We start from the raw sequence: 144,179 nt of genomic DNA, 5'->3' as shown, positions 1-144,179 counted from the left end.
ATTGATTTCATTTCAGTTATTTTAAAGCTTTCTTTCTTTTAAGTTTTGAAAACCACTTAGAGATCACCATAATCATCCACATTCCACTTGCTTTATCACCTTTTCATCATCTCACAGTAAGGAAAGATAAATTCAAAAACAAACTTAAAAAAACTAAAAACGACAAAAGACTAAGGAAATGGTTATCTAGTACATATAGTACACTTCACTTCGTCAGTTTACGAACCCCGGGTTGACATTATAAATAGCAATTTAGATCACACTAAATTGACCAAACATTTTGGCGCCGTTGCCGGGGAAGTGAAATTAGGTAACCAAATTCTTAAAAAAAAAAACAAGAAAATTTCAAGGAAGGAAAATTGATAACCTCTCAAAGTATGCTCTCCTCTTGCACTTAATGTGATCTGGAGGATCAGAAAAGAGAAAGTTATTGGTTTAATAGTTTCTTGAGTATGCTCTCTTCTTGCACCTAGAGTGACCTGGAAGATCAGAAAGAGAATTATTACCCCGACTTGAAGAAAAATAAAAAATGACATGCATAGAGCAAGAGATTCTAGGGGAAGGTTTTTAGCTAGAGCCAAGAGTTCGATTTTTACAAGTCCATCTACTTCAAGGAATAGACAAGAGACACCTCCATCATCTCCAACTTACACTCCTAGCCCTAGGATTCCTGGAATTCAAGAGGCAGGAGTCGACTCTCCCACACCTTCCATTGAATCTGAATTAGAAAGAGATCCTTTCCTTCCTTCTACAGAGAGACAAATTGTAATTGAAGAAGTAGAGTCATCTGAAGAAGAAGAGGGAGAAATTCCTTCTCGTTCACCCTTAGTAGAAGAACCAGAAGACTCTGAAGTCTCCAGGGAAACTACCATGACAGAGGAAGGAGCAACTGGATTTGGTAGAGGTAGAGGTAGAGGAGGAGGAGGAAACAATGGAGGAGGTAGAGGTAACATTGGGGGAAATAGGGATGGAGATAACTCATTCGGATTTCCTATAGTCGATGAGGACTCCCGAGCTACAATGAAAAACATCTCACCATCTGTCCTCCCAAACTTCCATGGGTTAAGGAATGAGGACCCTAAAACATTTCTATTTGAGTTTGAAGTCGTGTGTTGAACTTATGATTATCTGGAAGACTCTCAAAAACTCAAACTGTTTCCTTCAACATTGAAAGGAGCAGCCTTGAAATGGTTCATGGGATTACTCACTCAATCCATTAGGTCTTGGAATGATATGAAACAAACATTTTTGGATAGGTACCTGGACTATTGTATGCCCACCAATCACAAGGATGAGGCATTCAAAATGATGCAAAGAGAAGATGAAAACTTGGAGGATTTACTTTAAAGATTTCAATACAACCTGAAAAGAGCAAAAATGAATAACTTAGATGAGGAGACCTTGAAAGCCCTTCTATTAAAAGCCATTAGAGATGAATGGATAGATATTTTGAACATGATGTGGAAGGGAGATATATCTCAACTTTCACTCAATGATATAGTAGAGCTATGTGTCCATCTCTCAAGAGGGAAATCTAAAACTCAAAAAGGGCCTAGAGATCCTTCTCTCATCAGAGAAAATAAATCTGCAACTGGATCAGTAAGTAGGGCTAAGATTGAAACATGCTTGATGAATTCAAAACTGACATCTTAGGGAGTCTTAGTGAGCAACTGGACACCCTTAAGATTCACAATAAACAGAAAGCAGAAGCTGAGGCTTTGGCCATCTTTTGCCCAAAGTGTAGGAAGAAACATGCTCTAAGGGAATGTCCCTTGGATGCAAAAGTTGTAGAAACATGTGTAATTTGTTCAGAGAATCATGACACCAAGGATTGTCCTTCAATTCCTGGGCTCAAGGCTGTCTTTCAAGAAGATCCAAATACACTCGAATCTCTCTGTTTTGTTGCGAGGAGACCTTGGCAGGGGTAACAAAATCAAGGGTTTAACAACTCTATGAATTTTCAACCCTCACCAAATTGGAATCCTTGGCAACAACCTTGGTCCCAACCTCAAAATCCTTTTCAATCATGGGTACAAGGTATGCAAAATCCTTATGGGAGATTTGCTCAATTTTATCAATATCCCCCATCTTTTCAAAACCAACAAGCTCCACAACTTCCAAATCAAAATCCACAACTATCATTGCCATTTCCACAGCAACAACAACCTTCTCAACAGAATCCAAATTCTCAACTCTTGCTTCCATTCCAACAGAAGTCAAATCAACTTCCTTCTCAGCCATTGCCAAACCCCAATAATAAAAACCCTCAAAATGCTTACATGATGGAAGGTCAACAATTCCCTACCTATATGATTGTTCCTCTCAATGAAGTACAACTCAGATCAGGTAGAGTCCTAGATAAGCCTTCTATAAATGCTCAAAAGCAAAGCATTTTTGAGGAAGAGTCTCTTGAAGCCAATAAGGGTTTTGAAGCATCTCTTCAAAACCCAAACACTCAAAAAGAAAAAGAAAAAGAATTAACCCCCACAACTCCCATAGTTGAGCAACCTGCATCATTATCCACACCTCCTTTTCCTGAAAGATTACAAATTGATAAAGGGGTGGAAAAACAAATTTGGTTGCCTGACTATAATTTTCTAGATGAATTGAAGAATGTCTGTATCAAGATTCCCTTGTTACAAGTCATTAAAGAGATTCCTATTCTAGCAAAAACAATAAAGGAGTTGAGTCTTAAAAGACCAGGAAGGAAACCAAGAGATACCAGAAGAATCCACCTGGTAGGGAAAATTGCAGATATCATGATGGGAAAAATTACTATGCTAAAATATGTAGATCCCGGTAGTCCAATTATCAAAACACATATCAATGGGGTAGAAATACCAAATACTTTGATTGATTTAGGGGCTGCTATCAACATCATGAGTAGACAGACTATGGAATAGCTAAAACTTCCTAATCTTCTTTTTACACCTACTTTATTGCAACTTGCAGATCGATCAATTATTAAACCAGATGGTGTATTAGAAGACATTCCCGTCTCCTTAGATTCTTGGGAATATCCAGTCGATTTCATGATTTTAACTCCCAAGAGTAATCTAGGAGGACATCCTCTTATTTTAGGAAGACCTTGGCTAGCCACAGCTGATGCTTTCATAAGTTGTAGGTCTGGGGATATGTATATTTCTGATGGTAATTCGACAAAGAAGTTCAATCTGTATCCTCCAGCAAAAGCAATTACAGAAATAGGAGATAATGAGTGGGTTGATGATGAAGATACTATACAACCTGTCTTTACCATTTCTGAGATCAGTGAAGATAGTCAAATTCTGAACACATTAGAAAACTTTGAACCATCTTCAGAATATGACCACACACAATTTCAATTGGATTCTAACATTGAGTGTCTATCATCTAGACAAATGTCTCTTTTCTCTATGGAAGAGTTTGGTAGTTCTGCCATTGAGATTTTTCCAGGAAAAACATTGAATATCAACAGAAACTTGGAAAAGTCACAACAGGAGGAGCTAACCAAAATCTTGCAAAAACATTCTACTGCATTTGCATGGGAGTATACTGATATGAAAGGTATTGATCCTAAGACTTGTATTCATCACATCTACATTGAGGAAAACAGTAGACCAATCAGACAACCTCAAAGAAGGATGAATCCAAACCTTAGGGAGATAGTGAAAGAAGAGCTCCAAAAGTTACTTAATGTAAACTTCATTTACCCCATTTCAGATAGCCGGTGGGTTTCTCCTTTGGTTATAGTACCTAAAAAGAATGGTAAATGGAGGGTTTGCATTGATTACAGGGAATTGAACAAAGCAACTTTGAAGGATCACTTTCCTTTACCCTTTATTGATCAAGTATTAGATACTTTAGCAGGCAAAAAGTATTTCTCATTTTTGGATGGTTTTAGTGGTTACAATCAGATTCAGGTAGCACCTGAAGATCAGGACAAGACCACATTTACCTGTCCATGGGGAACTTTTGCTTATCGAGTACTTCCTTTTGGATTATGTAATGCACCCGCAACATTTCAAAGGGCAGTACTAGGAATCTTTTCAGATCTAATTCATGATTGTGTAGAGGTCTATATGGATGATTTTACAGTTTATGGTAATTCATTTGAAGAGGCATTAAAAAATTTGGAAAAAGTCCTTATAAGATGTAAAGAAACAAATCTTTCATTAAGTCATGAAAAATGTTTTATGATGTTTACTGAAGGGATTGTTTTAGGACATCATATTTCGGGAGATGGGATTAAGGTTGATAGATCAAAAGTTGAAGTCATCTCCAAGTTACCTATTCCAAATTGTCAAAAAGATGTTAGAAGTTTTCTTGGATTTACTGGATATTATAGAAGGTTTATTGAAAACTTCACTAAAATAGCATCTCCACTCTTCAAATTACTTACAAAAGACTGTGAATTCAAGTGGGATCCTGACTATCAATCTGCATTTGAAACTTTGAAAACAAGAATATCTGAAGCACCCATCTTGAGAGGGCCAAATTGGAAACTTCCTTTCCATATTTCTACAGATGCTTCAGATACAGCTCTAGGAGCTGTGTTGGGTCAAAAGGATTTAGTTCCTTATGCCATTTACTACACCAGTAAAAATTTGACTCCTACTTAGTTAAATTATACTGTGACTGAAAAAGAGTTCTTAGCCGTTGTTCATGCAATCAACAAGTTTAGACATTATATAACAGGCTATGAAACTTTTGTCCATACTGATCATTCTGCAATTAGATATCTCATGAACAAACCTGTTACTAATGGCAGAGTTACAAGATGGCTTTTACTTTTACAAGAATTCAATATTACTGTGTTAGATAGACCAGGGAAACAAAATACAGTAGCTGATTTCTTGTCTAGAATCCAAAATACTAACGAAGATTCTCCTGTAGAGGATAAGTTTCCAGATGAATATTTGTTTGCAGTAACTACTAAAACTCCTTGGTATACAGATATTGCTAACTATTTGGTTATAGGGAAGCTACCTCCACACTTATTTCCTAATGAGAAAAGGAAAATCATTCAGGAGAGTTCAAATTATTCATGGATTTCTAATGAATTGTTTAAAACAGGGCTAGATTGTGTGATCAAAAGATGTGTTCGGGAAGATGAAATGCCTGACATCCTTAAGGCATGTCATGATGAACCGTGCGGTGGACACTTTGCTGACAAGAGGACGGCCTATAAAATCCTTTCTTTAGGATATTATTGGCCTTCTCTCTTCAAAGATGCAAAACAATATGTTAGAAGGTGTGACAGCTGCCAAAGAGTTGGGAGACCAACTCTTTCAAATGAAATGCCATTACAGCCACAGGTACTCATCGAACCCTTTGAAAAATGGGCTTTAGATTTCATTGGACCTATTAATCCACCATCTAAACAAAAGAAGTATATATTGGTTTGTACTGATTATGTTACTAAATGGGTAGAAGCCAAGGCATTGCTTTCTGCCACTGAAAATTCAGTTGTTCAATTTCTTTTTGAGGATAGTTTTACTCGTTTTGGTGTCCCAAGAGAAATTGTGACAGATCAGGGAAGTCAATTTACATCTAACTTGATGGAGAAGCTGATGGAAGAATACAAAATCAAGCATAGAAAATCTACTCCTTACCATCCGCAAGCAAATGGTCAAGTGGAATCTACAAACAAAGTTCTTGAGAGCATCATCACCAAAACTATTCATCTCCACAGAAGAGATTGGGCAGAAAGGCTTCCTGAAGCCTTATGGGCCTATAGAACAACAGGACATTCTCCCTATGAACTTGTTTATGGGAAAGAAGTCCTGCTCCCCATTGAGTTTCAAGTCAAGACCTTCAAGATGGCAGTTTAGTTGGGGATGAATCTATCAGAAGCACAAAAGCACAGAATGGAGCAGCTGAATGAGCTAGATGAAATAAGACAAGATGCAATTTTAAGGACTGATCTAGTTCAGCACCAAAGAACTAAGTGGCATGACAGATATATCAAAGAGAGAAAGTTTCAAAAGGGAGATTGGGCGTTACTGTTTGATTCCAAGTTTAAAGACTTCAAAGGAAAATTTCAGACTCATTGGCTTGGACCATATGAGATTGATGAAGTCTTTAGCAATGGAGCAGTTCGAGTCAAGACTATTGATGAGTTTCAAACTCCTCTCATTGTGAATGGCCACCGATTGAAAATTTATCATAAGCCACTCTCAAAAGAGGACTTTGTCAAAATGTTTCAAGAAAATTCTGCAATGAGGCTGGTGGAGAGGAATCCTTCTCCTCCATCAACCTAGTCTTTGTTTCTTTCAGTTGAAAAAAAAAAAAAAAAAAAAAGGAAAAAAAAAAGAAAAAAAAAAAAATCTTTTGTATAAGCCTGAAAACAAATCATAGATTGGCAGTTTTATACAGAAAATGTAGAGTGAAAATCAGGGGCACCTGACACTCTATATTTTCCAAAAAAAAAAAAAATCTCTCTCCCTTTCCATCTTCACTCCACTTCACTTGTCATTTCATTTCACCTCCATCTCATTTTCATCTCCATTCCACTTCACTCCACTTCATTTCCATCTCATTCCACTCATTTCATCTCATTCCATCAATAAAAGTCCCTCTCAGGACTATTTTATTCAGTTGGTTCTTCTCTAACTATCTTTGTGCAGTTAAAGGGGTGTTGTCTTAGTTTCCGCAGCTGGAAACCGTTTCCGCAGCTAGAACTAGTTTCCGCAACCAGAAACGATTTCCGCAGCCAGCATCACTCTGTCTCCACAGCCGGCATCAATCTGTTTTCAAAAAAATCACAGTCAAAGGTTAGTGTCATCATCACCAAGTGCAGCAAAGACATGGGGCATCTTCAAGATCAAAGAACAACCATGGGTCAGAAGCCTTAATCAAGAAATGATAAACTTCCAAAGGTATGATCAAAAATCTCTACCAAATAACAATTCAATGTCATTATTATGCATAGTTATTTAAACCATGGCAAGTTCCACTAAATGCAATGATTTGATTCGACAAGCCCCATACCACTCCTCTTCCACCGATGTCATTCCACACACCCTATTCATTTCTAACGGTTCCATGATCATTCTAAATTTATGGACTGCTCTTCCATTTATTGGTCGTACTTTGAGACGTGACCTACTGAACTACGGCTCTCCTTCACCATAATTCTCGTAGCCGTTGGCTGAGACGTGTCCGCAAGTCATCCGATTCAAAAGGACTCAGCCGTTATTCTGCCCATTTATCACTTCACTCCCGCATGCATTCGATGTTAAACTTGTTACTGTTGCTTACCCTTCACTACCCTCGGTACGCATACCATTCCCTGTTCTCCATTTCTGCTGCATCCACTACAGTTTGCTCCAAACCTTGGCCACAGTCACCACATACATCCCGAACTTTGATTACGGCCACTCCAGTTACCCTAAGAATCCCGTAATCAACCGTTTTTTTTCCTGAACCGTCATACGCAGTAGAATTTCTAGTCGGCATTTGAAGCCGAGAATGGGAAAACTGCTAAGAGCTGAACCGGAAGGCCCGAAATATCTGGAGGGTTATCCTCAAACGAAGGAGTCGTTGAAGAAAGCAAGGTGGCTGAGATTCATTCAAAAGTTCACGGGCTATAATAAAGAAGTGACTAAAGCTTTTGCCAGGTCCTTTAATGGACAAACAGTGGAGGTTGGAGACTTAAAATTTACAGTGACCGAGGCCACAATAGCAGCTGCAACAAGTCTTCCACAAGAAGGTGAAAGGTGGTTCAAGAACAGAGGTGTAGAAGATCAAATATGGAAAAACATGCTCAAAAACCCAGGTATGGATACCTCTATATTTACCAAAGGAATCCCTGTGCATGCAATAAAAGAAGAATGGTCCACGCTGTTATTACTTGTCCAGAAATTTATCACATGCGAGGGTCGTTTTGGTACCATGTATATGTATCATGCCAGGATAATGATGAATTTCATGGAAGGTTGTACCCTTAACTTGCCTTATTTTCTGTTATCAAGCTTGAAGAAAATGAACTCTACTGTTCAAAAACACGTAGGTAGTATTGAATCCCATCTTTACCATCACGGGTTCATAAAAATCCTTATTGAAGATCAGTTGAAAAACACTAAGGATACTTGGGAAAAGTTTTTGACAAGAAATCACTTCCAAGAACTGACTGAAGCCTCTGCAAGCAGTTCCCCAAAAATTCCCAAGAGAAGTAGGAGAAAAGAAAAGAATATTACAGCCCAAGACTCTCCTACAGTAGACATTCAGGAAACTATTCAGAAAGAAGAAGAGGAGGGAACTAGAAACAAGAAACAAAAGAAGGATAAAGGCAAGATAACTATTCAAGAAACCTATCCATCCCCTGAACAATCTCTAGAAGAAGATTATCAACCTCTGTCAGAGAGGTTAATAGATCTTCAAGCTGCTGCCATAACCAAGAAAAAGCAAAGAGGAAAACAGGCTGCACAAGAGAAAAGTACTAGTTCCTACCTAAGAAGGAGCACTAGGCTAAAAGGGAAGGGGAATAAAACCAAAGAAAAACAGTCTCATTTTATTGATTTAGATAAAGAGACACTTGAGAAATCCCCAACTCAGCCAAGTATTGAGCCAATTCCTCCACGTGAGGAAATCCCTTTTCATCCAGAAAGAGAAAGCAGTCCTCCTTCACTAGAATTTGAGTTCAGGCCAAGAAAAACACCTGAGGTAGATTCCACCCAGCAAGAAGCATATAACTACTTAGAGTCCTTGGAACAATCAGCTGTAGGACCATTTTAGCATCAAAGAGAAAGAGAAGAGGGCTAGATGTTCTTGCAGAAGCCTTAGAGCATATGGATTGAGGAAAAATAACTAAGTTTTGGTTGCATGAGGACATGTAACACCTTCAGAGTGGGGGTATGTTGAGCCTCGAACCTGCACTTTCCCATACACCCTCTCAGCCTTCTTTTCCACTCATTTTATCCACCAAGTTGATTAAATCATTGTATTTTAGTTTAAAAACGAGCTTTTGACATGGTTTTCTAACTACGCTGATGACTGTTGTTTGGTTTAGAATTTTGCACAGATAGCTGCGGAAGCTTCTCAGTTTCCGCAGCCGATACAGGTTTCTGCAGCTGACCCAGGTTTCTACAGCCAGCACAGGATTCCGCAGCTGTTTTGTCAAACACCATGCTACAGGTGTCCTCTCAGGAAATGAGCCACATGGGCAAGTTACAGGAGTCAAGGACATGGATCGTGTCCCTCCAGATCATCCAGCACGGCCATAAAAACCCGCGGTCAAACAAGGGCAAAGGATAGTCAACGAAAGTGTTCAGCGGTGGCACGGCTCTGCGTAGCTCTGTTTTTGAGCACGTGAAGCTACGTGGCACAATCCTTGACCACGAAGACATCCTGGCAGTGCAAATCCAACAGCCATACCTCTCAGATTTAATAAACATGATGACAGTTACCTAGATCCGGGCTGAGGAGGATTCACGTGTCTCTGGCAGCGTGGTTAATAGCGTAGATTTAGTTAATCTGTTTTAGCTTTCTTTCCTTATAAATAATGCATCCATGAACGCTGTACAAGTTAATCATTGTGAATGTAATTTGAAGACTGTTGTATTTCCCCACTGCACTTTTACGTTGCTGTTTAATATATGAGAAGACTGGTTTAAACTTCCGCGTGTAGTTGTTCGTTGAATTGGTTGAAGTGGCAGAGGGCCCCTGCTTACCGAAACCTTGTACAGTTGTCTTTTAACTTTTGCATTGCTTTATTTCTGTTCATGTATATTAGCTGTACAGTTGTCATTTAAATTCTGCGTTGTATTTCATCATGTATATTAGTTGTACATAACAAAGCTTTTGATTTCTGTTGATTTACATTTTCGTTGCTGCTCTTTTATGGTTACAACTGATCAGTGTTTTTGCAGGTATTCTTAGGTAGCCTGGGGAAATTTTTCACCTTTTCTTTCCATAACTATTGGCATACGAGATCATCTTGTCTTTGTCGCTGACTCTTGTTTTCTGAAGTTTTGATTTCCAGTACTGTCATTTCCTTAAGTTGTACATTTATTTTCTGCTCTTAGATATCATGCTATTCATCTGTTAACGGTTCCTTTCTATAATCAAATAACTTTATTAGGAACCAGAATATCACTCATTATAGCTTGATTTAGGTTACTTTAGATCTCACATTGCTTGACTTGTTCATGACTGTTTCTCATAGGGTAAATTAAGCTGAAAGGCAAAAGGTCAAGAAAGTTAAAGTAGTGTGATTAGTTTAGTTTAACTTCTTTGAGATTTCACATTGCTTAACATTTCATGATATCTTCTCACAAGGAAGATTGAGTTGAAGAGTTGAACTAGTGTGGATTAGTTGTTCTTACTTTTAATTGAGTTTAGTGTAGATTTCACTTTCATTTTCAATTAGCAACAAAGATACTGGGCCGATGTCATAGTTCATTGTTTGATGTCTTTATTTCTTTTGAAGAATTGATTTCATTTCAGTTATTTTAAAGCTTTCTTTCTTTTAAGTTTTGAAAACCACTTAGAGATCACCATAATCATCCACATTCCACTTGCTTTATCACCTTTTCATCATCTCACAGTAAGGAAAGATAAATTCAAAAACAAACTTAAAAAAACTAAAAACGACAAAAGACTAAGGAAATGGTTATCTAGTACATATAGTACACTTCACTTCGTCAGTTTACGAACCCCGGGTTGACATTATAAATAGAAATTTAGATCACACTAAATTGACCAAACACAAAGCACTAGAGAAAGAAGTCGGTTTTGATTTGAATCACGCTAACGAGACCTTTATGGAAGCCAAGAAGAGCTTCACTGAGGCCTCCACCTCAAGAAGCCAGGACAAGACGTAAGAAATCAATGCACCTGCAGAGGTTGATCCCTTTGTACTCACTACATTTTTGGAGACCTGCATAAAACTGTTGCATGATAGAAAAGTTGTGGAAGGCCTACAAGAGTTAGTAAATAAATGTGCTAGCAAAGAGAAAGTCCCTGATGGACACCGGGTGGTTAGAAAAATTGGCAAACATAAGGCACGAACAGGGCCACAGATGAGACTCATTGTGCAAATAGATGATTATGAGATGGACCAGGTCATATTGGATCTGGTTCCGATGCAAATGTATTACCAAGAAAAACATGGGAAAGAATGGGGATACCTATGCTACAGTGGTCTCTGATTCAGCTTAGGATGGCGAACCAATAGAAATCATTCCCATGGGATGGTTATATGGAGTAACAATTGATATTCAAGGTGCGATCACTGTAGTAGACTTTGAAGTTGTAGAAATTGCCGATGACAATAATCCATACCGGATGCTCCTGGGAATTGACTGGGCCATTGATATGAATGGGGTAATCAATTTGAAGAAGAGGAATATGTCATTTGAAATAAAATCACTTCGGGTTGTAGTACCGTTGGACCTTGCAGAAGGGGTGTGTTATATTGAACCAGTCCACGATTATGATGAAAGTGAGGATGAATTGGATCAAATTTACAAGATAATAACGTGAGACCAAGACTAGATCAATCTAACAACATATGGATGGATTGCATGGGACCGGGAGAGTTCTTGAACCTCTGATTCAAATGAAGAGTTGGAGCACTAGTAGAATTTCTTGCATGAAGTGTCTACATTTTGATGCAATATGATGATGAAGTCGTTGTGCTGTGTTTCATTGGAGGTAAGGAAATTACCCTATTATGAAGGTTTAACTGACGTAGATCTATTTTTGGATGAATTTGAGTGCAAAGTCCCTAAGGATCACCACTTCCAAGCATTAGAGTTGGCACTGCACACTACGCCTACACGATGGTGGGGTATGCATAAGGATAGTTTTGTTGGATGGAGAGATACCAAAGGATGATAAGGTTACAGTTTGGGCATGGTAACACTAGAATGACTGAGAAATATAATGGAAGGGACGATCTGCGTGATCACCTAGCGAAATGGACTAAATCACGGGAACATAACTGCAGCCAGAATGGGTACACATATTTTTCCATATTTTGGACACAGTTCCCATGAACTGGTATCTGGAAACGGAGCTCTGCCATGGCACCACCGAATGGGATGTATTGAGGGAAGGGTTCTTATTGATCTTCATCTTTGAAGACAACTTTGCAAGAATCGAGGAAGTGCTACAAGAGATTATTATCTTCTAAATGCCGAAAGAACCTATGGAATGGATCCAACTAGACTAGAGCACCCAACTGCACCATGCATTGGAATGTTATAATGTAACCGCTAAAGAGGAGGATGAAGATCTGAGAAACATTAATATTCCAGAGGCAGAAGGGCATCGTGAAGTCAAAGGCCCACAAATAGAAAACCCAGACATCTTCGCACCCTTGAAGACAAAGAAAGTAAACATTGGCATTGAGAAAGAACCGAAGTTTGCGAACATTAGAGATTATTGGGACAACGCTATAATGGATAAAGTCGGTGAGTTACTCCACGAATACCAAGATCTCTTCCCTACTAAGTTTTCAGATTTGAAGGGCATAGTTGGTGATTTAGGCATTATGAAGATCACTTTGAAGTCGGATGCGAAGCTATTAAACCGAGGTCGTATCACCTTAATCCTAAATACAAAGAAAAGGTTTGAGAAGAGCTGGATAAGATGCTGGAGGCAAGCATCATAGAACCGATTGAAGAATTTGATTGAGTGAGCCCGATGGTGGCTCAGGAGAAGAAACAAAAAGGTGAAATAATGATTTTCATAGATCTACGGAAGCTTAATGATGCATGTGTCCATGACCCATTCCCAACGCCATTTAGAGATGAAGTGTTAGACAATGTTGGAGGCCAAGAAGCCTATTCCTTTACTGATAGATTTTCTGGGTATCATCAAATCAAGATTGTGCCAGAGGATAGGAGCAAAACAACCTTCGCAATAGAGTGGGGTTGTTTTCAATACACTATGATGTTGTTTGGCTTAAGAATGTGCCTGCAATATTTTCCCACATAGTCATAGTAGTGTTCAAGGAGTTCATTCATAAGTTCCCGGAAGTCTACTTTGATGATTGGACGGTGTTTAGATTCGTGAAGCACCATGTAGAAAGTTTGTGCCTGATGTTAGATACGTGTCGCAGATACCAAATCGCACTGAATTTGAAGAAATGCATATTCTATGTTCCCTTTGGGATCCTTCTAGGTCATGTGGTGTACAAGAAAGGATTTATAGTGGACCCTACAAATATTTTGATAATTGTGAATTTGGAATCCCCTAAGAAAGTCAAGCAGCTACATGCGATGCTGGGACATATGAGATTCTATAGAAGGTTTATCAAAGGTTATGCTCAAATTACTGCACCCATGGAGAAACTGCTAAATAAGGATGCAACATTCTGTTGGGACGAAGAATGCTAGTGTAGCCTAGATGTGTTGAAAGAAAAGATGGTCACTACACCAATATTGATATTCCCTGATTGGAAGAAGGATTTTCATGTGCCTATGGATGCCTCTTGCATTGAGTTGGGTGTAGTGATGACGCAGGCCGGTGAAGGAGAAATGGACCATCCCATAGCCTTAGTAAGTAGGAAGTTATCGAAGGCAGAGAAAAAATATTCAACGACTGAGTGCGAAGGAGTGGCCATAGTGTACGCGCTGCAGAAATTTAAGCAGATCATTTTTTCTTGAAATACTTCATCAACAAGCTTGTGTTGGCGGGGAAGATCTGTAGATGGTTGCTATTATTTTAGGAGTATGAATTTGAAGTCATAGTGAAGTCGGGGAGGTTAAATTCAAGGCCTGACCATTTGTCGTGATCAAAATAGGAGAGGAGCCTAATAATCTGGAGGAATGGTTGCCAGACGTGCAACTCTTTGCAGTGTGCATAGCAGATGATCATTTTTCAGAAATTATTCACTTCTTGACTATGGGGATGGAACTGGTAGGATATACAAGTCAACAAAATAAGGAATTAGTAGTGCGCATAGCCTATTTTTCAATCATTGTGGGACATTTATATAAGATGGGTGTAGATGAAATATTGGGAAGATATGTGCCAAAATTTGAGCGGGATACCATTCTCGTTGAAGCTCATGGGGGAGCTGTGGGAGGCCATTATGCCAGAAAGGCAACTGCACAAAATATTTTGTACGTAGGTCTATGGTGGCCTACATTGCACAAGGATTCTAAGGTGTATTGTAAGGCATGTGATGCATGTCAAAGAACTGGCAGATCATCGCAAAGAGATGAGTTACCACTACATCCTCAAGTATCTTTGCAACCCTTTGAGAAGTGGGCAATTGATTTTGTTGGGTTAATGTAGCCCCCTGGGAAGAAAATGGGTGCGTGCTATATTATCACCTTGACGGAATATCTCACCAGGTGGGCGAAGGCACAACCGGTTAAAGATTGTATAGGGGCTACGATAGCAAAATTCTTGTTTGAGTATGTCTTAACAAGATTTGGTTGCCTGAACATATTTATGATTGATAAGGGTACGCACTTTCTAAATGAAACGATCAGTGCATTGATTGAAGAATTTCAGGTCTACCATCAGAAGAGTACACCGTATCATCCGCAGGAAAATGGGACTGTTGAAGCCTTTAACAAGATTTTAGAAAGGCGCTGACAAAGATTTGTAATGCGCAGTGGAATGACTGGGATGTGCGCATACTTGCAGTACTATGGGCTTATAGGAATACTTGTAAGAAGCTATTAGGGAAAACATCATTCAGATTGGTATATGGGGTCGAAGTTGTAATGCCGATGGAGTATATTGTGCCTAGTTTGTGCATAGCAGCCCTAATGGACATCGCTGATTGCGAGGCCTTGGAGGAATGACTTGCGCAGATGATGGAGTTCGAAGAGGATCAATTTTTGGCAAGATTTCATCGACAAGTACAAAAGGAATGTGAAAAAGCATGGCATGATTACCATATCAAGCATCACACATTCAAGGTAAACAATCTTGTCCTGCTATATGATAGTAAATTCACTAAATTTCCGGGTAAATTCTAGCTGCATCAGTTAGGGCCATATATTGTCAAAGAAATTACAGATGGAGGCGCAGTTCAACTCGTGAAGCTAAATGGGGAACCCTTCCCAGGAAGAATGAATGGGAGCACATTGAAATTGTATATAGGGGATCCTATACAATGACTATATGACAACAGGATAGTCTTAGTGCTACAGGCAGTTGCAAGGGAGCACGGGACTATAAACTACACTATCAGGTTTGGAGGAAAACACAGTGAGCAGGCTACGTGGAGAATGACGAAGATACAACCCATGAAGTTGGCTCAGAAAGCTATGTCATGGAGGAAGGCACCACACAACACAGCCAAAAAATGATCGTTGGAGTTACTATTCATGACTTGACGACCAGCAGACGGTTAAGTGGAGAGGGGTGGCGGCATTTAAGCCAAAAATCTTTGAATATTTTCCACCAAAACAACAATTATTGTCAGAAATTGGGGGGAACGGTCGGATTGGAATTCAAAACTCCCTATAAATTACACGTGTCAGTCCAACAGAGAACACTTTGCACTCTCATATTTGTTGCTACATTTCGTTGTTTGTCGCCTATGAGACGAGCGTTTTGGGAATAATTCCTATCACGAGGAAACACTTCTTCTGAAGGCCGTGAGTTGTTTATGAAGAGAATGACTACCACCAACCCCTTTGAAGCCCTGAGTTCGGAAGAAACTATGTCTGACATACCGGGACCAGAGGTGTCATGTGTAGAGGCTACGTTTGTGGTTCCCCCAGCACCGAGGTTACCTAGGCCGAAATAGACCATGACAAAAGACAAACAACTTGCAATGAAAGAGAAGAAACCCACAGCAAAGGAAAAATAGAAAAAGTCGATGTTGGAGCATGCATCCCCAAGGAAGCATACCGAAACACAGAAGCAGAAGAAAGATAAGCAGTTGGAGAAAGTAGTGGACCTAGAGGTGGAAGAAGCCCAGGGAGCAAAGGATATTGATGCTAAAGAAGCGGAATCCATGACAAGGCTCCCTAAATATATACCTCCATGGAAGGGAAAAGAAAAGGTCACGAAGGACTTGGATGCCAAGAAGTTTACAATATCCATGCCCCTGCTACCTAAGCAGGTCCCTTTTGAAGGCCCTTGGCTCATAAGGATCCCGTTGTTGAAAATGGAGGATTGGGACCTCGCAGGCCACACTAAGTTTCCACACTTGGCGATGGACAAGTATATGTGGAAGGTCTATTATGAAGAAACAGGTGTTATAGTGTTGGAACAGAAGAATGGGTCTGTGGTTTCGAGCAATCTAGGTTGCTCAATCTATTGTGGGTGCCACATTATCACCTCACATCCATTAATATGATATGTGTGTACCAGCTACTCACATTGGTGCACGATGGATGTTTATGGCTAGGAGGGCCTATCCCCATTATAGACATGCTCATTCACAGAATCACATACCTGCCTTATAAAGGTGCGAACCCAGCTAAGGAGTTTGGCAGAAAGACTGGGGAGAAAGACCTTGCAGAAAGGATGAAGAGGGATTACGGCCTCCTCAATAAGTCGCGAGGGTATTCCATTATTTCTATAATAGACCAAGTAGTTCAATTGGTTACCCAGATTTTAGCAGGGAAGGTGATGCGAAAATACCACGCGGATGAAGTTTCGGCGCTAGTAGCTTCCCTAGCTACATAGTGCGCAAAAGGTGTACAATTTAATTGGGAAAGATACCTCTGTTAGAAGTTCCTAGTGAAATTCCACGAAACCTAGGATGAATCCATGTCATTCCACTATGCTTGGTTATTGCTCAATTGTGCTCGTTGCATGGAAATTGCTAGAGGATAGCCAATTTCCTCTGCTCGAGGAAGGATTGTCGGAGGCAACACAACTCACTTCGTTATGGTCTACAAAGTATGTCACATGGATTTTAGAGATGAAGATATTATGGGTTCTTATGGAAATGGATCTCTATATGCCCATCAATCAACGTCCAAGGTTGTCCCCAACCTGTTCACACAACGGTCAACCTATGCGACAGTCAAGGCTAACTTCCACAGAGTCTATATCCAAGCACGGAAGGATCTAGAGTAGAAATGGCCCTAGTTTCCATATTTTGTGTCAGAAACAAATGTGCAAGAGATTGTATCGAAATGGCCTACAGAGTGGCGCACCCCGTCAGGCTTAGCTACTGGACAAAGCACACGTGCTGAAATTTCTGTTGCGCAGAAATGAAAGGAGGCCACTAAGAAGGCTACGTGTATCCTGGTAGAACAGAAAAATAAGGAAGTCACAGAAAAGGATCGTGTGGAGCAAGAACGTGCTACTAAGGAGTATGCAAGAATAACACCACGAGTTACATAAAGGTGACAAGTCACCTTCGTCGGGGACGGAGGAAGAAGAGCTTTCAGGACAAGGCGACAGAGGTGATGAGGCAAAGAGCACCCCATTTATTTTGAAAAGACGTGGCACAGAGCAGTATGGAGGAACGTGAAAGAATAAAAAATCTAATAGAACACAGGTTGATTCCATGGTATTAATAGAAAGCGATCTCGACGAGATCGATGATAAAATTCAAGACACCACCATAGAAGTGTTGTAATAGTTCGAGCAGCAATACATGAAGACATTGGGGGCTATTCAGAAGGATTTGAAGGAATTGCATCTCCAAGCAACCCGAATCCATAAGGATGTTAGGAAGGTGACTGGTGCACAAGGATATTTGGAACAGGTGGGAAAAAGTAAAGTTGCAGAGATGGCCTGGCCACAGGATGTGAGAGTCTTCCCCTTTTCTGAAGGTTCAGTCCGCATCAACACAGATGAACAACACACACTACTTCACAAAGTCACAAGTATGGAACTGAACCTTGTCGTGCTATCACTTGAATATTTACATGCATTACTACAGGGAGTTGCGAAAGAGCTCAAGATTAGAGAGCAGCGGGGACTCAGTATTGTCAGTGAAATTAAAGTCAATAATCCGCAGCTGTTCACTAAAAAGACGCAGGATATGAAAGAAAAGAAGGCACTATAGGCACATTGTTCACGTCTGGAGTCAGTAGTAGTGGAGGCATGTAAGATAGTGCCTGAACCTCAAATCCTAGAGGATGCACAACCAGAAGCCAAAATCAGAAAACTAGTCATTGTTGTATGTGAGGCTAAAGAAGAAGTTGGACGAGTCATGTTTGAGTTCAACATGAAGATTGTAGAGCTGTAGTTAAATTTGTAGCCCATGACTCCACCTGAGGTTTGGGAGCAATGTGGAGTTGGAATTAAGGAATGCATGGCTACCTTGGCCACTACAGTCACGGAATGTGTCATGCTATTTGATCAAGCTATTGAGTTTCTGACCAATCTGCAGGAGGACCCGAACCTACAGACATTGAACATAGAATTAAGAGAGAGGCAATGCCAATATAATGAGGCCAAGGTGACTGCACGCACCTTAGCACTAGTGCAGTCCCTTTACAAGTTACAGGAAGGAAAACAGATATTAGCATGGGTCGAGGAAGTGCAAAAGGAGTCCTTGCTAAAGGCCAGGCTGCAACCTTGGTTAGAGGAGGCATATCAAGTCATGAATTCCATTCAAGACAAGCTTAAAGGACTACATTAGACACAACAAAAATGAAGCTAGTTGTAGAAGGACCAACCATGGAAAAATTGGTCGAGGAGGTTCAGCAGGCAACAACGTAGAGTGCTGTCGAAGTTGCAGTGGTCCAGGTGGAGCTGGGGGATCTTTGTAGTAAGATCGTGGTGCCAATAGAGTGACTCGAGGGAAAGTCACAATATTTGTGTTGGGGGCCTATTGGGATGGGGTCCCCTTGGTTAGTTTGGGGTTAAGATAACCCAATTTTTGGTACAGTTTTGTAAATAATGTAAAGTCTCCATGATTTGTGGATGTGAAGCGTGTAGATGAATGGGAGTCAAAGGAGCTTAGCCCCTTGTTTTAGATAAATTTTGAGTCAGTTTTGAGATTCACCCATGGTTCGCTGACTATGGCATTATATGAAAAAGGTTTAAATAGGTGTGTCTTAGAAAGTCTAAGGCATGAATAAGTAAGAAAGGCTTTGCAGCTGAGTGCGCAGAGGCCTATGTAGATTCCATAGCTAAGTGCGAGGACCCCTGCAGCTATGTGTGAAGGGAAATTTTGAGTCTGTAACCTTGAATGGAAGATCAATAAAGATATTTTTTCCAAAGAATTCTTGAGTATTATGTTTATCTCTATTAATGTTATATACTATTGACCAATGAATTGTTTATGAAATATTGATTGGATGTTACGCGATTTGCTTGAATAATTCTTAATAATGTATGCATTGCATGCTTAATTACTTTTGTGAAGATTCTAGTGATTTCTCTTATGTTTACTGATGACTAAAGTAACTCTGCACGAACCATAATTTAGGACTACACTTTGATGCATTTAAGTAGGCAAAGTGATTGTTAAAGGTCTGTTAGCACTGATCGTAGACCTTCATGAAGGTCTAAACACTATTGTAACAGAGTTGCAGCAACTTGCCTTAAGAGTGTATCGATCTGTGTGAAGGCAGATATGAGGCACTAGAAGACATCACACTAGTCTCATGCAAAAACTTGGTTCTTGCGTTCCCCCAAACTGCTTCGGGTGAGACTGTAGTCTGTGCTACGCGGGTTGCTGCCGAAAGGGCCAGTAGTGTAGGTCTTTGTTGGTTGGCGTAGCTAACTCTGAACCTAGGTCAGGACCTCCTATGCCAATAGAGGCTGGGCTTTCTATGCATTGCGCAATTAGTGTGTGAGATGAGAATGAAACATGTTTATGTGGTGAGGATAACCCATTCTCACAAAGATTTCCCCTTGAAGAAAAACAAACTTCCCTTTGTATGAAAAGTGATAATCCGATGCCCAAAGATGACAAATGATATATAAAGATAAAAGTGTGAACAATTCTTAAGACCGAAGAGGGAAGCTTGAGATCATCAAATTACCAAATAAGTGACTATGGAACGATAGATCACAAGATCCAAAGTAGGCTATGAAATTTTGTGTAAAGGCCAAAATTTTGGAGGGTAAGGAACCTCTTATTTTTGCGTGGGATTTTGGATGAATCCTTGAATGCTTTAAATTTATTAGCACATGGAGATATTTCTCAAATAAATTTTAATCAGTTTTGTGACTTATGGAGGAAATATTCACGCAATCAATCCAGATCTAGTAGGGGAGTAAGAGGAAATTCTTTTAGAAATACTAAATATGTATAAACTAATTCTAGATTACTTGAACTTGAACATAGAATAGGAGATATGAGAACTGAAATATTAAATAGACTTAGTGTGCAACAAGATACTTCTAAAATTGGAAAAAAATTAGTAGAAGAAGTTGCATTGTCTATTTTTTATCCAAAGTGTAGGAAGAAGCATCCATTGTGTGAGTGCCTTGCAGATTTTGACGTTGCTAAATATTGTGTTAATTGTGAAAGTAAACATCCTATGAAGGAATGTCCTTCTATACCTAGCTTCAAGGCGGTGATGCAAGAGGATCATTTGATGCTTGAACCATTACATGCTATGGGAGTGCAAAAGTCTTTGCAATAGGTAAGTACAAGTATGAATACTGAACTTGCATTGTATTTTCCTAGTTTTCACAGTCCATCACAACACTCTTATCAAAACTAGAATCATCCTCCATCGTGGCAATAAGGGTATCACCAACAATTTTGGAAACCTCCACCTTGGAAACAAGGATGGAGGGGGCCCCACAACCTCATTTTTCGTATCCTATGTCGTCACTCCCAACATATATTGCACCGTATGCATCTTATCCACCAGCACAAAATTCATTACCAGATTCTCTGCCTCAGCAAGCATAAACTATTCTATCTCCATTACCTTTTCCACCACCATTTAGGCTACCATAGTTACAATGAGTTCCCAATCCGAATAATAAGGCAATACAATAGATTCTTCCTACTGAGCTACATCCTTTCCCAACTTATAAAATCACACCAGTTGGGTCCCATGAACTATAATTAAGATTAGGAAGGGTTGTAGAGCCACAAAAGAAAAAAAGAAAAAAAAAACAACCAACAACTATCATCGAATAAAGACACGAGGAGGAGATTACTGAACATTCAAATGATGATGCCACCCCACAACATGCCACTATAAACTCATAATATTTACCTTCTTCTTTGAACCAACCTCCCTACCAGGAGAGGTAGGATTTGGAGAAAGTTTACCCTACTCCTGAGTTTGACTTGGCTTTAGAGCTAAGCAACATTTTCATAAAATATCCTCTTCTATAGGATTTGAAAGAGATTCCAATTTATGCAAAAACCATAAGTGAACTTTGTCTTAAGAAGCCAGGTAAGAAAGGAATCAAAACCCAGAGTTGATGATAGGGCATACTTGTATTGATAAATATACCGACCCTGGAAACCCAATTGTCTCTATCTAGATGGGTGAAATCCTTTTCCCTAATGTCCTAATTGACCTTGGAGCAGCTATTAATGTTATGACCCAAAAAACCATGGAGCATCTTGGGATGACCCATATTTGACCTACTCCTACGATTCTTGAACTTGTTGATTGATCAAGTCGGAAGGAGTATTGGACGATGTGATCAATTCAGAAGCTTAGTAGCTAGCATATATACTCATGAGCTTGATCTTGCACTTGTTGAGATGAGTCTGCATAAATATCTATATATTGATCCTTAACACGAACCATCTCAATGGGAGCAATTGATAGACATGATGCGAGATCATTTAGGTGCATTCTCCTAGAGCTATGATCACATGAAGGGTATCTCTACTGATACTTGTACTCACTATATTTATATTCAAGAAGGATCTTAGCATGTTCAAAAAACCCAACACAAAATGAACCCCATGCTCCAAGACATTGTTAAAGAAGAGCTTCAAAATATCTTTGTTGTAGGCTTTATTTACCCAATTTCTAATAGCTGATGGGTCTCCCCATTGGTGGTTATCCTAGTAAAATATGTGATATTGAAATTTTTTGTTGATTATCGAGAATTAAATAAATACACTCTCAAATATCACTTTCCAATCCCCTTCATTTATCAGGTGCTAGATTCCCTAACAGGGAAGAAATACTTCTCATTTATAGATATCTTTAGTGGGTACAACTAGATACATATTGCACCCAAAGATTGGAAAAGAACACTTTCACATGGGGAACATTCACCTATTGAGCACTTCCCTTCAGATTATGCAATGCCCCTACTACCTTTTAGAGGGAAATATTAAACAATTTTGCTGATCTCGATTGTGTAGAGGTTTACATGGATTATTTTTTCATATTTGGAAATTAATTTTCTGATTCCCTTCGAAATTTGAAGAAATTAGTGGTTAGGTGCCAATAATACCGCCTCTCTTTAAGCAATAAGAAGTGTAGAATGATGTGTAAAGAGGGTGTAGTTCCTGGACACTTGATTTCCATTAAGGATATACAGATAGACCCTACAAATTTTTAGATCATTATCCACATTCCATTACCAAAATACCAAAGGGAAGTGAGGGGTTTTCTTGGTCTTGCAGGATATTACTGGAGATTCATCGAGAACTTCTATAGGATAGCTTCACCTCTTTTTCAGTTACTAGCTAAAGATGTTGATTTCTCTTAGAGTGATGCCTTCCAATGACCTTTTTAGGAATTAAAGGAGAAATTAGTAAAGGCACCCATCCTATGGGGACCTTATTGGTCCCTTCCTTTTCATATCTCCTTTGATCCCCCAAATACTATTATTGGTGTAGATTTAGGACAAGAAGAAATCATGTCAGCTTATGCTATATATTTCGCTTGTAAAACGTTATTTCTTGCTGAATTAAACTATACAGTAATTGAAAAGGTTTTTTTAGCTATATTATTTTCTATTAATAAATTAACACTATATAATAGGTTATGAAGTATTAGTTCATACTAATCACAATACGATAAAATATTTGATGAATAAACCTATGATTAGTTGTAGGATTACTGGGTGGTTGTTATTACTGCAGAAATGTAATATTACAATTATTAATAGACCAAGAAAATCTAATGTTGTGGCAGATTATCTTCCTAGATTGGGAAATCCTGATCAAGTTATTCTTGTGGATGATTAATTTCGTGATGAAATATTTATTTTCTTTGTCAACTAACCCACTGTGTTTTCTAGATATAAACTATCTTATTATAGGGAAAACACCACCTTACTTATTTGCTAGAGAGCGACATAAAATTGTTAAAAAAAATGCTACATATTCCTGGATTTACGGAGAGCTATTTTAGACTTGGCCTGATTTGATTATTTGCAGATGTGTAAGAGAGGAATATGTGCTTGAAATCATGAAAGCATCCTATGACAAAACTTGAGGGGGGGATTTTACAAACAAAAGAATATCATACAAAGTGCTTCATGAAAGTTACTTTTGGCCTTCCCTTTTTTAGAGATGCCAAAAAATATGTCAAGCAATGTGACAATTGTTAGCAAATGGGATGACCTGTACAAGTTGATGAAATTCCCATGTGTCTGCAAGTTATGATAGAGCCCTTTGAAAAATGGGCTATTGATTTCATTAGACCTATTTCACCTACATATTTGAACAAGAGGTATATTTTAGGTTGTATTGATTTTGGAATTAAATGGGTAGAGGCTAGATTTGTTCCTTTTGCTATTGAAAAGTCTATTATTGATTGTTTATTTGATGAAATATTTACTAGATTTGGTGTTCCTAGAGAGATTCTTACTGACCTTGAAACAAATTTTACCTCTAATATGGTGAAGGGAATTATAGATTAGTATAGGATCAAGCATCAGAAATTGTTTGCATATCATCCATAGGCCAATGGTTAGGTGGAGTCCACAAACAAAGTGATAGAGTCCATCCTAATAAATACATTGAACATTCATAGGACAGATTGGGAAGCTAGGCTACCTATGGCCTTGTGGGCATACAAAACCATTTGGAGAAACAACACCGATCATGCACCTTATGAAATTGTATATGGAAAACAAGTCTTGTTACCAATAAAGTTCCAGATAAAGACTTTTAGAACTGTAGTCTATCTTGGATTAGATCTCTCAAAAGCACATCAAAAACGTCTCTTAAAACTGAGTGAACTTGATGAGATGAGGAGGGATGTTTTTCAATAGACCATTTTGATTCAGCAACAGCGCAACAGATGGCATGATAAACTGATCAAGAAGAAACAATTCTAGGCAGGGGATTGGGTGCTTCGCTATGACTCTAAATTCAAAAAGTTTAAGGGGAAATTCCACACATGCTAGCTGGGACCTTATGAGGTAGTTAGAGATTTCTAGAATGGAGATGTTGAAGTAAAGACTATTGATGAGCATGAGGCTACAACTTGGTAAATGGGCATAGACTCAGAGTGTATCAATAACCAATTACTAAGGAGGAATTCATAAAAAAGATTAATCAACAACCAAATTTGGAATTGATTGGAAAGGATGATCTTCGACCTACTGTGAGTAATTTTTTATCATATGCAGGTTAATAACATCCAAGAGTAGTTGAAGGAAGGATTCACAATGGGAGTTAGGGGTTACAGTTCCAATTCTTCCCAGGGTAAGAAAATTATCTCCAAGTTATCTCTAGGTAAGTGAACTAGTTCGAAGTCTTACCAGAGTAAGAAAACTAGCGTTAAAAGAGAAAAAGAGTTTCCTAAATCAAAGCAGAGGAAGGTGAAGAAATATGTGCTATCCAAGTTATCAGTACCAACACCGACCCAAAGAACAACAACAGGGATGTTGAGGAGCACACATGTTCCTTTCCCTTCTGAAAAGGTATCTTTACTAGTTGAAACTCTCCACTTTTCTTACCAGATGATGATTGTGACATGAGATAGGGGGTACATGCAGATGAGCACATGACACTAGAAGCTTGAAATGCTAAAGGTGAATACCCTACAAAGGATATTTGCATGGAAAATGATTCAAACTTACAATCAATGATAAATGATCAATATTTGGTAATAAGCTTATACATGAGATGGTTTTATTTTGTTTGTGTAGATGTAGCAACTGCTATGAATGATTCTAGTAACAATTTTAGGTGTGAAACCCTTGAGGTGTAGGAATATTCAGTCTTGCTTACATTTTTAATTAGGAAACTAAGGATGATAAGAAGATTCAAGCTTTGAGAGAAAAAGTTGAAGAAATAGAGACTCTGAATCACTACTTGAAGTCTCGAAACTTGATATTGAGTGCTAGGAAATAAGAGGTGGTCCGAGGAGATAAAGGATTTAAAGAAGAAAGTCAAGAAATGGAGAATGCAATCAGCGTACATGAAAACTAAAGTTAGTAAGCTCAGGAGGAAATTGAAGAAGATCCAAGGCATAACACCAAAAATTAATATCCAAATTAAAAAATGATGGAGTTGGAGTTTCAAATTTTGGATTTTTACAAAAGATCACACATCCCTCTTTGTGTGAGGACACAAAAAGGAGTTGGGTTGAGGGGGATGTAAGGTTTTGAAAATGACATATTTTTTCCACTTAATGCCCTCACCATTTCTCTGTTTCACCAAGTTTTGAATCCTTTGTATAAGTATTTCCATACTCTTTTGATGAGATCTTAAGGAGGTGAGTTCAAAGTTGATTATAATTAAAAGTTGGTAGGCTAAACCTTTAAATTAGTCAAATTTCTTACATTTACAATGTTTCTAAGGTATATAATATTTACAAGTCACTAACCAATGTTAAGTGCAATGATTGTACTTGTTACAAAACACTTGCATGCATTATAAGATTCCTACACTAGTCATGAGTTATTACATCGCAGTCAAAGTCGTGTATACCATTGTTAAATAGAGCTAGATAAGGGCCAACTAGTAGTTTGAGTAATTTTCATAGCTCATTTGGATTGAGATTGAAGGAAAGAATGCCCATTTCCACCTTGCATTCAACAGATAAGCTAGAGAAGAAGCAACCGTTTACTCAAGAAAACTTCACATAGTGGATCAGATCACCTTGATTAGCCAATGAACTTACCAGAACTCTATTGCTGATAGGATGTTGTGATTTGTATCTTATCATATTTTGTTCATGCTTGAATTTTTCGTAGCCAGATATATAATGTAAACGTCTATATAGAACTTGAGCTATGACATAGATATAGGTTAGAGATGCTACAATATGGTCATGTTGTTAGTTTCAAAACAATTATGAAATCAATATAATTATAAACCATTTAATCTATTTTATTAAAAAAAAATAATAATAATAAATAAAAAAAATTGAAAACAAATATAATGAAGAAAAATTAATTAAATAGATTAAACAAATAAATAATTATTATTATTAAATTAATCATATATGTCGGCTAAGCATCTCTATATATATAGAAAAAAATAAGACCATTCTTTCAATAATTTCTCACATCCTGAAGATGAACCATCGTTGCTGGTTTGAAACGTCAATGGAAAAGAATCCTTATGCGATGGATCCGGAAGAGAATCTAAACAGTTTCAAGTTTGGTATCGCTCCTGATCAACTAGGTTTGTATCACTGAGCTCATCATGTATTAACATATTAAACTTCATCAATATAAAAGCTAGATGTTAGGTTCCTCTCTATTATTGTCCTTTTTATGCAATGATTTTTTTTTCTTTTTCTTTTTCTGTAATCTAATCTTGCTTTAAGAGGGTTCATGTTTGTTGGTTAGGGCCCAAGAAACAAAGCTCAACACACCTCCATTAGAATAACATTTTTGGTTTGTTCATCATATATATTGTGTAATTTCATTAAGGTCTTTTTATATTAGTTGTGAGTTGTATCTCTATGCACTATGTTTCAGTTGTCGTTTTGTTCGGTCTTTTTCCAATGATCTCTTTTATATCTTAGTTTTATATTATTTGGCTCTTAGATCTGAAGGGAGGATCACTATAGATCTATGAAATAGTTTGGTTTATTCCATATAAAATTGGTTGGGTGAATCAAATATTTGGCATGGTTGTATTTCACATATGCTCAGTAGTAAATATAGAGTTAACACAAATTTTCTTTCTTGGTACTAGTAGATCTCAAAGTTAAAATGTTTTAAGTACAGTGGCTGATTTTGATCCTAAATATGATTTTGATTGAAGCTCTTAAGTAATTTTAGATTCAAGAGTCAAAGGCATTTTTATTCCTTTACAAACAAGCCCTATCTCTATGTTAATGTCATGGATGTAAGGCTACCAAAACCCTAAAATCATCTCAATAATGAATCAGGTTGTGTATGAAAATTTTGGTACATAATAGTGTTGGCATTATGAAACAGATTTTGCACTATGACACAGGTGTTGTCCTTGATGGCAACTCTCACAGATGACAGATCATAGTTGAGGCTCACAGAATGAAGAAAGAAAGGTATACGCAGGTTCCCATTGACCAAGCCATGTGTACACGTGGGTCCGTAGACCAAAATGCACATATGAGCATACACACGTACTTTCACGAAAGGAAAGGTGCGTACATGTTGGAAAACTTGGTTTTGGTCCGTGGTATTTGGACCATGGTATTGTGATCCATGGTATTGGTCCAAGGCATCTTGTCTAAAGTGTTGACCCCAGTTATTTGGTCCAAAGTATTGATTCTAAGTGGTTTTGGACCATGGTATTGAGCAAGGCCTAAGACTATAAAAGGAGGAGAAGATCATTAGGCAAAGTCACTCATGAATTGAATATTTAATGAAGAGCAAGATCTAGTATACAAGTGATTGGATTATGGTGCACAACTGGATCTGAATCAAGGATGAACCTGAGTGCTTGATGAAGGATAAGTTCTATTGATGGGTCAATATCTTAAGGCTTGAAGAGAAGTATCTTTGTGTGGTTTTGATCTTTTATTTGAATAATTGGCACATGTCATAATTTGTAAATATGATGATTTGGGTATAACTAATGTCTGAATAATTGTAAAGGTTAAAATCATCATTTACAGATTTGTACGCAGGTTCATTATAGAAAAGGCACGTATACACACTGGTTCGGCATTTCAAAAGTGTGTATACGCAGTTTTGCCTTGATACAAGTGTGTATGCATGTAGGTTCATCACATTGAAGTACTGTACTCATAAAAATATGCTTTAGCTACTTCTGATTGTTGTTACACTGTTCTAGGTTCTAGCTTGGATTCTGGTTACTATTACTATGTTCTAGTTACAGCATTGAGAGAAGTGATTGTTTGATTCAGTTTTGGTTGGTACAAAGGAGATTGGTTGATGCAGATATATTTGATGGTTGATTGATGTTATTAATGGATCCAATCTGAAAATTTATGAAACATGGTCCCTGGAAGAAAAGAGAAGGTTTTAGCCTTTTGTAGGTCAGCACCTACGTACTAGTACAAGAGCTAGGGGGTTGTAGCTCCCTTCCAGGAGAAGCTGGAGAACAAGAGAAGGTTGTAGCCTTCTGCAGGTAGAAGCTTGCATACTGGCATATGACTACACCAGTACAAAATATTGTAAAAAGAAGTTTCTTATTAAAATAAAGATAGAGACGATTGTAGCAGGTGGTTTTCACCCACATTGGGTTTCCACCTTATATCTTATGTTCATGTGTGTGACTGTCTGTTCTATTTTTACTGCTCTTGGTTACTATTTATATGGTTCTGATGCACAAATTAAAGATCAACTTATGAAGAATTAACTAAATTATAAGTTTACATAGTATACGCTAGTTGCCTTATATACAGTTGCGTATACACACAAGTTTCATTAACTGAAGTAGCGTATATGAATCAGAATATGGAAATGAAATATTATTGACTTGCTAATACTAATTCACCCCCCCTCTCAGTATTATTTCCAACAATTGGTTTCAGAGCTAAAGGAAAAGGAGGCGCTACAAGTGCATAGTTCGCATCTAGAATTAGTAGTAGTAGGGGCATGTAAGACAGTGCCTAGACTTTACATCCCAGAGGATGAACAACCAGAAGCCAAAATCAGAAAACTAGCCGCTGGTGTACATGAGGCTAGAGCAGAAGTTGGATGAGTCATGTTTGAGTTCAATATGCAGATTACAGAGCTGCAGTTAAAGTTTTATCCCATAACTCTGCCTGAGGTCCGAGAGTAGCATGGAGTTGCAATTAAGGAAGGCATGGCTACCTTGGTTGTTACAATCACAGAATGTGCGACTTTATTTGATCAAGCTATGGAGCTATTGACTAATCTATAGGAGGAACTGAAACTGCAGACATTAAACATAGAAGTAAGGGAGAGGCAGCACCAATATTATGAGGTTAGGGTGAATTCACGCACCTTAGCACCATCGCAGTGCCTTGCCAAGCTACAAGAAGGAAAACAACTATTGGCAGGATTCGAGGAAGCACAAAAGAAGAAGGCCTTGCTAAAGGGTAGACTGCAGCCTTGGTTGAGGAGGAATATCAGGTCACGACTTCCATTCAAGACACACTTAAAGGACTGCAAAAGACACAAGAGACACAAAAAATGATGATGCTGGCCATAAAAGGACCAGCCATGGAAAAATTGGTTGAGGAGGTTCAGTAGACAGTGATGCAGAGTGCTTTCGAAGTTACAGTGGTCTAGATGGATCTGGGGGATCTTTGTAGTAAGATCACGGCACCAATAGAGTGACTCGAGGATGAGTCATGATATTTGTGTTGGGGGCCTGTTGGGATGGGGTTCCCTAGGTTAGTTTGGGGTTAAGATAACCCAATTTTTGGTACAGTTTTGTAAATAATGTAAAGTCTCCACGATTTGTGGATGCGGAGCACGTAGATGAATAGGAGTCAAAGGGGCTTAGCCCCTTGTTTTGGATAAGTTTTGAATCGGTTTTGAGATTCACCCATGGTCCATGGACCATGGCATTGTATGAAAAAGGCTATAAATAGGTGTGTCTTAGAAAGTCTAAGGCATGAAGAAGTAAGAATAAGTGGGTAAGAAAGAAGAAGAAAGGCTTTGGAGCTAAGTGTGCAGAGGCCTAGGTAGAATCTGCAGCTAAGTGCACAGACCCCTGTAGCTGTGTGCATAGGGCAATTTTGAGTCTGTAACCTTGAATTGAAGATCAATAAAGATAGTTTTCCCAAAGAATTCTTGAGTATTCTATTTATCTATGTTAATGTTATATACTGCTGATGAATGAATTTTTTATGAAATATTGATTGAATGTTACGTGATTTCTTGAATAAGTCTTAATAATGTATGCAATGCATGATTAATTACTTTCACGAAGACTCTAGTGATTTCTCTTATGTTTACTAATGACTTAAGTAACTATGCACGAACCCTAATTTAGGATTTCTCTTTGATGCGTGTAAGTAGGCAAAGTGACTATTAAAGGTCCGCAAGGACTGATCGTAGACCTTCGTGAAGGTCTGAAGGCTACTGTAACAGAGTTGTAGAAACGTGACCTAAGAGTGTGTCAATCTGTACAAAGGCAGATATGAGGCACTGAAAGACATAACTCTAGTCTATGGATGTAGAAACTTGGTTCTTGGATCCCCCCATACTGATTCAGGTGAGACTGCATTTTGTGCTACCTGGGTTGCTATTGAAAGGGCCAGTAGAGTAGGGCTTTGCTGGTTGGCGCAACTAACTCTGAACCTGGGTCAGAATCCCCTAAGCCAACAGAGGTTGGGATTTATATGCATTGCATAATTAGTGTGTGAGATGAGTGTGAAACAGGTCTATGTGGTGAGGACAAACATTCTCACAAAGCTTTCCCCTTGAAGAAAAAAAAACTTCCCTTTGAATGAAAGGCAACAATCTGGTGCCCAAAGATGACACATGATATATAAAGATAAAAGTGTGAATGATTCTTAAGAGTGAAGAGGAATCTTGAGATCGTCATATTACCAAATAAGTGACTAAGGAACGATTGATCACAGGATCCAAAGTAGGCTCTGAAATTTTGTGTAATGGACAAAATTTTGGAGGGTGAGGAACCACTTATTTTTGCATGGGATTTTAGATGAATCAAATGAATACTTTGAATTTATTAGCACATGGAGATATTTCTCAAATAAAGTTTGATTAGTTTTGTGACTTATGGAGGAAATATTCACGCAATCAATCCAGATCTAGTAGGGGAGTAAGAAGAAATTCTTTTAGAAATACTAAATACGTATAAACTAATTCTAGATTACTTGAACTTGAAAATAAAATAGGAGATATGAGAACTAAAATATTAAACTGACTTAGTATTCAACAAGATGCTTCTAAAATAAAATAAATAAATAAACAAAAAATAGTAGAAGAAGAAGTTGCATTGTCCACTTTTTATCCAAAGTGTAGGAAGAAGCATCCATTGTGTGAGTGCCTTGTAGATTTCCACATTGCTAAACATTGTATTAATTGTGAAAGTAAACATCCTACGAAGGAATGTCCTTCTATACCTGGCTTCAAGGTTGAGATGCAAGAGGATCATTCGATGCTTGAACCATTGCATGCTATGGAAGTGCAAAATTATTGGAAATAGGTAAGTACAAGTATGAATATTGAACCTGCATCATATTTTCTTAGTTTTCATGGTCCATCACAACACTCTTATCAAAATTAGAATTATCCTCCATCGTGGTAATAAGGGTATCACCAACAATTTTGGAAACCTCCACCTTCGAAAAAAGGATGGAGGGGGCGCTCACAACCTCATTTTTTGTATCCTATGTCGTCAATCCAAACATATATTGCATCGTATACATATTATCCACCATCAAAACCTTCATTACCAGCTTCTCTACCTCATTAAACATAACCTATTCTATCTCCATTACCTTTTCCACCACCATTTAGGCTACCATAGTTACCAGCACAACGAGTGCCCAATTCGAATAATAAGGCAATACAAAAAATTCTTCCTACTGAGCTACATCCTTTCCCCACTTATAAAACCATGCCAGTTGGGTCCCATGAATTATAATTAAGATTAGGAAGGGTTTTAGAGCCACAAAAGAAAAAATGAAAAAAGAACCATCAACTATCATCGAATAAAGACATGAGGAGGAGATTCCTGAACATTCAAATGATGACGCCACCCCACAACATGCCACTATACACTAATAATATTTACCTTCTTCTTTGAACCAACGTCCCTACTAGGAGAGGTAGGATTTGGAGAAAGTTTACCCTACCCCTGAGTTTGAATTGGCTTCAGAGATAAGGAACGTTTTCACAAAATATCCTCTTCTACAGGATTTGAAAGAGATTCCCATTTATGAAAAAACCATAAATGAACTTTGTCTTAGGAAGCCAGGTAGGAAAAGAGTCAAACCCCAGAGTTGATGATAGGGCATACTTGTATTGATAAATATGCCGACCTTGGAAACCCAATTGTCTCTATCCATATGGGTGAAATCCTTGTCCCTAATGTCCTAATTGAACTTGGAGTAGTCATTAATGTTATGACCCAAAAAATCATGGAACATCATGAGATGACTCATATTTGACCTACTCATATGATTCTTGAACTTGCTGATCGATCAAGCCAGAAGGAGTATTGGACGATGTGATTGTCTCGATTGATTCATGGGAGTACCCCAAGGAATTTATTGTCCTTAAAAAACAAAAATCCTATTGGGGGACACCCTTTGATTTTGGGATGGCCATTTCTAGCCATGGTTGATGCTTATATAGGTTGTTTCTCCGGCGATATGTTTATTTCACATGGGGACTCAAGGAAGAAGGTCACCTTATACTCACCTACTAGATCCATACAAGAGCTTCATGAAACCATATGGTTAGATGATATTATTAGTTATGAGGAGACTCATTCACTCTCCATTATAAATTACATAGAGTAGTATACAAAGAGTATTGAGGAGACTCAAACCTGTGATTTTCTTGTCAACTTGAACACTATGAAAAACTTTAGATTATTTTAACATGTTTTTAGTCTGAGTTTCCAAGAGAATTTCATTCTACAAACCCTGTAACCTATACAAAGCTTTGTAGCTACCATATATACTCATGAGCCTATCCTGCACTTGTTGAGGTGAGTCAGCATAAATATCTATATATTGATCCTGCACTTGAACCATCTCAATGGGAGCAGTTGATATACGTGATGTGAGATAATTTAGGTGCATTCTCCTAGAGCTATGAGCACATGAAGGGTATCCCTAATGATACTTGTACTCACCATATTTATATTTAGGAAGGATCTTAGCCTATTCAAAAACCCCAACACAAAATGAACCTCATGCTCCAAGACATTGTTAAAGAAGAGCTTCAAAATATCCTAGATGTAGGCTTTATTTACCCAATTTCTAATAGATGATGGGTCTCTCCATTGGTGGTTATCCTAGTAAAAGATGTGATATGGAAAATTTTCATTGATTATCGAGAATTAAATAAATACACTCTCAAAGATCACTTTCCACTCCCCTTCATTGATCAGGTGGTAGATTCCCTAATAGGGAAGAAATACTTCTCATTTCTAGATATCTTTAGTGGGTACAAATAGATACAGATTACGTTCGTAGATTGGAAAAAGAACACTTTCACATGTCCATGGGGAACATTCACCTATTGATCACTTCCCTTCAAATTATGCAATACCCCTACTACCTTTTAGCGGGAAATATTAGTAGTTTTTTCTGATCCCAATTGTTAGAGGTTTACATGGATTATTTTTCATATTTGAAAATTCCTTTTCTGATTCCCTTTAGAATTCAAAGAAAGTAATGGTTAGGTGCCAATAATACTACCTTTATTTAAGAAATAAGAGGTGTAGAATGATGTGTAAAGAGGGTTTAGTTCTTGGACACTTGATTTCCAGTGAAGATATACATATAGACCCTACAAATTTTGAGATCATTATCCACCTTCCATTACCCAAAATACCAAAGGGAAGTGAGGGGTTTTATTGGTCGTGCAAGTTATTACTAGAGATTCATCAAGCACTTCTATAGGATAGCTTCACCTCCTTTCTAGTTACTAGCTAAAGATGTTGATTTCTCTTAGATTGATGCTTTCCAATGACCCTTTGAGGAAGTAAAGGAGAAATTTGTAAAGGCACCCATCCTAAGGGGACCTTATTGGTCCCCTCCTTTTCATATCTCCTCTGATCCTCCAGATACTAGTATTGGTGTAGCTTTAGGACAAGAAGAAATCCCTTCACCTTATGCTATATATTTCGCCTGTAAAATGTTATTGCTTGATGAATTAAACTATACAGTAACAGAAAAGGATTTTTTAGTTGTATTATTTGCTATTAATAAATTCAAACTATATAATAAGTTATGAAGTATTAGTTCATAATGATCACAATATGATAAAATATCTGAAGAATAAACCTATGACTATTTGTAGGATTACTAGGTGGTGTTATCACTGCAGAAATTTAATATTACAATTATTGATAGACCAAGAAAATCTAATATTGTGGTTGATTATCTTCTTAGATTAGACAATCCTGATCAAGTTATTCTTGTGGATGATTAATTTCGTGATGAATATTTATTTTCTTTGTCAACTAAATCACTGTGTTTTGTAGATATAAACTATCTTATTATAGGGAAAACACCACCTTACGTATCTGCTAGAGAGTGACATAAAATTGTTAAAAAAATGCTACATATTCCTAGATTTACGGAGATCTCTTTACACTAGGCCTGATTTTATTATTCACAGATGTGCAAGAGAGGAATATGTGCTTGAAATCTTGAAAGCATCCCATGACAAAACTTGAGGGGGCCATTTTACAGACAAAAGAATATCACACAAAGTGCTTCATGAAGGTTACTTTTGGCCTTCACTTTTTTAGACATGCCAAACAATATGTCAGGCAAAGTGATAATTGTTAGCAAATGGCATGACCTGTATAAGTTGATGAAATTCCCGTGTCTCTACAGGTTATGATAGAGCCCTTTGAAAAATGGGCTATCAATTTCATTAGACCTATTGCACCTACATATTTGAACAAGAGGTATATTTTAGGCTGTATTGATTTTGTAACTAAATGGGTAGAGCCTAGAGTTGTTCCTTTTGCTACTGAAAAGTGTATTATTGATTGTTTATTTGATGAAATATTTACTAGATTTGGTGTTCCTAGAGAGATTGTTACTAAGCGTGAAACAAATTTTACCTATAACATGGTGAAGGGAATTATAGATTAGTATAGGATCAAGCATCGAAAATCATTTGCATATCATTCGTAGGCCAATGGTTAGGTGGAGTCCACAAACAAAGTGATAGATGTAGAAATTCCCACTTTAGATCACCTGATAAGGCAATAGACTAAAGCAAAATACTTGATCTACTTCTACAACCAATTTAGCGGAAGCTTAATCGAACATGAGTAACATCAATAAGAACACATATAACTGATATGGAGAAATCAATCACACATAACACAGAAGATATAACCAGGGGAAAGCCTCAGCCTAAAACCCCAACTCTGTATTATCATACAAGTGGAAATATAGCCAGTATTACAAAAGGAATCAGCTCAAAAGCTATCCTGCTCTCTTTGCAATACCTCTGTTGCTCATAGACAATTAAAGGCCACTATGTAACCTTTGGTCTGCCCTCCAAGCCTCCTATTTCTTTGCACAATTCTGATTGGGGTCCAGTGCAACCACTTGTGTGAACTGGCCTCTTCACACACTCTCTAACCTCTGATCCAACTACGTAGTCCTGAAGGAGATAATTCTTATCATGGATGAGCTTACTTTATAGGAAAAATATTCATCGAACTGATAGTACACTGTCCCTTCTTTGATCTCAACTAGGTGTCTGTCTAAATTGACATGCATGAGTTATTCATGAGAGAATCTTTTGTTATCTGAAGTGCAGTAGTTATATGCAAGCATGAATTAACTAACTGAACTCACATTAATTTAAGAAAACTATTTAAATCAATCTAACTGGACTTGACTCAGTTAACTGAGCCAACTAATTACAACTCAAACTAGAACTCATCCTTATCTCTTTAACTGATGGATAAATTCCTCAATTAATAGAGAAACTGTTGCATGTCCTCACATAGACTTCATGTTTGATTTTTCACAACTAATTAACTCATGGAGAATTAATTAATTTATTTTCAAATAGTTGTTAAGTTCAAATTCGAATTTTACTTCCTATTTTTAGTCCCGGGAGTGACTAAAATAGGAATCCATCTTGAACTGCTAAAAATAGAATGTTATTTTTAGCACTTCCATTTTTCATTCCCTGTTGCCCAATCCAGCACTGGTACCCAAACTGCTATTTATAGCAGTGCTATTTTTAGCACTTCTATTTTTAGCATTTCCTATTGCCATTTTCAACACTCCCTCTCAACAAGAAAGGCTTCAAATCGAACCCAATCCTATACCTTTGGAATGTTCTGCATGCAACACTCCTACCAAGTGTGGTTGCTCCAGCAACTCTCGGAACAAAAGAAACTCCCAATTGACCTCTCTATTGGGCTAGAAACATACTCTAATGCTGAAGCTCTACCTGCTACTGACAAATGCTCCCTCTTTGACCTCTGAGCTGCTACAACACCCCATGCATCTCGCACCATTGCACACCTCTCTGAGCCATCCTGCACTGGTGCAACACTCCTGTGCCTCTCACATTTTTGCAGCCTGCTAGCTCTACACTGTCTTGGGACTGCTGCACTGTAGCTCTTTCTACCACTCCATCCACATCTATCTCTACCCAATCAACCAGTCCTGCTACTCCTCATTGGGGCTACCATAGCAAAGTTGAATCAAAGAGGTTGGGTACCTCAAGGATCCTGCCCCTCCTCCTTAGGACGATCACTCCACATTGCCCCACCTCCTACCTAGAGGTATGGCTGCATGTGATCCCTCTACCCACCTCGCTTGAAGTTTCCCCCTACTGGAGGTCTCTACATGAGTAGATGTCTCTACTCAATCTCCTCTCAACTTCTCTAGTTGTGGCTGCTCTACAACCTCCTGAAGCTGCTTCACCAATCGTGGCTCCTCCACAATCGTCTGAGACTTCTTCTGGCGCTGCATGTTGAGAGGTAATGTACTCTCCCTCTCAACCACCAAGTCTCCATCAGTTGCCTTACTCTTAGAGGCTTTGCATGCATCTTGAACCTCAAGAGCATACATGTTCTTGACCGTGAATCGATCTACTTCACTTGTCTAGTGATGATGTGTCTAAGGAAAACCTTTCCCTTACTAAAGACTACATCATAGCCTTTGTCTTCAGGCATTGTGACCGACACCAAGTTTCTCTACGGTCTTGGTACATACTTGACATCGGTCAAGGTAAGGTGAGCTCCATGCTCCCTCTGAAAAATAACCGTGCCTACACCTGAGACACTATACTTTTCATCATTACCCATCGCTAAGAGTATCTGAAGACCTTTCTCCTCCAAAGTACTAAACAAACTCTTGTCACCGGTCATGTGGAAAGAAGCTCCACTGTCAAGAAACCAACCACTTCCCACCATGGATGAAACCATGCATGCGAATAGTGTGAAATCCACTCGAACTGTGAGGCCAGTGCCTCACCTTCTGATCCTTCCATGGATCCCTTCTTGGATTTCCTCAGTGGACAATTTGTAGCAAAATAGCCCACCTCATGACAACGAAAGCATCACACTTTCAATTTGTCAAACTTCTTCCCACCATGGGAAGAACTGGATTTGGAATGAGAAACCTTCTCCTTCCCCTTCTTTTCCTTACTCACTAAGGCACAATTTTCTTCATCCTCCATGGATGAAAAACCATCTCTGGTGCTTCTTCTTATCTCCTCTTGCATCAAATCTGACCAAAGTTGTTCCCAATTTGGCAGTTTCTCTTTTCCATTAACCAAGTCCTGGTAGCTATGCCAACTCTTAGGAAGACTAAGGAGTGCAAGACTCACCATGTCATCATCAGCTATCATGATCCCTACACTTACAAGCTCATCCCTGCATGTGGTGAGCTTGTTCAGATACGTAGAGATCGTGTCACCCTTTTCACACTTGATATTCTGAAGCTTGTCTTTCAGTTCCAACTTCCTCTGATCACTACTATTCTGACATAGATCTTTCAACATTTTCCACATTGAAAATGGTGTCTCCTTCCCATGGAGACTTGAGACTATGTGATCTCGAACTCCCTCCAGAAGGATTTTCCTTGCTCTAGCCACACATTTCTTCCATTCAACCAATTCAGCAGCACCAGTCCACTTGGGGACTTCTTTATCAATGAATTCCTTTAGACAATTATCCTCTAATACTGCTTCCATGCGATCCTTCCACGCTATATAATTTGAACTGCCATCAAGGGCATATTCGAGTCTCAAACCATTGAATGCCATAGGTGAAATAGAGGTGTGATAAGAACTCGATTTCTATATTCAGGAATCACAAACTTCAACTTCTCCCTTCTTGTATATTGTTCTTCCTTGATCACCTGTGCTCTGATACCATGTAGAAATTCCCATTGTAGATCACCTAATAATGCAATAGACTAAAGCAAAATACTTGATCTACTTCTACAACCAATTTAGCGGAAGCTTAATCGAACATGAGCAACATCAATAAGAACACATATAACTGATATGGAGAAATCAATCACACATAACACAAAATATATAACTAGGTGAAAGCCTCAGCCTAAAACCCCAACTCTGTATTATCATACAAGTGGAAATATAACCAGTATTACAAAAAGAATCAGCTCAAAAGCCATCCTACTCTCTCTGCAATACCTTTGCTACTCATAGACAGTTAAAGGCCTCTATCTAACCTCTGGTTTTCCCTCCAAGCCTCCTATTTCTTTGCACAATTCTGATTGGGGTCCAGTGTAGCCACTTATGTGAATTGGCCTCTTCACACACTCACTAACCTTTGATCCAACTACGTAATCTTGAAGGAGATAAATCCTTATCATGGATGGGCTTCCTTTATAGGAAAAATATTCATCCAACTGATAGTACACTGTCCCTTCTCTGATCTCAACTGGGTCTTTGTCTAAACTGACATGCATGAGTTATTCATGAGAGAATCTTCAGTTATCTAAAGTGCAGCAGTTATATGAAAGCATGCATTAACTAACTGAACTCACATTAATTTAAACAAACTGTTTAAATCAATCTAATTGGACTCGACTCAGTTAACTGAGACAACTAATTACAACTCAAATTAGAACTCATCCTTATCTCTTTAACTGATGGATAAATTCCTAAATTAATAGAGAAACTATTGCATGTCCTCACATAGACTTCATGTTTGATTTTTCACAACTAATTAACTCATGGAGAATTAATTAATTTATTTTCAAATAGCTGTTAAGTTCAAATTCGAATTTTACTTCCTATTTTTAGTCCAGGGACTGGCTAAAATAGGAATCCATCTTGAACTGCTAAAAATAGAATGCTATTTTTAGCACTTCCATTTTTCATTCCCTGTTGCCCAATCTAGCACTGGTACCCAAACTGCTATTTATAGCAGTGCTATTTTTAGAACTTCTATTTTTAGCATTTCTTGTTGCCATTTTCAACAATAGAGTCCATCCTGATAAATACATTGAACATTCATAGGAAGGATTGGGAAGATAGGCTACCTACAGCCTTGTGGGCATACAAAACCACTTGGAGAAACAACACCAATCATACACATTATGAAATTGTATATGGAAAACAAGTCCTGTTACCAATAAAGTTCCGGATAAAGACTTTTAGAACTACAGTCTATCTTGGATTAGATCTCTCAAAAGAACATGAACAACGTCTCTTAAAACTGAGTGAAATTGATGAGATGGAAGGGATGTTGTTTAATAGAACATTTTGATTCAGCAACAACGCAATAGATGGCATGATAAACTGATCAAGAAGAAACAATTCTAGGCAGGGGATTGGGTGCTCCTTTATGACTCTAAATTAAAAAACTTTAAGGGGAAATTCCACACACGTTAGTAGGGGCCTTATGAGGTAGTTAGAGATTTCGTGAATGGAGATGTTGAAGTAAATACTATTGATGAGAATGAGGCTACAATCTTGGTAAATGGACATAGACTCGAAGTGTATCAACAACCAATTACCAAGGAGGAATTCATCAAATAGATTAAGCAACAACTAGATTTGGAACTCATAGGCAAGGATGATCTTTGACCTACTGTGAGTACTTTTTGATCATATGCAGGTTAATAACATCCAAGAGTAGTCGAAGGAAGGATTCACAATGGGAGTTAGGGGTTCCAGTTCCAAGTCTTCCCAGGGTAAGAAAATTATCTCCAAGTTATCTCAGGTAAGTGAACTAGTTCAGCCAAGAGTTAGCTCAAGGTCAAAACAGTGCCTCGCCAATCGGGAGGTCACAGGGTCAAATCCCGAAAGCTCTTGGGTCAGGTCAGTATAGTGTGCTCCAGCGCCCAGTTATTTCGTGGACGTAGCGGCTGCCCATTGAATGGGTATCCGTGAACCACATGTGAAAAAAAAAAAAGTGAACTAGTTCAAAGTCTTACCAGAGTAAGAAAACTAGAATTAAAAGAGAACACGAGTTTCCTAAATCAAAGCAAAGGAAGGTGAAGAAATATGTGCTATCCAAGTTATCGATACCAACACTGACCCAAAGAACTACAACAGGGATGTTGAGGAGCGCACATGTCCCTTCCCCTTCTGAAAAAGTATCTTTACTAGTTGCAAACTCTCCACTTTTCTTACCAGATGATGATTGTGACATGAGATAGGGGTTATATGCAGATGAGCACATGCCACCAGAAGCATGAAATGATAAATATGAATAACCTACAAGGGATATTTGCATGGAAAATAATTCAAACACACAATCAATGATAAATGGTCAATCTCGAAAAGGAGCCTATACATGAGATGGTTTTTGTTTTGTTTTTGTAGATGTAGCAACTGCTATGAATGATTCTAGTAACAATTTTAGGTGTGAAACCCTTGAGCAGCAGGAATATTTAGTCCCAATTCCATTTTTAATGAGGAAAAATAAGGATGATAAGAAGATTCAAGATTTGGGAGAAAAAGTTGAAGAAATAGAGACTTTGGATTGCTACTTGAAGTCTTAGAACTTGATATTGAGTGCTAGGAATGAAGAGGTGGTTCAGGGAGACAAAGGATTTAAAGGGGAAAGTCAGGAAATGGAGAAAGAAATCAGCATACATGAAAGCTGAAGTTAGTAATCTCAAGAGGAAATTGAAGAAGATCTAGGGTATAAGACCAAAAATTAATATCCAAATTAAAAAATGATGGAGTCGGAGTTTCAAATTTTGGCTTTTTGCAAAAGATGACACATCCCTGTTTGAGTGAGGATAAAAAAAGGAGTTGGTTGTGGGGATGTAAGGTTTTGAAAATGACATATTTTTTTCCACTTAATACCCTCACTGTTTCTCTATTTCACTAAGTTTTGAATCCTTTGTATAAGTATTTCCATACTCTTTTGATGAGATCTTAAGGAGGTGAGTTCAAAGTTGCTTATAATTCAAATTTGATAGGCTAAACCTTTAAATTAGTTAACGTTCTTACATTTAGAATGATTCTAAGGTATATAATATTTACAAATCACTAACCAATGTGTAGTGCAGTGCTTTTACTTGTTACAAAACACTTGCATGCATTACGGGATTCATGCACTAGTCGCGAATTCTTGCATCGCAGTCAAAGTCGCGTATTCCATTAGTAAATAGAGCTCGATAAGGGCCAACTAGTAGTTCAAGTAATTTTCATAGATCATTTGGACTGAGGTTGAAGGAAAGAATTCCCATTTCTACCTTGCATTCAAAAAATAAGTTCAATAAGAAGCAACCATTTACTCAAGAAAACTTCACATAGTGGATCAGATCACCTTGATTAGCCAATGGCCTTACCAAAACTATATTGGTGATAGGATGTTGTGATTTGTATCTTATCATATTTTTTCCATGATTTACTTTTTCATAGCCAAATCTATAATGTAAACGTCTATATAGAACTTGATCTTTGACATAGATATAGGTTAACGATGCTATAATATGGTCATGTCATTAGTTTGAAGTTTGGTATCACTCCTGATCAGTTGGGTTTGTATCACTGAGCTTATCATGTATTGACATATTAAACTTCATTAATATAAAAGCTATATGTTAGGTTCCTCTCTATTATTGTTCTTTGATGCAATGATTTTCTTTGTTCTGAAATATAATCTCGCTTTAAGAGGGTTTGAGCTGGTTGGTTAGGACCCAAGAAACTAAGCTCAACACACCTCCATTAGAATAACATTGTTTGGTTTGTTCATCATATATCTCGTGTAATTTCATTAAGGTATGTTTATATCAATTGTGAGTTGTATCTCTATGCACTTTATTTCGGTTGTCGTTTTTCTCTGTCTTTTTCCAATGATATTTTTTATATCTTAGTTTTATATTATTTGGCTTTTAGATCTGAAGGGAGAATCACTATAAATATATGAAATAGTTTTGTTTATTTCATATAAAATTGGTTGCATGAATCAAATCTTTGGCATGGTTGTATTTCACATATGCTCAGTAGTAAATATAGAGTTAACACAAATTTTCTTTCTTTGTACTAGTAGATCTCAGAGTTAAAATGTTTTAAGTTGATCCTAGATAGGATTTCGATTGAAGCTCATAAGTAATTTTAGACTCAAGAGTCGAAGTCATTTTTATTCCTTTACAAAAAATACCTATCTCTATGTTAATCTCATGGATCTAAGGCTTCCAAAACCCCAAAATCATCTCAATAACGAATTAGGTTGTGTATGAAAATTTTGGTACATAATAGCAAACTATGTGGTCTTATTGGTTCATAAGAAAATGAATCTCTTTTGCATTTCCATTGTTGTGCCTCAAAGCTTACGAGCCCTGGTTTGACAATAAATGTTGAGTCATTTAGATAATCAATACTACAACCAAAACCCTCTACCAAGGAACCAAAAATTTGTGAACAATCCATCCAACAAGGGTAGAAGGAGACTACTGAACAGTCTGAGGAGAGTCACTCAGAAGGTCGATTGCAAGTGGTCAACCTTTCCAGACCAAGATTCTCTCAACTGACACTTTATCTATAGGATAACTTAAGCATTGGTATTCCAACAAACTTGTCTATCTTATTATAGCTTCTTCATTATAGTTGGAAGACCATATGAATTTGACAACACAAAACAATCTTAACTACTTTAGGCTCATGTACAACAAAAATAGGTACTCCTCTAACTTAGGTAGATTGAAAGTTCATTACAATGACAATTTGTACAAGCACTTGAGGAGAAAGACTAACTTCATTAGCCAAAGGATAAAGTTGAGCAAGAATTTGTCTACATTCATGCCAAGCTTATTCAAATATGGTTGTCATTATCAGAGGCTAGTTCTATGTTGCCAGAGGATATTTTAAATTATGATCCCATTCAATTTTTAGAGTTTCTTAGAAGTGCCTAGATTTCTCTCACAATAGAGAACAAATATCTTTAGCGCATCATCACTAAGTTGCAAGAACAACTAGCAGACCCTACTATAGAGTATATTCAAGGGATTGACTGGGTTGTGGAGAAATTAACCACTCTTTCCTCCAAGCTTTAGCAACAGACAAAAGACAATTAGAATATGTTTAGGTAGGTACATGATTGGCCAAGTATTCTCTCCAAACATAATCAGTGGATCTATAGGTTCCAAGAAGAAGTTAAGAAACTGATGGATGAGCGTCTATCCATTGTTGATCCAACTTAGTAGAACATGATTTTTGAGGAGATATATCACAAGGATGACTAGATTACTACACTGGAGGATGAATCACATAAGGAAAAAAAAGTGTTTCATGACCTCAAACCTATTGTTCGGGAAAAATATTACAACTATACAAGCTCAATCTAGATGAAGATAATCAATGGACTACATTTCTCGCTGCCTGACTCGAGTAACCAGATGCTAAGACAACCCACCCATTTGTGAATAAGAGTTCCACTTTGATGAGGACCTGGAAAGACCATGTGGATATGTATACCTATTTTTTAATTAAATATTTGGAGGTCATTCTATATTTGGGTCCTTCATTTGAAGGAGAAACATCTGCATAGGTGTAGAAAGGATCAAAACTAGTTGAGCAACTAAAAGAAGGACCAAGTGAACAAATGAAATATTGAATTGAAGGTGAGTCAATAAGCTATGGTTGATGCTTGTTGGGTCCTCCAATTTTTTGAATATTTTTGGTCAGAATATGGTTCTAGAGAACATATAGCACAATCCAGAAATAAGCATGGTTAATCTGACCAGAACGCAACAATGGAAAATTAGGAAGTGGTAAGAAGAGGACCAAGTGGTTATGCTAGAATTTTTGAAGTCCACAAAAGAAGGATCGAGTTGTTAAAATTGAAAGAATCAAGAGAATGTGGACCAAGTGAATGTGGATCCCATCAATGTGATTAAAGCTAACTCCACCAAATGAGCGCAGGTGAAATTGGATAATATCAATGTATCAAAGCTATATATAGACATGAAAGACAAGCTACATAGGGAGAGAAGTAGTAGAAGAAGGCCTTCATGATGCCAAAATTAGGATTTGAAATTTTGTAATATATTTCCTATTGCAATCCTGCTGTAATTCTATGTTTGTAATTAGGACCTTCAGAGAGATTCTTATCAAATCTAGCCAAGCTAATGCAGATCTGTATATTAATGTTGATTGGCTTGATAATAATAAAAGAAGGTTATTGCAAAGGATTCTATTATGTTTCTGTATGAATGTGTTTGTGTTTATTGTTGGAAATACTTTTTTCATTGATTTCAAAGATAGTGGGAGAATAGAAATATCTAAGATAGAGATTGCAAGATGAAGATTGTTGGAGATATTGTTTGGATATTACCTAGTTTTTTCTTGATGCCTGGTTTGGATACACTATATTTGAAGGAATTGTTAATGTAAATACCTATCTAGAATGGGAGCATAGGAAATATTCTTGAAAATAGTATTCCGAGACATTTCCAATGGTTTATGTCACTCCCTATAACTCCATAGGAATGAGCAGATGTGAAATATTCTCTTAGGTCAACCTAGCTAGTTTTACAAGTCAATCCCATACCTGAACATTCAAACACTATAAATAAAGGTTAGATGAGTGCATTTGAATACCATCCAAGAAATAAGAGATATGAGGTGTGAAACAAAAGTTGTGGGATATGCGTGGGGTCTTAATGGTGGAGAAAACAAGTGATTTGTCGAGCGAATGATTAAGTTTTTCATTTTCACTATAACTTTTCTTCTAGATGCTTTAGATCATAAAACCTAGAGGGGCTAGAGGGGAGATATTATTCTACATGTGGTAGATATTTTAGAATTTGGGTCATTGTAATTTCAAGGTTATGCTCTAATGAAATTAGGCTTCCTAAATTTTCCTAAGATCTACATAAAACATGTCATCTTGGATTTTTCACCATAAATTTTCTTTTAGTATGTTTTAGACCATGAAACTTAGAGGGTATGGAGGAAATATATTCATGTACATTTGGAAAACAAATTCAAGAATTTTTTGCTATACTTTCAGATATATGTGTTGAGGAAGTTAGGTTTCTTGAATTCTCCTCAAATATGCTTCAAACAAGTCAGTTTGTCATTTTTTCTATAACTTATCTTTTGTGAATTTTTAAACTATGAAAATTTTAAAGATCCAAGGAGACATACGAAAGTTCCTTAGGTAAAAGTTTCAGAATTAGATTTGAAAAAATGGATACAAGGCATGTTGTACAATTTTGTTCTTGGGAAGATGCCAAAAAAAGAAATTTTTGGGAGAAGTGGACCTGGTGAATGAAGAAGTAGCTAATAGACCCAATGAAGGAAGAATCAAGAAGAAAAACTAGTGAAGGCAGAGGAAACTAAAAAACCCAGTGATGTAGGAATCAACAAGAAAACCTGGTGAAGGAAAAAGTAACTAGAATATTTGGTGAAGGTAGAAGTAGCTAAAAAAATAGTGAAGGAATACGTAGCTAATAGAACTGTTAAAGGGAGAAGCAGGAAGTAGAACTGGTGAAGGTAGAGGAAGCAAGAAGATGTAGTAAAGGCATAAGCAACTAATTGACCTAGTGAAGGTAGAAGTAGCAATAAGACTCAGTGAAGCAGGTTGTTGCCTATAAATATTTGAATTAGATGGGATTGGTGTCTCCTGTGTGTTGGTGCATATAAATATTGCAACTGAGGGGATTGTTGTCCCTTGTAGGTTGGTGCCTATAAATCATGTAACATAGGGATTTGGTTTCTCCTATAGATTGATGCCTACTAATATTCTAGCAAGGGGGGTTGGTTTCTCCTATAAGTTGTTTCCTACAAATTTTGTATAAGTAGGTTGGTGCCTACAAAGATTCATTATAAATAAGTTTTCATTTATATCTTGTGTTGCAAATGTGAGATTAAATAAGTAAGAAATTTCCATATACTAATTCAGTCCCCACCTCCCCCACCCCACCTTCTTAGTATACATGTGATCCTACACAAAGCATCCATGACCACAAATATGGAGTCATGTCTCCTTTCCCTCATTACCAATCCCATGATCAATTCCATCGAAGTAGATTCCCATTTTGACTCTATTATTACATGATGTTGCAATAATCCTACCATATTTCTATGGTCTTCCTTCACTCGTTGAAACTCTAAACACCTTGCCATGAAATTTACAATGTACATCATTAATATTTTTGACACTAGGATGTGCCATGTATACAACTCGATGAGCTTCATTTAGAGTCAACTATTGTAATTTTTCATTTAGTGGTACATAAATCCTCTTGTGAAATCATAACAAACCATCACTATCTAGATTACATCCCACATACTTAGGTATTTTCATTTCATTTTCCTCTAATACCAATTAGACCTCCTTAGACCATTTGTCTTCGACTTGCAATTCAAGAAACTTCTCTCTCAAACTTATCTTTAATGGGATAACTAAGAATATACATGGCCTTCAATTAATGCATCTACCACTTTATTCAATGATCCCTCTATATATGTAATGTCAAGGTCATATTGATTAATTAATTCTAACCACCTTCCTTATCTTGTATTTAAATTGTTTTGCATGAAAATTTATTTGAACCTATAGTGATCAATTTTGTAACAAACTTGGGTTAAAGTTTCATGTCATAAAGGACATTAAAGGAAAAAATAAGACCACGGTCACGGTACATGTATTCCAATATGAATAGAGGGGTAAAACATTATAGTGGGCATCACTTGTGTTAATTAATGGCTATGAAAATTGGAAATGGCATTGGCAAAGGAAAAAGGAAACTAATGGAAATTAATTAAAAGAACAAAGGAAAATAGGAGAAAAGGGATATGAAGAGACGTAAATATGCATGCAAGGGAAATTAGAGTGAAATTATAGGAAAATTAAAGAAAAAGGAAAATGGAAAGGAAGAGACTAGACATCAATGATAAAAAGGCATAGGAGAAATAGTTCATAGATTTTTCCAGTTTTAGATTTGGGTAAATTTTAGAAAGAGAGTGCCAAGAGGAAAGAGAGAGAAAGAAAGGGACACGCAAATGAAGTAGAGGAAAAGTAATAATCATGCAAGCAAGAAAGCAAAGGAAAGCAAGGGAGCTCAAGGATATGATTGGAAGAGAATCTACAGTAGGAAGAGTTTTCCAATAACAAGTTGCATGTGTGATTTACTTGATCAGATTTGAATGCATAGCACATGCATTTGGTTTACATGATTATTTTCTATCATTGGCATAGGATTTGCCTAGATTGACATTGGTTATAGCCTTACCTTTCCATTTACTATTGAAAATAGCAACAAGAAATGTTAAAAATAGAATCGAGAATATTCCAATTTTAATTTGTCCTTGAATTAAAATTGTGAATTAAATTCGAATCTAGTCTCACCAACTGCTTGAAAAATAATTAATTAATTCATCTTGAGTTAATTAGTTGGAGAAATTCAAGCTAGAAGTCTTTCTGAAGTCATGCAACAGTTATCCCTTAAATTAAGGAGATTGTCCCTTAATTAAGGAGATAAGATTGAGTTGTAATTAGTTAGCTTAGTTTACTGAGTTAAGTCTTGTTAAATTAGTTCCAAACTATTTGAGGAACTAATTGTGTGTTCATTCAGTTAATGCATGCATGCATCCATCTAGTGTACTCCAGATAACTGAAGATTCTCTCATCAGAAACTCATGCATGTCTATTCAGAGAAAGACCCAATTGAGCTAAATGTCGAGGACAGGTTACTATCAGTTGCATGAGTTTTCCTATAAAGGAAACTCATCCATGCAGAAGGAACAAGGTTTCTTGAGGATTGTACAATTTTACAGGCTGTGAGATCAGTGTGAGTGATCAATGTTAAACTTGGTAATAGTAGGATCACCCAGGAGAAATAGTGCAAGGAAATAGGAGGCTTGGAGGGTAGAGGAGAAGGTTTGTGAGAAGCCTTGTTTGCCTGTGAGCATCCAGGAGGATTGTACTAAGAGCTGGCTAGCTGTGGGAGCTAAGGCTTTGTGTAATTCTGAGATATTTCCACCTTGTATGATAATATAGATAGTGGGGTTTTTAGCTCAGGCTTTCCCCTGATTATTCTTCTATGTTTCATGTGCATTGATTCTTCTATGGTTGTATGTGTTCCACTTGATCTTGCTCAAATCTATTAACCTTCCATAAGTTTGATTGTAGAAGTAGATTAAAGTATTTTTATTTAGTTATATTGCATTATCAGGTTAATCTACAGTCATAATTTCTACATTTACTAGATAACCATGGTGTGATGGGATTCATTCTTGGTTGAGCTTTGGATTTCTAGGAGATTTTCAATTTGGGTGAGGTGGTCTCAGGAAAATCCCAAGGTTTGGGGGTGGAGATGGTTTTATTTGAGAAGTGCTCAATAGGTGGGCGTAGATAGGAAAATTCCTTTGGTATGGTGAATAAATTCTGAGGCATCCAAGCTTGTGTTGGTTTGGTGATTTTTGGATTGGTTTAGGTGAAATAATTGTGGTTGAGGTTTGAAGTGGTTTAGCCTTTGAAAGTCCTGGTTGGTTTTATTTTGGTTTATCCCATGAGATCCCACATTCATGCTTGGAATATGGCATGGGGGTGATTGGATGAATGAAATATTTGGTTCAGCCCAAAATATGGTCGAGTGTTACATGAAATTCCCTAACTTGGTTAGCATTTGCATATGTATTTTTGTATTGATTCCTATTGAGAATAATGAGCACATGTATTGGTTATTGTGTTGATTTTATGACTAGTTTGTCATGCCTTCATTATGGATAAATGTTGGTTATAGGCATAGTTAAATGATGTTCTCTTGTTATGGATCTTGCTGATGATTCAATAAGTTATTATATGGTTAAATTAATGCATGGGCTAGCTAGTGATGTTGTAGCTAGGTTGAGAGGGCCGAGAGACTTCTTGATGATTCTCTAGTGATGTGAATGAGACAATGATCAGATATGCATTCATGACATGTAGTTACTATGTTTACTATATGTTTGAAAAAATGTTTATCATATATTTGGTATGTTTGGGCAATTTTTGAGGCTAGTACAACTTGTGTAGACTTGTAATTTCCTTAGAATTGATTCTGGAAAGTTTTGGGCAATTATGGGTAGTGGCCTATAGGCTAGCCCTGAAAATATGGCACTAATTCATGATCACATCCATAGTTCTAGGAAATTTTGGTGGCAACCACACAGAGGAAGGCCTATGCATGTGACTAGAGCTTTCTAGCCATATGCACAACTTGGCATGCATACAGATAGTTTGTGAGCTCAGTTAAAAAGAAGTTCCAACTCAGGGTCTAATCACCAAAGGTTGTTGGCTGACATCTGGGAAATTTGGTGTTTCTGAGAGGTATCAATAAGGTTTTGGTTTGTAGGTCCCACTTCCATAACTGGAACTTGGAGGTTGGGTCATGTCATGTTAACTCTCAGCTCATGTTTACCCTTGAGAGCTTGTAAAAGTGGGTAAATGTGGGGTGGGGTGTTAGAGGGTGGTATCAGAGCAGTTTCATTCCTTGTATACCTTTCTCTGGTACCGGTGTTATAGAGTGCCATTAAAGAAAGGCTTACAGTACTAGAACTCAGGGTACATGCAGATGGTTATGGTTACCATGCATATGGTTATTATTACAATTTTGTGTTATCATGCATATTGTTGATATGTTGTTGTTATTTTTATATATGGTGCTAATCTAGACTGACATGTGCATATGAGAAAGCCTCCCCTGAGATACATTGAGGTATGACATTGATTATGTTTTTTATTTGGCTTATCTAACATGGTCTTTTTGCAGGAAATAGAGGATAGGAGATGAGGAGAAGAATGGTGGATTATAGTTCACATGAATCCCCTTACAAGCCTTATGTGAATTCATTGGAATGGGAGAAGTCTGTCAAACAATAAGGAGAAGAGTATTCTCCTAATCTAATAGGCACATTGAGGAGTCAGAGGGAAAATATTAGAAGTTGTAAGGCCAATAATAATAGGTTGATTAAGGAACATGAAAGACTTGCAAGTGCTCAAGAAAATCAAGTTGAAGTCAATTCAATTATTCTTTAGAGCCTTTCAAAATTGCAAAAGTAGGGATAGATGGGGATCATTAATGGAGATAGGTAGGAGGAGAAGAATAATGGGGAAAATGGTAGTAAGTCTTGGAAAGGGCATAGGCTGGATAGGGAGGATACAATGAAGGGTGCCATATTCTTGCATACACCTAACAAGACACACATGGGTTTTATTCTAGCTTGTCTTCTAGGAGATGTCATCACCATCACCACCAGCATCATAGGAGGAGTGAGTATTTTCCAGAGGATTTTAAGAAAGAAATACATCTTACTTTTGATGGTGAGTTGAAGCAATCAAAATATGTAGAAGCATGGTTTCTTAGGATTAGGAAATTATTCAGATTGCATGACTACTCAGAGAACATGAAAGTTAAAATATCCACCTTTAGTATCAAAGGGAAAGAAGATATATGGTGGGAAGATCTTAAGAATGTCAGAGGCATTAGAGAAGATAATTTGACTTGGGGATAGTTTGAGAAAATCTTCAGGAATAATTACCCGCCTGAGATATATTATGATGGAAAGACTAAGGAGTTCTATGAGATCATTATGAGTTCCATAACAAATGAAGAGTATACAACCACATTTATAGATATGTTGAGGTATGTGCCCTATCTTAAGGATGAGAAAGAAAATATCCAAAGGCTCATTAATGGATTACCATTATCATTTAAAGATCAAATTGAGTTTGATGAGCCTCTATCATTGCAGGAAGCTATAAGGAAATCAAAGCATTTTTATGAGCAGTCAAAGCATAACCCTGAGTTCAAGCGCAATAGGAAAGGTAATGAGAAGACTAAAGGAAAATTATCCAAGAAGTGAGGAAGATCTTAGGATGCAAGTGAGAAAGAAAATTCAACGCCTCATAAGAAGTTTAATGGAACTGAGAAGGGATATGGGTCTCAGCCTCGAGACCAGCATAATAAAGGCATTGGAAGGGAACCATTGAAGTGTTGGATTTGTGGTAAAGGAAATCGAAAAAAGGAATGTCCGTTGTACTAGGGTCGTATGCCATAGATATAAAATTCTTAAGAGGTTGAAAAAGTTGGGGATGTTGTTCAGAGCATTCCTCTGATCTACACAACACTTGATAACAGGCAGACAGACCATCAGGCATCTATTATTAAGATGGAACCTGGATCTAATTATTGCTATGTTATTCTTGACCTGGTGGATCATTATCATTTCAATAAGGAAGTGCATGCAAACTATTCGTTGGTACAGTTATATATAGGGACCAAGACAATAGTTCATCACTTAGTGAGATCTTTTTCATTTGAGCTTAATGGCATGCCTAGTTAGCATATCTAAATGTGCTTCCTTTGGGTGCATATAACATTATTTTGGGCATTGATTGAATGTTTATTCACAAGACTTAGTTAGATTACTATGTGAAGTCCATTGAGTTCCTAAGTGAGGATGGAGAAAAGAGAGTCTTACAGAGAAAGAAGAAGCCTACCATAGTGATGATCATTAGAGCTATGCAAGCTATGCGCACTTCCAGGAAAGGGTGTGTATTGTTTGGAGTTCATGTTTCCAGTGAAAATAGGAAGCTTTTTGGGGATGATGAAGTCTTGAGGAAGTATCACGTCTTACAAGAGTTTAAAGACGTGTTTCCTGGAGAGACCAGAGTTGCCTCCTCATATAGAGGTGGATTTCTCTATTGAGTTGATATGAGGAGCAATGCCAACATCTAAGGCACCATACACGATGATTATTCTAAAGTTAGTGGAATTAAAGTTACATATTAAAGAGATGCTTGACAAGAGATACATAAGGACAAGTTTTTTGCCTTAGAGTGCACCGATGTTGTTTTTGAAGAAGAACAATGGTACTCTCAGATTGTGCATTGATTACAGATAGTTGAATAGGGTGACTATCAAGAATAGGTGCCCATTGCCTTTGATTTATGACTTGTTTGATTATCTAAAGGGAGAAATAATATTTTCAAAGATTGATATGAGATCAGGATATCATTGAGTGCACAACAAATAAGAATAAGTCTACAAGATTGCATTCGGTACAAGGTATGGGCACTACGAGTTTGTGGTGGTTCCATTTGGTCTTACCAATGCTCCAACCACCTTCATGTGTTTGACAAACAATGTGTCTCATCGTTACTTGTACAATTTTATGATCGTTTTTGTTGATGATATATTGGTATATTCCAAGAATGAGGAGGATCATGTAGAGCACATGACAACAGTATTGATATTGTTGAGAGAGCATCAGTTCTATGCCAAGATCAACAAGTGCAATTTATTTTAGTCTTAGATTCATTACTTGGTACATGTTGTTTCCAAGGTAGTGATAGAAGTTGATCCATAAAATATTAAGAATATCATGGATTGGATAACTCCAAAGAATGTGGATGAGATCATATCGTTCATGGGACTAGCAAGTTATTATAGGCGGTTTATCACAAACTTTTCCAAGATTGGCTATCCTATCACATCTTTGCAGAGGAAGGGACATAAGTTTGAATGGACTGAGAAGTGTGTAACTATTTTTAAGTAGTTGAAGCATTTTCTTACAAATGATCTGGTCTTGAAGATTGCAGATCCTGATAAGGAGTTTGTGGTTTATACAGATGCATGTAAGGAAGGACTTGGTGGAGTCCTGATGCAGGAAGGGTGGGTGTTTTTCTATGAGTCAAGGAATTTTAATGAGCATGAGAAGAGTTATGTGACTCACGATCTTGAGTTAACAACTATCATTCATGTGTTGAATATGTGGAAACATTATCTGTTAGAAATTATAGAAAGAAAGACTTAATTTGACTTGTTCCTTAGTCAAATTGAGTAATTTGATTTTCCACATTAGCAGGATGACTTGGATTGCAGTTAGCTTGAGTGACATGGCCTTGTCACTTAGTTAGATCAACAAATTCAAGTTTGTAGGCTTGGAGTAGAGTTGTGCATGTAGTGATTGCTAAAAGTTAGCAATTTAGTTCAGTTATTTTCAGTTGAACTCAGTTAACTAAGCTCTAGTCATTAGTTGAGTCAATTGAAGGTTAGTTGAGTAGTTATCACTGTTTTTAACTCACTAATCTCTCAGTTAACTAGTAAATCAGCCAAAAATAGCCCAAACATGCATGGAATTCGAATTGCCTAGTTGGAGTGGAGGAAAAGGAACATTGTAATCATCAACTGCATACTAGTTGAGTGTACAGGCTTAGGAATTAAGCAGGTGATAAATTTCTTGGGATTTGTGCAAGGAAATAGGGAATTCCCCTATTTTTATAGGTACTCAATTTCTCCAAGATTTCACAAGGAAATAGGAGGAATTTGGGGGGCTTGAATAGGCTATGTGTTGGCCAGAGATAGTCATTCAAGAGGAGAACAATTTTATATTCCAAGATGTGCTTTAGAGCTTGAAGTTGACATTGTAATAGTTTCTCATTCTCATCTAATTAATAAAAAGCAATGAAGGGTTATTCCCAGTCGGGTTCCCCTATAAAATCATTGTGTTCCTTGAGTTTTGATGGTTGCATGTCATTGCATATGTTTCTATCTTATGATTTTCTATTCCAGAGATTGTAGAAGAAATTTTTGTCTCTTGATTTCACTTTGAATTCATCAGTACTAGAAAATTTCCTTCCATTTCTACATTATCTCCTTAGTAAGAGGTTGATCTTGATGAGTGATCACAGTGGGCTAAGGTACTTGTTTTACCAACCCAATCTAAATGCCAAGCAATATAGATGGTTGGCTACTCTTAGTGAGTTTGAATTTGAGATCAGTTACATAAAGGGTAAGGAGAACTAGGTTATGGATGCTCTCAGTAGGAGAGTGTAGGTCAATCACATTTTAGCTGTGAGCACTTATGGGACAAATTTATATAAGAAGATCTTACATGCAGGGAAACATGATGAGAAGTATCAATAACTGAAGTAGAGATTGCAGCAGTAGGGTGAGGATGATAAGGATGAGGAGTATCACCTCACAGCAGATGGATTGGTCAAACTCAAGAGTAGGATCTATGTGCCAGATAATAGCATGTTGAAGAAGCTTTTATATAGAGAGTTTCATGTCAAACCATATTTAGGCAACCGAGGATATCAGAAGATTTTGATAGCTGTTAAGAAGCTCTACTATTGGCTGAATTTGAAGAAAGAGGTGGCTAATCGAGGAGGCTATTGGGAAGGTGAGCGGAATGTAAGGCAAATCAACACGGGGAAAAAGTAGCGTTGTAGAGATGGCCTAGCCATAGGATGTAAGAGTCTTCCCCTTGCCTAAAGATTTAGTCCACACCGACACATATGAAAAATGCGCACTGCTTCACAAAGTCACAAACATGGCACTGAACATGCTCGCACTATCACTTGAATCTTTACATGCATTACTACAGGGAGTTGTGGAAGAGCTCAGGATCAGAGAGCAGCGGGTACTCGCTGCTGTCAGAGAAATTAAAGACAACAATCAACAATTTCTCACTGAAAAGACACAGGCTCTGAAGGAAAAGGAGGCACTACTGGTGCATAGTTCGTGTCTATAGTTAGAAGTAGTGGAGGCATGTAAGACAGTTCCCGAAGTTCACAGCCCAGAGGATGCACAGCCAGGAGCCAATATTAGAAAACTAGCCGCTGGTGTACATGAGGCTAGAGAAAAAGTTGAACGAGTCACATTTGAGTTCAACATGAAGATTGCAGAGCTACAGTTAAAGTTGTAACCCATAACTCTGCCTGAGGTTCAGGAGTAGTGCAGAGTCGCAATTAAGGAAGGCATGGCTACCTTGGCCGCTATAGTATGGAATGTATAACGCTATTTGATCAAGCTATGGAGTTGTTGAACAATTTGCAGGAGGACCCAAACCTGCAGAAATTGAACATAGAATTAAGGGAGAGGCAACGCTAATATGATAAGATCAGGGTGACTACACGCACATTAGCACCAGTGCAGTGCCTTGCCATGTTATAGGAAGGAAAAAAACTATTGGCACGAATTGAGGAAATGTAAAAGAAGGAGGCCTTGCTAAAGGCCAAGCTGCATCCTTGGTTGGAGGAGGCATACCAGGTCATGACTTCCATTCAAGACAAGCTTAAAGGACAACAGTAGACACAACAAATGATGAGGGTGGTCATAGAAGGACCAACCATGGAAAAATTGGTCGAAGAGGTTCAGTAGGCAACAAAGCAGAGCGTTACCGAAGTTGCAATGGTCTACGTGGAGTGAGGGGATCTTCGTAGTAAAATCGTGGCGCTAGTAGACTGATTCGAGGGTGAGTCATGATATTTTTGTTGGGGGCCTATTGAGATGGGGTCCCCTGGGTTAGTTTGGGGTTAAGATAACCCAATTTTTGGTACAGTTTTGTAAATAATGTAAACTCTCCATGACTTGTGGATGCGGAGCGCGTAGATGAATAAGAGTCAAAGGGGCTTAGCCCCTTGTTTTGGATAAGTTTTGAGTCGGTTTTGAGATTCAATCATGGTCCACGAACCATGGAATTGTATGAAAAAGGCTATAAATAGGTGTGTCTTAGAAAGTCTAAGGCATGAAGAAGTAAGAATAAGTGAGTAAGAAAGGAGAAGAAAGGCTCTGCAACTAACTACGCAGAGGCCTAGGTAGAGTTTGCCACTAAGTACGTAGACGCCTGCAGCTGTGTGGAAAGGGAAGTTTTGAGTCTGTAACCTTGAATTGAAGATCAATAAAGACAGTTTTTTCTGAAGAATTCCTGAGTATTTTTTTATCTCTGTTAATGTTATATACTGCTCATGAATGAATTGTTTATGAAATATTGATTGAATGGTACACAATTTGCTTGAATAAGTCTTAATAATGTATTAAATTTATGCTTAATTACTTTCGCGAAGACTCTGGTGATTTATCTTATGTTTACTAATGAATTAAGTAACTCTACGCGAACCCTAATTTAGGACTGCTCTCTGATGCGCTTACGTAGGAAAAGTGACTGTTAAAGGTCCGCAAGGACTTATCGTAGACCTTCACAAAGGTCTGAAGGCTACTATAACAGAGTTGCAGCAATGTACCCTAAGAGTATATCGATCTATGTGAAGGTAGATCTAAGGTGTTGGAAGACATCAAACTAGTCTTTGGATGCAAAAACGTGGTTCTTGCATCCCCCCATACTGCTTCGGGTGAGACTACAGTCTGCGCTACGCAAGTTGCTACTGAAAGGGCTAGTAGTGAGGGATTTATTGGTAGGCGCAACTAACTTTGAATGTGGGTCAGGACCCCCTAAGCCAACAAAGGGTGGGCTTTCTATGCATTGCATAATTAGTGTGTGAGATGAGTGTGAAACATGTCTATGTGGTGAGGACAACCCATTCTCATAAAGCTTTCCCCTTGAAGCAAAACAAACTTCCCTTTGTATGAAGAGCAACAATCCGGTGCCCAAAGATGACACATGATATATAAAGATAAAAGTGTGAAAAATTATTAAGACCAAAGAAGGAAGCTTGAGATCATTAGATTACCAAATAAGTTACTAAGGAACGATCGATCACAAGATCCAAAGTAGGCTTTGAACTTTTGTGTAAAGGTCAAAATTTTGGAGGGTCAGGAACCACTTATTTTTGCGTGGGATTTTGGATGAATCAATGAATGCTTTGAATTTATTAGCACATGGAGATATTTCTCAAATAAATTTTTAACAGTTTTGTGACTAATGGAGGAAATATTCACATAATAAATCCAAATCTAATAGGGGAGTAAGAGGAAATTCTTTTAGAAATACTAAATATATATAAACTAATTCTAGAGTACTTGAACTTGAACATAGAATAGGAGATATGAGAACTAAAATATTAGAACAAACTTAGTATGCAACAAGATACTTCTAAAATAAAAAAAAAAAAATAGTAGAAGAAGAAGTTGCATTGTCTATGTTTTATCCAAAGTGTAGGAAGAAGAATCCATTGTGTGAGTGCCTTGCAGATTTCCACATTGCTAAATGTTGTGTTAATTGTGAAAGTAAACATCCTATGAAGGAATGTCCATCTATACCTGACTTCAAGGTTGTGATGAAAGAGGGTCATTCGATGCTTGAACCATTACATGCTATGGGAGTGAAAAATTCTTCGAAATAGGTAAGAACAAGTATGAATACTGAACCTGCATCGTATTTTCCTAGTTTTCACATTCCATCACAACACTCTTATCAAAATTAGATTTATCCTCCATCGTGGCAATAAGGGTATCACCAACAATTTTGGAAACCTCCACCTTGGAAACAAGCATGGAGGGGGCCATCACAACCTCATTTTTCATATCCTATGTCGTCACTCCCAACATATATTGCACTGTATACATCTTATCCACTAGCACAACCTTCATTACTAGCTTCTCCGCCTCAGCAAACATAACCTATTCTATCTCCATTAAATTTTCCACCACCATTTAGGCTACCACAGTTACAAACACAATGAGTGCCCAATCCAAACAATAAGGCAATACAACAGATTCTTCCTATTGAGCTACACCCTTTCCCCACTTATAGAATCACACCAGTTGGGTCCCATGAACTATAATTAAGATCAGGAAGGTTTGTAGAGCCACAAAAGAAAAAATGAAAAAAAAAAACCAACCATAAACTATCATCCAATAAAGACATGAGGAGGAGATTCCTAAAAATTCAAATGATGAGGCCACCCCACAATGGGCCACTATACACTCACAATATTTACCTTCTTCTTTGAACCAACCTCCCTACCAGGAGAGGTAGGATTTGGAGAAAGTTTACCCTACTCTTGAGTTTGACTTGGCTTTAGAGCTAAGGAACATTTTCATAAAATATCCTCTTCTACAGGATTTGAAAGAGATTCCAATTTATGAAAAAACCATAAGTGAACTTTGTCTTAAGAAGCCAGGTAGGAAAAGAGTCAAACCCCAGAGTTGATGATAGGGCATACTTGTATTGATAAATATACTGACCTTGGAAACCCAATTGTCTCTATCCAAATGGGTGAAATACTTGTCCCTAATGTCCTAATTAACCTTGGAGTGGCCATTAATGTTATGACCCAAAAAAACATGGAGCATCTTGGGATGACTGATATTTGACCTACTCCTACGATTCTTGAACTTGCTGATCGATCAAGCCAGAAGAAGTATTAGATGATGTGATTGTCTCGATTGATTCATGGGAGTACCCCAAGGAATTTATTGGCCTTTAGCAAAAAAATCCTACTAGGGGACACCCTTTGATTTTGGGATGGCCATTGCTAGCCATGGTTGATGCTTATATAGGTTGTTGCTCCAGCGATATGTTTATTTCGCATGGGGACTCAGGGAAGAAGGCCACCTTATACTCACCTACTAGATCCATATAAGAGATTCATGAAACCATATGGTTAGATAATAGTATTAGTGATGAGGAGACTCATTCACTCTCCATTAGAAATTACGTACATCAGTATACAAAGAGTATAAAGGAGACTCAGACCTGTGATTTTCTTGTCAATGTGAACACTATGAAAAACACTAGATTATTTCAACATGTTTTTAGTCTGAGTTTTCAAGAGAATTGCATTCTACAAACCCTGTAACCTATACAAATCTTAGTAGCTATCATATATACTCAAGATCCTGATCTTGCACTTATTGAGGTGAGTCTGCATAAATATCTATATATTGATCCTTAACTCGAACTATCTCAATGGGAGCAGTTAATAGACATGATGTGAGATCATTTAGGTGAATTCTCCTAGATCTATGAGCACATGAAGGGTATCCCTCCTGATACTTGTACTCACCATATTTATATTCATGAATGATCTTAGCCTGTTCGAAAACCCCAACACAAAATGAACCCAATGATCCAAGACATTGTTAAAGAAGAGCTTCAAGATATCTTAGATGTAGGCTTTATTTACCCAATTTCTAATAGTTTATGGGTCTCCCATTGGTGGTTATCCTAGTAAAAGATGTGATATCAAAATTGTTCATTGATTAAATAAATACACTTTCAAAGATCACTTTCCACTCCCCTTCATTGATCAAGTGGTAGATTCCCTAGCATGGAAGCAATACTTCTCATTTCTGGATATCCTTAGTTGGTACACTTAGATACAGATTGCGCCTGAAGATTAGAAAAATAACACTTTTACATGTCCATGTGGAACATTCACATATATTCGAGCACTTTCCTTCAGATTATGCAATGCCTCTACTACCTTTTAGCAGGAAATATTAGTAATTTTTTCTAATCTCGATTGTGTAGAGGTTTACATGGATTATTTTTTCATATTTGGAAATTCATTTTCTAATTCCTTCAGAATTTGAAGAAAGTAATGGTTAGGTGCCAATAATACTCCCTCACTTTAAGCAATAAGAAGTGTAGAATGATGTGTAAAGAGGGTGTAGTTCTTGGACACTTGATTTCCAGTGAGGGTATACAGATAGACCCTACAAATTTTGAGATCATTATCCACCTTCCATTACCCAAATACCAAAGTGAAGTGTGGGGTTTTCTTGGTCGTGCAGGATATTACTGGAGATTCATCGAGCACTTCTATAGGATAGCTTCACCTCTTTTTCAGTTAGTAGCTAAAGATGTTGATTCCTCTTAGACTGGTGCTTTCCAACGACCCTTTGAGGAATTAAAGGAGAAACTAGTAAAGGAACCCATCCTAAGGGGACCTTATTGGTCCCTTCCTTTTCATATCTCCTCTGATCCCCCAGATATTGGTATTGGTATAGCTTTAGGACAAGAAGAAATCCTGTCATCTTATGTTATATATTCACTTCTAAAATGTTATTGCTTACTTAATTAAACTATAGAGTAATTGAAAAGGATTTTTTAGTTGTATTATTTTCTACTAATAAATTCACACTATATAATAGGTTATGAAGTATTAGTTCATATTGATCACAATACGATAAAATATTTGATGAATAAACCTATGACTAGTTGTAGGATTACTAGGTGGTTGTTATTATTGCGGAAATTTAATATTACAATTATTGATAGACCAAGAAAATCTAATGTTGTGGAAGATTATCTTCCTATATTAGACAATATTGATCAAGTTATTCTTGTGGATGATTAATTTTGTGATGAATATTTATTTTCATTGTCAACTAACTCATTGTGCTTTGTAGATATAAACTATCTTATTATAGGGAAAACACCACCTTACTTATATGCTAGAGAGCGACATAAAATTTAAAAAAAAAATGCTACATATTCCTAGATTTACAGAGAGATATTTTAGACTTGGCCCGATTTGATTATTCGCAGATGTGTAAGAGAGGAACATGTGCCTGAAATCTTGAAAGCATCCCATGTCGAAACTTGAGGGGGGCATTTTACAGACAAAAGAATATCATACAAAGTGCTTCATGAAGGTTAATTTTGGCCTTCCCTTTTTAAGACATGCCAAACAATATGTCAGGAAATGCGACAATTGTCAGCGAATGGGATGACCTGTACAAGTTGATGAAATTCCGATGTGTTTGCAAGTTATGATAGAGCCCTTTGAAAAATGGTATATTTTCATTAGACCTATTGCACCTACATATTTGAGCAAGAGGTATATTTTATGTTGTATCGATTTTTTAAATAAATGGGTAGAGACTAGAGTTGCACCTTTTGCTACAGAAAAGTCTATTATTGATTGTTTATTTAATGAAATATTTACTAGATTTGGTGTTCTTAGAGAGATTTTTATGGACCGTGAAACAAATTTTACCTCTAATATGGTGAAGGGAATTATAGATTAGTATAGGATCAAGCATTGAAAATCATCTTTATATCATCCATAGGCCAATGGTTAGGTGGAGTCCACAAACAAAGTGATAAAGTCCATCCTGATAAATACATTGAACATTCATAGGACGGATTGGGAAGCTAAGCTACCTACAAGCTTTTGGGCATACAAAACCACTTGGAGAAACAACATTGATAATACGCCTTATGAAATTGTATATAGAAAACAAGTCCTGTTACCAATAAATTTCCAAATAAAGTCTTTTAGAATTGCAATCTATCTTGGATTAGATCTCTCAAAATCACATCAACAACGTCTCTTTAAACTTAGTGAACTTGATGAGATGAGAAGGGATTTTGTTTATCATGCCATCTGTTGCATTGTTGTTGAATCAAATTGATCAAGAAGAAACAATTCTAGGCAGGGGATTGGGTGCTCCTCTATGACTCTAAATTCAAAAACTTTAAGGGGAAAGTCCACACACGCTAGCAGGGACCTTATGAGGTAGCTAGAGATTTCAAGAATGGAGATTTGAAGTAAATACTATTGATGAGAATGAGGCTACAATCTTGGTAAATGGGCATAGACTCGGAGTGTATCAACAACCAATTACTAAGGAGGAATTCATCAAATACAATAAGCAACAACCAGATTTGGAACTGATAGGCAAGGATGATCTTTGACCTACTGTGAGTACTTTTTGATCATATGCAGGTTAATAACATCCAAGAGTAGTCGAAGGAATGATTCATGGTGGGAGTTAGGGGTTCCAGTTCCAAGTCTTCCAATGGTAAGAAAATTATCTCCAAGTTATCTCTAGGTAAGTGAACTAGTTCGAAGTCTTACTAGAGTAAGAAAACTAGTGTTAAAAGAGAACAAGAGTTTCCTAAATCAAAGCAGAGGAAGTTGAAGAAATATGTTCTATCCAAGTTATTGGTACCAACACCGACCCAAAGAACAACAACAGGGATGTTGAGGAGCACACGTGTCCCTTCCCCTTTTGAAAAAAAGTATATTTACTAGTTGAAAACTCTCCACTTTTCTTACCAGATGATGATTGTGACATGAGATAGGGGTTACATGCAGATGAGGGCATGCCACCAGAAGCATGAAATGCTAAAGATGAATAACCTAGAAAGGATATTTGCATCGAAAAGGATTCAAACACACAATCAATGATAAATGATCAATCTTTTACAAGGAGCCTATACATGAGATGGTTTTTTTTTGTTTTTGTAGATGTAACAACTGCTATGAATGATTCTAGTAACAATCTTAGGTGTGAAACCCTTGAGCAGCAAGAATATTCAGTCCCACTTTCATTTTTAATGAGGAAAACTGAGGATGATAAGAATATTCAATCTTTGAGAGAAAAAGTTGAGGAAATAGAGACTATGGATTGCTACTTGAAGTCTCAGTGCTAGGAATGAAGAGGTTGTTCGAGGAGACAAAGGATTTAAAGGAGAAAGTTAGGAAATGGAGAATGCAATCAGCATACATGAAATCTAAAGCTAGTAAGATCAGGAGGAAATTGAAGAGGATCCAGGGCATAAGACCAAAAACTAATATCCAAATTAAAAAATGAGGGAGTTGGAGTTTCAAATTTTGGCTTTTTGAAAAAGATGACACATCCCTGTTTGTGTGAGGACACAAAAAGGAGTTGGGTTGGGGGGATGTAAGGTTTTGAAAATAGCATATTTTTTTTCCACTTAATACCCTCACCATTTATCTGTTTCACCAAGTTTTGAATCCTTTGTATAAGTATTTCCATGCTATTTTATGAGATCTTAAGGAGGTGAGTTCAAAGTTGCTTATAATTAAAATTTGGTAGGAAAAACACTTTCATGCATTACGAGATTCTTGCACTAGTCATGAGTTCTTGCATCACAGTCAAAGCCGTATATACCATTGGTAAATAGATCTAGTTAAGGACCAACTAGCAGTTCGAGTAATTTCCATTGATCATTTGGATTGAGATTGAAGGAAATAATGCCCATTTCCACCTTGCATTCAATAGAGAAGCCGAAGAAGAAGCAATCATTTACTCAAGAAAAATTCACATAGTGGATCAGATCACCTTGATTAGCCAATGGCCTTACTAGAAATCTATTGCTAACAAGATGTTGTGATTTGTATCTTATCATATTTTGTTCACGATTGCCTTTTTTGTAGCCAGATCTGTGATGTAAATGTCTATATAGAACTTGAGCTCTGACATAGATATAGGTTAGCAATGCTACAATATGGTCATGTTGTTAGTTTGAAGTTTGGTATCACTCCTGATCTGTTGGGTTTGTATCACTGAGTTCATCATGTATTGACATATTAAAATTCATTAATATAAAGCTATATGTTAGGTTCATCTCTATTATTGTTCTTTCGATGAAATGATTTGCTTTGTTCTGTAATCTAATCTCGCTTTAAGAGGGTTCGAGCTAGTTGGTAAGGGCCCAAGAAACTAAGCTCAACACACCTCCATTAGAATAACATTGTTTGTTTTGTTCATCATATATCTTGTTTAATTTCATTAAAGTGTGTCTATATCAGTTTTGAGTTGTATCTCTATGCACCCTATTTCAGTTGTCGTTTTGCTCTATGTTTTTCCAATGATCTCTTTTATATCTTAGTTTTATATTATTTGGCTCTTAGATCTGAAGGAAGAATAATTATAAATCTATGAAATAGTTTGGTTTATTTCGTATAAAATTGGTTGCATGAATCAAATATTTTGCATGGTTGTATTTAAAAAATGCTCAATAGTAAATATAGAGTTAACACAAATTTTCTTTCTCGGTACTGGTAGATCTTAGAGTTAAAATGTTTTAAGTACAGTGGCTGATTTTGATCCTAAATAAGATGTCAATTGAAGCTCTTAAGTAATTTTAGACTCAAGAGTCGAAGGAATTTTTATTCCTTTACAAACAAGCCATATCTCTATGTTAATTTTAGGAATCTGAGGCTACCAAAACCCTAAAATCATCTCAATAACGAATCATGTTGTGTATGAAAATTTTGGTACATAATAGTAAAGTATGTGGTATTATTGTTTCATAAGAAAACGAATCCCTTTGGCATTTCCATTGTTGTGCCTCAAAGCTTATGAGCCCCAGTTTGACAATAAATGTTCAGTCATTTATGTAATCAATACTACAACCAACACCCTCTACCAAGGAACCAAAAATTTGTTAAGAATCCATCCAACAAGGGCATATGGAGACTACTGAACAGTCTGAAGAGAGTGACTCAGAAGTTTGATTGCAAGCAGTCAACCTTTGCAGACCAAGATTCTCTCAAATGGCACTTTATCTATATGATAACTTAAGAATTGGTATTCCAACCAAATTTTCTATCTTAATATAGCTTCTTCATTATAGTTGGAAGACCATATGAATTTGACAACACAAAACAATCTTAACTACTTCAGGCTCATGTGAAAGAACATTAGGATCTCCTCCAGCTTAGGTAGATTCAAATTTCATTACAATGAAAACTTGTACAAGCACTTGAGGAGAAAGACTAACTTCATTAGCCAAAGGATAAAGTTGAGCAAGAAGTCGTCTATAGTCATGCCACACTTATTCAAATATGGCCATCATTATTAGAGGCTAGTTCTATGTTTCCAGAGGATATTTTAAGTTATGACCCCATTAAATTTTTAGAGTTTCCTAGAAGTGCCTAGACTGCTCTCACAATAGAGAACAAATCTCTTTAGCACACCATCACTAAGTTGCGGGGAAAGCTACCAGACCCTACTATAGAGTATATTCAAAGGATTGACTAGGTTGTGGAGAAATTCACCACTCTTCCCTCCAAGCTTCAACAACACATAAAAGAAAATTAAAATATGTTTAGGTAGGCACAAGACTGGCCAAGTATTCTTTCCAAACACAATCAGCTGATCTATAGGTTCCAATAAAAAGTTAAGAAATTGATGGATGAGGGTCTATCCATTGTTATCCAACTTAGTAGAACATGATTTTTGAGGAGATATCTCATAAGGATGCCTAGATTATTGCACTAGAGGATGAATCACATAAGGAAAAACAAATGTTTCATGACCTCAAACCTACAGTTCAAGAAAAATATTTACAACTATACAAGCTGAATCTAGATGAAGATAACTAATGGATTGCATTTCTCACTACCTGACCCGAGTAACCAGATGCTAAGACAACCCAACGATTTGTTAATAAGAGTTCCACTTTGATGAGGACCTTGAAAGACCACATGGATATGTATACCTATTTTTACTTAAATATTTGGAGGTCATTCTAGATTTTGGTCCTTCATTTGAAGGAGAAACATCAGCATGGGTGTAGAAAGGATCAAAATTAGTTGAGCAGCTAAAAGAAGGACCAAGTGAACAAATGAAATATTGAATTGAAGGTGAGTCAATAAGTTATGGTCAGTGCTTGTTGGGTCCTCCAATTTTTTTGAATAGTTTTGGTGAGAATATTGTTGCAGAGAACAGGTAGCACAATTCGGAAATGAGCATGGTTAATCTGACCAGAAGGCAACAATGGAAAATAAGGAAGCGGTAAGTAGAGGACCAAGCAGTTATGCTTGAATTTTTCAAGTCCATGAAAGAAGGATGGAGGTGTTAAAATTCAAAGAATCAAGAGAATGTGGACCAAGTGAATGTGGATCCCATCAATGTGATTAAAGCTAACTCCATCAAATGAGTGCAGGAGAAATTGGATAATATCAATGCACCAAAGCTATATATAGACATGAAAGACAAGCCACATAGGGAGAGAAGTAGTAGAAGAAGGCCTTCATGATGCCAAAATTAGGATTTGAAATTTTCTAGTATATTTCCTATCGCAATCCTGTTGTAATTCTATGTTTGTAATTAGGATCTTTGGAGAGATTCTTAACAAATCTAGCCAAGCTAATTCAAATCTGTATATGTAATATTGATCGGCTTGATAATAATAAAAGAAGGTTATTGCAAAGGATTCTATTATGTTTCTATATGAATGTATTTGTGTTTATTGTTGGAAATAATTTTTTCATTGATTTCAAAGATAATGGGAGAATAGAAATATCTAAGATAGAGATTGCAAGATGAAGATTGTTGGAGATATTGTTTGGATATTACCTAGTTTTTTTCTTGATACCTAGTTTGGTTACCCTATATTTGAAGGAATTGTTAACGTAAATACCTATATAGAATGGGAGCATAGGAAATATTCTTGAAAATAGTATTCCGAGACCTTTCCAATGGTTTATGTCACTCCCTCTAACTCCATAGGAATGAGGAGATGTGAAATATTCTCTTAGGTCAACCTAGCTAGTTTTACAAGTCAGTCCCATAAGTGAACATTCAAACACTATAAATAAAGGTTAGATGAGTGCATTTGAAGACCATCCAAGAAATAAGAGATATGAGGTATAAAATAGAAGTTGTGGGATATATGTGGGGTATTAATGGTGGAGAAAACAAGTGATTTGTCGAGTGAATGAGTAATTTTTGCATTTTCACTATAACTTTTATTCTAGATGCTTTAGATCGTAAAACCTAGACGGGCTAGAGGGGTGATATTCTTGTACATGTGGTAGATATTTTAGAATTTGGGTCATTGTAATTTCAAGGTTATGCTCTAATGAAATTAGGCTTCCTAAAGTTTCCTAAAATTTACATCAAATATGTCATTTTGGATTTTTCACCATAAATTTTCTTTAGCATGTTTTAGACCATGAAACTTAGAGGGTATGGAGGAAATATATTCATGTACATTTGGAAAACAAATTCAAGAATTTTTTTACTATACCTTCAGAGATATGTGTTGAGGAAGTTATGTTTCTTGAATTCTCCTCAAATATGCTTCAAACAAGTCAGTTTGTCATTTTTTCTATAACTTATCTTTTGCGAATTTTTAAACTATGAAAATTTTAAAGATACAAGGAGACATACAAAAGTTATTTAAGTAAAAGTTTCAGAATTAGATTTGAAAAAATGTATACAAGGCATGTTGTACAATTTTGTTTTTGGGAAGATGACAAAATAAGAAATTTTTGGGAGAAGCAGGCATGGTGAATGAAGAAGTAGCTAACAGACCCAATGAAGGAAGAAGCAAGAAGCAGAACTAGTGAAGGCAGGGGAAACTAAAAAACCCAGTGAAGTAAGAATCAACAAGAAAACCTAGGGAAGGAAAAAGTAGCTAGCATACTTGGTGAAGGTAGAATTAGCTAAAAAAATAGTGAAGGAAAAAGTAGTTAATAGAACTGTTGAAGGAAGAAGCAGGAAGTAGAACTGGTGAAGGTAGAAGAAGCAAGTAGATGTAGTAAAGGCATAAGCAACTAACCGACCTAGTGAAGGTAGAAGTAGCAATAGGACTCAGTGAAGTAGGTTGTTACCTATAAATATTTGAATTTGATGGGATTGGTGTCTCTCGTGGGTTGGTGCCTATAAATATTAAAACTAAGGGGATTGTTGTCTCTTATAGGTTGGTGCCTATAAATCATGTAATGGAGGGGTTTCATGTCTCCTATAGATTGATGCCTATTAATATTCTAGCAAGTGGGATTGGTTTTTCCTATAAGTTGTTTCCTACAATATTAGATCAAGGTGGATTGATGTCCCTTTTAGTTTGGTGCCCACAAAGTTTGTAATAGTAGGTTAGTGAATACAAATTTTGTATAAGTAGGTAGGTGCCTACAAAGATTCATTATAAAGATGCTTTCATTTATATCTTGTGTTGCATATGTGAGATTAAATAAGTAAGAAATAGTCATATACTAATTCAACCCCCACCTCCCCCACCCAACCTGGTTAGTATATGTGTAATCCTACATAAAGCATCCATGACCACAAATATGGAGTCATGTCTCCTTTCCTTCATTACTAGTCCCACAATCAAGTCCATCGAAGTAGATTCCTATTTTGACTCTATTATTACATGATGTTGCAATAATACTACCATATTTCTATGTTATTCCTTCACTCGTTGAAACTCTAAACACCTTACCATGAAATTTACAATGTACTTCTTTTCTCTCTCCAATATAATAGTGGTTTCAAGTGTGCATTAATATTTTTGACACTAGGATGTGCCATGTATACAACTCGATGAGATTCATTTAGAGTCAACTGTTGTAATTTTTCATTTAGTAGTACATAAATCCTTTTGTGAAATTATAACAAACCATCACTATCTAGATTATAACCCACATACTTAGGTATTTTCATTTCATTTTCCTCTAATACCAATTAGACCTCCTTAGACCATTTGTCTTCAACTTGCAATTCAAGAAACTTTTGTCTCAAACTTATTTTTAATGGGATAACTAAAAATATACATGGCCTTCAAATTAAGGCATCTACCACTTTATTCAAATTTCCCTCTATATATGTAATGTCAACGTCATATTGACTAATTAATTCTAACCACCTTCCTTATCTCGTATTTAAATTGTTTTGCATGAAAAATTATTTCAACCTATAGTGATCAATTTTGTAACAACCCCAGGTTAAAGTTTCATGTAATAAAGGACATTAAAGGAAAAAATAAGACCAAGGTAACAGTACATGTATTCCAAGATGAATAGAGGGGTAAAACATTATAGTGGGCATCAATTGTGGTTAATTAATGGCTATGGAAATTCGAAATGGAATTGGCAAAGGAAAATTAATGGAAATTAATTAAAATAATAAAGGAAAATAGGAGAAAATGGATATGAAGAGACATAAATAAGCATGCAAGGGAAATTAGTGAGAAATTAGAGGAAAATGAAAGAAAAAGGAAAAGGGAAAGGAAGAGGCTAGACATCAATGATAAAAAGGCATAAGAGAAATAGTTCATAGCTTTTTCTAGTTTTAGTTTTGAGTAAATTTTAGAAAGAGAGCACCAAGAGGAAAGAGAGAGAAAGAAAGGGACAAGCAAAGGAAGTAGAAGAAAATCAAGAAGCATGCAAGCAAGCAAGCAAAGGAAAGCAAGGGAGCTGAAGGATAAGATTTGAAGAGAAGCTATAGTAGGAATAGTTTTCAATTAATAGGTTGCATGTGTGATTTACTTGCTCAAATTTGAATGCATGGCACATGCATTTGGTTTACATGATTAGTTTTTGTCATTGGCATAGGATTTACCTAGATTGACAGTGGTTTTAGCCTTACCTTTCCATTTACTAGATAGCCATGGTGTGATGGGATTCATTCTTGGTTGAGCTTTGGATTGCTAGGAGATTTTCGATCTAGGTGAGGTGGTCTCAGGAAAATCCCAAGGGTTGGGGGTGGAGATGGTTTTATTTGAGAAGCGCTTGATAGGTGGGTGCAGGTAGGAAAATTCCTTTGATATGGTGAACAAATTCTGAGGCATCCAAGCTTGTGTTATTTTGGTGATTTTTGGATTGGTTTAGGTGAAACCATTGTGGTTGAGGGTTGAAGTGGTTTAGCCCTTGGAAGTCCTGGTTGGTTTTATTTTGGTTTATCCCATGAGATCCCACATTCATTCTTGGAATATGGCACAGGGGTGATTGGATGAATGAAATATTTGGTTCAACCCAATCTATGGTCGGGTGTTCAATGGAATTCCCTAACTTGGTTGGCATTTGCATATGTGTTTTTGTATTGATTCCTATTGAGATTAATGAGCACATGTATTAGTTATTGTGTTGATTTTATGATTGGTTTGTCATGCCTTCATTCTGGATAAATGTTGGTTATAGGCATAGTTAAATGATGTTCTCTTGTTATGGATCTTGTTGATTATTCAATAATTTATTATATGGTTAAATTAATGCATGGGCTAACTAGTGGTGTTGTAGCTAGCTTGAGAGGGTCATGAGACTTCTTGATGATTCTCTAGTGATGTGAATGAGACAATGATCATATATGCATTCATGACATGTAGTTACTATGTTTGACAAAATGTTTATCATATGTTTGGTATGTCAGGGAAATTTTTGAGCCTAGTACAACTTGTGTAGACTTGCAATTTCCTTAGAATTGATTCTGGAATTTTTTGGGAAATTATGGGAAGTGGCCTATAGGCTAGCACTGAAAATGTGGCACTAATTTCATGGTCGCATCCATAGTTCTGGGATATTTTGGCTGCAACCACATGGAGGAAGGCCTATGAATGTGGCTAGAGCTTTCTAGCCATATGCATAACTTGGCATGTGTGCAACTGGTTTGTGAGCTGAGTTAAAAAGAAGTTCCAACTCAAGGTCTGATCACCAAAGATTGTTGGCTGACATCTGGGTGATTTGGTGTTCCTGAGAGGTATCAGTAAGTTTCTGGTTTGTAGGTCCCACTTCCATAACTGGAACTTGGAGGTTGGGCCATGTCATATTAACTCTCATCTCATGTTTACCCCAAAGAGCTTGTAAAAGTGGGTAAATGTGGGGTTGAGTGTTAGAGGGTGGTATTAGAGTAGTTTCATACCTTGTATACCTTTCTCTGGTACCGGTGTTATAGAATGGCATTAAAGAAAGGTTTATAGCACTAGAACTCAAGGTACATGCAAATGGTTATGGTTACCATGCATATGGTTATTATTACAATTTTGTGTTATCATGAATATTGTTGATATGTTGTTGTTATTTTCATATATGGCACTAATCTGGACTGATGTGTGCATACGAGAAAGTATCCCTTGAGATACATTGAGGTATAACATTGATTATGTTTTATATTTGGCTTATCTAACATGGTCTGTTTGTGGGAAATAGAAGATCAGAGATGAAGAGAAGAATGGTGGATTATAGTTCACATGAATCCCCTTACAAGCCTTATGTGAATTGATTGGAATGGGAGAAGTTCATCGAACAGTAAGGAGAAGAGTATTCTCCTAGTCTAATAGGCACATTCAGGAGTCAGATGGAAAATATTATAAGTTGTAAGGCTAATAATAATAGGTTGATTAAGGAACATGAAATACTTGCAAGTGCTTAAGAAAATAAAGTTGAAGTCAATGGAATTATTCTTCAAAGCCTTTCAGAGTTGCAAAAGTAGGGATAGATGGGGATCATTAATGGAGATAAGGAGGAGGAGAAGAATAATGGGGAAAATGGTAGTAAGTCTTGGAAAGGGCACAGGCTGGATAGGGAGGATATAATGAAGGGTGGCATATTGTTATATACACCTAACAAGACACACATGGGTTTTATTCTAGCTCGTCTTCTATGAGACATCATCACCATCACCACTAACATCATAGGAGGAGTGAGTATTTTTGAGAGGATTTTAAGAAAGTTGGAAATCCTAGTTTTTATGGTGAGTTGAAGCAATCAAAAGATGCAGAAGCATGTTTTCTAGGGATGAGGAAATTCTTCAGATTGCATGACTGCTCAGAGAACATGAAAGAAAAAATATCCACCTTCAGTATCAAAGGGAAAGCAGATATATGGTGGGAATATCTTAAGAATGTCAGAGTAATTAGAGAAGAGAATCTGACTTGGGGAGAGTTTGAGAAAAGCTTCAGGAAGAAGTACCTGTTTGAGATACATTATGATGGAAAGAATAAGAAGTTTTATGAGATCATGATGAGTTCCATGACAAATGAAGAGTATACAACCAAATTTCTAGACATCTTGAGGTATGTTCCCTATATTAAGGTTGAGAAAGAAAATATCCAAAGGCTCATTAGTGGATTACCATTATCATTTAAGGATCATATTGAGTTTGATGAGCCTTTGTCATCACAGGAAGATATAAGGAAATCAAAGCATTTTTATGAGCAATTAAAGCATAAGCCTGAGTTCAAGCTTAATGGGAAAGGTAGTGAGAATACTAAAGGAAAATGACCTAAGAAGTGAGGAATATCTTAGGATGCAAGTGTGTTAGTTCCAGTCTTCGTAGCCTCTCACCAGGGATCAAAATGGGCTTACTATGTCTGGTTTTCAGAGATGTTTTGCACATGAGTTTCAATGCAAATCATATCCTAAGTATGCTTATTAGAAGCAGCTCAGAAATATCTTTCCAACGGTATATTTCACGCCTAAAATTGGTTCCTGGATCAGAAGATATGATTGAAATGACTGATTGATTCTTGGTTATGCATGTTTTGAGGTCATTTGCTACACACAGGGACAAATTTACTACAAAATCAGTTTATGAAGTAATGGACTTGAATTTTACAAAAGTGAAAGAGGTTTTTGCTAATCACATACCAAATAACAAAAACCGTCTTCAGGTTATGCACAGGTGTTACTATGTGGGAGATATGCAGTTGATACCACAAGCAATGCCAACATCTAAGGCACCATACATGATGAGTACTCTGAAGTTAGTGGAATTGAAGTTGCATCTTAAATATATACTTGACAAGGGACACATAAGGCCAAGTTTGTCACCTTAGGGTGCACCAATGTTGTTTTTGAAGAAGAAGGATGGTACTATCAGATTGTGCATTGATTACAAATATTTGAATAGGCTGACTATCAAGAATAGGTGCCCATTGCCTCTGATTTATGACTTGTTTGATTAGCTAAAGGGAGAAATAATATTTTCAAAGATTGATCTGAGATCAGGATATCATCAAGCACACAAAAAATAAGAATAAGTCTACAATATTAAATTAGGTACAAGGTATGGGCACTAGGAGTTTGTGGTGGTTCCATTTGGTCTTACCAATGCTCCAACCACCTTCATGTGTTTGATGAAAAATGTGTTTCATCCTTACCTGTACAATTTTATGATAGCTTTTGTTGATGATATATTGGTATATTCCAAGAATGAGGAGGAGCATGTAGAGAACATGACAACAATATTGATATTATTGAGCTAGCATCACTTCTATGCCAAGATCAACAAGTGCAATTTGTTTTAGTCTTAGATTCATTACTTGGTACATGTTGTTTCCAAGGTAGTGATAACATTGGATCCAAAAAGGATTAAGGCTATCATGGAGTGGATAACTCTGGAGAATGTGGATGAGATCATATCATTCATGGGACTAGCAGGTTATTACAGGTGGTTTATCAGGAGCTTTTCCAAGATTGGTTATCCTATCACACCTTTGCAAAGGAAGGGACATAAGTTTGAATGGACTGAAGAGTATGTAACTAGTTTTGAGTAGTTGAATAATTTTCTTACAAATGCTCTGGTCTTGAAGATTGTAGATCCTGATAAGGAGTTTGTGGTCTATACAGATGCATGCAAGGAAGGACTTAGTGGAGTCCTGATGCAGGAAGGCGGGTGGTTTTCTATGAGTCAAGGAAGTTTAATGAGAATGAGAAGAATTATGTGACTCATGATCTTGAGTTAACAACTATCATTCATTTATGGAATATGTGGACACATTATCTGTTAGAAATTATAGAAAGAAAGACTTAATTTGACTTATTCCTTAGTCAAATTGAGTAATTCGATTTTCCACATCAGCAAGATGACGTGGATTACAATTAGCTTGTGTGACATGGCTTTGTCACTTAGTTAGATCAACAAATTCAAGTTTGTAGGCTTGGAGTAGAGTTGTGCATGTAATGATTGCTAAAATTTAGCAATCTAGTTCAGTTATTTTCAGTTGAACTCGTTTAACTAAGCTCTAGTCATTAGTTGAGTCAATTGAAGGTTAGTTGAGTAATTATGATTGTTGTTAACTCACTGATCTCTCAGTTAACTAGTAAATCAGCCAAAAATATCCTAAACATGCATGGAATCGAATTTCTTATTTGGAGTGGAGGAAAAGGCACATTTTAATCAACAACTGCGTACTCGTTGACTGTACAAGCTTAGCAATTAAGTAGGTGATGAATTCCTTGGGATTTGTGCAAGGAAATATGGAATTCCCCTATTTTATAGGAGCTCAATTTCTCTATGATTTCATGAGTAAATAAGAGGAATTTTGGGGGATTGAATAGGCTAAGTGTTGGCCAGAGATAGTCATTCAGGAGGAGAAAAAGTTTATAGTGCAAGGTGTGCTTCAGAGCTTGAATTTGACATTGCAATAGTTTCTCATTCTCATCTAAATAATAAAAATCAATGAAGGGTTTTTTTCCAGTTGGGTTCCCCTATAAAATCATTGTGTTCCTTGAGTTTTTATGGTTGCATGTCATTGCATATGTTTCTATCTTATGATTTTCTATTCCGCAGATTGTAAAATAAATTTTTGTTTCTTTATTTCAGTTCTAATTCATCTATACTAGCGAATTTCTTGCCATTTCTACACTATCTCCATGGTAGGAGGTTCATCTTGATGAGTGATCACAGTGGGTTAAGGTACTTGTTTTACCAACCCAATCTAAATGCCAAGCAAGCTAGATGGTTGACTAATCTCAGTGAGTTTGATTTTGAGATCAGGTACATCAAGGGTAAGGAGAACCAGGTTGTGGATGCTCTCATTAGGAGAGTGTAGATGAATCACATTTCAGCTGTGAGCACTTATGGGAAATATTTATAGAAGATGATCTTACATGTAGGAAAACATGATGAGAAGTATCAGTAATTGAATGTATGGCAAGCTAAATACATCTCACATAATGTGGAAAAATCGATCCCACAACATAACATCAAATAGGGATCTCAAAACAGAATACATCATCTCAGGAATTATGAGGGAAAACATGACATGACTGATTCATGTACCATCACCTATGAAGTTGGCCGAAAAATGGAAGGCTCAGCTGAAAAAAATGACTACACCACTGAATTTTTGTCGTCGAGAGATGTAAAATCGACTATCCATTTGTCAAATTTTGACATTGTCAAAATCTAGGCCTGTAGGAATCTTTTAGATTCCCCATTATTCTCAAAAGATTCTGTTCTCTAGGCTGACTAGATATCTACAACTTATATCACAAATTTGATCTCTCCATCATAATCCTTGCAAGATTCTGAGACTTTTGATTATAAAGTTGGATGCATTTTGACTCTGGCAAATTTCAGCCTCCAATGAATCTGGAAGATTCCCTCAAGATTCTTTAAAGATTATGCTCTATTGGGAATCTGAAAATATGTTGATCATATGGTGATTCTGATTTCACCATCACATTCTCTGCAAAATTTTGGTTAAAATGATTGTGAACTTCATATCATTCTAACAAGATGAAAATTTACCTCCCCATGGAATCTTTCAGGCATCAAGGAATCTTCTCTACAAAAGATTCTTTGCCTTGAAATCTGTGCCATCATGGTTCCACCTCTGGCCTACAAATCATGGTTTCACTCCTGGCTCAGGGTTCTACATAATCACCATTCTGCCTCTATAATAAAATAATAATTTTGGTTGAAAAACATGTCGGCTCTCCTCTCGTCGAATGAGAAAACACACGGTTTATAAACAAAAATGTTGGTGGATTAAACAACACAAGGTTGTTTGGCCTAATGGTATTAAATTACAGTTTGTGTGGCGTTGCCTGGGTTCAAGCCCCACCTGCACCACAAATACATAACAAAATTTTTTGTATTTAAGCATGTTTTGGGTAATTTGTCATTGGTTGGTTGCAATGTTTTGCAACATGGATTGCATGGTTCCAGTGGTGGTGGGGTTTGACCACCCGCCACCATATATATGGTATGCCAACGGTTGGGGTGGTGGCATTGGTGGCCCACCACCCCATTTAATTATTTTTTTTTGTTTTTTAATGTTATATAGCGTGGCTATCTATTTGATCAAAACCAATTTTCATTAGACAAATTAAGTGTTCGACAAATTCGCCCATTCCGATGGCCAGATTCCAGTGACTGTTGTTGGTGCAATTTGTAGGTCCATTAACCCTACCACTTGGCCAAGTCAACCCTAAAATTTGACATGCTTTAACTCCTCCATACGAGATTGGATTTGAGTGTCATTCACACCATTGGAATAAGGGTGACGAGCACTTCAATCTGGCATTAGTTGGAGAGAAATCCGACCACTTTGAATTTTGACCACTTTTGAGCTGTCTTGGACTTATGCTTGTGTCTAGAGCCACCTAGGCCACCTAGATTAGTAGCTCACTTGATGGAAGTGAACTCTATTAATTTAGCTACTGAGGTAGCTCAGATCTTCATTATGGAGATAGTGAGGTTTCATAGAGTTCCCAAGAAGATTATATTAGATAGAGATGCCAAGTTTTGGAAGGAATTTTTTACAGGCTTGGGGACAAAGTTAGCCTTCGACACAACTTATCATTCATAGACAGATGGATAGACAGACAAGGTTAACAAGATTCTTGCGGACATGTTCAGGATGTATGTCATGCATCAACAGAGGAAGTGGGAAAAGTATCTTCCACTTGTAGAGTTTGCATATAATAAAGGGTATCAAGAATCCTTGAAGATGAGTCCATTTGAGGCTCCTTATGGGTAGAGCCATAATATTCTTATTAGTTGGAGTGATCTAGTGAACATGGTGTTGATTAGACTAGATATGTTGGTAGAGATGGAGTAGGAAATGCAGGTTATCAAAAGGAATTTAATGGCAGCACAAGATAGGAAGAAGAGTTATGTGGATCAACATAGATCATTCAAGGAGTTTCAAATTGGGGAGCATGTGTACTTGTGCATCAATCCCAAGAAGAGATCCTTGAGGATTTAGTCATGTTCCAAGTTGAAACCTCTGTATTGATGGAATTTTGTTGATCCTTGAGAGGATTGGACCAGTGGCATACAAACTTGCACTACCTCCATCAGTGAAAGTACATGATGTTTTCCATGTTTCATTGTTTAAAAGGTATGTGAAAGATGTTGATCATGTGATTGATTGGTCTATATATTGTTCCTGGAACCAGAGGGAGAGTTCTAGCCAGAGACACAATGCATCCTACAATGGAAATATCTCATGCTCCATAACCTAGCAATAGAGCAAGTTAAAGTGTAGTAGAAGCACTTTGGGCCTGATGAAGCTACATGGGAGATTAATGATTAGATGATGACATTATATCCTTCTTTATTTGCTGGTTAAGCAAATGAGTTTTTGGTACATGTGTATATATGTATGGTTCTTATTGTAAATACCATAATGAGCTATGTAATAAAGATCCAATAAGTGATATGTTTTTTTCACTTTTAGGAGGATGTCTTTGTAAATACTACATCGAGCTATGTTATAAAGGTACATAAGTAGTATGTTTTGTTTCAGTAGTTTGCTAGTCATAGGTGTCATAGAACACTGAGGATGATGTTCCCCCAAGGGGAATGGGTTTGTAACAACCCCAATTTAAAGATTCATGTAATAAAGGACATTAAAGGCAAAAATAAGATGAAGGCCATGGGACACATATTCCAAGTTGAATGGAGAGGGGCACATTATAGTGGGAATCACTTGTGGTTAATTAATGGCTATGGAAATTAGCAATGGCATTGGCAAAGGTGAAAGGAAATAATGACAATTAATTAAAAGAATAAAGGAAAATAGGAGAAAAGGGTGATGAAGAGACACATATATGCATGCAAGAGAAATTAGAGAGAAAGAGGAAAATGAAAGAAAAAGGAAAAAGGACAGGAAGAGACTAGACATCAATGATAAAAAGGAATTAGAGAAACAATTCATAGCTTTTGTCAGTTTTAGTTTTGGATGAATTTCAGAAAGAGAGCACCAAGATGAAAGAGAGAGAGAACAATGGACAAGCAAAGGAAGCAAAGGAAATAAAGGGAGCTCAAGGAGAAGATTGAAATAATAACTACAACATGAAGATTTTGTAGGTAACAGGTTGCACGTGTGATTTCCTTACTGGGATTTGAATGTATGGTGCATGAATTTGGTTTACATGATTATTTAGAGTCATTGACATGGGATTTTCCTAGATTGATAATGGTTTCAACATTGTCTTGTCATTTCCTAGATAGCCATGGTGTGATGGGATCCATTATTGGTTAAGCTTTGGATTTCCCAAAGATTTTAGATCCGTGGTGAGGTGGTCTCAAGAAAATCCCAAAGGTTAGGGGTGGAGATGATTTTCTCTAGGAAGCCCTTGATAGGTGGGTAGAGACATGAAAATTCCTCTGGGTATGGTGAATCAATTCTAAGGCATCCAATATTGTGTTGGTTTGGTGATTTCTGGACCGATTTAGGTGAAATCACATTGGTTCAGGGTTGAGGTGGTTTAGCCTCTAGAAGCCTTGGTTGTTTTTTTTTTGGATTATGCAATGAGATCCCACATTCATGATTGGAATATGGCACGGGGGTGATTGGATGAAAGAAATATTTGGTTCAACCCAATCTATGGGCAAGTGGTACGTGGAAGTCCCTCATTTGGTTGGCATTTGCATATGTATTTTTGTATTGATTCATATTGAGAATAATGAGCACATGTATTGGTTATTGTGTTGATTTTATGAATGGTTTGTCATGGCTTCATTCTAGTTAAATTTTGGAAATGGGCATGGCTAAATGACATTCTCTTGTTATGGATCTTGTTATTAATTCAATAAGTTATTGTATGGTTAAATGAATGTGTGGGTTAACAAGTGTTGTTGCATCTAGTTTGACAAGGCAATGAGCCTTCTTGATAATTTTCTAGTGAAGAGAACGAGACAATGATCACATATGAATTCATGACCTATAGTTACTATTATTACTATATGTTTGATGTAATTTTTATCATATGTTTGGTATATTTGGGAAAGCTCTGAGCTTAGTATAGCTTGTGTAGACTTGTGATTGCCATAGAATTGATTCTAGAAAGTTCTAGGAAATTATGGCAATGGCTTTTAGGCTAGCCCTAAAAATGTGGCATTGATTTCCCGAACACATGCATAGTTCTGGGAATTTTTTACTGCAATCGCACGGAGGAAGTCTTGTGCGAGTGATTGGAGCTTTATAGCCACATACATAACTTGGCATGCATGCGACTTGTTAGTTTTTATATCATTATATGTGTTTTAACCACAAAATTTGGTGGAGAGGCTAGAATACATGCGATCTCCAAAACCCATAAATTGTTTCTGGAAATTCTGCCTGGAAGTCTCTCAATTAGATTATTAACCGTTTTTAAAAATATTTCCTAAGTCTAAACTTAGGAAATATGGTTAATTAATCAATATTAATTGAGATAAGGTGAGAATAATCTACAAACTCACACAGAACAATCCAAAGATGATCCTAGCCATTGATTAAGTTCTAATCTTGGTCGTTGGTGCTCCAAAATGGATTATAAGAGGAGTTCAATGTGGTGATGGAGATACACCAGTGTACATACTCAGTTGCCTAGGTAATTCGATTTTATCAGTGGCAATAAATCAGTAGAAATGATAGAGCCAGAGGGTGAGTATCAAGTGGAAAAGGAGGGTAGCAGAATTTTGAGAGTAAGGTTTCCAGTTCTAGGAAGAGGCAAAGGAACGAAGTCTAAAATCCTTGTAGGGCTAGCATAAGCTCTGCATGGAGGTTGATGCAAGAGGCACAACGCAGATGCTAGGGAGATAATTTCGAAGGGAAAAATCAATTGTGGGGTTAGAGAAAATTCTCACAATAATTTTTCTAGTATTTTCCTCAGATTAGATTTCCATTTGAGCATCTAAATTATTGTACTCATAATTGTTGCTGAAGAATAATAATAAAACCCTCATTTGCTGCACCAATTTTCCCGTAGTGGATTTTTCCGAGGAAAATTGTCCAAAAATAACTATGTCAAAATTCTTGTGTGTGTGTGCTAGAATTTCTCAGTTTTCAGTATTTTATTTTTTGTAGTATTTTTGTGGTGAAAATTGCAGTTGTGATTTTATTCGTTGTTTTCCATAGTAGACAAACTGCATAATTAGTTTCACACTTAGAAGAATAATTTCTAGTTACTGAAATAGATAAAAAGCTCACAGTTAGAAGAATAATTTCTAGTTACTGAAATAGATAAAAAAATTCACATGGTATGAGAGCACAGTTGATCAGTTGGAGAGCTCTTAAATGAAGGAAAGGAATTTTGATGTTCAACAAGGGAAACAAGCCCAAGGGAAGCACAATATTTTTTCCAGGAGGTTGAGTTGCTTGACCAAGTTTGATTTTTCTGAGATAGGGAATGAAAAAATCAATTCTTCCAGTTTGAGTGATTACAGAGGTAGAGGGAGTAACTTAGTTATTTCATTTGGCATTTCACTAGTGAGACATAGAAGGTTTTGTAGCGGAATGCTAGTACAAAACCAGTGTCAAGTGAAAGAGGAATAACACACTATAAATTATTCAACATAATCATGGACAAAAATGACTTTCAGGAGACTTCTGATTTGTCTTCCAGGTTGGAGAATGAATTTGGTTGCTTATAATGACCAAATTCATAGGTTGTCTAGTATATAGACAATGGAGCATAATCTCACATGATAGGGGTTAGAGAATATTTCTCTAGCACAAGGAGGAGCATATAGACTTCCATATTACTATGGGAAACAAGACAAAATGTACTCCAATGGCGAGAGGTACCATAGATTTTCAGAGGGAGTCAGGAGCAAGAACCAATGTTAAAGATATATTGAATGTGCTAGGGTTGGATATGAACCTAATTTCAGTATCCCAGTTATAGGATAAGGCGTATGATATTCACTTTGTAGGGGAGAAAGTGTACGTAAAATGGCCAAGCTGGAAAAAGGTAAGACAGATTGGAGTTTGAAGTAACATATTGTACCGGTTACATATCGACTCTCCAATGGCACTAATAGGTAGTGACAATATTAGTGGGAATGAGATGAATGAGTTATGGAATAGGAGAATGTGACATCTATACTATGGGGCACTTAGGATGCTCAGAGAAATAGTAACAGGGGTTTTGGAACTTGGCACAGAACATGATGATGTGTGAAAAAGATGTGTACTTGGGAAGTATGCTAAGGAAACATTTCCAAGAAGTGAAAAACAAAGTTAATGGCGTGTTAGGACTCATACTTTCATATATTTGTGACACGATGTCATTAGAGATCTCAGTGGTGCTGAATATTTAGTCACCTTCATTGATGACCATTCTAGGAAAACCTGGATTTACTTCTTGAAGACCAAAGATGAGGTCTTCAATTGTTTCAGAGAGTTTAAAGTTCTCGTGGAGAATGCGTCAGGGAAGAAGATCAAGGAGCTTCGCTTAGATAATGATGGAGAATATATTGATAGATACTTCACAAATTTCTATGTGAAGGAAGGTATAAAGAGAGAATGGGAAAGTCCATATAACCCATATCAGAATGGTGTAGTAGAGAAGAAAAATAGAAATGTTGTTGGAACTGCAAAGGCTATGTTATATGACTAGGATTTGTTAAAAATAGCAACAAGAAAATCCCAATTTAATTTGTCCTTGAATTAAATAGGGAATTAAATTGTAATTATATTCTCATAGCAACTTGTAGCAGTTAACTACGTTAAGTTGACTTAGTAAATTTGAGTTGGAAGTCTATCTAGAGTCATGTACAATGATCCCTAAATTTTAGGGGCCTAGGTTGAGTTCTTATTGAGTTGTAATTATTTAATTAAGTTTAACTAAGTTAAATTCAGTTAAACTAGTTCTAACTATTGGAGGAACTAGTGAGAGGTCAAGTGAATTAAATTGTATTTAATTCACATGCAATGATCAATCTGATAACTGATAATTAAATAAAAAATAAATCATGCATGTCAGTTCATATGAAGATCCAGTTGAGATTAGAGTTCAGGGATAGTGTACTATCAATTGTAAATTCATCTAAATTAAATAGGTGATGCATGCAATTAGTAGAAGGCCTATGGATGGATTGTGCAGTTATGAGTGAGGAATTTCCCAATTAAATATGGGCTAATTCCCTTGGAAACTACACAATGAAGTAAGAGCTTGGAAGGAAGCATATTTGGTTAAGTATTGGCTTGAGCTGGTATGTGAAGTAGTGAGATAGTTTATACTTGTGAAGAGATTGTTCGTGTTGAACAGGCATTGTATTTTCTTCTCAGATCTTTTGGTTAAATCAATAAACATATAGCGAGGTTTTTAGATGTTTCTTCCCCATCAAAAATATTGTATTATGTGCAATTGAAATTATTCCTTTTATACTTCCTAATTTCATCGATCAGTTTTTTTGTATTCGTTGATGAGTAGAGTAGATTCAAGTATTTTGTTTTAGCATATTACATAAGTAGTTTGGTTCTACAGTAAAAAATATACATGATATCAAAGCTAAAATCACTATAGAAGAGGAGAATACGATTTTCTTGTGCAAGTGAAATTGAATTTGCAGTTTCATAATTTAGAGTCAATAGGATGTCATTCTACAGTTTGAGACTTGAGTATGCTCTAAAGGGTATATCAAAGTACATAGCTTGGAAGGAAAAGATGGAGGTAGTGTTGGAAGACAACGGGTTGAAGAAATTCATAGATCATGATATACTAAAGCCTCCAACATCTAATGCTAAAGATCTAGATGAATGGAGAAAGTGTGTGGCAAAGGCGAGAAGGATTGTCCTAGAAGGAGTTCAAGATCATATTATCTAAAATATCCATGGTAAGGAAACAACATTTTCAATGTGGAAGACATTGAAGGACCTGTTCAAAATAGTAGTGACCACATGAAGCTAGCACTGAAGGGAAAACTTAGAAAGATCAAGATTGAGAAGGGTGAATCAATTCCAAAGTACTTGAGCAAGTTCACCCAATGTTAGGATGAGCTTGGAAGTGTTAGGGTTACTATTGTGGAAGACGATCTGGTGAGCCTAGAACTTGTAGGAATTCCCAAGAGCTGGCACAGCTACCAGGACTCAGTTAATGGGAGGGAGAAGCTACTAGAGTGGGAGCGATTATGGTCTGACTTTGTATAGGAAGAGATTCGTTGGAACACTAGAGATGGATCCTCATCAAAGCATGATGATGAGGAGAATTGTGCCTTAGATGGGAAGGAAAATAAAGTGCAAGGGAAGTCATCCCATTCCCAGTAAGATCCCAGTTAGGGAAGCAAGAAGAAGGACATGTCAAAAATCAAGTGTTTTCACTGTCACGAGCTGGGACACTATGCCACAAAGTGTCCAAACAAGAAGGTTGGTAAGAAGCCCTCAAGAGGAGCGATAGGTGAAGCTCTTACTTCACAATTCAAACTAGATTTTACCCTCATCGCTTTCACAGTGTCATTGGTGATGGATAGTGTGTGGTACCTAGATAGTGAAGCTTCATTCCATATGACCAGCAATAAAGAGCTCTTTAGTAACTTGGAGGAGAAGTATCTCCAGATGCACATCGATATGGGAGATGATGAGAGGTATAGCGTAACAAACATCGACACTATTACCTTTCAAAGGGAGTTTGGTTCTCCCCTCACCTTGAGAGATGTAATGTATGTTCTGAGTTTGAAGAAGAACTTAGTTTTTGTTCCCATGTTGGAGGTTCGAGGTTATGATGTGATATTTAGTAAGGGAAAGGCCTTCCTTCATCGCATAGCCACAGGATAGGTGAAGAGGATTGGGGTTTGAGTAAAGAACCTCTAAAAATTGGAGGTAGAAGACGATGATACTTTTAGCACTAAAGCAGAGAAGGTGCAGAGCTAAGACATCGATGAGTTGTGGCATAGAAGATTTGGTCACTTGGACGATGAAGCTTTGAAGATCATGCCACAAATTTCTACAGGACTTCCCAAAAGGTACACTAGAGCAGAGAGACACGTGAAAAAGGTGTACATTAGGGAAGTAAACCAAAGTTTCCTTTCATGAAAAAGACATTCGACTGTAAGTGATCCTTGATTGAGTTCACTCAGATTTGTGTGGACCGTTCTCGACAACATCGACAACCAAGAAGAGGTATTATGTAATATTTATTGACAATTTTTCTCATAAGTGTTGGATTTTATTCATGTAGAAGAAATATCATATTTTCACTAAGTTTTGTGAATTTAAAGAACTTGTCGAGAAAGATACTAGAAGGAAAGTTAAATCTCTCAAAAGCAATAACAGTGGAGAATATGTGTCGAATGAATTCAAGAAATTTTGTGCATCAGAAGGCATTCCATGGGAGTTGATAGCACCTCATAACCCATAGTAGAATGGGGTGGCTAAAATGAATAATAGAAGTATTTTAGGACCAGAATGGGTGATGTTACATGATTAAGGCCTGTTATATAGGAAAATGACCTCCTCATCAACTTAGCAGGCAAAGACATGATGACTGAAGCAATGACCAAGTTCACAAGCCTTGTTTCCAAACTAATGCTGCTTATACACTAGCAACCTACTTTATAAATCTTCTCAGGAAGCCTAAGGGTGCGTTAGTGACCTAAGTAACTCTACTTGTTACCTTGGGAACAATGCTAGTAAACCCTAATGAGTTTCCAAGGGTCAAAGGAGCGGATTGACTAAGAAATATCCCTATATTCTCTCCTAAATCAACTCAGAAAAGCAAGGAAACATCCAAGTTCGACCTATTTGGGGGATTACTAATCCTGATGGAGTATGAAAATGGGAAAGAGCTAAAAAGAAGGGCAACATCATTTGTTTTACCTAAAGAAACTCATGGAGAAACTTGGCAACCCTAACCTCACATGCTACATAAGCAGAGCTAGGGCTATTGTGAAAGAGGTCAAATCATTTGAAAGGACAGCTTACTTGATTTTTGAGCAGAGTCTCAAACTTAAGCATAAGAAGTTGGTAAGAAGGGAGAGAGAGAGAGAGGAGCTGGAGGGGTAAGGGAAGGCTGATGCAACTAATGGTTGTAATCACTCTTTCAACATTAATATAGAACTGCAATTGTATTGTCCACTCTGTGATGTTGGTACTATAATTCATTTATATGTTTATTCAATGTCTTTTAGCATGAGTGGCTTAGTTATGTGCAACTAGATGTCTTTTGTATGTTTATGCATTGATTATCAAGGTTTTATGTTGTGATTACGCTTGTATTCTATATGTGTAGGACTTGATCTGGAGCTGGCTCAGGGAACTTCCGCCTAGCTGCATTACACTCTCGAGCAACTCCACACAAAGGCTCGAGGTAATTAATCCTTCTCTCTTTGATAGTTAGTTGTTGAACAAGGACATGCATGTATCTTTGTGATAGCTGCAGATAATCTTACAGTTTGGCAAGGGTCCCGGGAAGACCCTTGAGGGTTCCTTCATGTTCCATACACCGTGCCTTAATCCCTATAGCATAATTGGCAACTCCATTGGGGACTACGCTTTAGTTCCCGGTTTTCCCAGAAAGTTCCTAGATTTCCCCTCCTTCTAGACCTTCCTGTACTTCTTCATTCCTTTTCTAACCACTTAAGACCTTACAACACTCTTCTTTCATTCCTTAGCCCTGAATCTTTAGATCCCCACAGCCTTTTTTTTGAAGTGTTTTTCCTCACTAACGCAGGTTAATCAATTTAGACATCCAATGATTCAAGCTTACCGGAGGATTCCTTTACTAAAGGATTTCTTCCTCCAGACAATCCTCCGATCACGAATCCATTGGGCCCACTCTTGGTCCCTGTTGCATATGTACCTCCTTTGTCTTCAGTAGGAACACTTCCCCTCATCCCGTCGACGACTAACGGGTTGTGGGACATTTTGGACACTTTTGGTCCCCCACCACTTCCCCAATTGACAATCAATACCACACCTTTAATGGCAAACTCTGCTATCCCATTTGTCCCAGGTTCAACCCCTATCATGACACCCTCCACGAGTGGAACCCAGTCTATTCTGGGTTCCACCCATTTAGTGTCAAACCATGTACCTTCAACAAGTTATACATATAGCACTCCTTATAACACTCAATATAGCATAGTTAGCGCGGGTCCCTTAAACCAACAATATGGTTGGAATCCATTGTATAGTTCTAACCCCCAAATTCAAGTATCTAGGGGCACTCCCAATATGCATATACCGTCCAGGAATGTAACAGTTCCCCCTCCGTTTTCAGGCATGCATGGTTAGTCACTGATTGACATGAACACTCCTTACACTAGTGAAGGACTTATGGTTAGTTCTGTGATCAGCGGGAATCCTCAAGGAGGTCCTAATCAATGCATGGGGGCACCCTACTCACTACCTCAAATGAGTCAAGGGGGAACTACTTATCTTGGGGCACTTCTATTCCCTAGCCTAACAATCCCTATGGAAATCCACAATACAATACCATACCCTAAGGCACCTACTATACCATGCAACCTGTGTATAATATTGGGAACAACATGATGGGAGGACCGCAAGGATCCTCAAGTCATATGTCATTTCCTTGGTCTGATTCGGGGGCATCAAACACTTTGATTTCTTGGAAACGCTAGATATCCCCAACTTGTAGAAACTTACAAATGACCCCATCTATCATAACTTACTTTGGCCACCAATCCCGCATAAAATACTGACAGACATCCCTAAGTTCCAAGGGAAACAAGGGGAGGATCTAGGTACACACATCACCACCTATCATCTATGGTGTGTTTCTAACTCCATGGTGGATGGTAGTATCCAGTTACATCTTTTTCCCCGCACCCTTACTGGCAATGCAGCCAAGTGGTACATTGAGTTACCACATGCATCAGTCAATACCTTTGGCACTCTAGAGATGGAATTCTTAAAGCACTTCTAGCTACCCATCTGTTATGAAATTGGGACGGAACTCCTCAATTCATTACGTCAGGATAGCACCACCCACACCTCTGATCATATACATGAATGGAGACGTAGGCAAAGGTTAGCCAAAGCTCCCCTCCCAGACTGTCTCTTAGAGGATTGGTTCTGCAGGTCTACTCCCCCAAATCGCTAAGGATGTCACCTTAGGTGGTGCGATCACAGAAGACCAATCCATTCATCATGCCTAGCACTTGGATCTGATATACTCATAGTCTGGCACTATATACAACATAATTCCCAATGCCCATTGCAGCTCCAATGTTCCCACTACTCAGCAACCCAGAGTGCATGCCGATGGGATTATTAGCACAACCTCTGGGGCTACTGTAAAACAACTTAGCGGTCACATTTCCCAGATGTCAGTGGACCCCTCTACCAAATCGACTACTCTTCCTACCACCATGGTAAACTCTGTGCAGTCTGCACAAAAACCTGGTGATAAGAACAAGAAGATTAAGAAAAATACCGCTCCTTCTGAAGAGAAGTCAACAAACTAGTCTAACCCCAAGCAGAAGGCAGTTGCGCCCTCTGACAATGGAAAGGATAAACCTGCCATATTCCCTTGCAAAATATGTGCCAAAGACCACATGACCTATCACTTCCTGCATCTTCAGGAGTGCATAGATTTCATTGCTAGAAAGGATACTTGTAAGACCCTTATTGTCATGAATAATCATTTCCCCACTCAACAACAAAAAACACCTTATTGCAAACCAACCCCAACCCCCGCAAGGGGGAAATTGTAGTTTGCAACATCCGTCAGCTGGTGAAGGACCATCTACCATTTACATCTTTGAAACAGTAGATTTACAAACCAGATCCAAATCTTATGGAGCTCCAATTGCTCATGCAAAGGAACTGTCCTCAAGATAAAACTCACCACCGCATAACGATCTTCATATCGAAAGGTTGGTTGCTAACCTTGTGATTTCCCCCTTAAAGGGGCACTTCAATGCACAACGCATAATACATCTGCACGTGCCGCCCAAAACTACAACATTATAGAGGACTTGGCGCAAGCACCGTTGGCTATGTCACCGCTCGAAGTATTACAAACATGTCCAGCACAAAGGAAAGCTCTGCTTTTGGCCATTGGTGGTATCGACCCATAGGATTCCATTCTTGCAATTTTCGACATGGAAAAATGTAAACCTCCCCTTTCTCACCAGCTTGCATTTCAGGTGCAAATATTTTTGAGAGGTAAAGGTATACATAGAACTGTCATTGAAGAAGGTGCTTCTACCTGCATAATGTCAGCTTCATGTTGGCTCACTTTGGGTTCTCCAACCCTATTCCCACCGTCAAATTCCCTTAAATCTTTTAATGGCCACACTTTCATCCCAAAAGGCTACCTAGCTAGCTACCCCATCACCTTGTATGGGAAAACAATAACGGTGGACATCGAATTCGTAGATAGAAAGCTCAACTATAATCTCTTATTGGGTCGCAGTTGGACTTACGCCATGACTGCCATTGTGTCTACTGTCTCTCATGTCATCCTATTTCCATTGGATGGAAAGGTATTCATAGTGGACCAGCTGTCCTTTTGCACCCCTGATTCTTCCCCATTACCAAGTGGCTCTATACCCTTAGTTGGTGGTGTACCTGACTTTTACGTTAGTATCAGTACCGGTCTACTGAAGGGCTCTTCCCTGATGGGTTGTTTCCCTATTCTGCCTCCAGTGGTTCCACAAATAGTCAATATGGTTTCATCCATTCCTCACGCCCCTTCAGACATTGACACTTACGAAGAACAAATGTCTTTGTCATAGGCTAAATTGGCCTACTAGGCCATTCAATCTGCATCCAAGTCTTCGGTCACTTTGGTCACGACTAATGGTACCACTTCCCCTCCCATAATTGCTCCTTCTTTCGATCCCCTCAATCAAATCCTACCTATGGACGAAGCTATTAGAGAGATCATGAGTTTAGAAGAGCGACCTTGGGAGGACATGCACCATCGTGTTTCGATATATGATTCAGACATGATGCATCTTCAAATCTTGTCATCTGACACACCTGAAATCGTTTTCTCACCATATACGACTATCCAAACTTTGGACTCGGAAGGAAACATGGGCAATATTTCAAAGGCATTTCTCATTGATATTTTTGTCACGACAGGCATCATGGAAAACATCCAGGTTGGAGCTGATTGCAATCCTGAGGAAATTGCAAGCTTCACATATCTTTTTAAGGAATTCAACGATGTATTCACTTGGTCTTATGAGGAAATTCTTGACATAGATCTGTCTATTTTCAAGCATGATATCAAGATATATGACAATGTTAAACCTATCTGCCAAAAGCTTCGACCAGTACACCCCCGCAAAACAGTAGCCATCAAAACTAAGGTGGAAAAGTTGTTGTTGGCTTGATGGGGCTTGACCTAGGTTCGGAGTTAATTAGCCAAATAAATCCCTACACTACTGGCCCTTTTAGCATCAGCCCACAGAGCGCGGACTAAAGTCTCACCCGAAGTAGTATGGGGGGATGCTGGAACCAAGTTTTTGCACCCTTGAGATGTCTTAGGTGTCGATTTACTCCAACTATGCCTACCTTCACACAGGTCACTTCGCGCATTGTCCTGACCTCAATACCTTTGCGATCTATTATAATCGCCTTTCGCATAGCCCTAACCAGGCACTGAGATTCTTTCGCGCTGTTATGGTAGTGTCCTGTGCTATTTCCCCAAAGTACACCGCGTATCTTACTTATCTTCTTAAGGATCTTAGTTAACTACGCATAAACATATATTCTATCTTGCATTCACTTATTCAACACATTCATACATATTCACACGTCACATAAGCATTAAAAGTGAAATGTATATTCAATGTATAGATGCATAAAACAAGAAATAAATATGTAGAATGGATATGAAACTTCTATTTATTAATGCTCCAATTGTTACAGACTCGACTCGCCCTATGCACTCAGCTGCAGGGGTTCGCACACTCAGCTGCAGACTAATAGGCCTTCATGCACTCAGCTGCAAAGCTTTCTCCTACTCTATGACCCACAACTATACTTTACGCTTCAGATACAACTCAATCCTTCATCCTTGTTATTATTATTCATTGTCTCTATTGATTACTTAGAGCCTCGCTCTATTTATACAATCCCATGGTTCGCGAACCATGGGTATATCTCTACAGCCAACATTACATTACAAGATTGAGGGTGGACAACCCTATCACTCTTTTACAAACTACATGCTTCGCACCCACAAAATAGGAAGTCTTTACATCGAGGTTACAACTTTTGACCAAAATTTTGGCTCCAAACCCTAAAATTTCCCTTGGGGGGATCTCGCACCCAACAGGCCACCAACACAAACATCGTGACTTGCCCTCGAGTCACTCTATCAATACAAAGATCTTTGCATGAAGACCTCCTAACTCTACCTAGATCACTGCAAGATCAGCAGCGCATTGAGCGACTGTCTGCTGCACTTCCTGGATGTGTTGTTCAGATACCGATGTAGCTGAACTACCTCCCTAAACCTATTCCTATGTTTCTTGCATTTGTGCGAGCTTCGCTTCAATAGAGTTGGTAATGATGTACACCTCATCAATCTATGGTTGTAAGCACACCTTCAAAACTGTTTCCTTATGTCGAGTAGCATCCACCTGCTCCTTGATCGCTTTCACCTGCTACATCCATGCGAACCTTTGTGTAAGGGAAACCATCTGTGCGGTCCCTTTTACTTCATCATATTTCTATTGTAGCTCTCGTGCCTCTATTTCTATACGTTTTATGTTCAGGTCCTCCTGCAGAGTGGTGAGAACCTCGAACGACTCCTCGAACAACTTCGTGCAGTCTTTCATTACACTATTGACCTCTATTACTGCTGTTATAATTGCGCTGGCGCACTGTTCCTTGACCTCTGGCAGAGTTGAAGGATGTGCCTTCAATTGTAGCTCGGTTATCTAAAGGTTTAGCTCCAGCCAAACCTTAGCCATCTCTTCCTTTGCCTTGCACACAACTGTTGCGAGTTTCTGGATACACACCTCCACTGGTTCCTCTGCTTGGATGGCCAACTCTGGGACCATCTAGCAGGCTTTTTCGACCACCTTTACTAGTTGTCAGTTTTGTGCTACTACCTCATCGTGCTGCAGGCTCAACTGTTCAATGTTGATGCACTACTCGCTCATGACCTGGAGTGCGCGACCCTCCCTGGCTCACAGTCCTGCAGCAACTCCATCCTGCAAAGCATAGAGTGTTTATGAGGGAGCGCAGCCATGTTTAGCCCAATTCCCTTCTACCCACTAACCATAGGCCTGTCAGCCTCAGTTTTTGTCATGAGTGCTCCATCTGGCAGCACTATAGTGTTGATCATCTGGGCACGCAACATTTCTTGAGCCACGGTCGTGCCTAGTGTAATGCTGGTTGACATAGTAACAGCCTATGGAGTGCACACTTGCAACTCCTGTATCTATGCTCGGAGAGCCCCCAACACCATCTGGTGTTCCTCCGCAAACTGTTGGAGGGTCTTCGTGGTGACGTCCCTCACTGTCTCCCCAATGTCATGTAGATCCCCCTCAGTGAGGGTGATCAGGTCGAATGAAGTTCTTGAAGGCTTCGACTTCTTCCATGGCCCTACCTGCTCTCTTGGGCGCTGTCATTTCAACTATGTGGATGCTGTCTGCGGGTCTATGCCACCTTTCTCTGTATCTATTTCCTATTCGGGTGAAGGCGACTTCTAGCCTTCACGCTCCTCCTCCGCTGCTTTCTGCTGCTCTTTTGTCGCCTTCGCACTGTCCTGTGCTGCCTTGGCCTTGGTTATAGCTGCTTCGTTCCTTTGCTTCTCTGCCAACTGCACCATCCCTAGTTTTGCCTCATCCCTTTTCCTCTCTGTGGCAGACTTCTCTACTTCCACCGCGAAGCTGGCTGGAGTGCACCACTTCGGCAGCCACAACTCAGGGATGGTGAATATGACATCATCCATCGCTAGAGAAGGGAGCTCATGCCAAGTCATCGCGGGGTCCTTCCTCGCCCTAATGTACACATGGTGGAAATCTGCCTTGAACTCCGCAAAGCTTTGCAGACTACTATAGATCGTGAGCAATAACGTGGCTTGTGATTAATCCCCATTCTGATGTTCATCTCCATGAGAACCTAGAATATCTTACTATCCTCAATTCTCTATGCATCTCTAGTTGCCCACAGCAAAGCGTACTTCGCTACCTCCAGAAGGTCCTATACAATCGTCAAGAATTGGCTGTCCTCGGGCAATTCCCATGCCACCATCACGATGGACAACAACAGCCACGTATAATGAAAAGTCTTCCCCTGCTCCTGTGCCTCGCGATAGTTCTCCAGGAACTCTCTGCACAAGTAGTTTGCCCAATTAAACTGGATCCCTTCCATGCATTGCGCGGCAAGTGAAATCACTGGCGTGGGCACCTCATCTGTGCAACACTTTCACATAACCTTTCTGGCCAATATTTGCGTCACAACTTTGACCGCATCGTTTTTGATGCTGGAAATCGTGTATCCTCTCTTCTTCTTCTCTAGCTTGAACTTTTTCTTCATGGCCTCTGTGATGGCCAAATCATCACTTTTACCCTCCGAGATGTTCACTGGGTCCTCCCCTTTACAAGGGAGCCAAGTAATTCTGTGAATTAAGTGGTCCGTGATGGGGATGGGCTCCTCCATCCACAAGCACCCATCATGCAGCAGACATAGCAGCTACTTGATGACAAAAATAGTCACTGGGGCGCGATGGTAATGCGACACCCAGAGTAGGTTTAATAGTCTTGCCTTTTCTACACCTCTCAGTCACTTACGCAGCTCAAACTCTATAACTCCTGTCCGAACGTCTTTCTTCTGCCGCATGAGCTGTGTGGTTGCCAAATATGGGAACTTCTCGTGGTCCGCAAGATCCCAGTCTTCAAATTTTAGTGTCAGCACTCGCCCTAAGTGTGCTCTGTCAAAAATGATGTCGTTAGGGAGTAGCAGAGTCTGCAGAGAGCTTTTGCTCTCATCTATGTCTTTGGGCACCCTTGCTTTCCCCTTCCACGGAGGAACATATGTGGGAAACTTGGTCGGAGGGTTTGCACCCTGGGTTTCTACCTCCATCTCTACATCCTCCTCCTCCTCTACTAGGATTTCATCAAAGTCTTCCTCCTTGTCAGCTTCCAAATTGATCGCCTTCCCCTTTTCTTCCATGTTAAGCCTAGTCCTTAACGGATTCTTAGGGGACATGTGCACTAATACCATAGGCTACTTGTCTTTTTTGGGTCTCGACATGCGCGGAGATTTAGGGATCTCTATGACTATCCTGACACTTTCTAAGGCTTCTCCCATTATGGCCTGCACGACCTCCTCAACGGTCATTTCTCTGGTATCGATGGCTTCCTCAAGCGCAGTCATCGCGATATTCCACAATTCTCTCAATGGTTTGGGTAAGTTCTCAAACAATGAATTCACCTTCAATAGATTGAAAAATTCTAGGTTCATGAATGTTTGGGTACGCAACAACTCAATTCTCAAATTGCCAAGTTTTGTTTGTTGGACACCCCTTTGTAATTTATAAAACCTTTTGAATTTGAATTCGATCGTTTCCCCCACATTTGGTCCATTAGTGCTCACTTGGCGGCATATTTTCAAGAATCTAGCCCATAAAGTTCACCTTAAATACCTACTGCCCGCTCCATTTGGTCTCAAACCAAGCATCACATTGTGAATAGTGACTATAACAGTCACTTTCCAGCTAACCCATGCAGCAACGCAACTACCCTTGCGTTGTCGCAGACCCTGCAACACTTTGCTACTGCGTGCAATCTTGACATCATGCAACTCTTGGGCAGAGAAGGTTGTAGTACCGCACCTCCTTTTAGCTACCTGGAGTGCTAAGACTGTGCTTTTGTCAGCTAGTCAGATGGTCAGGCCACTTGTGTATGCCTTCAAATGACTGCTATTGACTTTTCCTAGGAAGAGTTCTCCATTTAACTTTACCAACTGCACTGCGCCACCATCTGTGATCTCCTTAATAACATACGGTCCCAACGAATGCATTCTGAGCCTCCCTAGGAATTGATTGAAATTACTATCATACAAAACACCAAGTCATTCATCTTAAAGGTGCGTAACTTAATATGTCAATCGTGCCAAGCCTTTTCGTGCTTCTTTTAGACCTGCTAGTGAAATCTAGCCAAAAATTGTTCTTCCTTGAGCTCCTCCAACTTCATGAGCCTCTCCTCTAGGGCTCCGTGATCCATCATACCTGTGAGTGCCTCTATGCACATACTAGGCATGATGTATTCCATAGGCATTACAACTTCCACTATATAGACAAGCCTAAAAGGTTTCTGTCCTGCCAGCTTCTTGCATGTAGTCCTATAAGCCCATAATACTGTAGGTATGCACAGGTCCCAATCACTTCACTACAAATTAAATACTTTGATTAGCGCAGTCTCCAGTACTTTGTTGAATGCTTCTATTGTCCCATTAGCCTATGGGTGATACAATTTTCTTTTCTAATGATACACCTGAAATTCTTCCATTAGCGCGTTGATCGTCTCATTCAGGAAATGTGTGATCACTCATCAAGATCTTTGGACATCCAAATCGCATCAATACGTGTTCAAACAGAAAATTCACGGTTGTCGTGGCTGTGCAATCCTTTATTGGCTACGCTTCTACCCAACGAGTCTGGTACTCTGTTGTAGTGATAATATATCTTGCTCCTATCTTTCCTTAAGGTTGATAGATCCTATAAAGTCAATTGCCCACTTTTCAAAGGGTTGCAACGTCATTTGCAGATTCAAAGGAATCTCATCCCTCTGTGATGGTTTACCTGTTCTTTGACATACATCATAGGCCTTGTAATGTGCTTTTGAATCCTGATGAAAGGTCGATCACCACAACCCTGAATAGAGAATCTTCTGTGTGGTCGCTCTCCTTGCATAATGTCCTCTTACAATGCCCCCATGATCATCCACAAGGATATTGCTTCGTTCAAATTCAGGTACATAACTTCGCAGTATCTCATCATTCCCCGTCTCGTATAAATGCCCCGCAATGACAGAGAAATCTGCCACGCGCACCACTAATTTCTTCTTCTGCTGGATAGAGTACCCTTTTGGCATAGTTCTGGTTATGAGAAAGTGAATTATATCTTCAAATTTCCATCCACTACATGCACAAAAAGAGCTACGTGTTGGGTAATCCTCCCTCCAGACTAGTAGGTTCCTCTCCTGTCTCAATGCGCGACAGGTGATCTGGTCCCGTGTTCAATTGTCTAGGCTTCACAACAACTGTAAAATCATATTCTTGGAACAATAAAATCCATTTGCATATGCGTCCCCCCAACACAGGCTTATTGACCAAGTACTTCAGCGCGGAATGATCTATATACATCTTAAAGTGACCTCCTAGCAAGTAGTGTCGATACTTTTGGAGTGGATATACCATAGCCAGTCCCTCACATTCAGTGGTGGAATAGTTCATTTCTGCTTTAGATAATCTGTGACTCGCGAATGTGATAGGGTGATCCAAGCCTTCTCCACCCTCCTGTGCTAGTACTTCCCCTAGCGCTATACTCAACGCGTCAACATGGACATGAAACTCTTTCTTCTAGTTCAGAAAAACTAGAATGAGCGTAGTAACTATCTTTTCTTTTAATACATCTAGGCTTTTCTTACAGTCATCATTCCAGCAGAACGTGACATCCTTTTTCAATAGCTTTTCCATCGGCCTGGTGATCTAGGCATAGCTTTTGATGAACTTCCTGTAGTACCCCATATGCCCCAGAGTAGCGCGCAGCTGTTTTGCACTCTGCGGTGCTTCCAAATGGAGAATCACCGCAATTTTCGCAAGGTCTACCATCAACCTTTGTCTACAAACCACATGTCCCAACAAGTTTCCAAAAGGAATGAGAAACGTACACTTCTTGAGGTTGAGCACGATTTGGTATCTTCGGCATGTATCCAACATCAAGCGCAAGTTCGCTACATGGCACCTAACCAACCCAAATATAATCCAGTCATCAAAATAGACCTCCAAGAACTTATGAATATATTCCCTGAATGCCGCAACAACTACGCACGAAAAGATAGCAGGGGCATTCTTCAATCCAAATGGCATGACAATATATTGAAAGCAATCCCACTTAGTCATGAAGGTTATCTTGCTCCTATCCTTTGGCGCAATTTTGATCTGGTGGTACCCTAAGAACCCATCAATGAAAGAATATGCTTCCTGACCGCCTACATTGTCCAACACCTCATCTGTGAATGGAGTTGGGAATGGATCATGTACACATGCGTTGTTCAACTTTCTGAGATCCACACATATTCTTATTTCTTCCAACTGCTTCTTCTCTTGTAGCACCATCAAGCTTACCCAATCAGATTCCTCCATAGGCTCAATGATGCCTACCATGAGCATCTTGTCTAGTTCTACATGGACCTTCTCCTTGTATTTCGAATTTAAGCGATACGGCCTCTGCTTAACTAGCTTTGCGTCGGGTTTTAACATGATCTTCATTACCCCTAAATCTCCAATTATTCCTTTCAAATCTGTAAACTTGATCGGGAATAAGTCCAGATATTCATGGAGTAATTCAGCAACCTTATCCACCACCAGGCTGTCCCAATAGTCTCCAATCTTCGCAATTTTAGGTTTCACCTTCGTACCAATATTCACCTGCTTAGTCTTCACCGGCACGGTTATGTCAGGGTTCTAAATCTGTGGTCCCTGAACCTCACAGTGGCCCTCTGTCTCTGGAATGTTAATTTTCAGTGGATCTTCATCTTCTTCTTCAGCAGTTACATTATAACATTCCAGCATGCACCTCAGCTGAGTAGGCCATCCAGGCTGAATTAATTCTACCGGCTCCTATGGTATCCTAAAGATGGCTTCTTTTACCTCTTGTAGTTCTTCATCAATACTATCCCACTCATCCTCAAAACTAAAGGTCATCATGAACCCTTCACGTAGAACATCCCATTCACCTATCCCATGGTGGAGCTCTATTTCTATATACCAGTTCATTGGTATAACGTCCAAGGTATGACAAAACAGGTGTACCCACTCAGGCTGTGACTTTTCCCCATAGGCCTACGTCCATTTGGCCAGATGTGTGCGCGGATCATCCTACCCATTTTACTTATCTATCAGTCACACCCTAGGTTTCCCAAATTGCAAGCGCATCATTCCCCTACACTCGCGCCAGTCGTTAAAGCTCCCTTTGTGCATACCCCACCACCTCGCGGGCATAGCACACAATACCCAGTCCAAGGCCTGGAAGCGTTGCTTTTCCGACACCTCCCTTTAAAATTTATTCAAGAATGTATCTACCTCACTTAGGCCATCATAAGTAGGTAGGTCTCTTACTTCTGTCGATACATAGCGCAGTGATCTTGTCATCATATTACAATTCAGTGTAGTTACCTCGTGTAACCAATTCTGCCATCGCTCCATCTCCTCATCTGAATCCGAAGTACAAGAGCTTTCACACTCCCATGCAATCTCCCCATTAGCGGTAGGATTCACCCAGTCCTGGTTTCGTGCTGTTATCTTATAGATGTAGTCCAAATCATCATCACTTTCATAGTTGTGCACCAGATCTGTATAGCAAGATCCTTCAACACAGTCCAGGGGTATAATTACATGTAGTGACCTATTTTCGAAAATCATTTTCCACTTTTTCAGATTAATCACCCCATTCATGTCAGTGGCCCAATCAATTCCCAAGAGCGTAGGGTAGGGATTCCTGTCATCAACAATATTTATCACTTCAAAGTCTACTAACGCGCTCACTCCCTCAATGTCCATGATTATTCCCTACAATCACCCCATGGGTATTATTTTCTATTGGTTCACCATTCACAGTTGAATAGGAGACCACTACAACATAGGTCTCCCCATTCACGTCCACATCTAATTCAGCAGAACATTCACATCCGATCCTAAATCCAGGATAACTTGATCCATCTCATATTCCCTAATCTGTGTGGTTAGTCTCATTTCTCTTCCTGTTCTTGTCTTATGTTTTCCAATCTTCCTGACTATATGTGGTTCTCTTGGCGCAATCCCCCAACACGTCTGTTAATGAGTTCCTGTAACCCTTTTACATCTTTACTGTCGCGCAGTAACTTCATACATGTTTCCAAGAACATTGTGAGCATGGATGGGTCCATCTTCGGCTCCGGTTTATCTTTACTTCCTGAAGTGGAGGCATCAGCGAAGCTCTTCTTAGCTTCCATGAAGGTTCCGGGTTGTGCTCCAAATCAAACTCCACTTCTTTCACCGGAGCTTTGTGAACCCATGTACTATCTTCTGGTTGTATGCCTTTGTCATCTCCCATCATGATCCCACTTCGGAGTACAATGTTCACATTCAGATCTTCCTCACGTGGCAAAGACCTCATCATCTATAGGTTCTGAGTTAGGGGAGGCGGTAGTGCTCCTTTGTCACGTATCCTAGATATCAGTGTAAGACAATCTTTGGTCTCATGATCAAACAAGTTGCAATACAAACATGATGGATGCGTTAGATTTGTAAAATCGCAGGCATAATATCGTGGCCCTCTGCAATTGTAGCATACCAACTATCCATGACCTATTCCAGGTCCTCCTCCACCTTGACCTCATCCGCACCCCTGAAATCCTATTCATGCCATTCCTGCATTTTGATCAAGGGGCCGATTTCTGGCCTGAACTTTGTAGGCGGGAGTTCTATCCATCATTAACTCATAGCTTCTACAAGTGCGCTCATTGTGTCCCACTAACCTACAAAAGTTGCAGAACAACTATTGTGAATTTTGCGTATACTTTTGTAAGAAATGGAAGTTGTCTGTGGCATGTTTTCCAGCTATTTGACAAATTGCGCATCACAAAGTAGGCACCGCACTCAGTGTTTCTTGCGCTTCTGGCCTTAAAGGCATTGAGCCTCCTCTTGCGACATAGTTCACGAAAACTGGGTAGTGTTCCTGGTCATGACCCTCACCCTTGCATTTTACGCACCATACCTCTTCACGCACTTCTGGTCGAGTTGTCCTATCCTATTTCATACTCTGCATCTCAAGGATCCTACATTGGGGTCTCATGTAGCCTCATCGTGGTCTCTAAGGCCTCTACCTAAGTCGTTAATTTATACTGCGATAACGCACTCCTTATATGTGGCGTTAGTGACACTATAAACCACTCACGATGTTGTCCATCCATCAAAGTCATATTAGCTTCACGAATCATGCATTTCAGTCTCTGATCCAACTCCCAAGGTGTCTCACCTGATAGCATTGTGATCTCTTTGAATCCAATGATCAATTGTGCTTCAGACTTCAGCCTGCTAAATTATCTGTTTAGTGCTGCTTGGATATCCGTGATTCCCACATTTGGATTATCATTGGAGTGCTTAATATACCAAGTCAGCGCACGGTCCTACAGGGTGCTAACCAGTGTCACTTCCTTTATATTTTCATCTATAACTCCTTGTGCTTCCCATACAGCCCTTACCATGAACCAGAAATGGTCTGGATCCTCATTTCCCAATCCCTTGAACACAGGCAACTTCACTGTGCTTGCCATATTGAATCGCAGTGGTGGAAGAGGTGGTATGGGTGAAGTTGGTGGTGGCATGGGTGGGGGTGGTATTCGTGGAATTCTTTGCCTTATAAGATAGATCACACTTCGCTGTGAGACCTTTGCGAGCTCTTCCTTGTCCCCTCGCGGAGATGAAATCAGGGGGCTAGTTTCTAGTCCCTTATTTCATTCGTTCCTGTAATATTTTCCACTTCGCGTAGCCCCGAACATCAAGGTAACTTCATAACCTTGTTTTCACAAAATAGCATTTTAATCCAAGTATTCAAAGACTTTACATACTTACCTTGCGGTCCTTTGAGAAAGTGTCGACCGCAAACTCAGTAATGAATCCTCCTATAATCCGATTGAGCCAATGATCAATGGCACACGTGATCTTATCCTCCAATGCTTCCAACCTTCACACTAACTCTGGGGTCCACATAATAGGATTGTCGAGTTTCCACCTTCCTTGGCTATCTGCTAGCTTCGTGATCCACTCATACAGCTCAGTAAGGAAAGATGTGAAGAAGATTTCGTGGATCTTTGTGTATAGCTAGCAGTCTAACTAGTCTTCTTTTGGCAGTCGCGGGTTCCTATTCTCCTTTCACGTAGCCCTAACTAGGGGCTGAGATGCTTTCGCGCTGCTATGGCAGTGTCCTGCGCTATTTCCCCAAATTACACTACGTATCTTACTTATCTTCTTAAGGATCTTAGTTAACTTCATGCCGACAGATATTCTATCTTGCATTCACTTATTCAACACATTCATACATATTCACGCATCATATAAGCATTAAAAGTGCAATGTATATTCAATGTAACAGATGCATAAAATAGGAAATAAATACGTAGAATGGATATGAAACTTCTCTTTAGTAATGCTCCAATTGTTATAGACTCAACTTGCCCTACGCACTTAGCTACAGGGATTCGTGCACTCAGCTGCGGACTACTAGGTCTCTGCGCACTCAACTACAGAGCCTTCTCCTACTCTATGACCCACAACTAGACTTTACACTTCAAATATGACTCAATCCTTCATCCTTATTATTATTATTCATTGTCTCTATTGATTACTTAGAGCCTCGCTCTATTTATACAATCCCATGGTCCACGGACCATGGGTAGATCTCTACAACCGACATTACATTACAAAATTGAGGGCAGACAACCCTATGTCTCTTTTATAAACTACGCATTCCGTGCCCACAAAATGCAGAGTCTTTACATCGGGGTTACAACTTTTGACCAAAATCTGGGCTCTAAGCCCCAAAAATTCCCTTGGGGGGATCCCACACCCAATAGTTGTCATGTGCTAGTTTCATCTATCTTGTTCCCTTAACAAAATGGATTTCCAATTTGGTTCTTGTCGATAAGAAACAAGGAATCATCCGCGTATGTGTCGACTATCGAGACTTGAATGCTGCGTGTTCAAAGGATAATTATCTGACACCATTCATCGACCAAATCATCGACGATTCTGTCGGTTGTGAATCATTTTCATTCATGGATGGATTCTAAGGTTACAACTAAATTGTTATAAAACCCAAAGACTAGCACAAAACCGCCTTTGTTTGCCCATAGGAAATCTTGGCCTATCGAATATCAAAGGGCCATGGACTATGCATTTCACAATATTAGGCATATCGTTCAAGCTTACTTGGATGACCCTCCAACCCATTCCAAGTAGCGAGCGCAACACCTAGATCATTTAAGAGCTATCTTTCTTAGGTGTTGGTTTTATAACATGCGTCTGAATCTGCATAAATGCATTTTCTTTGTCGAGTCTAGACGATTACTTGGATTCATTGTCTCCAAGTATGGGTTTAGGGTTGACCCTAATAAGGTAAAGGAAATTACTCAATTTCCTAAACCACAATCCATTCTGCAGCTCCAACATTTGCAAGGGAAAGAAAACTTGTTACGATGGTTCATCATGAACTATGTTGAGTTGACGAAATGCTTTATGTGACTACTTAAGAAGGGAGTGTCGTATCTGTGGGATGATCAAGCTCAACAATCATTTGATGCCTTGAAAAAGGTGCTTCTATCAACCACACATATTAGCGCTCCAAATTATGGGCGTGACTTTCTTCTATACTTGGAAACCTCGCCATCCTCACTAGGAATGGTCTTGGCTCAAACTCATGATGACCAGAGTGAACATGTGATATTTTATCTATCGAAAGGCCTGGCTAGGCCCGAACTCAGATATTCACATGTGGAAATGCTATCCTTTGTAGTTGTCTTTACTGTCAACTGCTTCCGACATTACATACTGCTACGAAAAACTTCTATCATTGCCTTGGAGAATCCCATGAGACACATTTTGTCTTTTCAAGTAATTGGAGGAAAATATTCGAAATGGATCGTGATCCTCCAACAATTTGATTTGGTTTTCACTATTGCCAAGGCAAAAAATTCCTTAGTCTTCGCTGAACTTTTGTCAGATCTTTCCATTATCGATCCTAATAAGATAGCCCACGGTCCTCTTCTGGATGAAGTTGTCTATCTTACAACACTACTGACCCTTGGTATGGTGGCATTATTGTCTACCTCCAAGCACAATGGTTCTACCCTGAGCTATCATCAAGTGATCGTCGTCACATCTGCCATCAAGCGTGACACTATTTACTGCTTAATGGTATGTTATATTGCCATGATGCGGATAGAGTTCTTCGTTGTTGCCTCATTCATGAAGAGGTGGAACATGTTTTAAATCACTGCCATGCTAGGGCATTTGGCGGTCATCTTTCTGGCATATCTACCACATAGAAAATTTTGCGCGCAGGCTACTCCTAGCCGACCTTGTTCAAAGATTGTATCAATGCTATCCAACAATGCCATCCTTGTCAAGTGTTTACAAATAAAATGTGCACTCCTCCGGCCCTACTGCACCCGGTTATCTTTGTCAAGCCCTTTGCCAAATGGTGGACATACTTCGTAATTTGTAACCTCGTTTTCTGTGCTGGACACAACTGTATTATTGTAGTTGTGGACTATTTCATGAAATGGGTTGAAGCCCTTCCCACCTTCCAGGTCAATGGGGAAACCATGGCGTTATTCCTATTAAATCAAGTCATCTATCACTTCGGTGTACCCCGCATGATCGTTACAGACCATGGGTCTCATTTTCAAAATCACATGATGTCTGACTTAAAATCGCTGCTAGGTTTTCACCAGGATCAATCATCCTCCTACTACCCCCAAGCTAATGGTTAGGTAGAGGCCCTCAATGGTGTCTTAGAAACCATGATCTGTAGGTTAGTAGGGAATCATAAAACCCATTGGAATCAAATGTTATATCCTACACTACGGGCATACCGAACTTCAGTTAAGACTGCTACAGGCTTCACACCTTTTCAACTAGCTTATGTCCTGGAAGCAGTTTTACTAATTGAGTGTCAGATTCCTTCATTACAAATAGTCCTTGAACTCTTGCCCAACACTACTGCTGAAGAAGAGCACCTGCTATACCTAAGTCAATTGGATGAAACTTGTCAAGATGTCAAATTAGCACGCAAGGCCCACAAGCACCAGGTGAAAGCCCAGTATGACAAAAAGGTCAAGCCTCATTCTTACCAAGAGGGATATGTAGAAATTCCCATTGTAGATCACCTGATAATGCAATATACTAAAGCAAAATACTAAATCTACTTCTAAAATCAAACTTTGCGGAAGCTTAATCAATTTGAGCTAGACCAATTAGAACACATATAACAGAGAAGAAGAATTCATACACATGAAACATAGAAGAATACTCTGGGGAAAGCCTCAGCTACAAACCTCGATCTCTGTATTATCATAGAAGTGGAAATATGTCTGGATTACACAAATCTTTAGCTCACAAGCTATCTAGCTCTCAGTACAATCCCTATACTACTCATAGACAGTCAAAGGCTTCTCACAAACCTTCTCCTTTTCCCTCAAAGCCTCCTATTTCCTTGTGCAGTTTCTCCTGGGGTCCAATGCTACCACTTATGTGAATTTGCCTCTCACATTTCTCACTAAACTCAGAAGTAACTGCACAATCCTAAAGGAGATAATTCCTTCTACATGGATGAGTTTCCTATATAGGAAAAATCCTCCAACTAATAGTACATTGTCCCTTCCTCTGTTCTCAACTGGGTCTCTAACTGAACTGACATGCATGAGTTATTTATGAGAGAATATTTAGTTATCTGAAGTGCAACAATTACATGCATGCATGCATTAACTAACTGAACTCACAATCAAATCCATAAACTATTGAAACTAATCTAACTGGACTTAACTTAGATAACTGAGCTAACTAATTACAACTCAAAGTATAACTCATCCTCATCTCCTTAACTAAGGGATAAATTCCTCATTCAATGGAGAAACTGTTGCATGTGTTCACATAGAATTCATGTTTGATTTTCTCCAACTAATTAAATCAAGATGAATTAATTAATTATTTTACAAACAGCTGCTAAGATCAAATTCGAATTTTACTTCTCAATTTTAGTTCAGGGACTAACTAAAATTGGAATCCATCCCAAAATACTATTTATAGAAATTCTATTTTTAGCACTTCCATTTTTCATTCCTTGTTGCTATGTCCAACACTGGTACCCAAACTGCTATTTATAGCAATGCTATTTTTAGCATTTCTTGTTGCCATTTTCAACACTCCCTCTCAACAAGAAAGGCATTCAACTCGAACCCGATCCTGAACCTTTGGAATGTTCTGCATGCAACACTTCTCCCAAGTGTTATTGCTCCAACAACTCTAGAAACAAAAAAATATCCCAACTGACCTCTTGTTGGGCTAGAAACACCCTCTAATGCTGAAGCTCCCTCTGTTGCTAACAAGTGCTCCCTCTGTGACCTCTGAGCTACTACAACACTCCATGCATCTCGCACTGTTTCACACCTCTTTGTGCCATCCTACACTGGTGCAACACTCCTGTGCCTCTTGCATTGTTGCAGCCTGCTAGCTCTGCACTGTCTTGGGATTCCTGCACTGTAGCTCTCTCTACCACTCAATCCACATCGGTCTCTACCCACTCAGCCAGTCCTACTACTCCTCGTCAGGGCTCCCATAGCAAGGTCTAATAAAAAAGGTTGGGTACCTCAATGATCCTGCCCCTATTCTAGCCTTCTTGGGACTGTCACTCCACATCGCCCTACCTCCTACTTGGAGGTATGGATTCATGTGCTCCCTCTGCCCACTTGGCTTGAAATTCCCCCCTACTAGAGGTCTCTGCATGAGTGGATTACTCCACTCAATCTCCTCTTAGCTTCTCCAGTTGTGGCTGCTCCACAACCTACTAAATCTACTTCACCAATTATGGCTTCTCCACAATTGTCTGAGACTTCTTATCGCGCTGCATGTTGAGAGGTAATGTACTCTCCCTCTCAACCACCAAGTATCCAACATTTTCCTTGCTCCTCAAGGCTTTGCATGCATCTTGAACCTCAAGCATATAGGTTCTTGACTCGTGAACCGATCTCCTTCACCTATCTCATGGTGACATGTCCAAGGAAAACCTTTCCCTTACTAAATACTACATCATAACTTTTGTCTTTCAGCATTGCGATCGATACCAAGTTTTTCTTCTATCTTGGCACATACTTCACATCAGTCAAGGTAATGCAAGCTCCATGCTCCCTCTGAAAAACAATTGTGCCTACTCCTATGACACTATGCTTTTCATCATTACCCATTGCTATGAGTATTTGGAGATCTTTCTCCTCCAAGGTACTGAAGAAACTCTTATTTCCGGTCATGTGGAATGAAGCTCCACTATCAAGAAACCAACCACATCCCACCATGGATGAAACCATGGATGCGATAAGAGAGAAATCAAACTCAAACTGTGAGGCCAGTTCCTCACAATCAGATCCCTTCAAGGATCCCTTCTTGGATTTCTTCTATGGACAATTCGTAGCATAATGGCCCACTTCATGACAATGAAAGCATCGCACTTTCGATTTGTCAAACTTCTTCCCACCATGGGAAGAACTAGATTTGGATTGGGATGCCTTCCCTTTCCCCTTCCTCACCTTACTCGCTAAGGCTAGATTTTCTTCATCATCTTGCTTTGATGAGGATCCATCTTTGGTGCTTCTTCTTATCTCCTCCTGCATGAAATCTGACCAAAGTCATTCCCAATCTGGTAGTTTTTCTCTTCCATTTACTGAGCCTTGGTAGCTATGCTAGCTCTTAGGAAGACCAAGGAGAGAAAGACTCACCATGTCATCATTGGTTGTCATGATCCCTACACTTCTAAGCTCATCCCTACAGGTGGTGAATTTGTTTAGATATGTAGAGATCATGTCGCCCTTTTTACACTTGATTTTCTAAACCTTGTCTTGTAGCGCCAACTTCCTCTGATCGTTGTTGTTCTGATATAGATCTTTCAATGTTTTCCACATTGAAAATGGTGTCTACTTCCCATGGAGGCTTAAGACAATGTGGTCTCGAACTCCCTCCAGGAGGATTCTCCTCGCTCTAGCCACACATTTCTTCCATTCCACCAATTTTGTAGCATCAGCTGCTGCTAGCTTAGGGACTTCTTAATCAATGAAGTCCTTTAGATCATTATCCTCTAATACTACTTCCATGCGATCCTTCTAGGCTATATAATTTGAGTTGCCATCAAGGGCATACTCGAGTCTTAAACCGTTGAATGCCACTGGTGAAATTGAGATGTGATAAGAACTTGATTTCTATATTCAGGAACCTCAAACTTTGAACTTCTCCCTTCTTGTATACTGTTCTTCGCTTTGATCACCTTTGCTCCGATACCAAGTAGAAATATTTCTATAGATTAGCTAGCTCTGATACCATGTACAAATTTCACCGTAGATCAACAACTTATGCAATATACTAAAGCAAAATACTAGATCTACTTCTACAATCAAACTTTGCAAAATCTTAATCAATTTGAGCTAGATCAATCAAAACACATATAACAGAGATGAAGAATTCATACACATGAAACACAGAAGAATACTCTGGGAAAGCCTCAGCTAAAAACCCCGATCTCTGTATTATCATACAAGTGGAAATATGTCAGGATTACACAAAGATTTAGCTCACAAGCTATCCAGCTCTCAATACAATCCCTCTACTACTCATAGATAGCCAAAGGCTTCTCACAAACCTTCTCCTCTACCCTCCAAGCCTCCTATTTCCTTGTGCAGTTTCTCCTGGGGTCCAATGCTGCCACCTATGTGAATTGGCCTCTCACACTGCTCACTAAACTCAAAAGTAACTTCACAATCCTGAAGGAGATAATTCCTTCTATATGGATGAGTTTCCTATATAGGAAAAATACTCCAACTGATAGTACATTGTCCCTTCCTCTAATCTCAACTGGGTCTCTGACTGAACTAACATGCATGAGTCATTTATGAGAGAATATTTAGTTATCTGAAGTCACGGGGGCTTCACTCTGTTATCACCAAAATAAGGGTTTACATCGTTCTTATTCATGGTCTTAGATAAGTGTCAAGTCACCCTATGTTTTAAGGGGTAGGTGATAGGTTAGAAGTCTCAAAGGTCTCATTTTTCATATCCAAATAAAGTCCAACAACCTTATTCCATGTTTCATGAGTCTTACATTCTTTTTAGAAACTCATAGCTTAAACCACTTTGAAAATTTTTGGAATTAGCCCCGAAACCACATTTTCGTAGCGCAGATAGTGTAAAATGTCTATTTTGCAGTACGAAAACACTGCTCTTTTTGTAGCGCTTTCCCTGCACGCTACAAAAGTGCAGATTCGTAGAACAGTCTTGTCAAAACATCAATCCGTTAAGATTTCGTTAAATTTTCATTATTAGGTGTTAGCTAGGAGTCAGTCCTTAAGCATGCCGCCATCCAAAACTCATTATTTCGAAATTAGGGGTCATCATGATAGATAATTTCAAATTCGAAAGGGCTGGCTAAGTTTCTCATTGTAGTTTGCATGCAAACCCTCAAACAGAATCATTTTTCGAACTGTAAGCTTTTGGTAATTTCTTACCAAGTTTTCTCTCATCCATAAGCAAGCGAGGCTGACCACCATAGGCAAGCGAGGTTGATCAACAGAATTTCAAGCGAGGCCGGTTTGTTACAGGAATTCAGAAGGAAAGATGACAGAGGAGAAGAAAAGTCACAGGTCTAGTCATTGTTTAAGAATAGAGCCTGAAAGCACCAAGGTCTTAGTCAGAGATAAATCAGTTGTAGAAGCCTTCAAGAAAGCAGGATGCTAGAAGTTTTGTAAAAAATTGCAGGGAGGACATACTTAGGTGACAAAGGAGTTTGCACTACATTTCACTGGCTCAAGCACAAAGGTCAGAATCCTGAACTTGCAAATTTCTCCAGAGGTCATAGCTTTGGTGATAGAGATTCCTAGGGGGCAAGATATATGGTTCAAAAACTTCAGATTCGACATGGAACCATGTAAGGTGTTTCTAAAGCCAGAGTTTGTAGAAACAGACTTAACCAAGGCAGTTCCTAGAAACTACATCAAGGACAGCTATGCCAACTTGCTCTTCAACATTCAACGTTATTTTACCTATGAAGGCAGATATCAAAAGGTTTATTCATATCATTTTAAACTCCTGTTACATTTTACCGGTATGATTTCTTTAGATTTTCCTTACTTCTTATATTGAAGTGTAGCTAAGATGGCAAATAAAGTACAATTGAAATCTCAAGGATGTGAAACTTCCCTGTTTCATCATGGTCTAATTAAACTGATAGTTCTACATGAACTCAAAAGGATCAACAAATAATGGTCTTCATTTTTGTTTTTATGTGACTTTGGAGTAGAAAATCAAGGTGTAGACATTAGCCCTAGGGTTAAAGGAACTCCATCAGTAGAAACCAGCAAGTCTGTAATGTCCAGGGCAAAAAGATTTGTTAAGTTGAAACCTAGGAAGCAGGTGAAAGAGCAAGTAAGCAAAACACCAGTAGTTATTCTTGAAACTCCTAAATCTACAAAGGAAAATATATCTGAGGTTAAAGGAATGACACAAGAACAGTCAACTAACAAACCAGTTCAAAGGAGATTGACTAGAAGTCAAATTTCAAAGGAGAAAGGTAAATTGGTGATCTCGAGAGAAGGTTCAAGCTTGCAGGGTGATTTAAATGATATTTTAAAATCCATTGATATTGCAGAATCCCCTTTGGTGCAGGCAGATGTCATAGAATTTGATCAAGGAAAGTCGAAGAAAATGAAACCCTCAAAGAAACTGGAATTTGAGGATGATGTTACAGCATTTGTTTTCAAACCCAGAAATCCCTTAACCAGGCAATCCAAAAAGATGCAAGAGTCCAATATTGAGTTAGGGAGAATAGAAGAAGCCTCCGCTATTCAAGAAGAGTTGATAGACTTTCCATCTCCAAGACCTGAAGGTGACAAAAACAAAGTTTTTTCCACTCAAACAGAAAAATCCAGTTATGAAGAAATGGAAGAAAGGTTAAGAGCTGCTAATAATGAAATTCTAGACTAAGAGTGAGAGAAAGAAGGCATGCTACTGAAAGGATAGATTTCAAAAGGATAAAGGCCCTCTAGGAAGTTGAAAAAGCTTCCAAACCAGAAATAGTCAACAGTGAAACTCAGTACTTTACCTGGACTGTTCCTGCAATCAAAGAAGCCAGATTTGTAAGGAGGATTAATACTCAGTTGAGAGCTACTAATAGGAGATTGAAGAGACAGATTAAAGACCTAGAAATACAGTTAACAAAATCTAGAAAAAAGGCTACAACAATAATGAAACAGGGCGATGAAAAAGGGCAGTGAAGGATATATCTTAAAACAGTTTTGGCATATAAAAAGAAGGACAATTGTGAAAGAGAACATCTTATAAGGGTAAGTTGTTTTGATTTTTGGTTGATCATATCAGTCTTCATGGAATTTTGAAACTCCCAAACTATAGATTTTTGAAGGCCGTGTTGAAAAAGAGCATACATAACAGTTTCGTAGCGCACTACGAAATTGTTAAAGGTGACCATTTAGCACTTTATAGATGCATTTCAGAGGTAAGGCCAGATAATGTCCAAGTTTGATGATTTCAGGTAGACATATGAAGATCATTGATGAAGTTTCAGATGGCAGTGATGCAGAATGGTTCAAAGAAGTATTCCATAAATAATATATAAGTTGTGCTACGAAAGTAGGGTATTTTCACAGCACAGTCATGTTTCATTATCTTTTTCATCTATTCGAGAGTTATTTTCTTGCACAAGTGGACAAATGAAGTTTAAATGGATTACTAACACATGCCACATATTAAACTGCTCGAAGATAAGCATAAAGGATTAAGGGCCTTAAAAGGAGGAACTCTGTCTCCTTGTTTTCAGGACAGTTAGGTCATGACTTAGCAGGGTTAGCAACAATATTGGAGAAATTGTCAAGCTCAAGGACATGGATTGGCAGCTGATTAAAGAATGTATTTAAGTCATAGATAGGGTTGTTGAAAGCATGTTTTAGGAGTTTCACTCCTATTTGTATTAGGACTCTTAAAGACAGCTAGTTGTCAAGTTGTAATTAAGTAGTTTGTTTTATGAATAGATAGGTGTCAATGATAGGAATTCGAATTCCCCTAGAGATGGATCATAGTATCCAAGGTTGTAAAAACTCTATATTAATCTTGAGAATTGAATTCCTCAGGGTTGGTAATTTCATTAGCAAAAGAAAGTTGTGTTATTGTAAGAAACTGTGGTTTTTCAAACTTAATACAGAGATCAATTTGACTACTCAAGATTCACAAGGAGTTTATGTGTTTGATGTTCTTATGGCCTTTTTCAATTGCTTATTTGCAGTGGTATGAGTTTGTGATACTTAGAATTCATTGGAAAATGCTCTAACTTCCTTCACATGCTTGTAAACTGTGTTGATTCACTGTGTTACTGTTTTACTTATAAACCTAAACTCTGAGTGCCTTGACTTCCATGTTTTGTTGATCATGTTGTTTTGTTGAAGACTATTTTGACTCCATAGCCCAATAGATGTTTGATAATTTTTGATTCAACCAATCAACCAGTTATAAATTTGTCCATTTTTGTTCCTAGAGTTAGCCATCTAATCATAATCAAAAGTCTTAAATCTAGTGAGAGAGCCCTCTCAGGTTGAGGAGGCTAAGCCTCAACCAAAAGATTGGTTTGAAAGAGTTACTCAGAGTCTACTTGATCAACAACCTATCAGGGTCAAATTTTGTGATAACACACTCAATGAACCTCATACATATCACGTGCGTTTGTGGCATATTAAACAATACCCTTAATTTGACTACATACTAGAAAATACCTCTAAAAAACACATTATTTAACCCCCTACCAATATGAACCCAATACACCTTCCTAATTTAAAAATCCCTACTTTCACTAGATATTGGAGGTATCCATTTTTTCATTAACATTATTTAGACCCCTTTATATTTTTTCATTAACTTTGGCCTCCATTTTTTATACCTGCCAATATAAAAACCCCCTAACCCCTATATATCACCCAATATATTATGTGATTTTTTCCTGAATAAATATCCCCCAATATGAACCCACGTGATATGGTATTGCTCCCCCAGTGAAGCCCCCGTGTCTGAAGTGCAGCAGTTACATGCATGCATGCATTAACTAACTGAACTCACAATTAGTTCCACAAACTATTGAAACTAATCTAACTAGACTTAACTTAGATAACCGAGCTAACTAATTACAACTCAAAGTACAACTCATCCTCATCTCCTTAACTAAGGGATAAATTCCTCAATCAATGGAGAAACTGTTGCATGTGTTCACATAGAATTCATGTTTGATTTTCTCCAACTAATTAACTCAAGATGAATTAATTAATTATTTTACAAACAACTGTTAAGATCAAATTCGAATTTTACTTCTCAATTTTAGTTCAGGGACTAATGAAAATTGGAATCCATCCCGAAATGCTATTTATAAAAATGTTATTTTTAGCACTTCCATTTTTCATTACTTGTTGCTATGTCTAACACTAGTACCCGAACTGCTATTTATAGAAATTCTATTTTTAGCATTTCTTGTTGCCATTTTCAACAAGAGATCTTGTTTTACTCTACGATCAAAAACATGACCTATTGGGGGAAAGAACACTTAAACCCTTATGGCTCGGTCCATATGTCGTAAAAAATTCCCTCTCAAAAGGGGCATATGAACTTCAGGACTGGGAAGGAGTCCCACTCGCTGAGCCCCGAAATGGGCTCTATTTGAAAAATTATTATTCCTAGTACTGCACTAGGCATGTGCTTTGTAATTTTATGTACTTATAAGTTTTGCTTCTTTTTTAATGTGATTGGATTGTTTTGGTATTTATTGAAGTATTTTTATCATACATATTTCTCATAATGCAGATGCCTTCATTACCCTTAGCATACGTAGGATACACAGATGGTGCTAGTCGTCACACACGGCACATTGCATCAGCTGCTTGGGTCATTTACACACCTGACTCAGAACTGTTTTGTTCCGGGGGAGTCTTTCTTGGTACTGCCACCAACAACTGAGTACATGTCTCTAATTTCACTCCTCACTAAAGCATCATTAAGGGACATCTCCAATTTTGTGGTCAAGTTAGACTCTCAGCTTGTTGTTATGCAATTAACAAATCATTATCATGTTTGTAATCTAATCTTGTTACATTATTATTTAAGGGTACGACTCTTGGAACGTCAATTTGAAGTTATCACATATGAGCACATTCCTAGAGAATTTAATACAGTTTTTGATTCATTGGCAAATTATGTGTTAGATTGGCATCTGTCTCATTCACTATAGATAAATGTATGAAAGTAAATATTTACACAGTTAAAAATTTACAAAAACACTTATAATCCACTTCAAATCCAGTCTTTTACATCAAAATATTCCAAAACTTAGGTGTTTTAAGTACAAAATGGCTACTAAGCCTAGCTATAAACACCTGCTGGCCATGCAAAAGCACCTGCTAATAGAGCCTACTGCTCATGAAATGATAACACTGCTCTAGCTATCCTCCAAAGAGGAACCAGAAACCGCTCAAGCATACCGACTGTGTGTCACTACATATGAGTGGGGATCTCCCTCATAGGAAGAGGGGGCACACCCATGCTCAAGCCCTCCAGGTTCCTTAGAACCTCATGAAGGATGTTAGCATCACCCCCCTGGCATCAGGTAGTTGGCCTCCCCACCTCACATGGCGAGGTTTGCCTGCAGGTCGTACCAGCACCACATCTATGTCAATCAAAACACTTCATGTTAGTACTTGTTCACCCATAAAATCAAGAAAAACATAACATAAATATTCAAAATCTTAAAACTACTTTAAGTACTCTAAAAAATCATTCTTACCTTGAGGACCCCAGTTGGTCCCAGGAGGAAGCATCAAATCAGGGTCATCGCTGAAGTCCATGCCCTCATAGGAATAGTCATCAATCATCACAATCTGGCCACTAAGCCACTTGAAGAACTCTTCCTCGAAGAAGTGTCAGATTGATCCTCCTCCTATGCGAGTATAAAGTGATGCCCATTGCCCCTGTCTTGGCTCCCTTGGATCAAAGGGACATAAGCTCATCCTTGGGTGCATAACAATTACCCTCTAAAGTATGAATGAGGCAATGAGAGTGCCATACCCAAAACTCTATTGGGTTCGATTCTTGCATGCAGTCAATTTTTCCTTCAACTAGCAAAGCACTACTTTGCACTAATTGGGTATCTGAGGTTGGACATAGTCAAGTACAATAAATAGGTGGGCCTTTGTTGCAATGTGGGGACTCTTTGACCCCGCCAAATGCACAATCAACCATAAAATGGCCCTCATAGATCTGAACCTAATCCTCTCTATGTGGACTTTGTTGCTGATGAGTCCACTCTGAGGGATACAATAAGCTTGAACCAGCTCTAGGGTCGATCGAGGATCAGGCCTACCCCTGGCCAGTTTTTCTTGTTCTCCTCTACACAACAAACCAGTCAAAATGTATATATCATCATGGTCGATGGCCAACTCATGATCTAAAATCCTGAACACCTGCTCATGCTCATCCCAACGCTAAATAATCCAGCACAAAAGGTCCTCCTGATCTTTCATCAAGTCCAATTTTTCATACTTCATCAAACCACAACAATGCAATGCAAGTATGCATGCTGGATCATTTCACATCAACAATTCTTGTCTATCATGGGCCCGTTGTCTCCATAGGCTAGTCATAATGGCTCGAAACCTATACAAAACAACCCAAAAATTAGTCAAAAAGGGGCAAAAAAGATTCTAAAGTCACTGCATGGGGTTTTGAAATGCACCCTGATGCTTTAACGCTCCCCCTAGCAGTACGCAGGGAGGATTAATGCCCTCCAGTAGGTCATAAAGGGAATTTAATGCTTCCTGCAAGCCTGCTAGAGGACGTTAGCCACAATAACTCAATTAGGGCTCCCCAAATCTGCAAAAATCCACCCCAGAAAATGATAAAAAAGGTTAAGTAAAGCAAGATTAAGGTGTTTGGCATCTACCTGGGACTGACAACAAGTCGAATGGTCGCCCAAATCTCCCGCAATCGTCTGTGGAAAATCTGCTCCTCCTTGGCTCCAAAATGCTCTCATAGCTCTTAAATAGTGAAAATGGTGAATGTGAAAGCTCAAGAACTCTCTTATATTTATTTTGGAGACATGAATTATATTAATTGAAGTCATTAAAGAGGAAGCAGTCCATTCCCCATGATTTTTATCATGCATGACCCCATATTGACAAAAATCACTACTTTTTTTATGAAAGTACTTTCAAGAATGAATGGCAGCAATCACTGCATGCAATTCTCAATGAGCGATTTCTTTTATGGGATATTTTATCACTCTTAAATCGAAAAATCCCTGTTTTTTCATCATTGGGCTCGTTAAACACCTACAATGACAGTCTGAGCAACTCTTTTTCGCTCTTTTTCTAGCTCATTAAATTGAAAAGGATCACTTGGGAATTCTTTTTAGGCGCTTTTTTCTCGTTCATAAAATTGAAAAGAAATCCCGAGTTTTCATCACCGAGCTCGTTAAAAATCTATAGCAACGATATGAACACTTGCTTTTTTGGGACCATTTCTCGCTCTTAAATCAAAAAATACCTGAGTTTTTCCCTTCTTCTGGCTCATTAAATCTATGAAGAAGGAATGAGCAATTCTTTTACCTCTTTTTCCTTGCTCACTAAACTGAAAAAGATACTTTGCATTTTCTTCATTTGACTTGTTAAAATTCGATGAAGGTATTGAGTTTGTCATCACGTGACTCATTAAAAATTCACGACGAATATCAAGTTTAGTATGTCTCCTCGTACTCATAACAAAATGAGGTCAACATCTATTGAGCATAGGTTTCTCTTTCTCCGGACTCAATAGATTAACTCACGGAAAAGTAACTGATCCAGGTATATTATTAAACCTTTGTTGCACCCGGTTAACAACTATGACAAAGGGACCACCATGGAGTCATTCTTTGTGATCTTTTCATACTCTCTAAATATGAAAATACCATTGATGGGCCTAAAAAATGCCCATGTTTTCATCATGCAATAACACCATTCATACCCTAAAACCCTGGGTCTTTAACCCGTTTCGTACCCTAATTCCATCATTTATTGCCAAATCACATCCTATGCCTCATGGTTGATTATCATTGGTTTTATTAGCTTTTATATGATTAAAGATGATTATGCCATGATTTGCTAATGACAGTTTCGCTAAAGCTCATTTTCACAGGGTTCCATCACCAAGTTTCTTCACGAGCCAGTAGAGTATGGAAATGGTCAATTTGGGGCCTTTGACACTTTTAGCATGATTCCAGAGAAATCGAGAGAGGTTATTGTCAAAAATGATGTTTTAATAGCTTTCCATAACATGGATTGCACCCAAGTCACTCATGTGGGTCTCTAGAAGGAAATTCATAAATTTTCCCAAATCTGCAATAATTTTCAAACTACCAACTTGCACCTGTATTTATGTGCATATGAAGGTGAATGAAGAAAATATGGAACATGGGTTTTGGTCTCAATATAGCCAATCTACTAACCCCAAAACAGTTTTCTAAACTCCCTTACGGTTTGGGAGATATGTGGAGTTCTCTGAGGCTAATTTATATAAAATGTCCAGATTTGTCTATTTTTATGACACAGTTACTGTTTGATAAGTTCTTGTCCGCCATCCCTACATTGATCAACATCAACATCAACCATTAGCTATTTGTAGGCCATCTATAAAATTCAAACATGGCATGAATTTGTTTGTAATTAATCTACAACATGTATAAAAGTAGAGCAACAAGCATAGGAGAGGAGCCAGCTCTCAAACATGGAAGTAATTGCTGTGTATTTCATGACTTGTTCTCAATTGAAGATATTGGTAATGCTCTTTCTCTAAATTCTGATTGAATGCATTAATGGATTTCTAAGGATAGTCAGTTGATTGCGTTCAAGATATTTTATTTGTTGTAAGTTAAGCTAGCTCCCAGGTGTGGTCGGGCCCACCCATCTAGGTTTGCTTTGTATATTGTAGGAAAGTAACACTGTGTGACTAGTCACAGTTAGTTTTTCCTTCATTAAAAATTGGTTTGGTTTGGCTTGCTGCATGCAAACTACATTAATTTGGTTGTTTAGAGAGTGTAGATGCATTGATGTTTCTTTAATCTCTTTGTTTCCATAATTCACAATTGAACTTCTGTGTGATCCTTGCTTTGATTTCAGAACAACATTATGCTTGCTATCGCATTGATTTATAATCAACAAAGGAGTGTTGCATGGTCATCTAATGAATGGAACAAATTATTTATATATTGAGATTGCTAAGATTACTTTGATGTTTAACTCCATTCAGTGAATTCGAACTAATTAGAACAGGATTTGTCTAACCATCAAACTGTTCTTCGTTCCCTCAGGAATTGGATCAGATTGACTCTTTATTTGAATTGTTTTATAGGAAATACCACATAAAGGAATCCTCGTTGATCGTTTAAACAGTTTAATACCTTTGGTCTAGTTTCAAGTTATTTGGATTGAAGATTACTTTCATGAATATTGGATGGTTTACTATTGTTTAGCTCTATTTCATTTGATAAATAGCCTCTTGGATTGAGTAGTGGACTGCGTGGGTTGAACATAGCATACCAATGAGTGATTTGGATGATTAGTTGTTAACTGTGAATTCGTTAGTTTAGAGTAGATAAATGATTCCCCTGTTTTTTGTGTTGATCGATTTCATTAAATTTAGTAGATAAAGGATTTCCCCTGTTTCATGTGAAGATCAATTCTATTAGTTGTCCAGATAAATGAATTCCTTTGCTTTGTGAGGTGATTGATTCCAGTTTTCAGGAGTTAGATATTAGTTAGATTTTAGACAATAGTATATTGGCTCTAAGTAAGGTTATTTGCCAGTAAGGATTCGTGTGATTACAGAATGGTTTAGGGTGTAGTTTCGTAGGAATTGTTTGGTTGAATTGCTAGGTTCTGAATAAGTTGAGTGTTTGAGTTGCTTTCATCAAATCAAGACCTGTAGATTACTTGATTGCGAGTATAATAGAGTGATTACTCTAGATGAGTACTTAACTTCCAAATCTTTAGGGTACAAACCATTAGGTATAGCTTGATTGTTAGATTGAATTGCTATTAGTATAGATTGCTTGTTTACTTAAAAATTGAATTGTTATAGACTTCTTAGTTGTTTCAAGAGTGAATTGTTATTTGTATAGATTGCTTAATGGTTGAATGGTTATTAAATATAGATTTGTTTGTCTTCTTAAGGATTGAATCGCCATCATTATAGATTGCTTGCTGAGTGATGATTAAACTGCTATTATAAATAGAAGGTTTGGTACCAGCATTTGAGGGTTTGATTGAGTAAAGTTTTGTGTGAGTAGAAGTCCATTTTTATCACTTGAGATTCATAGTTCAATAGTTTGTTGAGTTCAGATTTGGATGCTAGATTTTGTAAAGGTTTTTGAAATGTCTAGGTTAAATTTGATTGTTGAGTCTGCTTTTGACAGCTAAATATTTGCAAGTGTTAATGTGTTTATTACTCCACGAATCATTATAAGGGAATGTTAAAACTCTAATTTAGCCCTAAACTAAGAAAGCGTAAGGAAACTCATGTTTACGAACCCCGAGTTGACAATTAATATTAAGGGATTTAATTCACCAATTAAAACTCTTAACATTTTGGCACCGTTGTCGAGGAAGTTGTCATTTCTTATTCAGGTAACCATTATTATCAAAGTTTCAGGATCTTGCAGGATTGTCAGAGGGTAGAGAGAGTATGGTAAGACGTGAGTGAAGAGCCACGCATCCACTTTTGTTGGGGTTTCTCCAAAGTCTGACCGATCACTGCTTGTTCTTGAGTTTCTATTTCCTTTATCTTTATGCATAGAAGTAGAAGCAATTTGATTTCATTTCTGCATTTCATGTAATTCGCAAAAGTTTGTAAATCTCACAGACTTAGTAAGACACATCTACATGAACCATAGCTAAGCCTCACAAGCAACATAGGCCTTAGAATAGTCTGAAACACTCTATGAGATATTTAATTTCTGAATTGTTTTGCTTTTAATAGAATAAATAGTATTCTGATTCACTCTCAAGTGTGGTGAGTGTTATTTCAGTCAATATAGCTTGTAAATTCATCTTTAGATTCCAAACTTTTAACATTATATCATTTTGGGGTGCTGCAAGAACCCCCATTACTAATATGTGTGTGGAGATAGGGGCTATCAATCAACTAGATGGACTTGAAGATGATAAATATGAAGGACCTCTCACAAGCCCTAGCAGCTACTAGGATCTTGACCTCTACCTCTCAGGAAGAGAACTTCTTGACAATATTCAAGAACTTGTCCATTTCTCGACCACAACAAGAGGATTTGGAAGTCTCTTTTGATTTCCCTTACCAGTCATCTAAGGAGATGAATGAATCATGCACTATAATCAATGGAGAACATCCACTGGAACCTAAGATCGAGGAGTTCTTGACATGTCTATCAGTAGATCCAGAATGTAATCAAGAGACTACTCACCCTACAGAGAACAATCAACATGACATGGAAGAAGAGGATGAGCAGCATGGGCCAAATCAAGAAATGGACCAAGAATACCATGATTACATCGAACATTGGTTCTGAACAACAACTCAAGCGAGGCAGTATTCTCCTCTTCTAAAACTCTTGTTTTCATATCAAGTACATTTGTTGGTTTTTCATGCTCATGTACACTTCCAAGTTTATATGTTAAATCTGAGCATGAATATCTATTTGTACCTGCTCCACACATGGCTTCATTAGAAGTACTCCTTCACTTGAAGGAGTTTATCTCCCTTTCTTCAGCAGAATAGGAAATTTTGTATTGTAAATAAATAGATGAAAATAGTAAAGAGAAAATAAGTCCTTTTGTGAAAACCAGCTCATCTGGGGCAACTGGGTGTAGACTTTGCTTGAAAACTAGGTAACTAATGGGCAAAGTTCCCAATAATGTTTGTGAATTTGTATGATTTATTGAAAATCATGTATATTTCAAATCATTATGTCTTATAATTGTGTTGGTTGATGTGGGATCCATTAAGGCCCACCTGCCAACAAGCTTTGTCCCATTGACATCAACAAACTATCTGGGACCAAGGCTAGGGCTAGATCAAGTACTTAGGAGCCTGCATGCCTTAGTGGTAGGTACCCTTGTCATCTACCAAGGGAATACATCAATATTTCTTGGTGGATGAATTCTGCAATCCATTTGACTTCGAAAAATCTATTCATGGCTAGTAGAATGTACCTAGTTCCTTGATTCCCATTAACATCACAGGTGGGATATCTCGCATTGGTTAATGACTTCCTCATTGGTCAGTAATCCAATGATTCTTGCTTATGTTCAACATCGACACCATTTATTCACATAACCAGGATTGCACACGGTGTGTAGTAGTTGAAGACTATACGGTTTTTTGATCTGAGTATAGATTTGCAGCAGTGTGGACATTTGTAGCAACATTTTCTTTTCCTGTAGCAGTCATCTTGTTTCAATAAAGGTTGCCATATAGCAGCTTGATCATCATTTGCAGCAGTCATCTTCCTTCTTTTTTTGGGGACATACAACTCCTCAGGCATGGGGGGAGAAGGGGACCTTCATTTTTCAGCCTCCTTTACTATCTCCAGTTCAACCTTCTTCAGTAGATCCATATACACATCAGCAGCAGTCATTCCAACTCCAACCCTCAGTTATGTTCCGGTTCATCTTCCACTTCATCTTGCCACACCAAACACATCAATGATAAAGATAAAACGGGTAAATTTGGCTTATGATTCTCTAATTCATTAGAAGGTTAAAGAAACTTAATGATTCACCATTTCTCATTCCATGAATTTCATCTTTCATAAACCATCATCCTTTTATTATCCTTCCATTCACTCCACATATACTCTAATTACAAGACCATGTTAAAAGCAAAAACATTATGGTGCATTGATAAAGCAACCTCTATGATGTCTTCTCCTTCCATGATGAAAAACATTAGGATGAAGTCATTACTGCTATAAAATGATAAAGGAAACCACCTATAGACATTGGTCTTACGAAGACAGAGTATCAATCACCCATTCACCATCTCCATCACTCATCTCTCCTTCACTCGTCCCTTTCTTGTCCTCAATTTGTATTGCTCAGTAAATTAGTGTGACCTATTAAGTATGAAGAGTGTTGCACCACAAGAACCAACACCTCCAAGCATTTAAGTAAGTGCTACTCCACAAGAACCAGCACCTTCAAATATCCAAGTAATGTTGTCCCACAAGAACCTATATATGAGAAAAGTATTTGTTTGCATGAGGACATGCAAAATCTCAGGCATGGGGGGATGATGGGCCTCGAAAATGCCCATGTTTTCATCATGCAATAACACCATTCATACCCTAAAACCCTAGGTCTTTAACCCATTCCGTACCCTAATTCCATCATTTATTGCCAAATCACATCCTATGCCTCATGGTTGATTATCATTGGTTTTATTAGTTTTTCTATGATTGAAGATGGTTATTCCATGATTTACTAATGACAGTTTCGCTAAAGCTCATTTTCATAGGGTTCCATCACCAAGTTTCTTCACGAGCTAGTAGAGTATGGAAATGGTCAATTTGGGTCCTTTAACACTTTTGACATGCTTCCAGAGAAACCAAGAGAGGTTATTGTCAAAAATGATGTTGTAATACCTCTCCATAACATGGATTGCACCTAGGTCACTCATGTGGGTCTCTAGAAGGAAATTCATAAATTTGCCCAAATCTGCAATAATTTTCAAACTGTCAACTTCCGTCTCGATTTCTATGTAGATGAAGGTGAATGAAGAAAATATAGAACATGCACTTTGGTCCCAATATATCCAATTTACTAACCCTAAAATAGTATTCTAAACTTCCTTACGGTTTGGGAGATATACGGAGTTCGCTGAGCCCAATTTATATAAAATGTCCAGATTTGTACTTGAAAGTCAAATTCAAATTTGCCCATTTTTATGCCACAATTACGGTTTGATTAGTTCTTGTCCTCCATCCTTGCATTGATCAACATCAACATCAACCATTAGCTATTTGAAGGCCATCTATAGAATTCAAACACAGCATGAATTTGTTTGTAATTAATCTACAGCATGTATAAAAGCAAAGCGACAAGCATAGGAGAGGAGGCAACTCTCAAACATGGAAGTAATTGTTGTGTATTTCATGACTTGTTTTCAATTGAAGATATTGATAATGTTTTTTCTTTGAATTTCGATTGAATGCGTTGATGGATTGCTAAGGATAGTCAGTTGATTGCATTCAAGATCTTTTCTTTACTGTAAGTTAAGCTAGCTCCCAGGTGTGGTCGGGCCCACCCATCTGGGTTTGCTTTGTATATTGCAGGATAGAAACACTGTGTGACTAGTCACGATTAGTTTTACCTTCATTACGAATTGGTTTGGTTTGGCTTGCTGCATGTGAACTGCATTAATTTGGTTGTTTAAAAGAGTGTAGATGCATTGATGTTCTTTAATTCCTTTGTTTCCATAATTCACAATTGAACTTTTGTGTGATCCTTGCTTTGATTTCAGAACAATGTTATGCTTGCTATCGCATTGATTTATAATCAACAAAGAAGTGCTACATGATCATCTAATGAGTGAAACGAATTATCTATACATTGAGAGTGTTGAGATTACTTTGATATTTAACTCTATTCAGTGAATTCGAACTAATTAGAATGAGATTTGTCTGACCATCAAACTATTCTTCGTTCCCTCAGGAACTGGATTGGATTGACTCTTTATTTGAATTGTTTTATAGGCAATACCACATAAAGGAATTCTTGTTGATCGTTTAAACGTTGTAATACCTTTGGTCTAGTTTCAAGTTATTTGGATTGAAGATTGCTTTCATGAATATTGGATGGTTTACTATCGTTTAGCTCTGTTTCATTTGATAAATAGACTCTTGGATTGCGTAGTGGACCGCGTGGATTGAACATAGCATACCAATGAGTGCTTTCGATGATTAGTTGTTAACTGTGAATTCGTTAGTTTAGAATAGATAAATGATTCCCCTGTTTTGTGTGTTGATTGATTTCATTAAGTTTAGTAGATAAAGGATTTCCCCTGTTTCGTGTGAAGATCAATTCTATTAGTTGTCTAGATAAATGATTTCCCTTGCTTTGTGAGGTGATTGATTCTAGTTTTCAGGAGTTAGATATCAATTAGATTTTAAATAGCAGTACATTGGCTCCAAGTAAGGTTATTCGCCAGTAAGGGTTGGTGTGATTACAGAATGGTTTAGAGTACAGTTTCTTAGGAATTGTTTGGTTGAATTGCTAGGTGCTAAATAAGCTGAGTGTTTGAGTTGCTTTCATCAAATAAAGACCTATAGATTACTTGATTGCAAGTATAATAGAGTGATTGCTCCAGATCAGTACTTAACTTCCAAATGTTTAGGGTACAAACCTTTAGGTATAGCTCGATTGTTAGATTGAATTGTTATCAATACAGATTGTTTGTTTTCTTAAAAATTGAATTGTTATAGATTTCATAATTGTTTCAGGAGTGAATTGTTATTTGTATAGACTTCTTAAGGGTTGAATGGTTATTTAAGTACAGATTTGTTTTTCTGCTTAAGGATTGAATTTCCATCATTATAGATTGCTTGCTGAGTGATGATTAAACTGTTATTATAAATAGAAGGTCTGGTACCAGCATTTGAGGGTTTGATTGAGTAAAGTTTTGTGTGAGTAGAAGTCCATTTTTATTGCTTGAGATTCATAGTTTAGTAGTTTGTTGAGTTCAGATTTGAATGCTAGAGTTTGTAAAGGTTTTTGAAATCTCTAGGTTAAATTTGATTGTTGGGTCTACTTTTGACAGCTAAATATTTGCAAGTGTTAATGTGTTTATTACTCCACAAATCATTATAAGGGAATGTTAATACTCTAATTTAGATTTGAACTAAGAAAGTGCAAGGAAACTTGTATTTACGAACCCCGAGTTCACAATTAATATTAAGGGATTTAATTCACCAATTAAAACTCTCAACAACCACCAAGTTATCTCATCTGGACTCATTAAATTACACAGATGTGAAGTAAAGTCACTCTTTTTACGATCCTTTTCAAACTTTTAAAACATGAAAAGATCAATGATTTTGCCTATCTTGACTCATTAAACTAATCAGATAGGGCATAGAGTCGCTCTTTTTGCGGTCCTTTTCAGACTCTTAAAATATGAAAAAATCAATGAGTTTACCCGTCTGGACTCACTAAACTAATCAGATGGGGAAGGTGGACAGTACAACTGTGTTCAGTATTTGAAAGAGTTTTTTGGTAGCAATCATTCCCTTGAACATGGCACTCCCTCAGATAAACCTTCCTTGTGATGACCTCTCAATATGAATCTTACCATCCTATGAGTTTAGCCTATATACCTCGATGTTCTTGCATCTCTGTATCCTAACACTCTTTTGTGTTCATGAGTCTAGTGCTGCATGGTTAAAACCATTGTCATACCTTCTATTATTCAAGGGAAAACCTTTTTCTCTATTTTCTCCATCAACCCATCAAGCATATCCTACAATCATGCCCTCTATTGATTTGACCCAGTGTTCAAAAGATTCCTCAAAAGAAATCATCATTGTCTCGTTTCATGTCGACTGATGTAGGACACATTATTGCCTACCTTTCAATGGGTCTCTTCCTATCAACTTCAACACTCTATCTAGGAAGAAGACCCAGAAACACTTCAATGCCTTGGTACTTGCAGAAATCAGTGGCAGGTCACCTTGTGTTTGATTAGGGATTCCCATTATTGGCTCCTGGTTAAACGATTCTACGAGTGTTCCACAACAAAAACATTTTTCACACTCACTATATTGTACTGTGCATCTTGGAGACCATCACCATTATTGTTGGCCTTCCTCACGTCTGTTAACAGTCTCCATTATTGACTAGTAATCAGATGATTTCGTGCATGTTCAACATCAACACATATATTCACATGTATCAATCTATGCTATTCGGTGAAGCGGAAACCAAGACCATGGGTAGAAGCTTACATCACTTAGCCGTGTTTCCTCTCCCAAGATGTGGTTATTGTTTTTTGGAGACAGCTCATCAAAATGATCCTATTATGACACTGGTTCCTCATTGTGCTTATCGGTGGCCAGCATTGTCATATCACTTTTATGAGAAAATCACTCTAACATAGCTACTGAGCGTGGGAATGCTTGACTCGGGACATGATTTTAGTTGTTATAGATATATGTGTTGTATCTGGTTTCCCGTACCACCCAAAGCTCTGATCCCCTCTCTCTTTTTGTCAAGAATAATAGAACAATTAAGTATAAAGTATTTCAGTCATCGTCATAGCCTTTGATCTCACACTTTAAGGGGAATCTGTTATATAAGAAAATGACATCCTCATCAGCTCAGAGGGCAAAGACATGATGATTGAAGCAATGACTAAGTTCACAAGCCTTATTTCCAAGCTAACGTTGCCTATACACTAGCAACCTGTTTTATAAAGTTTCTCATCAAGCATAAGGGTGCATTAGTGACCTAAGTAACTCTACTTGTTACCTCGAGAACAATGTTAGTAAACCCTAATGAGTTTCTAAAGGTCAAAGGAGCGGATTGACTAAGAAATATCCCTATATTCTCTCCTAAATCAACTCATAAAAGCAAGGAAACATCAAAGTTTGACCTTTTTGGGGGATTACTAATCGTGATGGAGTATGAAAATGGGAAAGAGCTCAAAAGAAGGGCAACATCATTGCTTTTACCTAAAGAAACTCATGGAGAAACTTGGCAACCCTAACCTCACATGCTACATAAGCAGAGCTAGGGCTATTGTGAAAGAGGTTAGATCATTTGAAAGGATAGTTTACTTGACTGTCGAGCAGAGTCTCAGACTTAAGTATAAGAAGTTGGTAAGAAGGGAGAGAGAGAGAGGAGCTAGAGGGGTAAGGGAAGGCTAGTGCAACCGATGGTTGTAATCACTCTTTCAACATTAATATAGAACTACAGTTGTACTGTAAACTTCGTGATGTTGGTACTATAATTCATTTATATGTTTATTCAATGTCTTTTAGCATGAGTGGCTTACTTATGTGCAACTAGATGTCTTTTGTATGTTTATGCATTGATTATCAAGGTTTTATGTTGTGATTACGCTTGCCTTCTCTCTGTGTAGGACTTGATCTGGAACCAGATCAGGGGACTTCTGCCTAGCTGCATTGTGCTCTCCAACAACTCCACACGAAGGCTCGGGGTAATGAATCCTTCTCACTTTAATAGTTAGTTGTTGAACATGGACATGCATGTATGTTTGTGACAGCTGCAGATAATCTTATAGTCTGCCAAGGGTCCCAAGAACACCCTTGAGGGTTCCTTCATCTTCCATACATCGTGCATTAATCCCTATAGCAAGGCCTACCATTACAGTTGTGGGTTGAAGCATGCAACACAGTTTTTTATTTGTAGAACAAAATCCCTCATCAAATTCTCGAGATGAGTACATGAGAAGAGGACTTTTTAGGGAAGGAACTAGTTGTGGCACACTTTAAGATATTTGGTTCATCCGTCTACTACCATGTTACCAAGGATGCAGGGAAAAAGATAGAGCCAATAGCTAAGTTGGGTATGTTTGTGGGGTACACTGATACACCTCACAACTATCGTGTTTGCCTACCAACCAACAGGATGACAGTGGTTCATAGAGATGTGAAGTTCGATGATGAGAAGGCCATGAGATGTTCCCTTGAGAGGGAGCTTTAGCTACATGCAGTTAAGGATATTTTAGCTCCAAAGGAGGATCCTTAGGATGATGTGGAGCAGCCACATGCATAGGAGAATATACCGGAATCACCCACCCATACAGATACTTCCAAATATGGGATAAAGCACACCAGAGAGGCTAACAAGTTATTACATGATGCTAGAGAGAATGTGGGAGCACCCACATCATATCATAGGAAAAGGAGGTCACCAGAGCAATACATTGGCTACATGGCTCTGATGGGTGAGAGTGTAGATATTAAGCCATCCTCATTCAAGGAAGCAGTGCAGTAACTAGTGTGGGTTGATGCCATGGTTGAGGAGTATGACTCCATTATCAGAAACAACGTTTGGGAGGTGGTCCCAAGACCAGCAGACAAGTCAATGGTGATTTCCAAATGGATTTACAAGGTAAAGAAAGTAGCAAATGGGAGTGTCGAGAAACACAAGGCCAAATTTGTGGCCAAAGGGTTCTCTCAGGTGGAGGGAATTGATTATGATGAGACTTTTGCTCATTTAGCAAGGTACTCATTAATAAGATTTATTCTAGCACTGTCAATGTAGATGGGATGGAAGATACATCAGATGGATGTAAAGACAACATTCTTCAATGACATGATTGAGAAAGATGTGTATATTGAGAAGCCAGAAGTATTTGAGACCTTCCATAGAGAGTCACATGTGTGCAGACTCAAGCGAGAACTGTATGGACTGAAACAAGCACCCTGTGCTTAGTACAATAGGATTGACAACTATTTCACTGAGTTGGGCTTCACCAAAAGTGAATCAAATTCAAACCTTTACCATATTATGGTTGAAGGTAAATTGTTGACTATTGTATTATATGTCAATGATTTGATTCTAATAGGTGATGAGAAGCTGATCAAGTCTTGCAAAGAGGATATTGCAAGAGAGTTTAAGATGAAGGACTTGGGTCTCATGCATTACTTTCTTGGTATGGAAGTATGGCAAGGAAATGAGGAATTGCTTGTCTCTTAGGGAAAGTATGCCAACAAGATATTGAAGAAGTTCCATATGGAGAGCAGTAAACCCATGGAGACTCCTTTAGTTGGTAACTAGAGGAAGGAGGATGCTACTTCAAGTGAAGCAGTGGAGGCTACTATTTATAGACAGCTTGTGGGTTCACTTATGTATTTGGTGAAAAAAACAACTGGAAATGTGTTATGTAATTAACCAGCTTAGTCAAACCATGGTTAAGCCAACCAAACTGTATTGGAAGGTAGCTAAACATGTGTTGAGATACCTCAGAGGAACCACTAAGTTTGGTCTTTGGTACAAATAGACAGAGGGAGTGAAGCTTCAAGGCTTCACAGATGCATATTGGGTAGGGAGTCCATTCGATAATAAGAGATCATCAAGGGGAATCTTCTGTATTGGGTCAAAAACAATTTATGGTACAATAGGAAGCAAAGATATGTTGCACTCAGTTGAGCAGAAGCAGAGTACATGGCTACTAGTCAAGAATCTTGTGAGGCTATCTAGATGAGGAAGATTCTTGTTGGTTTGTTTGGTTAGAAGATGGATCCAACAGTGATTTACTGTGACAATCAGAGTTGAATCAAACTCTCTGAGAATCCAATTTTTCTTGATCGGTCCAAGCATATTGACATCCGGTATCACCATCTATGATATTGTGTGCAGAGGAGAATTATGTTGTTGGAGTACATTCCTACAGAGGAGCAGGATGCAAATATTTTGACAAAGGAATTGTCAAGATGCAAATGTGATTTTCACAGAGGTAGGATCGCAGTAGTATATAATACCTTTCTTGTTGAGAGGGAGTGTTAAAAATAGCAACAAGAAAATCTTAATTTAATTTCTCCTTAAATTAAATTGTAATTCTATTCTCGTAGCAGCTTGTAGCAGTTATCTAAGTTAAGTTGACTTATTTGGCTCAGTGAATTTGAGTTGGAAGTCTATCTAGATTCATGTAGAGTGATCCATAAATTTTAGGGGCTCAGGTTGAGTTCTTATTGAGTTGTAATTATTTAATTCAATTTAACTGAGTTAAATTTAGTTAAACTAGTTCTAACTATTAGAGGAACTAGTGAGAGATCAAATGAATTAAATTGGATTTCATTCACATATTGTGATCAATTAGATAAATAATAATTCACTCAAAAATAACTCATGCATGTCAGTTCAGATGAAGACCCAGGGGAGAATAAAGTTCATGGGAATTGTACTATCAGTTGTAAATTCATCTAAATTAAACAGATGATGCATGCACTCAGTAGAAGGCCTATGGATGGATTTCACAGTTATGAGTGAGGAATTTCCCAATTAAATATGGGTTAATTCCCTCTGAAACTGTTTTTGATTGGTTTTGGCTGACCTAGGTTTAATCAATATTGCGCACCAATAAAACCCTCAATCATTGGCCCTTTTGGCAATGACTTTCAAGCAGATCGCAGTCTCACCCAAAGTGACAATGGGAGGATGCAGAACTAGGTTTTTGCAGCCTTGAAGGATTAGGGAATGTGGTATTATTATGTTATCTTATTCTTAGAAATTATAAATCACTTTTCCGCATTAGGTTAATCACTTAAACATGTCATATGAAACCATAAACCATCACTGTTTTGAAATAAAATGCAACTGTAATAACTGCTATTCTACAATTGATAATAAGAAAATATACACATCAGCATATCAATTTACCTTGGTTCACCCCAATGTGGGGCTACGTCCACAAGAATTGTTGCTAATATAATGAATCATTGAAAAAAAAAAATTCTTGACCTACGCACTAACCTGCAGGCTGTCTGTGCACTCAACTGCAAACGCAGCCTCTACACACTCAACTTCAAATCCTCGCCTTCCCTACCAAATTGCAGATCACAATAATACAACCATAACACTGATTTGGATCAATTCTATTATTATATTCTTATTATTTTACCCTATATATATTATCAAATCGAAGGGGTATTTTTCTTCTTGAGTCTATGATGGAAAAAAACCTCTCTCACTTTTGTCAAATTCATCTTTTCTTGCTCAGAAAAATCATTTGAATAAAACCTATCCCGATCTGTGGAACAAGGGATTTGTAGAAATGAAGGGAAATGAAGGGGAGAAGGGGCTTCTAATTTCTTGAGAAAATTTTTTTGAAATAGGGAAGGATGTTAGGAAGTAGGGGAAAGTGGAATTTCAAATATTGAGTGAGGGGAAGGGGTCCAAAAGGTCAGAACACAGGCCTAACCTAGAAAAGTGTCAAATTGTAGCAATATGCTAGGGTTTGTGGGAAAATGATGAATTTAAGAGATATCAGTGATGGAAAGTGTTTAAGAAGGTATTTTAAGGGTAGGGGAAGGTGCATGAGCATCAGGATACAATTTTTTTTTATGATTTGACCATCCAAGGAAAATTACCTTCAAAACCCTAGGAGAGGGAAATGAGCCTTACCTAAGCACAACTGAAGCACAAACAAGGTGTAAAATGACCCATTGGAACTTGAAATAATGATCAACTCTTTGAATGATGGTACACTCAACCAAATGGTGACATGGACAAAGATTTGGAAAACTTTGGAATGAGTGAAAATAATCCTAGACCTAAAACAATCCTAAACCTAATACCTAGTGACCAAATTTTACTTGAAGACTCACTGAAATGACAAAATTTGACTTTGACACCCTAAGACCACATTGTAAGAGCATGTTTGATCACTCGTGGAAGGCTGCAAAGACTGACTCAAAATACCATGGTCCAAATACCATGGACTCCCTAAAACATGAAACTATGGTCCCAAAATCATTGATCCCTTACAAAAGCACATTCTTTTACAAAAAGGAGAGGCTTCGACCCACCTAGAATCCCTTACATTAAACGGTATATTTAACTCCCCAAATTGTGCTCTGATGCTTCCACTGTGTGATCCACTTCACGCTTTGCCCCACAAAATGCAGATTCTTTGCCAAAATGTAGGCCAAGTTGGGTTGTGCCCAATATGCCCCTAACACTCACATGTGACTCATCCCTGAGTCACTCAACTGATTTTCCTCTGATCTTCACTGCAATGATGTTGTAGGCACTATTGAACTGCTACAGAATGTTTGTGACTTTCTTCTCTTTGCTACGCACTTCCTCTAGTAGTGCTTCTGTCGCAAGTTATGTATCCTTCTACATCATTGTTGTCTCTCTCTATCGAAGCTCTTGAAGCTTCTCATCAACTGCTTGGGACAATCGGAGAGCCTCATTCTGCCATGGCTGAGTTATTTCTATCAAAGTCTTCTCTTCTTTTCTCAACTTCTCTATCTACTTCTGGAGGGAATTTCCCTCATTGATCTTTGCGATCTTTTATGAGATTGGTAAAGTCCTCACAGTTGCCTAAATCTTCTCCAGCTACTGCTATTTTTGTTGAATATCCTCTTGAAGTTTCATCACATTTAGATATTCATGCAACGAAGTCAAAATCTGTAAGATCTCATTTGGCAACTTCCCACAATTTTCCACAACTGCAGATATGTCAGCTATTGCATCCTTCGGATCGGCCTCCCTCTTCTCTTACACTTCCTATGGAGTGGTTGGTTGTAGCTTCATCTATAGCTTTTTGATATTCATCTCATGTGAAAATTTCACTTATGCAATCTTATCCTTGTATCTTTTTACTGCAAAGCTGAGAATCGTGACCTTGTCCTCCACTAGTTCCTCTTCTCAGACCTCAATGTCTGGAATCTCATGGTACTTCGACCACCTCCTTCAATTTTTGTTATTATTTTACTTCCTGATCCCTCTCCTGGATCATTTGGTCGAGCTTCTGCTATGGTGGGGGTCGCTCTTTCTCTACCTATATGTTTAACTTCGATGTGAGTTGTTCACACTGCTTCATCTCATCTATGATCTCTCGATGCATCTTGTGTAATCTCTGAAGTGGCACTGCTGTGATGTTCATATTCACATATATCCACTCTTTAGCATGTTTTTGTACCTTGGTGGAGTCAAACGACAGGGCTCCAGTAGGTATTGGTGCTATCTGCGCTGCAAGTGTAGGCTTTATTGATCTTTCCTCTGAAATATTTTCCTCTTCCTGCACTGGATGTCTGACTGTCTGTGTCAAAATCTTCAATTATGCAATGCGCTCTTCGACACCTATTAGAAGTGCATTGTAGTGACCCTCTAAATTGTTCCATGACTCCACCATCACTTCCTGAATTTTATCCCCAATCTAATCCAATTCCCCATTAGTGAGGACCACTAGTGTTATGTCCTTTGTCTTGTCTTCCTTCTACTTCTTTTTGCCTCTTTTGGCAGCTTCAAGGCTTGCCTTCCTCTTCTCTACAAAAGCCTAGTCTATATTTTTCTTTTCAGACACTTTGTTATCGTCATCATCTTCAGGAGGATCTTGGTGACCCTCCTTGTATTTCTCCTCGTGTTCTGATTCTAGCTCATCCTTGTCCTTCCCACTAGCTTCCCCATGTTGCGTCGTGTCCTCCTTTTTTGGAGTATCCTCTGTTTATGTCTCCAATACAATCATCCACTCTACAAGCCATTACTGTATCTCTGCTAGGAGATCGTCTTCTATCACTAAATATGGTAGGGGATGCCATTTTTTCCTTGTGTCCCTGTGAGCACGTATATAAATTTTGTGGAAGTAAACCTTAAACTTCGTGATATTTCTACACTTCTTGTATAAGTTCAATGAAAGGCGAGGGTTCTGGTTCACCAACATGTGTAATTCCATATGTTATAATACAAAAAACAATATGTTCTCCTGTGTTTGCACCAGTTTAGTGGTATATCACAACGAGGCATACTCTGCAAATTCACAAACATCCGAGGGTACTGGAGGAAATTGTGAATATTTTGGCTCTCTCCATGAACACGTCACAATTATCAAAATTAACTATGCATAATGAAATAGAGTACCTTTCTCTTGAGCCTCACAACAATCATCTAGAAATTCTTGGCATAGATATGCGACCAAATTGTACTGAACCCCATTAGCGCATTGCACAACTAATGCAACTACTGGTGCAGGGAATTCATTAGATCAACACTTCCTCATGATTTTTTGATCCAATATATGTGCTGCGAAGAGAACTCCATGATCATTGATAGAGTTTATGTCATACCCTTGCCTCCCTTTTGTCAATCCAAACTTTTTCTTCATGTTTTGTGCTATGGCTCTATCCTGATCTTTCCCAACAAACTCTTCTGCAGGGTTCCACCCTTGATAAGGTAGTCTTGTGATTCTCCATATTATCATTGGGTAGATAGGGATATTTTTCCCCATCCATAGGAATCCATCATGTACTAGCATGAGTAGTTGTGTCACACAAACTGTGCTTCTTGGACTTCTACCGAAGTGTGACACATTCAACATGTTCATCAAGCCTGACTACACCAATCCAGCTGCCCACTATTGCAGTTCTAACCTTGTCACACCGCTCTCAGGGTAGTACACTTGTTTCAAGTATCTATCTGGTGTGAATTGTGGATATTTATTTCTACCATTGAAATCATAGTCCATGAACTTCAGCTGCGGAATCTTCCCAAGGGTTTCTCTAGTGAATCACCCTAACTTCGGCAATGTGAAGTTTCCATACTTCGCATCCTTTGAGAATTTCATTGGTTTTTCATTTGGTTTTCTTGGTGGAATATACGGTGGGAGAGGTGATGGAAATGCTGCACCATCTGTTTCCATTTGCACTTTCTCTACTTCTTCTTCACTATCTCTCACTTCTTCAGGCTTCTCAACAAGTTTCTTGTCATGTTTCTTCTTCGTTCTCCCCGCTTTGGTCATTTTCTTTCACAAGGATATCCACTGTGCACATGATGATGATGCTATAGGTGATGCTAGTGCGGGAATAGAAGAAACTAATTTAGATGCTACTTCCATAACTCTGATTAAATCCTTCTCACTAAATATACGAATGAATTCTTCAGTCGTTGAGATATTCATGCGAAAATTTCTGCAACTTCTTTTCAATGGCAATATTCAAATTCTCAATTCAGCAAAGTTCCAAATCTAGGTGGGACGTGGTTTTTTATAACAAATTTGAATTTCTAACCCCATCATTAGATCAGATTGTGTTTATTAATTTCATATCTATTCCTAGATCTCGTCAATGTATCCTCATAAATGCATCTCTCCACGTGTTTTAATGTTAACTTTCCCTTTTAACAGTCATAATTTTCTAGAGAACTTTGACGCATCCCATATTGTAGTGAGCAACCCCTATTATGTCGAGACTCCTACGAACTTCAACATCATCCAGGTTGTAGCAAAATAACTTCCTACTTCTAATCTCTTTCTGGAACATAGTTTATAGTCTAGTGCCCACTTTCAACTGCAGTTGGCACTAAGAATTTTCTCCTTTGTTCAGAGGGAAGCTATAGGGGTAGGGTTGTCCCTATACAACTTCAACTTGCTACCATTTACTCTTCCTTGAACCATTTCTCCATTTAAATTTGCTAATTGAACTTCGCCTCCATCAATAATATGCTTGATAATGTATGGGCCCAACCAATGCATCTTGAATTTTCCTAGAAATTTTACAAACTTACTGTCATAAACGAGAACAAGGTCTCCTACCTAGAACTTCTTCTGCTTAATATGCCTGTCATGCCACACTTTTTCTCTTTCTTTCTATACTTGCTGATGAAATCCTACTATAAATCTATCTTCTTCCGAAGCAAGCAACTGCGACACTCTTTCCTGATCCATTATATCAGGGTCTGCCATATCTATAAAATATGCAATCCTCAAGATAGACATGATGTATTCCATGTGCATCACAAGTCCTTGCCCATAAACTAACTTGAAGGGTGTCTGACCTGTCAACTTTTTAAATGTGGTCCGATAAGCCCATGATACTGCTAGAATTCTAAGGTCCCAGTCATCTCTATTCACATTGTAAGTGCATTCTCCAAAATATTATTAAATGCTTCTACTGTTCCTTTAGCCTAAGGGTGATAAGGGGTACTCTTCTGATGATAAACTTGGAACTCCTTAGTCAATGTTTCAGTAGTCTTATTTAGGAAGTGTGAACCTTGGTCACTCATCAAAATCTTTTTACATCCAAATCTAGACAATATATACTAAAAAATAAACTTTGCAACAGTCTTTGCGTTACGGTCCCTTAATGGTTGTGCTTTGGCCCATCTTCTCAAGTAATCGGTCACTGTAATTATGTACCTTGTACTCTCTTTCTAAGTGGGTTGATGGGTCCAACAAAATCAATGGCTCACTTACCAAAGGCTTGTAATGTAACTTGTGGTACCGATCGCATCTCATCTCTTCTAGAAGGTTTCCCTATTCTTTGACACACATCACATGCTCGACAGTACTCCTTCGCATCTTTATGTAGTGTAGTCCACCACAATCCTTCTCTCAAAACCTTATGCGAGGTAGATTTTCCTGCATAACGTCCACTAGCTACGTCCCCATGAGCCTCTGCTAGAATCATCTATCTTTCATGTTTAGGAACATATCTGCGTAGTATCTCATTTGGTCCCATCTTATATAACTGTCCTGCTACTAATGAAAAGTTAGCAGCCTTAACCACTAATTCATTCTTTTGCTACGTAGTATATTCTGAAGGAGCCATTCTTGTGGTAAAAAGCTGAATGATATCTACAAAATAGTCATCTGCAACTCTGATTGCAAATAACTGTGCATCAAGGAGATTATCCTCTACGCTGGTTGGTTCTTCCCCTGTTTCTAGTCTTAACAGATGGTCAGGTCCTACATCCATTTGCCCTAGTTTAAAAATTATCTCGAAGTCGTATCCCTGGAATAACAGTAACCATTTGCAAATATTTCATTGTAACACAGGCTTATTAACCAAATACTTCAATGTAGAATGATCTATAAACATTTTAAGGTGTGACCCCAACAAATAATTTCTAAACTTCTACAAAGCATATACCATGGCCAGTCCTTCCCTTTCTATGGTGGTGTAATTCTTTTATGCTTTAGATAAATTTCTACTTGCAAAAGCTATAGGATGATCAATCTCTCCTGCACCAAGTTGTGCGAGTACCACTCCCAAAGCTATACAAGAGGCATCCACAACGACATGGAATTCCTTATTCCAAGCAGGGAACACTAGTATAGGTGTAGCTACCGTTTTCTCTTTCAATATGTCAAGGCTCTTTTGACATTCTTCATTCCACTAAAAAGTTACATCCTTCTTCAACAACTTCTCCATAGGTGCAGTGATTTGAGCACACCCCTTGACGAACTTCTTGTAATACCCAGTATGTCCCAACATATTGCGAAGCTGTCTTACTCTCTTAGGTGGAGGCAAGTTCACAATGATAGAAATCTTAGCAGGGTCCACCATTAGTCCTTGCTTACAAACAATATGTCCCAATAGTATACCGAAAGGTACACAAAATATGCACTTCTTTAGGTTTAAAGAGATATGATACTATCTATATGTTTCAAGCATAAATCTTAAACTTCCAACATGTTTACTCAATAATCGAAATATTTTCCAATCATCAAAATATACCTCTAAAAACTTGTGAATGTATTCCTTAAAACATGCAACCACCACCCTAGAAAATATAGCAGGGGAACTTCTCAATCCAAAAGGCATTATTGTGTATTGATATGAGTCTCATTCCATAGAAAATGTTGTCTTATGTCGATCTTCAGGTGTAATCCTAATCTGATGATAACCTGAGAATCCATATATAAATGAGTAAGCTTCCTGACCTCCTACATTGTCTAGCACTTCATGTGTGAAAGGGGTAGGGAAGGGATCATGTAAACATGCATCATTCAACTTTCTCAGATCAACACAGATGCTAATTTCTCCTTGAGTCTTCTTCTCTTGCACTACCATAGGAATCACCCATTCTAATTCTTATACTGGTTAAACAATTTTTGTTGCTATCATCTTATCAAGTTCTATTTTCAATTCCTCCTTATACTTGGGGTTCAACCTGTAAGGTCTTTTTTTAACTACCTTCACATCATGATTAAGGGGAATATTCATGACTCCTATATCTCCTATTATAGCCTTCATTTATGAAAACTTGGTGGGAAATAGTTCTTAATATTCATGAAGTAACTTTGTAACTTTACTGGTTGTCTCCTCATCCTAGTAATCTCCTCTTGTTGCAAACTTGGGTCCCCTTTCTGATTCTATGTTTACCTTCTTGGTATTCAATGGCTTCATTATGTTTGGTATCTCTGGCTCAAGTCTAGTTACTTCGCGGTATCCTGCTGACTCTACTATGTCGATGTTGTGAGGATATTCTTCTTCATCTATAGTAAGGTTATAACACTCCAGTGCATTTTCTATCTGCGCAACACAACCAGGTTGCTGCCATGTCAGTGGGGTTACATTCTTAAATATCCTCTTCTTGACTATCTGAAGGGCCAAATCTATGTATGGAAAATCATCCTCAAAGATGAATGTTAATACAAAGCCATCAACCATGTCTGCCTAGTTCACAATACCATGTTGAAGCTCCATTTCTTGGTACCAATTCTTATGGATTTTCCCTAATGTATGAATGAATCCATGTACCCATTCTTGTTGTGGAATCTCCTTCCATGTTGTAGTGTATAGTTGGATATGCTTCCTAGGATTAGTTTCACCATCATATATTATCTCCATCTCTATATCTATATATCCAAGCCTTATCCCCGTCAATGTTAGACATTCCTGCCAACCTCCTATATTCTTCTTGTGTTCATTCCACCATCTAGAAGGGGTAGCTTTCAGGGCTATATCCAAGGCTGGCAGCCTTTGATTTTACAGAATTTTCTCTTCATGATTATTAAGAAAAGTATTTACATCACCTAATCCATCATAAGAAGGAAGGTTACATACCTCAAATATCATACAATGAACTGATTTGGTAATTTGTGTACAACACCTTGTGGATACTTCATGTAACATATTATGCTAGTTTTCCAATTATTCCTATGAGTCTGAGGTACAAGAACTATCATGCTCCCAACTCAACTTTTCTTCTGCAGTAGGTTTAACACAAACCTGTTCCTTCACTGTCATTTGATAGATATTGTCTATGTTAGTTGCACAATATTCTTCTTTAACTGATTCTATATATCTTACTCCTTCTGATGGATCCAACGGAACAATTACTCTCATATTGTTTCCTTCAAATTTCATTTGTCTCTTCTTCCGAGTGATTATGTCCATATTGTAAAATGGCCAGTCAATTCTAAGAAATTCAAGATAAGGGTTACTATCATCAACGATCTTTATTACTTCAAAATAAACAATAGTACGAACTCTTTTAATATCCACTGTGACACCTAGTAGTCTTCCTATAGGGAAGATATTTTGTTGATTCACCATCCTTAACTGAATAGGTGATCAATGTAGCTTCGACTTACCCATTAATTCCCATGTATGCATCGTGAAGACATTATCATTAGATCCCAGATCCATAATAATTTGATCCATCTCATATTATCCTATCTACACACTAAGCCTCATCTCCCTTCCAGTTCTCTTCTATTGATGCAAATTATTTCCTACATGCATCTCACTTCGTGGTGTTTCTTTGGATGCATGGGAATATATCAACACCTGAAGCCCTTATACAACCTTTTGATCTCTTAACAATTTCATACAAATCTGCATAAAATACTTTAAAATACCTACTTGATTTTTTGAATCTTAGTCTTGTGTCAGAGCTTGACCCTGTTTTGGAGCTCAGTTCTGTGACACAACTAATGACATGTTGAAGTTACTTTTCTGATTGAACTTTAGCTGTGCACTAGAGTTCGAAGCTCCAACATCCATAAAACTTTTCTTTTCTTCCATAAATACTTCATTTTCTTTTTGAATATAAAAAACAAGAAATTTCTTAGCAGCCTTTCTAACCCATGCACTTTCAGATATTTCTTTCTATCCTCTTTATCACTACCAGTCATAGCTCCACTTCTAGTGACAATACTAATTCGAGGTTCGCCAGTCCTCCTTTCAATAGTAATCATTTGAATATTCATTGTCAGCTACTGATTCCTTTTTTCTTTCATCTTCGTCATAAGTACTAGACATTCTTCAATTACACGGTCAAAGGATTTATAGTACTTACATGTCGTTGTGGGGTTCTGGCAATCTCTCGCAAAATGACCTGGCTGGCCACAATTATAGCAAATAATTTGTCCACATCTTGGACCAACTCCACCACCTCGACCTCTTCCTTGGTAACCTCCTCGACCACCATGTTGTCCATTGTCCTCATGTACATGCTCTTCTACTTGCATTCTGTAAGTGTCAGCATCATGCTCCATCATTAGTTCGTAAGTCAGACAATTATTCTCATCATGTCCTACGGATTTACAAAATTTGCAATGTAGATTCCTCGGAGTTTGTACATATTTTTGTAACAAGTAATAGTCTTGTGAATGATGTTGGACTATAGTCTTACATATTTCACACCACAGGATGGATCCTACATTCAAGGGATTCAGTACCCCACTAGACATGTAGTTCCTGAAGATAGGGCACTCTTCTTTAGAATGGTCCTCTGATCTGCACTTTGTACACCATACTTCTTCTCTGACTTCTTTGTTTTTCTTGACGTCTTGGATTTGTAGGGTTAGGTTCACTAGTTGAGTCTGAATCTATTGCATACCTGATTTAGTATATCCTATAGGAAAAGCTTCTAATTTCATCACAATCTCTAGAGCTTCGGCTTGAATTTTTATCTTTTTTTGTGTCAATGGAAATTGGATATACAGTAGCAGCGTGACTATAAACCATTCTTGATGTTCTTGTGGAGTTATGTCCAAGCTTACTTGATCCAATAACACCTTAAATCTCTAATCAAACTCCCAAATAGACTCGGTAGGCTTCTGTTTGATCTCTTTCAACTCGGTGATCTACTATGACTCAAGCTTCGGTTTCTTAAACTCTCATATAAGTGTTGTTTTAATATCTGCAAATTTTCTGTTCTAATTATTTGAGTACCTCATATACCATTGCAATGCTCTATCTCGAAATATCATTACAAGCTATGATTTCTTTATATTCTCATCGTTGATATGCTTTCTTGTCCATACACCTTCACATAAAAACCAAAATTGTTATGGATCCTTCAATCCAGCTCCTTTGAAAACAGGTAGCTTAATATCGTCAACCATACTTATTCTTGGCAGGGGAGGGGGAGGGGGAGGGGGAGGATTAAGGGGAGGGATATGGGGGGTAGGAGGGGTAGGGGGAGTAGGGGGGGTGGAGGGGGAAAGCCAAAAACACCTTGGCTATTACTAGATTCTATATTTTGTGAACTCTCAGGCTGGAAGGGTGAGTACTACAAAGTTACCTGGGGGTTGTCTAGGTGGCTTTATTCTCCTTCGCTTTTAGATCCACTCAAAAGAGGACTATAATCAGCCTCTATAATGCTATTCAGATCTTTTCCATGATATCTCTTTTTGGTATCTACTCTATATCTCTTTCCACTTTGTGTTGTTTCGATCTCTTGCTCAAATTTATTCTCTCTTCTTCCAAACATAAGTAAACTAGCAATCTGGATGCAGTTGTAAAACTCTCTTTTCACATACAAGCATGTTAGTCCAAAGTTTCAGAGATTTTAAATACTTACTTCATAGTCCTTTGAAGAATCATTGTTCCACTTCATTGTAGGACATGGTTGAGTCTACGATAAACTCAGTAATGAATCTTCCCAAGATGTTATCAATCCAAAAATCGAAAACCCTTGAAACCCTATTGTGAGTGCTCTTGAGTCATCGTATCAATTCAAGAGTACACACCATAGCTTCTTCACCATTAAAACAATTATTCCTTTTTTTCAACCTCGATATCCACTCATACAACTCGACAGGAAATGAAGAGACAAAATTTCATATTGATATGTAAAAATATACTTCTATAACCAAGCTTTGGATGCTAGACAATGGTTTTTGTTTTCTTGATCCGCAAATTATCGCTCTTTTAGTTCTATCCAGTGTTGAATATCCTTCTTGAATGGGTGCCACATCCACATATCCTTTAAATAGATCCCGGTCTTGACAATGGAACCATTTTTTTGCTTGGTTTGAGCTAACCTAGGTTCAATCTATACTGCGCACCAACAAAACCCTCAATCATTGGCCCATTCAGAAACGACCTACAAGTAGATAGCAGTCTCACCCAAAGTGACTATGGGAGGGTGTTGAACCAAGTTTCTGTAGCCTTGAAGGATTAGGGGATGTGGTATTATTATTTTATATTATTCTTAGAAATTATAAATCACTTCGCCGTATTAGGTTAATTACTTAAACATGTCATATGAAACCATAAACCATCACTGTGCTGAAATAAAATGCAACTGTAATAATTGCTAATCTACAACTGATAATAGGAAAATATACACATAAACACACCAATTTACCATGGTTAACCCCTGTTTGGGGCTCCGTCCACAAGAACTATTACTAATATAATGAATCTTTGAACAAAAAATAGTTCTTGACTGGCGCACTAAGCTGTAGAGCCTCGCCTTCCCTACCAAATTGAAGATTACAATGATACAACCATAACACTAATCTAGATCAATTCGATGATTCGCTTCTTATTATTTTACCCTATATATACTATTACATCATCAAAATACCATGGTCCAAATGCCATGGACTCTCTAAAACAAGAAACTATGGTCCCAAAACCATTGATACCTTACAAAATCACGTGATTTTATAAAAAGGAGGGGCTTTGACCCACCTCGAAGCCCTTACACCGCACGATATATTTACTTCCTCAAACTGCACTCTAATGCTTCCACTGCATGGTCCACTTCACGCTACACTCCACACTCCACTGTGTGGTCCACTTCGCGCTCCACTACGTGCTCCGCCCCACAAAATGTGGAGTCTTTTCCAAAATCTAGTCTAAGTTGGGTTACACCCAACAACTGTGCAATGAAGTAGGACCCTGGCAAGCAACAAATTTCACTAAGTATTGGCTTGAGCTAGTTTGTGAAGCAGTGAGATAGTTTGTACTTGTGCATAGATTTTTCGGGTTGAACAAGCATTGTATTTTCTCCTCAAATCTTCTGGTTAATGCATTATATAGATAACAGGGTTTTTAGTTGTTGCTTTCCCCAGATAAAATATTTTGTTATGTGTGATTGAAATTATTCCTTTTATGCTTCATGATTTCATCAATAATTTTTTTTGTTTCTGCTAATGAGTAGAGTAGATTCAAGTCTTTCATTTTATCATATTACATAATCAGTTTGAATCTACAGTAAAAAATCTATAGTAAAAATCTATAGGATTAACCAAATTTCTATGGGAAGAGGCATGTAACACGACAATATATATTTAGAATAGGGTTCTTCATAGAGCATTGGGGAAGAAAATTCTAGAAGGAGTCTTCATAGGGAAGAAGCTAGAAGTTAGCCACTTTAGAATTTTTGGTAGCATTGCTTATTTCCATGTGCCAAATGAGAAACGTACCAAACTAGATCAGACTGCAGAGAAGAGGTTCTCCATTGGGTACAAAGAAACCTCAAAGGCATATAAGATCTACATTCCTAGCAACATGAAGATTGTAGTAAGGCGAGACGTGAAGTTCATGGAGGATCGAGCCTTTAGGAGATCTCATGAGATGCCTATAGGTGATCAGATTAAGTCATCAAAAGATCCCTTGGTCCAACAATAGGGGCAGCCAGTGGGATAGGTAGGAGGATAGTCACAAGGATAAAATATTGTGACTAGTACCAATATTTCCTCAGGTGCAAGAAATACGAGGAGTTCTCAATAGATGGAGCAATAGAGACAGGATGAGGAGGAGCTAGCTGAACCTCCCACAACTAGTGCTCGAGCTAGTAGAGAGGTTTGTTAAACATTGAGAGATGCAGAGGAGTTTACTGGAACTCCTTGGATGAACAAAAGACAATGAAGGAAGTTTGACAGGTGCCAAGCATTGGTGGCTCAGGTTACAGAATGTTCCATCTTTTAGGAGGTCGCACAATATCAAGTATGAATAGATTCCATGGTAGAAGAGTATAGCTCTATCATGAAATATGATGTTTGGGAGGTAGCACCTAGAGTGGAAGACAGATCAATTGTAGGTTCTAGATGGATCTACAAGACAAATATGTTGTAGGAGGCAATGTGGAAAAATACAAGGCTAGGTTCATGACAAAGGGGTATGCATAGAAAGAAGGGATAAATTATTGGGAGACCTTCATCCCAGTTTCTAGATACAACTCTATCCAGTCAGTTATATCCCTAGTAGCCCAGATGGGATGGCAGATCCACCAGATGGACGTCAAGACAACCTTCTTAAATGGGGAGATAGAGGAAGAAGTGTACATAGAACAACCATAGGGATTTTAGACTTATGAGAGGTGCAATAATGTGTGAAGATTGAAGAAAGATCTATACTGACTCAAGTAGGCTCCCAGAGCATGGTATGGTAGGATTGATAGCTACTTGCAGTAGATGGGATTTGTCAAGAGTGACAAAGATCCCAACCTTTAATATTTTATGGTAGAGGGTGAGACACTCAGCCTATTTTTGTATGTGGATGATCTCTTTTTGATAGGATCATCAGGGCTCATAAAGGAATGCAAGAGGAATCCAACAACAGAGTTTGACATGAAGAATTTTGGGTTGATGCACTATTTCCTAGGATTGGTAGTGTGGTAGAAGAATGGGGAGATCTTCCTTGGGCAAGGAAGATACGATAAAAATATTTTGAAGAGGTTCAGAATGCAATATTGCAGACCATGTCTACACCCATGATCACCAACTAGAAGAAGATAGATGCATCGGATGACAAGGATGTTGACCCCACCTTGTATAGACAACTTATTGGGTATGTCATGTATCTGGTCAATACTAGGCCATATATTTTCTTCATAGTCAATACCCTTAGTTAGTTCATGGTAGAGCTGAAGAGGGTACATTGGGTAGCGACAAGGCATAATCTGAGGTATGTGCATGGCAAAGTCAAGTATGGGTTGAGATATACCCGAGGATATGATGTTAGATTATGTGGATTCACAGATGTAGATTGGGTAGGTGTTATAACACCATTTACCACTCTTGGTAGATTTGATGCTCTAATTATGGCCTAGGGCAACCCTTCCTTCCAGACTTGGTCCAAAATCTAAAAAATAGTGTTTTATTCCCTATACACTAATTTTCCCTATGATAAAAATGTGTACACATGGGTCAGCATATATCCAACCCACGTACATATGTTAAAACACTTAAAAAAAATCAAATTTCCTTAATTTTGGGCAGAGTTCACAGGTTTTACCTGTTACTCACCTCCTATTGCTCGTGGCCTAACTGTTTCTCAACTGAAAAAGATAATTTGGAGAGGTATAAATAAACCTCCATGGGAAGGCCTTAAGAGAGAAAATATGAGATATTGATACTATAGTGAGATTATCCCTGATCAAGTCTCAAGAATCCTTGTGCCTCCTACACTCCCCAAAGCTTCAGGAAACCCTTGTTTCCTTGATTATAGATATCCCCCATCTTGCTTGAGATATCCTTGTATTGGTGATGGAGGAAGATTGTTGAAGGTTGGGAAAGGACGGATCCAGAGGATGGTTCGACTTGGAGCTGAAGAAGGACTCAAGTTGTATTTCTCGACCTTATTTATAGCTTACTTCAATGAAAGGAATGTTGTTCTGTTTCCGATATGAAATGTGTTTATGCATCAAAATTATGTTGTAATTCATTTATGAATCTCATATTGATATATAATTAGTCATTCATTTATATGATTTAAAGTTAACATCATGTATATGCTTTATGTTTCTACTATCGTGTGTGTTCCATTTGAATAATTTTTGGGTTTCAAGAACATTGAGAGAAGCTGAGGGTTTTCACCCTGCGGGATCTACCCAAATGAAGGACATCTGGGTAAAGACACTCCTACACGATTTAGTAGAATAAGATTTTTGATGATTGTTTGAGCATTTCTTGTTGAGGTTTTCCCTCTGCTCTATTGGGGTTCTCAACCCAAAGCCCTAGGGTGGTTTCACTCATAACAGAATTGGCAACTCCACTGGGGATAACAATCTTGTTATTCCTGGTTTGGGTTGTTTGTTCTCAATCAGGGTTCACTTTCTTGATTTCTTTCTTTTACGGTATTGTTTGGTCCATTAGTGTCCTAGGCATCAATTTTTATCTTCTTGATTAGACCTTGATTTTTGTTTTTGCTAATAAATTTTTGTATATGATGTTTTCTTTGATTACAGTAGCATATACACGCAGGTTTCTTTAAGGCAGACTCGCGTATATGTGAGTTTCCTGTATTAGAAATGTGTGTGCACACTTTTGTTTCTTTACACAATCACATATGCAATTTTTCATATTGTTTCTTAAAATATTTCTACGCAGATAGGTCTTCTGCCTGGTGGTTTATGCCGTTGTATGGTCATCTACTGTCTAGAGAATTCATTTTTCCTGCAAGCTTTCTTTTTCAAAATCTCCTTCTCACTGAAAAGATTTGGCCTAGGATTGCTTCTTAAGCAAGTTTGTAGTTTGTATCTTGGGTTCAAGACTTCGTTCTAAAGTTCTTCATTGTTCTGGTCTTCTAGAACAAAAAATTGTTTTCAATTTAGTTTCTAACCCGGATTTCAAATACGTTGCTTTTCTTTCCCTTCTTTGGTGGCCTTGTTGCTTTTCTTACTTTTTGAGAGTCTTTTTGACATGTTTGAAAGTATTTTTTTCTTGACCCTTTTTTCAGTTTGTCGAAATATTTTGCTACTACTTGGGTCAATTTGTACAAGTTCGTAGTCTTTCTTGTTCAAGTTTTATTCATTTTCGAGTTTATAACTTGTGAGATTGAAAGACTCATTGTGCTTATTTATTGATTTTCCGAGTTTTAGTAGTACTTTGGTGACCTTGAAAAGTTGTTGTGTTCCCTTAAAAAGAAAAAGCTCCAAAAAACTTTGTTTTTGTTTTTCTTTTTCCAAGTTTTTGGTTTTCAGTTTCTATTGTTTTATTGTTAAGAAGCGAATTGAGATCTTTTGCAATTTGTTCCGCTTGCTTTGAAGAGAGATTTGTGTTCAAATTTTTTCCCTATTCATTTTAAGTTGGCTTATTAT

This window comes from Pinus tabuliformis, chromosome Q, assembly GCF_031772625.1.
Source record: "Pinus tabuliformis cultivar Carrire ecotype Pingquan chromosome Q, CPIR1, whole genome shotgun sequence".
Classification (NCBI taxonomy): Eukaryota; Viridiplantae; Streptophyta; class Pinopsida; order Pinales; family Pinaceae; genus Pinus; species Pinus tabuliformis.
This window is presented reverse-complemented; position numbering follows the sequence as displayed.